Genomic DNA, 144,179 nt, shown 5'->3' with positions numbered 1-144,179 from the left:
TGGAAGCGAGTTACCTTGCGGTGATGTAATTTCCCTTTTCGAATGCTCAGGTTTTAGTAAAAAAAAAGGAAGACCCCTGAAAAAAGATGATGATCTGAAGAAATTCTCGGTCATATAAATGATTCCCAAATATATGAATATATATCACTGCACGGTAACATCTCATTTTTCCGCTATCCGCGGGTATAATTTATCCCCGGAATAATTAAGTCTTTTAAAACAATGAATTCAGAAAGCTGTTTGGAGAGGTTGTTAAAATTTTCCTATCATTTTTAAAACTCATCTTCTCTTTTTTTTTTATACTATGTGTCACACCACCAGTTTCTGTTATAACACGTGTGTAACGAAAAACAGCTACGCGTCATAAATTTTTCGGGTGCATTATCTTGTACGGAAAAGGTGGCAAGTATCGTGAACAAAATAAAATGAGAGAGAATGATACGTGCGGGCTACATACACCAATGCTTTTCATTTCCGTAATATTTTTAAGTTTATCGTGTCACGTTGAACAAATTTATACTCCAATAAAGCTTTTTTCGCTTTAGTTGGACGTTACACATGGCAAAATGAAAAAAATGAGAAGACCCTCGCACCCTTTCCGCTGTGGAAAAAAAAAATCAACAGAGACAGTATCCCAAAAATATCTTTAAACTCATTTCACGAGAATTTGACGTGAACAATATAAACTCAGTGAAAAAGTTTTGGCTTTTTTAATGAAATATAAATGGGCATGTCGCTTGTTTTTGCTCCATCTGGTCTATCAGTTTGAGTATTCCGGTATTTGACGGTTCATTTGCCTCCCTTTCCCCATCTTTGTCACATTTCTCCTCTCCACTCCGACAGTTGTTAGTAATTATATTTTATACGACCCTAAACATCACTCCGACGAAATCCGAATCGTAAAAAATCCCCTTTTACTTTTTTTTTTCACTCGAAACAAAAGGATACGGCTGAAGACTGGGGTTGAGAAGGAAGAGAGAAAAAAAAAAGAACTGTAATATGGATCTCCGTTTGAAATAAGCCCCTCCTTAACTTGTACCTAGTTTGTTGCTTTTGAATATTCAACGCAAGTTTTTTTTATTAGCCACCACCTCCCACTTGCCTCCTCTTTTCATACCGTCACTCCTTCCCCTCCATCTCTTGCTCTTTCCCCTCCTGCCCCTTTCCTCACCACCTCACCAACAACCGGTACATCTTTATTCATTGCCTTTCCAAAGATATAATTGAGTAATTATTTATAATATATCTCGAATATGCATGCTTCACTTCTCTGACTGAATACATTACTGCTTACTACCCCGTCTCTACCCCACCCCGGTCTTTCTACCCTCTTCCGTTTTCCCTAAACGTTGAGCTTTCGTAGTTCGGTTCCTAGATCCCGAACCATTCAGTGATTCTCAAATACCCCAAAACCCTCATCTCCCATCTGCCCTTGCCGCTAAATTTCACTTGAACCTTCTGATCTCAATAAAAAATAATAAACCCTTGTGCTCAATAATAACCGCAAAAGTTGCTGAATAAATTTGGCAGCTAGAAATTATTTGCACCCACTCATCACCGAGGTCGTTACAAAGTTAAAATCGTATCCCCAGATATTTGCCAAGTGCCTTTCAAAACTTTGCCTCTTTATCAATAATTGACCCATATCCCCGATATAATTGTTTGTAGTTGCCAACTGGATTCCAACACCTTCCAACAAAAAAAAAGCCACCGACATCTCCCGAAAAGGGTGAAATTATCCTGTCCCCAAGGAGAGTCATACACCAACAGTGAAAATCACTGGAACGATAAATGAGGTTGTGACGGAAAGTGTGGGAAAGGAAAATACGGATGTAGTTATGTAAAAATGCATTAGTGAGAGTTATTTGAATTTTCGTGCTCATGTACCGCATTGTTTCATATTAGTGTAGGATGTTTGCGTGTTATTCAGCAGTTAAGGTCTTTCATATCCATTGAGTGGCACTAAAAACCCCAGGTCCTCGGCACCTTTTTCCTCTGCACTTCTTCTCACTCATGTACCATCAGCATTGAGCTATTTATCGTCACCGGTTGCACTATAAAACCTTTTCTTCGTACCCTGATTTTATTACACGAGAGAGGCAAGTAGTAATTGCTAGGTTGCATCGTTGCACGGTAGCTGAAGCAATTTTTAACTGTCAATAATAATATGCATATGGGCACACGAACTGGTTAGATAGCAGTGGAGTGCCTGAGGCACTTGGCGATATTTTCACTCGATCAATTCGATGGATCTGAATAAAAATGAAATTTCAGAAAATATTTAAAACCATTAAGCATGATTGAAGTGTCCACTGTTCATGCATAATCACGGAGAAAGTCCACGGCAATTCACCTCTCTTCATTCAACATGAAAGAACTTCAATAATTTACAAGTTGATGCTTCAAAAATAACGATTCGCTCGTAAATTGTAGTAACATTTCTCAACAATTACCGTGTACATTTATTCCGGTGGTACTGATTCCGTATTCGCTCTTGGTAGCATTATGCTGTATGTAATGGTAGTCAAAGCGGCTGTGATATTTGTGATATACGAGTCGAGTATATCCTGTCAGGATTTAAATAAAAATTCCTTGATTTACACTGACCATTGTTAATGGCCAGCGTTGGAATATCTATTGTCCCCCTTACATCCCCAGCCAAAGATACACTCCAAACACCGGTGGGTCAACAGCACCAGATAATCTTTAACAAGTGGAACTTTGTGTTTATCGTGTAATCCCTGAGTTGTCATGGGCTTCCTAGTTGAGGTACAATGAAAACAATTCGAACAAAAGGATATGTATCGAAAAAGCTTGTCAATACCGTTCTCTTTTTTTTCATTCACATACCGCAAAATTTGACCGTCGCTCTTGGGACACTTGTTCTTCTTCAGAATGTTAATTAGAATTCACCTCCGAGTAATTTTATCCATCGTAATATAATTGCGATGCTACTCGTAACATCGCCGAGTCACGCATGCAACTGGTAAGCAGATAAGTTAATGAAATCACCGTTCCGATAGTTTGGTTTATAGCCATTGATTGTTATGCGTATTCAGTCCCATAATGCAATGTTGCCAAGACGCGCCAATTGATTAACAGCCAACTCACTTCGCACTGGGTATACCTGTTTTAATTAAGTTATCGATTTATTTTCAATATTCAACGCCATAAAGAAGGGGAGAATTTTCTTTTTTTTTTTACAAACTGTATTACTTTGAGGTAAAGTGAACATTTGTATGTCACATCACGTTCAGCATTTACAAGCTGATGGGCTTGGCAAGACCATCTCGTTTGGTTTGACGTGCATGGAGAGACCTCACGACATTTTGGTATTAAATTTGTATCAAATTACCCACCCATCCATCATCTTGGGTATCAGGTGATTGCTCTGATCCCCTGTCAATGATCAAATCAATTAAAATCATCCTGCATATTTTCTGAGTGATCTACGTGCACGTCCCTTGAATTCCCTCGATAAAGAAAAACCTTGGAGACGCTGATGCGCAATTCAAGGTGAATACTTTAGCCAACGAGTTTAAAAATGAACCCCGAAGGATTCCATCGCCGAGAATCAACCGGAGCTGATTGTAAGTTATATGCGACGCGTCTGCTTTATATCCTACCCAAAGCAAACTTTCTGCACTCGTAAAGCTGCTCTCCCCACCAACTACCTGTTCTTTTTATTCGTCCTTTTCGATTCCAACTGGACTCGTGCTCACCAAAAATGTACCAATTCCCTTCTTAAACTCCAGCAAAATTCCATTTTTCTATTTCATACTGACCCATCCACTGACAGACTGACAACTCCCTCGTTGACGTCACCATAGATTATCATTCTGAAGGAGGAAGTGATGAAAGGATGTGTTATTCTTCCGGTTCGGAGACACTTCCTTGGACAAACAGCGCCAAGTTTTCGTGTACGAAGACTGGTGTTGGGGTGCGTTGTTACTTGGTGATCCTTGGGATCGCTTGGTCGATGACCATAATCTAGAAGGGCCTCGAACCAAGAGGGATTCAAACGGGATGCTGAAGAGAGATCGAGAGAGAGAGAGAGGATGAAAACGGGAGTGGAGAATGGGGTGGACAGTGGGTGGGATAGCATGTCTACGATGGAGGGAGTTAACTTATAATAACAGAAGTTGCTGGAGAGTTTGGGTGACTGGTCAGTGGCCAGGAGAGGTCCGTTTGGATGTAGCTGGGCAGCCAAGAGGGCTGAGGGATGGGCCGTCGCCAAGTGTCTGGGAAACACAACGTCAACTACGAAAACCATCACAAGACGCCCAGTGCCCAGGTCTCACCTACACATTTGCACCACGTGGACCCTTGGACAACCCCTTCCTCTAGTCCAAAACCTAACCACCTCCCTCTTTCCGATAAACTAGCTATAGCTCTCGGATCTCGTACAACTTTGGTGCAAATCCAGAATTTATAACTTTAATGGAAAACGTGGATGCAACTATATCTATTCATCTTCACCGGTGTTGGTAGACAGCGATGAACCGCATGCAAACTAACAAAGTCATTGACAAGTGCTAACCGTCAAAATTGCATTGATGCATTGCATTTCAAGTATCTCTCGGTGAACCAACGCTTTTCATCGACATACATTAATGATCGAGTGTAGTTCATTGAGGAGAATAAATATTTACCACTTCGTTCCTAGGGGCCAGGGGTTTTCATCAATTTCATCAATTACAGTCGATTTTCAATTAGGTCTTAATGATTAACAGATTCATTCCAATTAATGAACATACACGGAGAAAAAAATACATGAAAAAGTACGTGACTGGGGCTCGAGAATGATTCCAGTTATTAGGATTCTTTACTGACATTTTCCTACCGACCTAGTACTTATTCCGATTTCGCGGTTCCATCCGCACGTTTACGTCTCAAACAGTCAATTTTCCGAAATTTCTCACGTACTTTTTCCAGTATTCTCTCTCCGTGTAATTATGTAATTATAATTGGGGTAGATTCGAGTTAATATTGTCGTAATTATTCGGTACCTGTACATGAGTACATGAAAGCATTAAGTAGAGAAATCGACGAGGGCCACGAGTATCTTCAGCAGCCGTGACACTGTATTATAAATGGCTATTGGATCGCGCCATAATCCAAGTTTAGCCGGAGGTGATTTAAATACTGGATAAAATCTAATTGATAGATACGGACAAATTGAATTAATTACGAAAAAATATTCACCAATGATAAATACACTATAATACTGGAGAATTTTTAACAAGTCGTGATTGGTCATCTGCATGAAATATCGATATATATTATCGTTTTCGTATCAAAATGCAATTAACACATGTTAAATATGCAATTGAGTGATTTTTTTAATTACAGGTAAATTTGTTGCTGAGGTAAAAATTGGAGGAAATAACTTGGGCTTGGCTTTCTTGGATGACAGCTCCTCGGCCATATGTCACTCGTTACTCTCTTCCATCCACCCGAGGGCATTTTTACACTCGTTATAATGTCTCCAGTCACACTGTTATTACACCGTGATATCGGAATAGCGTTGCGAAAAATTTTCGCATAATTAAGTGGCTTCTGGCATTTTATTTTTCACATTTACAACCGGTCTTTTCCCACCGGGCGAACGGAATAATTCCCTGATTGGGAATCAATAACTGGGCGTCGATAAAATCGGTTGAAACTCCTTATCAAATCACGAAAATTATGACTAATTTTTCACTACTAATTCACCGATGAATTTCATCAAGGTATAAGATGACAAGATATTTTACAAATCGTTCTAATGGCACGGCAAGTCATGGATTACAATAATTGAATATCGAAATTGAATGATTGATTGGTCAACCCGGAGGAAGCAGCCGAATAATGAATATTGTGAAATTCACCACTACTCCGTAAAACTCCGAAGACCTAACATTGAAGAGATAAATTACCTTGAACCTAATAATTTAATGTGAATTATGTAACCTAATAACAACAATTTGCGAAATGAAAAAATTCACTTTCATCGTTATTTTCCAAGATTTCTACCACTATAATCATCCACTTGAGGCTGATAACCTCATAATAATTAGTAGGCGCATATAAATCTGCCGTTGCAACCACTAAAAATGTGTTATCGAGCGAGACATTGGCCATTAAGCCCAAGTCCCATTACCGTGTCAAAGAATTATTTTGACATTCACAAGCTCCTAAAAATCAACATACCAGGGATTCCCGTCCCTTTTAAATGATCATTCAAAGTAACAACTACCGAAAAGTCATTATAAAGTCCAGTACAAGTGGCCGACGACGTGTAAAAAAATTGACATTTTTTTAATCGAAAGGAGACCATTCCCGTGGCGGTCACGTCATTAAGAAGACAATTAAAAATTCCCAACGTAATAAAATCGCGCATTAACGTAATGAATAGCCAGCGGTGGTTCATCACCGAGACCCCACGTACACTCGTGAAACATTGGTTGTTATATTTATTGCAAAACCACAATTGGGAACCAGTCCAACTAAAACGTTCCAATGCTGCCTGAAGATGGTTTGCCACTCGCTGTTGGATCGCTCTTCGCATAATTAGCACGTCTGTCTTTTATCCGGTTTCTTTGTTCTTGTGTATAAATTCGCGGCAATCCAAACGAATTTCACCACAAAGAACCGCGAATCCTATCCCCACACATTCCCTCACCACTTTCGAAGGTATAAATCAAATTTAATCGCAGACGCGAAAGAATGTTCCGCGCTATTTTCGGCGCTTTTGGTACTTTCCTCGTCACCTTTTACATTTTGCGAAATGGCATCAATGATATGATTGAGAGGGCAAATAGTTTTCTTGCGAAGGAAATAATCAGTTGACGAAAAATGCCAAATGCCTCGCATCATTTGCTTCATTCGATTTTTCATAAATCTTCTTTTTCCACCAACAAATTTTAATTATGTGCATAAATTATTACGCACAGACAAAATGAAGAAGAGCCTGTCGTTCACTCCAGGTTCATTAAACAGTCTCAAGCAAATAAACCGAGAGTATCAAACTGCCTGATCCCCTGCTCTAATGCGCCAAAGTAACGAGCCACCGAATGAGAATCTGATACTTTACAGTCGCGGTATTACGAGAACCTGGTGGACCCCCTCCGTACAACCGTAAAAGTCAAATTTAGTTTCAATGAACCAGTGCGAATAAAAAATCATCGCGGATGGCCATGGGGTTTGAGTAATTAAACTTCACCCTGATTACCAGACGTCGTCTCGTTGGTAAGAAAACATTCGGGAATTATGCGTACGGGCAAATGCCACCGCTCGTTCTTTTGCTGATCAGACCGCCAACAATGTATAATGAAGAATTATCGCTGACTAAGACGAGCGGAGGGAATAATGAGCACTAACTCGTTAGTGATCGTAAAAATCATCAGAGTTAAAAATATGTAAATTAGCAGTTGCTTAAAAAATTTACATGAAAAAATGAATTTTCTCGTCTGATCGATATAATAGGCGGTGCGTGCATCGCACGCTGGATTTGATATTCTATTTATTTCACTGTTCAATATCTGAAAATTATTTCGTTTCGCGAAGTGCGTAATTCCAAAAATTTTACGTAGCTTTATTCAAAATTGAAGGGTTCATTAATTGGTCATTGATTCCACAGATTTTCTGAGGAAAATAGAAAAAAGGGAAAACGAAATTTTCCCCTCGCGGAATCACGCAGAATTACTCAATTTCACATAAATTTGAAGTGACTAGAAACTTATTATTCACGGTTCTGAAGACGAAACTTCTGCAACCGTGTTGACTCATCCACAAGGTGTGTGATGACCATCGACACAATAACAATAACCAACCTGTGGTATATGGGTAAGATCAAACCGTAATTTCTTGCGTATATTTCCCAGTATTTTTCCCGCCGCGCAGCACGCGATTGTTCCCGAAATTCAATTTCCCCCTTTTTTTCCCTCCAAAAACGTGAATTCAACCCAAAATACAAGCGCAACCTCAGTTTACTCATTAGAATAAGTAAAAAAACGGCATACCAGGCGTTGGAAAAAAAAAATAAAAAAAGCAGATGGAAGCGGCGCGTGTGTGGAGGGCTGAAGTGCCTCCGGATGAAATGTTGGGCGCTGGATGCGTCTCGGTTTCGCGCCCATAGGAAGTTGACGATACCATGGCAAACTCTAACGTGTGTGGTCATCACATCTGGACTTTTGCAGGGTGTATCAACCCCCTCGACCATCCGCACGTACTTTTTCTGCTGACCGTCCACCGTGCAGACGTATTAGGGACAATATTTTAGCGGTACTTTTAATTTCGCCGTGATCGTAAACATTTCGACGCATACATATACAGAGCAGTGAGGAGACAAGAAGGGAAGAAACAGGCGTAACGAAATGCTCCGAAGGGGGTTTATATTTGCATATTTTAATGAGGCACTGGGACACCACTGCCTGGAGGTGAATTGCGGAGTAACTGAGTAGCATTACAGCTTGCGTAGCCTTGAGGTAACTTTTGGTTTTCTCAAGTGTGTGTTAATAATGGGTACCTCATGGTGAAGATAAACATTAGCAGGTTATATTTTATATTCAACTAGGAAGTTTGCTATTGTACCGAAATATTCAGTCTGACGAATTACACGAATAATCTCAGAGAATATCATCATTCCACTTCACCTTAAATAAAAGTCCATCCTTTGACAATCGATATCTCGAAATCCAGCAAAAATATCGAAACTCTTTAGTAACATTTTTTGTAGATCTCAGTCAACTCTGCAAAAGAGGTCCTATAAAAAAAACCGCTGTCGCCCTTAGATTCCGAGATATTTAACGATTTTTGCCTCGATTCTTTCGGCTAATACCCAAAATTCAGTGAAACCGGTTTGCCGATTTAGTATTATGCCCACCACCGAGTGAAAATCGATGAATCACGAGTCATAATCTCGAAAATAAATTAATTATCACGAATCAAATGCATTACTCACAATGCAATAACGCAGGTGTAAAACAACGTCTTTCCTTTCTCGCGGAGTGAAAAGCAACGGTTGTAACGTCGCGTCCATGGGGCGTTAATTATAATTAGTAGCAGGGAGATTAGTAATTAACACTCGAGGGTGATCGGCAGTGTTGCGTATACATGCGCAGGATCACATCTATTCATCCTCACTCTGCCAGTTTCATCCCAATCGAGATTACACACACGTACAAGTGTGTGTAATAACGCGTATAGAGAAGGTAGCACCCGAGAAGGCCGCCGAGGCAGCAAGTCACCCCGATTTATAACCCAGATAATAATTGCGGACCGAACTTAATATTCATGAGCCAATCGGATTTGCCTTTCGTGCAACGATGAATTCTCATTCTTTCGATGACTCCTACGAAAGACATTCGTCCTAACCGGATGTAGTCTCGTGTACCACTGAATTTTTTAATTGAAACTGGCAATGAATCTTTGATTCGTGAATATTAGAAAATCACTTGCTACTAATATTTCATATTTCTATCTATTAATTGTTCTTGAGAATTCTCCCCTCAATATTCGATGCTTCATAAAATTTTTAGACCGAGAGGAATTAATCGCTTATATTTCTATTCCATTTCTGTTGCTGTCAATTGATTTGAGATTTGAATTTCAAACTGGCGATAAAATGTGAGAGGTTATCAGTTTTCCGGAATTTTTCCATTTTAATTCAACGATCGGTAACGGTTATCTGGAATTACTATTATTATTATTTTTTTTGCGATGTCGGAAAAATTCTCCATTGCAATATTCTGCAGTCGAATGGAGTCGAATAGGTAAGCACCACCCCTTCAAGAATACCTTCGACGTATACTATTACGCGAAGATATATTCGAAAGCATAAAATTGCATACCGAGAGAAATACATAAACATTTCCCGCAATAACGGCAACATAAGTATGCTTGAGTGACATTAATTGTGCATAATTTTCTTACCCAAGGGCAAGTTGGCTATTCAACTGGGTATTTTGGGTTCTACCTTTGTCAAATCAAATGCGTATGTATGGGGCACATCATCGGAATTTTTTTCCACTCGCATACGCAATGAGTCGATCGATTTACAGATGACAATGTACATGTTTCGACCAAATATGCGCTTTCATGAGACATCGTGGAACGGATGACAAGGCATTTTCAATTTTATACGACACATCAACATGATAATGCTCTTCCATAATTGTCCATTAATTACCAAATGTTCTCCTCGACTTATCCACCAATACGATTTCACAAAATCTGATAACTCTTTGTAATTTTCCACAATTCCAGTGAATTTCAACTCCAATTTAAAATATTCCCTCAACTTCTCCTTCATCTCACAGAATTCACGAAAATTCTCTATTCAATCGCATAATATTCATTGAACTAACTAATTTCGATTGAAATATCACCGGTAATTTTCTAATACACAAACAATTAAAAATAGAATTTATCCCTTTCAGTTTTTCCATTTACCCGTGCATTGAAATTCGTAACTCTTCAATCTCCATTAAAAAAAATTCTCTTTATTCCACGGAATAAACTCAAAAATACAGACAGCATACAGCGCCCATTAGACTATTGCAGTTTGTTATTGCATCGCGGGTACTCCCCATAACCTCCACCCCAAATTACCGGAAGTGCGGATGTTTTTAAGTTTCGGCTAATAGAAAAAAATGATTGTTGAGCGTGTGTGTTGGTGGTTATACTGTCGTGAGTGTCTGAACCGTTGGTCCGATGAGGTGTGGATCGCGGAGGGGTGTTGGGGGGTTGGGTTTGCATTTTCGGCCATTATTTTTATTCCGGTGCGCTTTACCAGGGATGGCCGTTTTCGTCGCTCGTTGATGGTGGCTGAATTCGCTCCACAGATTTACAGACTTTTTTTTTCCCTCGGCAACTGTCTGTCATTAGGCGCAGCTCTCACCGAAAAAGAGGGGGTTCCAGGGGGATGAGGATGGAGCCATTGGGAGCCCCTGCTCCCCCCTCGCCCCCAGAGGGAGGGAGGACCGGAGTGGGTGGGAAAATGCATTTAACAAGGACAGATAGTGATTTAATTTTTAAAAATTGACGAAACGGCCCTCTCCGTTCGAAACTAACCGCTTCCCTCTCTCTCTCTCTCTCTCTTTCTCCCTTTCTCTCTTTCTCTCACCCTGGCACCACCTCGTCCACCCGTTCCGGCATTGATTAACTTTCGACAATGTCAAATCGTTGAGGACGTGGTGGCCGCGTTTTTTAACTCATTTGTCTGCATTTCGGGCACGACCCAGGGTACCCAAATACAGACGCATATAACACATACACGCGGTGTACTTCGGGGAACGGTCGTTGCCGTATAACGCGAACAAGTTACTACGACGCTTTTCCATTCGGCCATATTTCGGCGGGCTTCGGATTAAAAAAAAAATGGTGAAAATGAAAAAATAAAAAAACATTTACCACCAGGATTCGGGATAAATGATTGATTTTTATTGAGGAGCACAGGTCAGGCTTTCTGGAGATGTGGAGTTATTTTTTCAAGTGAGAAAATTCGATTGACGTCAAGCCAGTGGAGAATGTCAGGAATTCTCATCTTTCTCGAAAGGAGGTAAATTTTTAATATCTAGGGGATCGACTTTTTATCAGTTGAAACGGTTTTTATTATTTTGCTGGAATTATTGAGGGGAAAAGGCATCTCTGAAGTTGAATTTATTAAATAGCATTGATTTTTCCAACTAATTATCCACACAAACCTCATAAACACTCGAATGAATTTTTCGCCCATTGGCAATCTGCATTTTCAGCCCCTCGAAACCAAACATGAATAACCGCACTTGTTTTTTTTATTCTCTCAGTGAGAGGAGGATCTCTGTGCGATTATAAAAACAGACATCCCAACGGCGAGAGAAAAAATAAGAAAGGTCGAGGGGTTGAATTTATGATGTTAATGGGTTCATTAAGCTCTTTCCACTGAAAAAAAAAATCACCATTTTCTTCTCACCATTTTATTGACAATTAAATACAAATAATCAGCATAATAACGAGGAAAAATATGATAAATCCATGGAATTAAAATGAAGCGGAGGGAGATTTAAGTAGCTCATACAAATGCAAACATGAAAACGCAATATATTTTTCCATTCAAATGCATTGAGCCTTGTGAATGCGTAGTTTTAATTCGGCTAAATCCACATTACCGGACAAAAATTTACCAATTCATGACTCGCTTTGCCCACCCCTCTCCGATATTCTCCTCTAGTCCTTTTTGGATCTGCCGTGATTGTATTAAATTTGCCATTTCAATTCAACTGTCCATTAACGAAACTGAATGATAAATTTGATGATTTTTAACGCTCATGTATGGCAAATAGGCAAGGCATATGAATGACCATTCGAAAAAAGCTCTTTTGTCCATTTTCATCGGTTGTAACTGTCTTTTTTTTGTATTGGCGAGCATCCGTACCGGTTATGAAACGATTTCTGTAAAAGAGTTATGATTTTGTAATTTCGCGCCACTTTAGGTGGACCAATAAGGAGTCGTGGCTTCATAATTTCGAGATTTTCGAGATAATCGATTGTCTCAAGCGTGTCCCTTTTAGAATAGGATTCAAGTATGCGGACAACGAAATGTTTTTGCTCGAATTTATTGATAATAACTCAAAAGTTTACATTCGATCCCGAGACTTGACTCAGAGGAAAAAAATTCAATACTCTTTCTTACTGAATAGTTACTGCACTTGCATAATATTCTGTTGACCCTGGATTTGTTTTTCGGTGGGTTTAGCTCTCAGTTGTTATTATCGTTTATTGTATATGACTGAAAATTGACCTTTTTCACTGACCCCCTAGCTAACCACTATATTTTTGCCAATAAAACGCCATTTTCGTTACGACCCTTGCTGTAACAAAATGTAGCATGAAAATTTGACTCTGCGATGAACTACAATATGCATGATAACAAAGTTTGTTAGTTTATTCTGGAAATACGATTATGCGTGAACTCACTCACTCAACAAGGGAGTGGACCTCTGGTCTAGCGAGAGCCAGCCAATTCATTTATCCAGAGTAACAAAAAAATTGGTTTATTCATATAGAGTGTGTTTACTAGGTCGGGAGAAATAAACGCATAAATCGGGAGTGAGTGAAAACAGTCAGTTTTTTGAGAGTTAATAAAGTGGAAAATATTAGGATTAACATCGGTAGGAGGTGATCAAATTTTAATTTATAAAATTGATAATAATTTTATTATACATTATCAATTGTCTCTGGATATATTATCGACTGGTTGAACTGAATGATTGAAAATATTTGAATTACCAATGCGTTATCTGACGGGCAGAAGATGAAAGGAGAGATTGAGGAACTCGATGGGGCGAGGGTTTTGCTGATGATTAAACCTCCCTCCGTTCAGGGACGATAATTTTTCATGTCCGATCATAAATTACTCTTGGAGGTTGCAATGAAGGGCTGAGAGGGAAAGTGGAGGTGAGAGAGAAAGAGAGAAGTGAGACGAAGAGAGAAGCTTTCCCTCGCCTTCGGTTTGCGCTACTAAGAGCTGGCCATTCATGTTACGTGAAAAATTCCACCCAGTATTATAATTAGCTATGTTAATTATGCATTAATTTATTATCCTGGCTGTGCGACGTTTTAATTATAATCTTGGTGGGCCGCTCAAGCCCCCGCGGGGGCAGCTTGAAAAGTAGTTTGGTAGTTTCATGCTACTTTATTCATCGTTTCTTTTCTTTCTCTTTTTGGCTCGCGATTCTTATAATTTCGCTCTTTTAATCATTCTCATTTTGTTTGTACTTTTTTTCAACTCCACTTAAGTTGCTTTATTCGTTTCCTTAACCCCTCTTTTTCACTCTCTCTGTGTCTCGGTTGGAGAGTAAAAACGTGGGGAAAATAATTTAATTCCAAAGGCACACCCGAGAGAGTTAATTAGGTTCCCACTTGCGTTGGCAACTTTATTGCGGTTTTGCCGGATCAGAAGACACCAAAGAATTATATACTGTGTCCACAGTAATTCCGAGATTTTTATGGAAATAAAATGTTGAAAATTCTGGTAATATATCTGGTAACTAGAAAAGTTCACGTGCGTTTCACTTCCTGCTGAGACGATAGGTTACAAAAAAAAAAAATACTTTACGCATTATCTCTGGAGCAATTATGAATTTTCCCTCCGAGGAAAATATATGGCAGATTGAAAAGTCGGATGAAAATTGTGAAAAATTTTATGCAAATGCATATTTCAATGCATAATTTTTAAAAACAATCATCAATTATCCGTTTTAATAAAAATCATAAATAAATATATTACATGAAAAAGTAAATATGACAAGTTAAAGACTATAATCATAATCTAGGCGAAACAAATCGGCGACAGATTTTGTCTGACGATTTTTTTCTTAGAGGAAATTAATTATTTTATATTGAGGAATTTTTGGGTTGAGTTCAATTAATAATTCATGAAAGCCGATAGTTCGTCCCCCACAAATAAAACCGTTTTTCAAAAACTTTTCAATTACGGTAAAATGTGTATCAGCATGAACTTTAATGGTCGAACTGGAAAATGCTCGATATACAGAGACTCCTCCACCTCTCCGACCACCCAAATTGGATTGCATTGTACATAAGTATTCAACAAATGAAAATTGATTCTGACGCGTTGCCATTAATACCCAGATATCCACAGGGGTGTGAGAGACATTTTGTGACTCTATTTCGTTGCAATTAATGCAAAAATCGGGATGAATTCCGGACACTCCGACTTCTGCTAGATATATTTTACCATATTAGTCACTCAAACCGCCCGATTGACATTAAAAGCAATTTAATGTTCACATAATGGCGGTTCATTAATATAATATTAACGATGAGGAGATATTTAAATTCATTCCATCGAATCTCTACTGAAATATTTAGATCCACAGAAGAGAGGCAGAAATTATCTGAAGAGAGCAATTGAAATTCTAGTCTGCGATAATTCATTTTATTTTATTGAACGTTTTTCTGACCTTAACGTAATGACTGCATTAAAGTTTAGGTATTTTTTAGTGAAAAAACAGCCAGTGCAAATGAATGCGACGGTTTCTCTGCGGGTGCATTGTTTTTTCTGTTTCTTTTTATTTCTATCAATTTCATTGGTAGGAAGCTGCCGAATGGGTCCCACCTATTAAAATGTTGAAAAAATATCCTACAGCCCCTATCTTTGTCGCTGACAGCTATACACAACCATATTCTGTATAATAATAATATACAAAACATATTTCCGCATTCTACAACCCTTTCACCCAGTGTCACATGAAAATTGATGATAGAGTAACGAGTTGTCAATTTTATAGAAGAACAATGAGAGGTGGGAAAAAATTGAAGAACAAATGAATGAAAAACAAGTGCATTTGCAATTAAAAATTTCGCAAAACATATAAATATGAAATTCATTTCAATTTTTATTTTTATTCTGAAATAATGATTATTCAATACAATAACAATAATTTTAAAAATTTGGGACATGTCCGCCTGCACTCGTTGGCGATATATCTGCAAGAGATGTAAGATACGTAATAATAAATACATCGATTCATAAAAACTAGCATCTGAAATGTGGTAAAAAGGCAGTGAAACAATATATTTTCCATTCTTCAGAGTGCAAAGTATTGAAAGATAAAAACAAAAAACATTACCTTCATCTTAATCACAATTCAACTAGTAATTTGCAATTCTTTTTTCACCCCGCAAAGAAGGAATAGCTCTTCAATTCTGAGAACAAGTGGACGTGAGCGAAAAAGAAAAGTAAAAAGGAGAATCCGAGGAAAGAATCTTCACCAGTGGGACATCACCACCGCCCCGGGGATTATTACCACCTAACATCCGACGCCTCTTGATTACAAATTGCTTATTATGCCCCTTCCCCCACTTCAAGACCGCAATATTTGGTACTTCTCATCTGTAATTTTCCATGCATAATTTATGGTCAAATTAATGAGCCACAGAATCGAGGATCGGCTTTTGGTGAATTATTTTTAATTATTCGAAATAGAGGGATCCTTCTTTATTTCGCAGGGAGAACATGAGAAGATGAGGAGTAGCTATTTCTCTCTTTTTTTTGCGCACATCGCCGTGTCTTCTCAATGTCTGTATACTCTCTCATTACCCACACTCTACTTGTAGAACGTCGTTATACAGTGGAACACTGGGTTTCCACCCTCCAATCATCCTGTCATTCCGAAAGATTCTCGAGAATTCATGGCCCACGGGGCGGCTCTTTTCGCCCTTTTCGGACGATCGATTACACTGTTGGAATAATTTAACGAGGATTTAATATCACGGATTTTATTGTCTTTCAGAGAGCTCCTAAAGAGCCACCCTAGTACATTTTTTTCACCCAACAACATCACGATCAAATCCATACAAAAATATAAAAATTCAACAACAAAATTATTATAAAACATCATCAGAAAATTTAAATAACTCACTCACCGACAAAACGTTCCCCAGGTCGAATGTTTATTGTCCTCAATACCATTTACAATGTTTGAAGTCGATTGCTCAGATAAACCGACTGACACATAAGTATACACCAGATGAACAATGGACATCGCCCAAGGGTGATTTTTCTCTCTTTTCCTATAAAACTCATCCCCATCCCCTAACCCTCTCATCTCGTGAATCCCGTTGCACGGCTCGTGGATTCCATCATTTTTTTGTCGACGTTATACTTCTATTTTCATTCCGCTCGGCGTTCCGGCATGGGCGATGGGTGCGTCCTGGGGACAAAAAAAAATGTTCAACGTAAAAAAAAAAATTGAAATAGAAAAAAATAAAAAAATAAACAATACACACATAACACCCAACGTGAAACACGATTGATGGGTGAGGCTTGGGGTATTGGTAGAGACGCGAACACGTTTTCGTTTGGACCACGCGAATTTCTGCACCCGTGTAAATGCGTCGAGTGTCGTATAACGTTGGTGTTGTGAGGCTCCAGGCAGAAAGGGAATGTGTCTCGAGGCATGTGTGAAGGGGTTGGATGGATATACACAACGATAACGTGTTTGTATTGGAGTTTGGCCGGAAGGCAGAGCCCCGTTGAAACAGTTTCAATGCCGAATGTGTGTCTGTCCCAATGCATCAACCACTTCGGCCCCTCTTCATCCCTCCAACAACTTTATCCTCTCCACGTCTTTCACCTCTCTCATTTCTCTTCTTTTTCTAGGTGTTCCGGCCAGGAGAGTTTCATTGGGATAGGCTCGTACGTCAATCACAAGTACACAATAAATCAAGTGCTTCATCAAATGTCTTAGCACCTCTATATCTTATCCATTTCTGAGGTAAAACTCACCCTCCAATGAAAACTCACTCGATCACTCAATTAAACACCCTCTGGCATCCACCCCTCACCGAAGACAGCCGCCAACGAGCCCTTAAAAAAATAATTCTAATACCCATCGTCACCAAACCCCATGCCATCCACCGATCATCAACGTTTCCTCAACATTTATGACCCCCATTTTCCATCCCCACATACCACCAACAAAAAAGCACATGAAACAGGTAAAAAGCTATAATGCCATCGGAACTCGTGGATAGCCCCGTTACTGTACAACTCTGTTATACAACCGCTCCCCCACACATGCATAAATTTTTTTTCACGCACGAATCGGCCATTCTTTTGTACCCTTCCCTCTTCCACCCCCTCTGTAGCCACCCTCTGTAGCCACCCTCTCGCCCCCTTGCAATAGACAGAGAGATACCGATGGCTTGGATACAAAAAGGGGGCGAGGGGGAGAACAGGGGGTGGAAAAAAGGGGGTTGGGTGGCTTATTGGTATTGGTAGGTGGCCGTTTCATCCTCGGCCCCGTGCATCAATGTGCGAGTTATATTTTTTCCTCTTTTCCAAGCTTCGAAACGTTATACCCTCAACCGTGTGAGGGGGTGGATGGGAGGTGAGAGGGAGGTGAGAGGGAGGTGAGAGGGTGATGCAAAGGGGGTACCTCTCTCGCGCCTACAATGAACAAAAAAATAGCCATCGAACCCCCTCATTCTCCTCCTCCTGTCCAACCCCGAAAAAAACCTTCTCCTCGTCCTCTCCCTTCTCTCCCACCGTCGGCGTACCGACGATGTCGACCACTGCAGCAGCATTCGTATGCGTGGGTTCGATGGGTATTGATATATTATTCCCAATAGTTCGTGTTCTTTTTTTTTTTATTCACCCAAACCATCGCGCACTCTCCCCGGGTTTTTTTCAATTATAATTCTTTTTCGTATCCAATCAATCATTAGTATTTCCATTGTCCTTCGGTATTTTCATTTGGCGTCGCGCTTTCAAGCCGTGTGACTCCACCAACTCCCTGAATTTGTTTTCTCTCTCTCCAGTGGAAATACCTATGTATGCACTTTTTTTTTTCAGTGTATGTGTACGCCTGAGTATCTGTGCAGGGAGTAAAAAAAATGAGTTGTATATGGGCACCCGTCCCTGTTACTGATGGCGTCGCCACCGATTCGTTAATGCGATTGAATATTAATTTTCACTTTGTCCGGTATAGTGGAGCTTTTTTTGGAAAGGGTAGGGGAGAGAAGAGGGGTACCTCTTCTGTGTTGAGCTTTTTCCGGGCTTTTTGCAATTCCGACGTTGTATGTCAGAGGGTGGGCAAAGGGGTGAGGGGATACTTGTTCCCGTGCTCACTCTTTTGGGGGTTGTCTGTGCCTTTTGCCACTCGGAAAATTTGAAGCGATATATTGACGGCACTTTTATCCGACTAACGCACGGAGACGAGTGATTTTTATTCCGATGTGACGGACTGCAGGAAGATAAAAAAACACCTGAAAAATAAAACCAAGAGAACATTTGGACTCGAATGACACATTAAATTTATTTAACGGTCTTCCTGAATTTTTTCATCCATTAGAAGAAAAAAAAAAACACTGGAATTTTCGGCGGGAAGCTGCGGAATCAACACCAGTAAATCGTCTCAGCCTCAATTCCTGTGCCTCTTCGTTCATTCAGTCGTCAAGTTCCACTTAATAAAACATGCTCCCGGGTCTAACCACTTTCCCGTGCCAACACCATCTTCCATTTCACCTCCTTCACCCTTAACTCCTCTTTTTTCCCGCTATCATGCTTCAACGCCTCTCTACTTTCCTCTTTCATCGCCCACAAAATTTCATTCCTTCTGACTCTTGTTACTACCCCTTGAAAACTTTGAGCGTGAATTTTTTGCGTTGTAAAATTTCCGCGCACGTGCACTTTCTTCTCTCTGTATACTCAGTAAAAGTACATGTATATCTACTTTTTATCCCTCCCCCCCCATCATCCTCATCGCCCCTTATCGCGGGAGTCTAACTGCCACCACTGACGGGACACTCCATAAACTTGGAAATTGTCCTAACAAATACACAACAGCATTATTACCCGCAACTATTTAATTCCCCAAATAATTAATCCACCATCACCTGACAATTTGGCTCTTCCCAATTCTCCCCTTAATTGATTAACAAACAAATAAATGAAGGGTGTGCATTGCCACATTTACGTATAATTGAATAAACTTTTCACTCTGATAAGCCCCACATAGAGCAAAATGCCCAGCAGGTTTGAAAATGAAAAAACAATCCCTAAAAAAAAAGAGGGAAATTTCGTATTTAATTATCTCTCAGATGCACACGCCAAACACACACAGCACCTATGCACATGACCATATACAAGCCAGAGTTGAATCGCCAAAAAAAATCTAAAAACAGCCAAATTCGTTCAGCCTTTCGATTTCTCACGTTCGCTTGCCGATACCAATTTGCTCGGGCGAATAAAAGCGCCAGTGGTGCGGGCTGTTGTGAAGGAGAGAGAATGAAGAGAGGGCTTTATAAAAAAACAAGAAATTAAAAACGAAAAAGAAATGATAAAAAAAAAAATAGAGAAAAATGCGCAGGAACCAGTGGGTTGCAGTCGATCGCGTGTGCCGGCCCGCTATTTCCTCCCGTGTGCATTAAACAATGCGACTTTTTCTCCTCGGGGCGCTCTCTCCCTCTCCAACGGGTTTAGCCCCGGGAAAATGACGTACGACAGGTAAATACGTGGGAGCCACTGCAAAAAGGCGGTGAAAGAGGAAATACAAAAATGAACGGAGGGTTTTATGGAAAAAACCAAAAAAATCTAAAAAAAAGCACAACAACAGAGAACAGAACAACAAGATAAAAAATTTTTTCGTGAATTCCAGATCTGCATAGGTGAGTCTGGAATGGACCGAGAGAAAAAGAGGGAGAGAGAGAGAGCGATGGGGCGTGGACAAACGAGCGGAAAAATGGCGAGGTTTGGAAATGAGATTTGCTTGGTAAACCGACAATTTATCGCAGGTATCTGGCGAGATCGGGCAACCCTTGACGTACCTCTGACCAGAGTTATAATTAATACGCTCACTCGTCACACAGACCAAACGGCCAATATTCATCCTCTTTTCTCTCTTCCCCAATTTTCATCTCCTCCTTTCTCCCTCGATACACGTTAAATGTAGAAAGGACACTGTCCCATGGAATCATATTCGTAGGTCGACACACCAATGGACGGTAACTGGCTCGGCTGATTAACTTTGAATGACTGACGCCGCAAAAACACATTAAAACCTTGAATGAGTACAGATGCAAAATTTGGTTGTTGGGAATCAAGTGACCACAGAGTAAATGGCCTGGCGGTTGCACTGCTCTGCCCATCGGAAGCCCATCAAAATATCCCGACACTGGGTTTATAAAAAAAAAAAAAAACAGAGGACAAGGCTCCAACAGCGACATTGGTATTTCCCGGGGAAGGGGTCGATGGATTCGGTGGTCATCCTGTTGGTTTTCGTTTCAATGGTTGTTGCCATTTTTATCGTCGTCTTATGATCGACAACTGTGCTGTTAGTCAGTTTGGTCAAGTGATTGGAGAATCAGTTATTGAATGAGGGGAAAAGAGTTTTGTGCATTCAATTTCAGAGGTTTTTATTGGATTATTCCAATTACGAGTCGGTAACACATGATCCGACTCCGTGATATCGCCAATTGATTTTTCACAATGGGCATTATTTTGAGGGTTGACTAGTTCTTAGGTGTTATTTTTTTGCTCACCCTCGCTCACATGTTCGCATTCGCTGGTTTGAAAAAAAAAAACATCATTGAATATCCCGCCAAAACCTTGGCATCCGCTGTCTCTAACGCGGAATCCTCCGTTCACCGACAAAAACCACAAATTCCTTACACGTCAACAGTCCCAGATAATTGGACAGACAGTCCCAGATCCCTCGATCTCTCGGCGTGGTTTTTCCCCGGTCTTCGGACACTCACGCGTAATAAATACGTCACAGGACGAGAACAAGATGAATCACCTCGGTCCGCTTAATTTCCCATCTCCTTTCATTGGTAACGATCTCACCAAATGGGGCGACACAAAATGGAGTTCACTTTGAATATCCCCGCGAACCTGTCATAAAACAATCAATTGCCCGGAGGTTAATCCCTTATTGAACTTGGTAGATCGTAAAGCTATCCGTTAAAAATAAAAATGAATATCTCGAAAAATCATTGGAATTCGATTTACCCTGGTATCGAGTGGACCCTGGAATGGCATTGAGAATGGCTTTTAGTGTAACCGAAGACGATACGTTTTTAACAAATAAAAATCATCAACCTCACGTACCGATACAGCCACTTGGCTCTCAACCAATCAGAGCTCACCCAACGACTAATGTATTCAAATGTAAGCGGTAGCAGTGTTTATGTCTTGACATTGCAAATTGTAGCGGCTGCACCATAACTTATAGTAATTGCTTCGAGCCAGAGTAATTATTTATACTCTTGATATAGGCGAAAGGGTCTTACGGTCTGCAGGAGGCTTGCCAGTGTGGCTTTCAAGGTGTGTTTAGTTTTCCTTTTATTAATGTCTTCGTCTAGTTTATTTTTGATGATCAACTCGAATTGATGTGTCATTCTGTCTTCCCATTCCTATTACAACTCAAGCAATAAATCAAACGCACCAAAACTATTGTATCGAATATTGATGATCAAGTCGAGTTCCGGAGTTATCCATTATCCTGTAATCCCTTTTTTTTTAAATTACACTTGTAGAAGTTTGAAGAAGCAATTGAATTTCAACTTCCTGAAGCTCTCAAGTCAGTGCTGCCCCCCATCGTGGAAATGACCAAGTGACTATTGGCGTCATCCTCACGGCAGTCGATAAGTGAAAATTTAATTTCTAATTCTTTATTAGGTGCTCATTGATTTCTTCGTTTATGAATAATTGAATTTCGTATGTAGTGGGAGGATTGGGGGTTTATACTGAATTTTTAACTGATTGAGTACTTCAATCTTCATGAGCTTTTTTGCTTGCCCGGCGACAACCTTTTACTTCCATGATAAATCACGCATTTGTATTGACACAAAGAAATAACACACATGTTGGTTTTCACAAGCTTAGTCGATAAATCAGTTACTATACTAAGGCAGGGGTTGGAAAAGCGTCGGGGGTAGTTTTCTGAGCGTAACAGGTGGTTGAAATTCTTGTTCGTTGCATCTTTTTTTACTCCTTTATCGGTTGGTGAAGAAAAAGAGAGCAATCCCAGTTCACCTAGTCGGGCACGTTTAACGCCTCTTAAAAGAACTCCGTTGGAATTTTTTTTTTTCCTACTTTTTTCTGCGAATAAAAAGAGCTCTCCCACCGGTGAGATTTTAATTCGTTACATTGAAGACAAATATACACTTCTCAAAAATTACTTTATTATCAACGACAATACATTCTTTATCACAAACTTGTAATACTAGGATGGCGTTTAAACTGACCAAAAGTTCTGTCGAAAAATTACATTACTTGTATCCAAAAACATTATTACGCTATGCAATGACACAGTAATTAAGATCAAACATCACATATTTACATCAGTTGTACAATAACTATTGATTACAATTACATTAAAGCTTAAGTCAAGTTTCTGCACTTTGGAAGTATTTCATGTTGTATAAATTCTTGATGAGTAATTATGCAGAATCTGGTTTAATTGAGTGTCTCTCCGTACATTACGACTATCAATAAATACAAAAATCTCACTAGAAAATAATGAATAAATTAGAATACAGCAGTCGCATCGCCCTACCGCTAACAATATTAAATGACCTCAAGGGAATTTAGTCAATGATTAATCGATCGCAACAAACGAAACAAAATAAAAGGGAAAATTACAAAATGAAGTTCAAAAAACAATTTGAAAATTAGCTCTAGAAATGGAATTAAATTCTAATACACCGAGCCTCAACGATCACCAGGGCCTCCACATGTCTCCATTCTGTGACGATCCTGCAACAGGTCCTCCCGGACCCTGCGGACGTCCATTATTTCCCACCCCTAAAAAACCCTGCGCCTTTCCTGATAAATCCTCTGCCGAGACATTATATTCTTCCCTAATTCTGAGCCCAACTGTATTCACAGTGGAGCTTGATGCCTCTTGGTATTTCGCTTTCTTATCCGAAATAGCAAGAAGTCCGTCCGAATGATGTCTTTTGAGACTCTCCCTCTTAGGCGGCACCCGATTATACGTCTTATCCGTGATAACAGACAAGGGCTTCCTCAAGTTCTGAACTTTACCGTTCGCCTCTACCGACTCATAATGAGACATATCCCTTCTCGAAGTTGTGACGTCACTCTTTGGTTCAACGAAGACAGCGATCGGTGATTTGCGATCGCTTGTCGAGCTGATTTGGGACTTTTGAGTTTCGGGTGAGCTCTTCGACGAGGCAGGACTTGCGTCCGGAATTTTAAATCGATGATGATTTGGTGACTCGGTATTTCGGTACTGATGCGCCTCGGAGTGATGGGTCTCTTCTCCAAAGCTGGATGTTGATGTTGATGGACTGAGAAGAGGACTGTGAACCCTGTGCACAGCAGTGAAAGCGGAAGTGCCACCGGCTCTTGAAGGCTCCGTCGACGGTGGGAAAAAGGGAAAATTAGCGGATATTCCAGCAGACTGTGGTACCAACAGTGCAAGCTCGCCTGTTGGTAATCTACTTGGGATGAGCTGTACCCCAGATGGTATTTGAATTCTAGCGCTGCCGTTGTTGTTCTCATCTCCACTGTGAAAGTCACTCTGGAAGCCGACCTTCACCTCTGGAAACAACCTGTCCGGCATGTACGGTACAAAGTGGCTGTAGAATGGTGCCATCTGCTGTAGATTATTCACACAGCTATTGAGATGGGTCACAAGCCGCTGTTTTACCACGGTGTCCACGTTCTCCAGATGATTGACGTACCGGGATACTTCACCGGCGCACTCGGAGAAACCCGAGCGAAATTTTGAAAGAACCGCCGGATCAGTCGCCACTGCTGTATTAAGCTGCTGACGTTGAACTGTCTGGAGATGCTTCACTGTCATCTCTAGGATGTCCGCTTTCTCCAATTTAGAGTGGCGTGCTGGCTGTAATGGAGTAAAAACTATTAATAATCTTTGTGAAATGTTATTGCATGAGGGTGCGTAATCCTCGGGACAAGTCTCCATCCGTGAAAACAGGTAAACCATGAGCTGGGATGAATGAAAGCCATCGTGGGAACCCGTTAAGTTTTTCGTGGGCTAGGAGAATTTTTTTTTTTCCAGAAACGAAAACTGGTCCAAAACGAGGTTATTCTTTAAATTTGGGAAAAAACTTGGGACAGCCCTTTGGCTACCAATGGATTGAGCGTGGGTGAAGGTCCCTCTGGGATTTTTGTGGTGTTCTATTGTGCTCCGAATACTTCTCACTGACACGGCTTAAGGTATTCCTACACGTATAGATGTTTTCACGATGAAACTCTCGGATGGCCGTCCACCTTAACAATAGGCGTGGGAGATGGCCGATCGTCTCGGTTACACACGTTGCTGGTGCGTTAAAGAGTTATTGTCTGTGGGAAATATTCCCGGGATTCATTCATAAAAGAGTGGGCGGTTGCGTATTAAATGTGTACTAGTCTGATGGCACGTTGAATGATTCCACTGGTTTTTCGGTTATTTCAGGTCGACGGGTAATTAACCCCGGGTTTCCTCATTTCCAAGAATAGTGAATTAGGAGTAATTGGGATAATTAGCTATTACGAATTTTGAAATTCATGTGGGATTGGAATTTCGAAAATTCCCTTCGGACATTGAGAGCTGTGGAATATTGGGTGGCGAATTGGCTTTGCGAATTTAAATAATTCTATTTACTCCGGATTTTAGGTGTAAGATGATGACATCATTGTAGTCGGAGTAACGCACCGTAGCGAAACGACAAGAATACCCTTAAGCACCTGCTAATCTTTTCAGAAAGTGGGAGTGTACCTTCTCACCGACAAATCGATGGGAGTCCTTCGAAGGATCTCTCCAAAAATGATACGGTCAACAAAAGGCCCAATCTCACTGGTAACCTGAGCCCATTTTTTTTACCCCCTCTCCACTCTCAATCATCTCTTTTTTTAATAATTACATTGAGGTTCCCACGAATGTGGGGGGCGTTACGTGCGGATCTGGCAGGAAGTCATCTGGATACGCACAACAGAATCCTGTGGTGTACCTCTGGGGCTCTTGGGAATTGATTCCCCGGGGGATTTGAATAATCTCTGGATTCCGCCGAAGGGGTTCAACGTCGGCTCGATTTTCACTCTTTTTCCCCCGATCTTAAGTCAATGTTTGGGCCCGTTTAGTGGAAGTCCACTTGAAAATTAGCTCCCTTGTTACGCGCTTGAGTGGTATTGTTGGGTCGAGCAGAGAACTTGAAGGAAATATGCGTAAAGAGAGAGAGAGAGAGATGAGTTCCCACGGCATGTCGTGGAAAATATTAGAAACAAAGGGCCCTAAAAACAAGGTGCCTCCAAACCAGGAGTGCTAGAGTGTAGACTCTGGCCGTGTCAATATTTGCGGAAGACATTTCCGTTAGAGTGTTTTTGTAGACTATTTGCGAAGATGTTTTTGTCATTTTCGTGTGTTTATTTTTGGGAGTTTAAGCGATGGAGAGAGAAAAATAAAGACACTTACGTCTTTTTTCATAGCCTCGAGGATTAGACTCTTGAGTTCTTCGAGGCATGTATTTATCCTTGCGCGTCTCCTCTTCTCCATTATTGGCTTATTACTCTGAAAGGAGAGAGCGAGAGTGAGATTAATTGTTAATTGAGATTAATTTGGTTTTTCGAAAATCGGATTGATATTATGTGAATGACGAATTATAAGAAATTATTATTAAAATAATATAATTATTGTTCAATTTTAATATGATGCTAATAATAATCATTATTATTATATTACTATTAGAGATAATTATTGTTATTCACTTACTCTTCGCAATTCTGCCTTGGACATGCTCGACTGGGTTTGCGCTTCGAATTCCTCGTCGCTTCCGGACATTTTGTAATTACAGTAATCCACCATTTATTCAATATAACAGCGTAATCACCGCACTATCTCACTTAATAAAATTTTTGTTAAATTCTATTTTTATGATAGAATCTCATAAAAATATGATGAAATATCTTCATGAATGATTTCACACAACAATTCACCACACGTGGTCAGTAAATTTTTCACAGTTATGCAATGAACACAGTAATCCAATGTGATACCTCGGATACTCCTGAGGGTCTCTCCCTGGAGGGTTTGGGGTAGAATGCTGGAGGGTAACTGTTTGACGTTTTCGAATTCGTTGAGGAGTCCGCATGCCGATGCATCCGAGAAATTTTGTGGTGGGGAAAGCATACTTTAGGTTGGTGGAGTATTAAGGGAGAGGGGAGCCCTTTGCCCTAGTCAGACCTGTTGATGTGTGGGAATTTGCACCGAGACTGGGGGGCATTCCCCAGCCACGTGTACTAACAATGGATCTTATCTCATTAACTGATTTTTGTTAATTGAAAAATTACTACGTCACTCAATTTTGAGTATTTAATTGAAATTATTTCTCAGTCACGAAAAAAAAAATCTACAAATATGTAAAACATCTGCTAATTTAATTTTATGTTTCATTTACAAATTATATTATAATATTATATTATATTTAAAAATTGAAAACGAATTTTAAATGATCTGGAGTTATCCGACAATTAAGATGTGGTCAGTGGAAAAAAGGAATAATTGAATTCTGTGGGTGAGCAAAATTTATTCAATGGAGACGATTTTATACAGGCGGATATTGATTTTATTTATATGTTCATGGGAAAATTCAGGAAAATGTATAATCTAAGAGAACGTACAATCAATAATACAATTGCGGTGGGTTCTGCCTACTTTTGACCTACTTGCATGAAAAATGTAAAATACAATTCGCGAAATGAAATAAACGTGTTTATGTAATAGCTCTTATAACACAACCAATTGAATGGCTTGTGTGTGTAATTGTGAATGTACATGTGCGCACGCCAGCCACACGTATGGCGCGCGTACAATTCAGTGAAGTACGAATTCATTCGTCTACGAAAAAATTCCCACAGTCTAAACAGCCGGTCTAATTCATCATTTCACTCGGAATTTTTTCTCCCCCTGTTTAATGAAATTGTGTGAATAGAGATTCCCGCGCAATAAAAAATATTCCCATAACATTATTTTATCTTCAACATTGGAAATATAGAGAATTATTTTTTTACATATCGAATAAAAATTGGTTGATTGTTTAAAAAAAAAATGGCCTCCGGCACGCTTACATTATAAACTCGTCGCCTTAAATAATAAAATCATAAAAATAGTCCAAGTATAAAAATTTGTTGGGTCTTGAAAATCCATAAAAATACGGATATTTATACTGTTTGACAGAATCAGTAAGTGTGCATTTTGAAGAGGCATTTGCCGCAATAAAGAGATAAATTTTTATAGCCACACGATTACGGGGCACTGAAAAACTTCAGGTTGTCTAGGTACCGTGTGCCTGAACCGTGTGCCGTGTGCTCCTCTCCTCAACATTTTTTCGCATTTTTTCTCCAGTTTGTTTTCCTGACAAACCAAAATGATTTATTGTCCCAACTACGAAAATATATTGATATCTATATTTGCACCCATTTGAACTGAGTCGCTAAATTATCGCAGCTAACAATCACGTTTTTTTTTTTTTCAAAACCCATTTTTATTTGTTTTCGTCAGACTCCAACTTCCGGTTGAATACACAAAGAGTTATTGGGGGCACCGTAGGTTTTATTTCCGTTTATTCGAGTTTAATCTTCCCATCGATTTTACGGAATTTCAATGGTTTAGTCCATTCTAGATTTTTTCACGGAACCACTTGATTCTTTACAGGGTGATAATCATCAGTACCTTTTTGTTACAGGAAAAATTATTTTGCAGCTGTGATTTTTGCATTACTGACCGCTCGAAATAATGAGATTTATTATTTATTGTTATCGAAATGTTTTATTCCAATGTCCCAATGGAGCAGATGTGTGCATAAGATTTTTTAATGAATAAAAAAATAGTCAGAATGCAAATGAAATCAAATGAAAAATTGGGGAGTTGAGGTTCCAGCCCCTGTATTTTATTTTAACATGAAAATTTTCCGAAATCGGAAATTTTTCAGGGAAAACCTTGAGTACAATTCCTCCGTATATCGATTGATGCCTATAATCCCCGAAAAGGGATAGAACCGTAATAATGAAATAGTTTATAGTTTTATTTGGGGTACCTCGCACTAAACGCATAATACCCAACGTTAAACTGGATCTTTGTCCCTGAAACTGGTATATTATTGCGTGAGTCCTGGGGTAACCCGGGACGAGTCCCTGAAATTTAGCCAATACTTCCCTCTTCATCCCACAAGCTGATTCTCGTAAGTTCTTTTCAGTTATGAAAATTCCAAACTCGGAGTAGGTAAAAAGTAATAAGTAGTCTTGGAAACCTTGAGAATTTGTTCTGTTTACTTAACCTTCGTAATGAGGTGAGGAAAAAACACCTTGAGTACTTTTAAAAAGCTCATTATTACCGTTCAACGCAACTACAATTGGAAAAATACTGTCACAAAAAAAAAATACAGAATTGACCAAAATTTCAAAAAATTCGTGTCTACGAATTGTAATAATTAGAAAATTCAAATATTTCAATGGATAATTGAGGGGAATTTCATAATTACTTTTTCTGAATTTCTCATCCAAAAATGCATGGCAGAAAAATGGCGGTCCGTTTATCGTAATTAAATCTAATTATGACTAAAAATAATTCAATTCTCCTTTTTGTTTCTACAGAAATGAATACTCTGGTTCTCATGATCTACAATTTCCCATAAATATCGCGGCCGAGCTGTCATAACGGAAGGCCCACGGTCAGATGTCGCGACCTTTCTCATTAACCCGTGAGAGAAAAAAGCCCATAAGACCCTCTCACTTGACCACAAGACTACATCAAGAAACCCGAAGGGGTCTCATGCCTAAAAGATGGAGTTCACTCTCTAAATTTGGAACGCCTACCCCATGCTCTCTTCTTATTTTCATTTTTTTTTCTCCTCTCCATCCTCCGAAAAAAATCCTCGGGACATGCACCTGCAGAGTGCACCCACGCTCCCCGTCTCCTCGGGAAGACGAGATTTTGGTTTTTCTCCATTGAGGAAACATCCTTCCGATATTCATTGAACCTCCACTTCCGCATTTGAGAATCTTTTTTTACATTATATTTCAATTCCCATCCCTCAAAATCCCGTAATTTCCCACGTAACTATACACGCAACACTCTTTTATCGAACATTTGGGGAAGGGGTGGCATTCGAAAATTTTTTCGCTGAATAAAAAAAACCTCCACCCAACATCTGGATACGACCGGGGATGATTTCGTAATAGTAGATTTTTCTATAACGGGGTTCCCATAAAAATTTCGTGGTAAAAAACCTATTACCCCTCATGTTATTAATTTAGTTCCGAAAGAGTTTGTGGGAGTCATTTTTTTAAAAGTGAGGGGGACTAATGAAATCATTGGAAAATCTGTGCGAGGGGAACTGGAAAAGGGTGACATTTTAAAGTCTGTCATTTCGAGTGACTTATAAGTCACACGAGTCTAAATAATTTCCGTTCGGCCAAAAATCGGATATTACCTTGTAATTCTTCATTTCTCGAGAAACGACTAAAATTCGGTTTCCCTAATCTTGTGGCTGTCAAATTACCCGAAAAATCCATAAATTTATGTTCATTGTGAGCCTTCGATATTCACCCTTGCGAACTTGACTAGTGATTCGAGGTCATACCGGCACTAAAACAACAAAATAATCACATCCTCTTCAATAGTCTTCGCATAACTAGAGCTGGGATTCATTGACTCCCAAGCAATCTCATACCTGCACTCTATTCAAGCCTTAAATAATTTCCCTTCAGCAAAAGGATTCAGTTTGCGAGTTTCAACTCTAGCCCCCCTGAGGCACCCCCACAGGGCGGTCCCAATCCAAAACTTTAACTAGAACACTCGGAACAATGAGGCCCGACCATAAAACCGATCCATACACTGTCCCCAATAACTCCAAATTGGGTCAGTGGGGCCCGAAAAATATGAGAATGAGGTCGTGTGGTGGACACACGCACGAAAAATATTCACCATCGGCATCAGGTAAAATATTCATTCCAAAATTCTTTCTCACCTCTCCATTTCCTTTTCCGCATCCTGTCAAAAATCCATTCATTGTCATCAATAAATTTTATTTCAGTCATAAAACGGCCTCGTGCTGTCCAGGAGGCGGGAGGACGTCATTCAATTGATGAAGTAGAGAAATTCGTGGAGTTTTTGTTATTCTTGCAGTTGTTGAATTTATTTGGCAAAAATAATGGATTTTCTCAGTGCATCCCCCTGTTGCAACACACGACGCAATGCCAAGTAAAGAGAGTAAGGAGGGTAAACCTCTATTGATATTACCCCCTTGGAAGAATAAAATGAGAGGGGGAAAATCACCTGGCAGAAGTTCCCACGTTTGGCATTGGCTTCACCCTTTGCCTTCTTCCTAATCGTGATGGTCATAGGACGGAGGCAAAAAAATTGAAGAAAGCGAATGTGGAAATAAAAAGGATAAATCAGGAAGACTCAGACCTCGACTACCTCGTGCATCTATTATGGCCCTGACCGATGGAGAGAGAACTGCGCGTGGCTGACACACGAACAGTCCCCCATCGCCATATTTCGATGTTTTATTGGGATCGAGGTAGTAAAGGAGTCGAGAAATACCGTGTCAGGTATTTACATAGAAAGAACCTCAAACAGTCCCAGTAACTGTTTCCTTTGAGATATCGTGGGAGGTTTCGGGATCTGTGGGAAGATTTTTTCGGCATTTTTCTGACCCTCGGCTCTTCACAGAAATCACATTATTATTCTGTTAATTTTTTGTGGCTCAACGCTTCAGTTAATCATCTTCACTAGAGTTCATTATTTCAAAGACACGTTTCATTTCAATAATGAACAGTTTATTGTAGAGATTTTTTGAAAACTCATCCCGGAACTTTATTATTACACATATTATTGTAAATTTTGTGTATGATCAATTCTCCGTGCCAGATCATGATGAATAATGGATTAGTTATAATTTAAAAAAATGGTTTTAAACGGTTGCCCATATCTGGTAATGTAATCTCCTGAACGCCTTGATGTAACTCAGTCTGGGTGCGACGTAACAAAGTCCAGATTTTTAACACGAGAATCTGCCTACAGCTCCGTAAAAATCATTCGTCGGTCGATCTTTTGGGAAACACGATATGTTTAGTCTCAGAGGGTATCCAAAAAAATTTCTCGGCCCCTAGCCGTGAGACCTTCATCGCCCTGACCCCCTCGTGTTTTTAAATCCTAAAACCGAGTGATTAACGCCCCCCAATGCCGCCCAATTTTTGTTTTTCAATTGCCTCCTTCATTGCCCCTAACAATCACGACATTAGGGTGTCGACAGACACCAACGGGGTACGTGATGAAATTGCTGTGAATATAACATCCACCCCGGTTCATCAAAAACTAATTAAAGTGAAATACGAGGAGCAAGTGTTGCGTTAAAATCCCACGAACAAGAACGAGAAAGTATCAAAAATCTCGAGATGAATAAATGAAATGAAAATTTGTCATATTTGTCATCGAGTCCTCATTCACCCCAAATATTATTCCTCATCCACGTGACGACAATCTGGTATGCCGGTTCTGAAAAAAAAAAGCCACGTGTCAGATAAAAAAAAAAAGCACCACCGCATTCCCCATTTCTGAAAAATGCCCACAGAAGAATTGAAATAAAAATGCGACGTAGTGGTCAATTGCTGTTCATTAATTCACGCATCGTCCACCGTCACTATCGTCCCAACCGAACAAATCCAGTTTGGGCCTCAGTCCCCACCACATCGTGGTGATTTCGCTAAGGTCGTACAGCAGTGTCTAGCAGGTTGCATCGGCAGCTAAAGCGGTAGCATTTCGCCCCAGCCACCTTGCTTTTAACAGTGTATAGTAGAAGTTGTGCGAGAAGGGCCCAATGCGCCCGGTGAGAACGCAGAACGCTACGCGTTCCCACCAGTCACTTCGTGCAACTCCGGAAGAGTTCGGTCAACACCGGGGATGCCTGCGACTGGTAGAAGGGAAGAATCTCCACTATTGGGGGCCTCAAAGGGCCCCAAAGCCTCGAGTTGCACTGACCCCGGGGGAATTTTTGTATGTGGAATCTTGATGGGAGAAATTAAAGCAGAGGATCCTATAATTTGCGGAAATGTCCCTTGAAAATTGGGAATTGGACACCAGATGCTGAACGGGAGCTTGAGAATACAGAATGAGGCCCTTCGGGTGGTGCTCGTCGATTGACGGGCCCAGTTTTTCAATGTCGGGAGTGGAGGAGGCGGAGATCGCAGTGCCTAACTGCTGTCTCAATGCCTCGTTCCGGTGTTGATGACCTATCTTGAGTACTTCAATTAGATTCAGAGTGGGGTAGGTTGCTGACGGCTCTTTTAGCTCGAGTTCCGGTGGTCCTCGTGATCCTTTGAGAATTGACATCGGGAAATTGGAAGAAAAAATTTATTAACAGAACCACGCAGGCAAAATCGTATTTCTGATCTCCTGCTGGTCTAGCTTTATGGTAATGGCGATCAGCAGGCGTGTGTTGAGGACAAAAATTTGTCACTACCACATGTCATCAATATGAGACTGGTTGCTGCAGGCCAGAGGCTTTAGTTCAGAAATAACTAATTGCATAAACAGTGTGAGAACTCTTTGGATTTGTTGGATCCGTGCATAGAAATGTGGCAAACATAAAGAACACCCTTTACGAATAACTGATCAATGAGCCCTTGTCATACGGGTATTCATTCGTGTTTTTATGGTATTCCTATTCTCCTTTCTTCGACAGGTTCGATGATTATCGCGAGTGGAAGGAAGTGAATATCATTTACTCCTTTATTTACATCTTCTAATTTCCGTTGTGTTTTTTTAATTCCAGAGAAACAATGGGATATTGAATTGACGAGTACAAGAGCTAGGATATCAGCTGTTCTGTCACAATTTTTGATTATGAAGTACAATACGTACATTTGTGTTGGGGAAAACTCAAGATCGGGGAAAATCTTGGCACACGCCATACGTCACCTGCTGATCGATTGATCGACTCCGGACAGCTGAAGCTATTGTCCATTCAAATCCAATGTTTGCTTGAGGTTCTGAAAGAAAAGTCAACATCTTCGAATGTCTTTCAGAATGTATCAAACAATTCTATCCACTCCATTCAACAATTTCATTGGGAATAACGGCGAATCAATCCGTAGTTAGGATAAAGGAAGAATGATTCGATTTTTCAATTCGATAAACGGTTGCGTCCCATGGAAATTGATCAGAAATCCTTGGAATTTGAGAATAAATGATTTCTCCCACTTCAATTCTCGTGTTAAAAAGACCGCAACCGTGTGAGCATGGGGAGCGAGCAAGCAAGGACAATGGTATTGCGTTAGATGCTTTCCTTACATTCCGACGTAGAGGGGAAAACCTGGCACGCGACCAACGTCACCTGCCTGTTTAATGCTTGGATCATGGTACCTTCCCCTCATCGATTTCTGTATAAATGCAGCTGCAACGTCACGGTGGATGACTTCTTGGGTCATCGGACTATTCTCAAGACATATGGCAGAAACGTTGAGATTCTCACTTGCAATCTCAAACGTACTTACGTTAATTGATGAATTTGTATTTTCAATGGTGGTTGAACACGAAATACTCAGGTGTTCGTTGTGATTTCCTTTCTTGGAAATTTCATTATCAGCTCGATGATGGCAATGCAATAACGATAAGTTTAAAATCAAAGATTGTCGTTTTTCTCTCATAATCTTTATCCTCAGACTGACCGGAAATATTAATTTCATCAGTTAATGCAATATACTGCAATAATATCATATGAAATTCCTTTGAATCACATCGGGACGAGTGCAGGCCACGTGGACAAGATCACATGAGAAAAAAAAAATTGCTCCGCCGTATCGGTTCGCATCATCCACGATAAAAGAAAGCAAAAGTCCGGGGTGAAGAAATCCAGGTGCACAATCGAGAGAGTCGAAGACGCGTGCCGATTTCCCACGTGTGTATGTAGTCCCCCTCCCCCCCTCCCGCCCTCCCCCCATCATCGCAACTCTACGTTTTATTCTTCTCTGGCAATCTGGTTCCCTCGCCTTTTGGGTCTCGCCACGAGTATCTTGGGGCCCCTTTATAATCTTCAACCCTCCTTTCATAAAACCCTCGAGATATTTTTCGGACCCCAATGAAGAGTCGACGTCACACAGCCCCCGGGGGTCGTCGTGTGCGACGGCTTACGTCATGAACATATGCCCGTGAAAACACATGGAATTTTGCGCGGGAAACGCGTGTTGCTGTGACGTGGAATGATTCCTAGTTGGAGAGGGGTGGATGATTTTTTTTTGCACACCTGAAGAGGGGAATTGTACGAACCGTGAGAGTATCGGAACTTTTATAGGCAGATGGATGGTCTTTGCAGATGTCACGTGCCAATTTCTGTAACAGCTGAGCAATTTGATTGTGAGAGAATGTCGAGGGTGACAATCACGAAGACTACTTTGGTTTATTCATATTCTCGAATGAATCCGGCAATTCCTCCAAGAAATTCCCGTCATCAGCTGACTGTCCCTTCGAGAATAATTTGAAGACCTCGAAAAATGTGCAGGAAGTGGTCCCATGTATCTCCCTGATTTCCATAACAATCTCCATTCTATCTAAACAACTAACTCCAACTTCAACAAACTGAGCCGTCCCTCGTTCCAGAAACAATTTAATCACCAGTCCACCCTGAAATCACCTTGAAATTCAATTACACTCAGCGATGTACGAATTTTCCTTTCATGCACGTCCGGTTTAATGTACAAAAGAACCGCGGACGACGCAGCAAAAGGTTAATTAGAATGAAATTACCTTTCGGTGCCTTGATATCATGAAGGGTCGGGTTTGACCATGAGAAATATAACCAATGTCCAGGTGGCTCACACTATCCAGCACGACATGTGTCTGATTACAGTGCTATCATTGTGGGAAAGCAGTCATTCTGATACCACACACTCGCCTTCAATCAAGCGGCTTTAATGAATCCTAATGTATCATATACCTGCATTTCTCTGTACATGTAATTGATAAATCAAAGCATGTGGAGCAGCAGTGACTGCAATTTTCGTTATTACATCTAAACAAATATTCTGCGGTGGTGGATAAATTATGAGTTTCAGTTTTTGAAAGGCAAAGTTGTTAGGAAAATTATTGATGAAATAATTGATCATACTGTTTTTACACTCTCATTTGTTGGACCACCGTGAGAATCGCGATGAGTTATCAGCATAATTCCCATGGATGCTCCAACACCTGGCAGAGAATACCTGCGGTGTAAAAAATTTTGTCCTCAAAGGACATTGAATTGGGGGGATAGTCCGTCCTCAAGGGTAGACAATATTTATTCGGTAATGACGTCCGGTACGCTGAAGCACATGGTGAGTTCATCGTTGCATTGTGACAGATGGGTTTTCAAATACTGGGGCATTCCGTGTATATTATTCTATCCACATTTGTTTACCTTGTTGTACTTTGTTAGGGATAATGAGCGATCAGAAGAGCATTTTATGTATTTGATTTGAAAGAATTGGAATAATGGATTGCAGATGGTTGCTAATAATGTTTATGTGGATAATAAGAGAGGTTGTCCAGTACTTGTCATTGAAAATCATATCTTTTATAATAATGCTTTGTTGGAATGAAAGAGAAAATGTATTGTGGTGGACTGAATGCATTGACCTTCAGGGAATAATGTAATGAGGTTGTTTGAATTAATATTTTTTTACATTATTCGATCGATCGGACAAGTGGAACACATTTTCTCATTAAAAGAATCTCATTGCACGTGATTGTCAATATTCATTGTTAATCAAGATAAATTCTGTGCTACTAACAGCAGGGAAGTCTTCGATTTAATGGACGGTAAGCTATCGACGGTGGTGTACCTACCGATGGTAATTTAATGTGTCCTCATCCAGCGAGTGAGAAAAAAAATATCTTCAGGACATAGTTCTCGATTTATGGAGGTGGCGGTAGTGATGATTTCTTCAATTCATACATCCATACGCATCCAAGAATTGTTTTTTTTTTTTCAACAAAATGTATTTCACCCTGTCGTCAACCTATCAATTGAATTTAGGTCGAAAATTTTAAAGAATTTTTAAGATCTGGGAATCCTGATAACACTTGAATTCTTTGCCAAATAAATCTCCGGCTAATTATTTAGAAAACTCTTCTGTAATAGCTATAGTACCAGACTGGAGACATTCGCGGATGTCTTCAGACTCTCATTATTCCCGTTATTTTCGACGCTACAACCAGTTGCAGCATAACATATGATCGGTCTTCCGTATGTCATCCCACCATTTTTCCCGGATCGATACGTCACATCCCCGGAAGGAATATCTTTTCGGTCCATTCAGAAGTCCAATTACACCTGAAAGTACAGTTATTCATCTCACGGACAAAACATCCGCATATCCGTAAAAAATAACAGTGAATGTATAATAAGAGTATGAATAAAGTATCAATACCTCCACCTGTCTCTTCCGTCACCTCGCATTCTCTCATGGCAAAGCGTTTCACACCCCAAATGCGCATTCAAATTTCCCGCCCTGAACCCGAACATATGGTAATGTCATTGACCAACTTTGAGATATTTCGACTCGGGCGAACTTCATTTGTGTTTTGATTTTCCTCAAGGGACTGGAGTACGGATGAGGAATTTTTCTTCATGATTAGATCGATTAATTTTTGCAGGTGAGACAGGGGTTTCTCGGAAGAGGTCGTGCGCGGTGGACGATCGGTTGGGCTGGGACACGTGGGAGGCATCGTTTCACGGTGTTAACCGAGACAGACCGAGGCGATCCCGAGAGGAGGACGCGTGATCCACGTGTGGTGAGCGTGCCACGCGTGACTGGCCACCACTCAGAGAGGGGATATGCATCACAAAGAATAGCACAAGGACTGAACTAATCTCCTAAACGATCAAAATGCATCTTCGAAAAATATTGAAGAGTTTCCCAACCGAAATAACATCCACCGTATCTCGTGACTTGCTCTGAGTGATAAGCGTCCGACATCTGTCAAAGGACAACCAGCTCGTTACTCAAGGAAAAGAAATTCTATTTACAAAAACCTGTAGAATTATTTAATACGAACGATTTCAACATTCGTCGACAAGGGCCTTGCGCCGCGCATCACCTTTTTCCCGTAATAAAAGTTAATTATTTTTTCAGGCCAACAGTCCCCGGGGGAGTTATCAACAACACCATGTGTCTGACGGTATTTTGATGAGGAGACAAACCGACTGACGGGCCGCACAGTGGCAGTTGCAATTTGAATTAGTCGAGAAAGCCGAGAGCCTAATGATTCTTAAAGAGCAAAACACCGATTGCTGCGTAAGAAGCCTTACTGAAAAAACATCAAACATATCTCGTGATTTTAATTAATCCCCCAGAGCCTTTAAACGAGCATTCGAAGAATGCATTCGGTAATATTTAATGAACAATTCGCATCCGTCAGGATGAGCATCGAACTTTCGCACATGATACAGTCTGTTGAATGGAAAAAAGATCGATCGGCTTTTATGAAGAACAGCAATGGAAATTAAATAATGGGGGAGATCCAATCTCTGGTGACGTGAGTTACATGGGTAAGCATTGAAGAAGCTGAAGTCAGGGTCAGGCAAACCCGTGAATGCCCACTGGTATAAAAACCGTAACACACAGGATCCAAGGAGAGCAGTATCGCATGCGCCCATCATATTTATACGTATTCGCACGATATCGGCCCTTTGATGTTCCCATTTGACCCGATTCAAACAGGCTTAATGGGCGGATAAATCCCCGGGGAATCCCCGATTTTCCCGGAATGATCTGAAGAAAGTTCAGATAGCTTTCTCAAAGCAGATAAAAATGACGACTTTCTTCCCATCTCTCTCAATCTCAATGTTTTTTTTTTCTCGCAGCATTCGTTCAAAGTTGGCGATGCCGTGGAGAGTACTCGGTAGCAAGACGCATCGTCGTAAATTCATCTTTTAAGCCCTCACTGAGCGTCTCGTGAGCGTCTCTTCTCGCTGAGTCGGAGACTTCTTAGAGGCCGTTGGGACTCATTTATTATTCAGATTTATAGCCATGCTTGGACTGACTCCCACAGATCGGCAGGTCTTTGCCAACCATTGCGGTTAGCTCTTCTCCTCGCAACGTTTTACCTTCTTCACTCGTCTCTGCCAACTCTTCCCCAGGAGGCACAAAACTCGCTACGCTAAAATTCGACGTTTTGCATACGACACGATCGTGTCTTCGTGTAGCATGCGCCATTTGAATGAAACGCGGCGTATAACAAGGCACCATCTACGGAGGTCCATTTGACTTGGTTCTAACCTATGAGCAGTGTCCCACGAATTCACGAAATCATTGATCATGGTACAGCGTACCTAGAGGAGTTCTTGACAATCATCTGCGTAGCCAAAATTCAATAGCAAAGTTCTGATATACTTAGCAATGATGATGGGATGGACACCGAATGGCTACAGGGTGAAGCGCAAGAACCTCCGGTTGTTCCAATGCGAAACAACGAGTTGGAGATGGACGGACATGCGATGGACAGTATCGTATTGATCTTCACCGAGTGAACCCAATTACGTGCAGAAGGGCCAGATTTATTGTCCTGGATGGGGCACTGACTGAGGGCTGGGAGATGGTTGCGATGGTGGCAGGCCGGCTCTTTAACGAAATAAAAGAGTCCATCTGAAGGAACGCCAAGACACGGAGCGGTTTCATTGTTAAAAAAAACTCACCAAGTATCGACAGGCAGTATTGATGGTGTTTGCGGTGAATTTTGTGTCACTTTACCCACCCAATTATCAGCACTTGCTAATGACTCTTCTTCACCATTCTTCCAGCATCGCTGAGTTGTCTATGACGCGAATGAATCTCGATGTGGGCTGATTGTGAAACACTTTCCCGATCATAAACAATCCATAATTGACATGATTTACGTTATCTCCGTTGAGTTATCATGACGGTCACGCCAGCTCTATCATGGGTATTGAATCAAGGTTGCAGGATGTGCTCTCCACCTCCGTATGCCTTCAATTCCAAGAATCACCTCTGAAGAATCTGACGAATCAGAACCACCAACTCCCTCGCCTGTTATTTCGGCAACTCTGCCCGAAGGTTACGAAATAAAGAGCCGTCGAGTGTATCTCCTACGCCAAAGATATGCAGATCAACGAAAACTGAACGGGCCGCAGGTGGCTGTCACTAGAGGCAAACATACTTTACCATGAAACAGAAGTGAAAAGACGTCTTTTGCGAATCGCCGACTCAGTCTTCAGAATGAGGGAGTAACACACGTACCGCCATAGAATCCTTTAACTGACGCCTTAGAGGGCGCTGATTGAAGTATTTATTGCTGGCCAACGACGGTTCAGGACCCTCGCGGCTTTTATGCCCGTGTAATGATGCGTTTTGCATTGGCGAGGCCATCTTTGATGGGTTAAACTTCTTTCTCCACAGTTGGTTAACCATCCTGAGCATAACTGCCAGCCCCCCAATCACACAGTTCCTCCAACACCTTCAACTTCTCTGTTTGCCTTCTAATTATCATGCAAACACCGGAGGGGCGGGCATTTTTAACGCCTCCCAGTGACTTTAATGTAAATTAGATCATGCATGCTCCTCATTGCTGTCATGCGTAATGTATAATTTGCAACTTCTTCCACAATCCAGGCCTAGACCGGGCGAATCGAGTTAGACGAGGAAATAAAATCAGTGGATATCGTGCAGAGAGCAGAGAGGCCGTTCATGGGCAATCGTTCATTTTCGAGCCATTATTATCAGCCACAAGGGCGAAACAATTTCCTACCAGCGTATACCCTCCTGGACATAATCGATCAACTTCTTCCCTCTAAAATCACAGGATCCTTTGTCTTCCAATTTCTTCTAGGTTATATATCCTCTGCACAAGTTGGTAATTAAAAAAATGGCAACGATTATAAATGCATTTGCCCAGTTGTACTTAATAGCAGGTTTTGGGTCGAATTCTTATAAATAGGTACGTCTCAATTAGGCTGGCGCATTTTTAATTGGAGTAGTTTCAATGGAATGCCCGAGCCAGTGTGAGGATATATTACTTATACACCAACTCCAACGTATAATACAAATGAATTGCCCAAAGACCTTTTAAACCGCAAGAGAACAGAGTAATTACACTGGAATTAGAGCAGGTAATTTTTCAGTGTACGGACTGCCCGATAAAGAAACACACATACGAGGAGAATGTAAAGTGCACAGCAATGACAATTTTTCTTTTTGCAATTCCCATGTGGAACGATGAGCGGCCATAGGACCCGCTTCGCCATTCAGTGACAAAGGATTTAATTTTTTTTTTCACTCACTTATTTTAACATCGCACTGAATTCCCAGTCACTCCGGATAATTGAAGGATGATTAAAATAATTTCTCTTTCAGCCTGCGGTACCTCAATCATCATTATAAAAATTAGATTGCAATTCGTGTGTGCACAGTGCGATAAAACTGAATCGTCATGAATGGCGCCCCAGTGGTGCCCCAAGGTGCTATAAAAAAAATAAATCCCAAAAATCAGAGTGTGGCCCAAAACAAGTAATTAAGGTCAATAATTCTTCAGCGATTTGAGCGGTTTGGAAGAAATCAAGAGACAATTCTAGGAATTCTATAGTGGTTTAATTTAGAATGCCCAATGGAAATTTAATCCCACATCAGACAGAGAGCTAAACAGCAATTAATTGTTGAAACGAGCCCAATTGTCCAGATCTTGATCGACTGACCTGAAGACGCTGAATACGTTTAATGACATCTTTACGGAATTAAGCCGACGCTATTTGATTTTTTCTGATGCTCATGAGGAGGGGCTGTAGGTGGAGGCAGATATATTGCTACGATAGGAATCTCAAGAGATATAAATCGCACGTGTCGATCTTAAATACCGGTGGAATATAAGAGAGCTTCCAGTGCAGATGCTGTTACACCGACGATGCCCAGTGGTCTTTTCTTCCTCCCTCCTTTTTCTGAGTGGATTAATTTAATCCAACCAATGCCAAAGACACACTTGTTTGGGAACACTAGTGGACTACGTTGATCTCAAGATATCCCCTGATGCTGAGGAGATCCCTTTGTATATGCCGTTATACGATCGCCCGATAATTGGCTGATTACCTGGTAAGATTGATGGAAAAATGTTGAAATCAAGTGGGGAAACAATTCACCCGAGACAGTAGGACTCTGGCCTTAGAAGGACGAATCCCGTCTCATTATCCCATTAGGAGAGTCGAGAGACTCTGAATTAATTAAAGTCCATTTGACACCGAATTCAGTGACTTTCGAATTTTCAATGGAACCAAGTGAAGAATTCTTGTATGTTGTCATTTGTGACTTGTGACAATCCGATTACATCGCTATTGATTACAATAGTTTGATAATTGATCACAGAAAAAAATATCGCAGGCGAATTATATGACACTATTAATTACACTCACCTTCATACAGACCATAAATAAGGGAAAACTGAAATTCAGGAATGCGGAGGAATGGGGAGGAATGGGGAGGAATGGGGAGGAATGGGGAGGAATGGGTAGCCCCAAATAATACACCCCCTTACCTCAAATTTTACTATGTTATTTTCCATTATGAAGAAGTGATCGAAATAACTTGTGATGGAATTTGTGATAATTTGTCCGATGATAAATAGTGGTGATACCGAAAATTTCATGACCCGCCGCCACTCCATCATGTTCTGCAAGAAAAATCGTAAAGTGCAATCAAATAATCCCGCGTGATTACAATGCAGTGAATGTACTTTGAGTACGACGGGGAAACTTGAGCGGTGCATGCACAGTTGTTATTACCCAAAATTAAGGGCATAAGCTCCGAAGTTCAGATACAATGCAAGTTAAAAAGAGCGAGGGACCTGAGCATGTGCGGGCGAGGCTGGGAGGTCGTTAAAAAGAAATTTGCCAGAAAGTTTGGGACGAGAGAGGGGAACAGATGATGGTGGGTAACACTGAGAGAGTATAATACAGCACACACGACCGATGATAATGGCGCGTGCCTGAGGCTCTAATTTTGAAAAATTTCCGAGTTGACAAAAAGATGGGCCAAAACCGCCACTGTAGATTTACATTTTTATGCGTCTCAGTGAAGCTTTGGAGATTTTCACCTGGTTGATGATTTCTGTGGTTCAAATTACTTTCGTCGCACGGACAGGCCTAATTCTACTGCACCCATGGCATGCACAGCGACGAGGGGCGTTGCTTATCACTCAGAATTTTGGCTCTGAAAAATCTACCCCGTCATTTTAAATTCATTAGGCGATTCTGAACGCGAGTTAAGCGATGAAGCAGCCATGACGGCTTCGGTTGAATGAAAAGAGGGGAAACTACCTCGTCTACGGATTTGCAGGAATCTTTTTTATTTATTTATTTTTTTCTTCTGAAATACCCTCGAGGTATTTCGTGGATGTGAAATTTTTTTTGGAGGTGGTTGGATATGAATTAATGAAGGACCATCTAAAAATGATAAAAGAGAGAGAGAAGATGATTGAGGTGAAGCTGGGGTTTTCATGAATGACCTGTGACCCCAGTAATTCACCGCCTACGTTGCACCTGCCTCAATATCGCCGGCATTATTGGTTTATCAGAGGCTTCAAGAGGGAAGTACGTGGATGAATTTCTCGACCCCTGACCCACCCAACAGTCTCTGTCTCACACCTGCATCCCCGGAATATCTACCAGCCAAATTAAATAACCCCTACCTGTATCAATCAATTCTTCATTTAATTTATTTTTTGATAAACACCGAAAATATTTCCATTATAGATGCCAACCGACACACCGTAATTTATAGACCCGATTAATAATTAGCAGTTTAGTCGTGCCATTCCACTCTGGCTATAATCCTCACCATAAACGATCACGATCTCCGCCTCGTGGAGTCCACTGTGAAATTCTCGAGATAGTCGTTGCAGTGGGAAACTATCTACCCAGAAATACAAAACGTCAGTTTTATCGATTAAAATGGAAATTAATTGCCCCGAGTGAAGTGAGATAAAAGCCCAACGAATGGTATTCCGAATTCTGGGTGTTCCAGTTGTCCCTTGAACATTTCACGAGAAATCCTGGGGCACTCGTACAGGGCTTATCATTTTTACGGATTACGTGAAACTTTACACGAAAATTTCAACTGCACTCATTATGCCAAGTACATACCCGGAGGAAATGGTTCGGTGGGAATTTTGGTTTTGTGTCACCTAATCGCTGGAACATGCGCATGATTCATTAAACTCTGTGAATTTCTACGTGAAAATTTCTCTCCGCGTTGTAGAGTTAGTCGGGAGGTAAATTACGAAGCAGATCTCACAATCATTCGCTGAATCATTCAAATGTGTTCAGGTACATCTACCAGAATGACGGTGCAGTGCCACCATGAGGACAGAGAACCACCAACATTGTTAAATGGTTACAAGCGCGCGTGTACGCGCAATTATCGGTCACATGGGACCCGATACCATTACACAAGGGGCGGTCCTTATCTCGTTGGCATCGCGATATCGCGGATTGATAATTAAATTTTAAAGGATCGACCACACGTGCACCGCATCATTCCCCCTCCACATCATCTCGATTATACATGCCTCCGAGGTAAGCAGAAGTACGTTGGGATGTTAAGTCGAGGCAAGAAAAAATTGTATTTAATGCCTTGTATCATACGCACGAGTAGTCTTGCCAATTTATCGGCAAGATGTAATTAGCTCGAGGCTTTTAATTGAAAACTTTCACCTCCCCCTTCTGCGACTCAATTAAATCTCGCTAGGCATTTAATTTTAACACATTTACGAAAATTAAAATGAAATATTGGAGCCCCCCTCCAGCAATGTTCTTATCTACCCCCAACAGTTTGACAGCCATATGATTTATTATAAATTAATAAGCTACATTTTCTTCTCGCGCAAATATTATTATAATTACGCTTTACCCCACAAATCGATCAATAATCATAATCGACGAATCGAACGAAAAATGTCGAGTGAATTCTGCGATTCGATTGTTCATTGTCTTGAAGAATGCCAATCAGCAGGTGCACTGTGCAAACCAAAATTAAATCACCGCAACTCTGTAATTATTCTTTATCTCCCCATGTCGATAACAGCTAATGGGTTAATTTCATGGAGATAATCGTATCACATTAGCATTTTCCGATGCTCTCCCCCAGAAAAATAACCAAGTAATTGTGCCAATATCTCCGCTCTTCACACATAATACATCTAAAAAACAATTCCCGTAGAGCCCCTGGAAAGCGATATTTATAATTTTTCTATATCTCCTTTTTCCCTGTTATAATATTCAGCTTCTGGCGATTATGCGTCTGCGCTGAGTAAGGCATTATCGAATTTTAGATTCGACTCGGACCCTCTCTCCACCCTTTACTGACTCTCGTATGCAACTGCGCTTTGCGTTTATAAATATTTAACATGCCCTCCCCCACCATCCGGATAATTTAATTTTGCACTCTGCATTACGGGTAATGAAAAATTTATTTTTTCGTTATAGGTCCACACGGTGGCGGTACAACATGTGCATAAAACTTTGTTGTCGGTGAGTTGAAGTATTTTTCAAGCGCAACTTTAGAGCCCATGTATACACTGGCTCTCAGCATGGCCGGGGTCGTTATAGCATCCAACAACTCCATTCCCAAGTAGGATACTTACATCCTCTCTCGTATATGCCATACTGCCACCACTTAGCCTGGAGTATGTAAGAGATTTTGAAGGAGGATGGAGAATTGACTGGTATATGCACCTGATAGATAACCATTATTTACTCTGCTACTGTCTCACCAATGACTCTATCATTCCCCTGATTTTGATCGTAATCCGTGAACCTCCAGAGAATTTACAGCCACCCCGAGAGTAAAAAATATTCATTACAACTCATAAATATTTAAATTTTAACAGATGGTAATGCTCGGTGCTGCAATATTTCCGACATTTTCCCACGTTTATTAATAAATTATCGGCAATACTTAACACGAGGAATTCCAATGTTTGGTTGAACAAATGACTCGACACACTGTGATAAATCAGATGGATATTGAATATTCTAGGTGATAAATGTTTTTCGGATAATCGGCGAATATCGTTTGCGTGCCAGAGGGTATTTTTTTTTTCAATTCTTCGTTTTTCGGATAAAAGAGTGTTTTTTGATTTAAGCACTCGAGACGGAAGATGCAATATTCGTGAGGCATAAATGCTAATGTAGCTTAGAGATCTTTTCGCGTGGGGAAAAAAGGGAGGTGAAGGCGACTCGGTGATAAATTGTGACACGCATGCGCTGGACCTCGTCGCACCTTGTTTCGTATATCCTTTTACCCCCGCAGGTTTTCTGAAATTAATTGAAAATTAAGAACATCTGACATGGGGCTCGCGTGCAAGGGGGTCACCCGCGATATCTCGTTGTGAAATGGTCAGCGTAATTCGACCCACGTGGATGGGTTTCTATGAGTAATAGCAGGAAGGGATAAAGTTGTATTATTTTAACCCGAGAGATTGCAGTAATTTAGTTTGTCCGAGAGTCATGGAATGATTATTATTTCAATTTATTCCTTCAATTTATCGATAATGCCTTTTTAATTTATTAATTCCACTCTGGAATTGAATCACGCACGTGGAGAAAATCCAGGAGATGGTAATCAAGCTGAAACAATTTGCTGGTGAAATTTTTAACTTGTAGTTGAGCTGATCATAATGGTCAACTGTCTTGTTGAGTGAAATATTGTCGTAATTGTAATGGAGCCTTAGCAGCCATCAGGAGCAGTCTGATCACCCGTTTGACTTGAAAATTCGATGGAGCACGTCAGGTAGTCTATCATTACATCACACTGGGCATCACCGAAGTGTAATTACCGTTTTATTGATGAATATCGGAAGATGACCTTTGATCATCATCACAACCGAATACGAGTACATGAAGTGCTAATTGGTTATAACTATAGCTCCAACATTTAATAGTTTTCACACGAGAAAAAAGTCGACGACCGGTTTAAAAAATAGCAATTCGATGGTGCAAATGCTTGGAATATCCACCCATTTGGCATAAACATCCTCGAGAGGGGCCTATGCACCACCAAAAAAGGTAACCCCAGCAATGGTGAATGCAAAACCGGTCGTCCCTCCTAAGTCTTTCACTCGTACACACCAGACCATTTCTCAAAATCATAATTGCATTTTTTATCCCAAGCTGTCTCCTTCTCTCGGCCAACACTTCTCCCTCCCCCCCCCCCTTCCCCCCAATCCTTGGCATAACTTCAAATGTATATATGAGATTCAGCTGAAAATACTTGGGTACGTGAGGAACCCGCGAGGCAAGCATCCATATTCATGTGGAATAAGGTGCAATTAAACTTCGCAAGGTGTCAGGAGCGAAAAAGCATTAATCAACCGACAGAGCCACATTTGACGCACTAACTGCCAGGAGATAGCATTACATCCGGGCCATCATAATACGGAGAATCGAGGTTGAATAATAATTCCAACGCTAACGTACCATTTTTTTTTTCTCACATTTCTCGGAATACTTTGAAGATTGAATTACAGAATTTAATCGTTATCATCATTTGGGGCTATCATCTTCATATCAGAAGCGATATGCCGCACATACGCCAAAGTGTTCGCCGACCTAATTGATCAGCAATTTATTGCGTATAAATACCTCATTATGCCAGGGCGATTCATCATCAAAAAAATATCCCTGCAACAAGGTTGGCTCCATGGTTAATTTGTTCGCAACGTATTTTGCAAGATGATTGATAACGACGTGCATTTGCGCACTAATCTGCCCTGGAAGGACACAAATAAATCAATTTTTTTCCAGTCAATTTATCCAACTCCCACATTGTTCTGAATTATTACAATTTTATTGTAATACGGGAGTTTTTTTAATTGCTCGATCATTGTCCATACTCATACTGAGGTACACGTGGAGGATTGGGGATATGTTGGTAGAGCGGCATTCCAAAACATGTTTTTCTAGTCCTCATCCATGGATAAGGCTTCGGCCAACGCGTATGCAAGAAGCGTGCAGGGGAAGCAACTCTCTCCCTTGACTCTTTCTCTTTCTCCAGTCTTAATTTATCGCTGGCAACAGAAACCTCACGCAGGCGGCGATTTTGAAAGAGCAAAGCGCGAGCCTCCAATGTATATATGCCCCATGGGATATCCAGGCATATTGCCGCCAGGTGAAGGGAGAGAGGATTTTTGCAGGATAGAAGTGTGGCCTCCACTCAACCCCACTTTTCTCTACATTTTTTTATTTACTTCATGTTCTATTCCCCATTACTTTTTGCATCATTTTGGTCAACTCCGATGGCATGTTCTCACGAAAAATCTTTTGAGAAATTTAATGATTCCATCGTGACGGAAGAGTTTTTGCTTGGGATTTGGGGGAAAGGTCGGGCGATCCGATGGTATTCTTATTCTGGGGATTTCGACTCCCTTTTTTGTCCCTTCAAATGGATTCGTAGATCACTCCTTCTGATGAATGTCACAATAACTGGCTCTGGGAGTGGGCAAATACTGATTTTTGTTCATGTTTTGGTTGAACTGAGTCCCGATACGAATTGATTCGTAATCCTTTGATGAGGGGGTATTCTTCAGCGCTAGTTCTTGAGAATTGCATTGTGGAACTGCACCTCTTCCATAGAAATCGGTGAGGGGATCGTCAAAGGGGATGCATTAGCTAGTTGGAGTTTGATGACTTGGCGATTCTCCATTTTCGAAAGGGATTGTCAAAAATCACTGAATCCCTCAACATTCCGTAATTTGCGTAGCGGTGTGCGCTTTTGAAAATTTAATATCCCACGTGGTAATTAAATGTTTAAATTTTCATAAAATTCCTGTTCCCAAGATTATTATCAATTTTATGCAGTACTTTTCTTTATCTCACTTCATTTCACAGAATCATTAAAAAAAATACTCGAGTTTCTGGTTTTAAGTGGTATTTGATATTACCAAATAGGTAATAAGACGATTTGTGACGACGTATCTAGTCGGTGAGTGGATGTTACGTGGAAAAATAACAGGTAGATTATCTTTAATTGGCATTAATGTGGACCTGGCAATATTGAGGCTAATGATGGTATTGGAAGATAGCTTGGTCTATCCTCTGGAAACATTTCTCGTTCAATTTTTCTTGCTTTTTCCCTGGCAATTTATCTGCGATTGGACCATTGAATTTAGTCTATGCCAGACGTAACGGAAAAAGAGTCGTCTTGATACATTTCGAGTATCGCTCCAATCGTCTCAAACTAGTAATTGGCCTTTATCGTTGAAAATAAAAAGTAATGATAGTTTAGAATCAATATACAGTAAATCCACTTGGAAGATAATTTGAAATTGTATTAACTTCACTATTTCCGTCAGTCCTCATAAAGCATCCCTTCTACAGTCTCTCTTCCTCACCTTCTGCATCTGCCAGGCTCGTTATCTAATGGCTCATATACCCCGTGTATAATTGATCGCGTGCACCTGAGGCAGAGCCTCAATAGACGTAGCCTTATTAACAACGATGGTTTGTTGTGTTTTGCAATCGGTAGCCCAAGCGCACCCTAAGAATCGACGTTATGTATCGATTCCTGATTAAAAACCAGCCCCAGGCGGCAACCTCATTACGCCCACCATTTTGGTCAGGCTCTTCTTCTCATCCCCTCACAAACACTCGCCCTTCGTCATTCCTAACTAGTAAAATTGACGGTTTTAGCGTGAACCTCAAAATAAACCAATAGATCCTATTAATAAAGCGGACAATTAATGGGCTACAAGCATGACAAATTGACAATCATTAACATTTTATGTTGCTCTTGTTGTTGTTGAAGCCCTTTTTTTTCATCAGGTGACTCGTAATGTCAGAACATCTTTCGTATGGGCACGTCTGATGGAAAATCAACCACTTCCTAGATTCTAGTCTCCTAGTAGAAATTCGATGCCGCGCAAACGTCGAGCTGGTGTTGGCGTACGTCAATGGTGTACACTGGGAAAAAAATACAGGAAAAAGTACGTGACTTGTCGTGTAATTGTCGACTGAATTTGTGGCTTTGAATTTTGTAAAGAATAAGAGACGAGATAACTTACGGTGCTGTCACGTTTTTTCTTTCGTACTCGTAAAACTGACAGAGGTTTACGTAAATAGGTACAGATAACTCAATTTTATGTAAATTTTACGTGACGAGAAGCGTAGTGTAAATATGTAATCATGGCGGCCGTTTCGACTCATTAATTGGGTGTGTAATGACCATCGATACAATGAGAATAACAAATTTTTAGCGGAAAGGTGAGATCCTTGCCTGACATGCCAGAGGTCGTGAGGCCAAATCTCGCTGGTAAAAATAAAATGGTACAGTAAATTTTAGAAAATTAATTCGAATATTCTCATATCCGTATAGACACATTAATTTTGGAAGAATGTTGAGAAATATTTCCTGGAATAACCCGGATAAATTCAACGGTTATTTCGAAAGTTTTGTACATATTTTAATATATTTTAATACATTTTAATATTGATAATGAACAGCAGAAATATTCTTGACAAGAAAAATATCGAAATGAGGGAGAATTTGTAGTTCTGTATCTGTAATTCAAAGACGTTTCAATTCATTAATTTCTTATCTCGCTTTGTGCGTCAGACTCTCCCGCATTGCGTCTGCGTGGGTAGCTGAACACATTGGATAAATAGCAGGAAAATAGTAGATGAGATTCGTAGATAACGATTTAGCAGAGTTTGCCAACTAAACTTTTCGATAGCACAACACATTCAATTCATTAACGTAACACGAGACATTTTCTACAGTGGGTAGATTTTTATACCTAGCTGGGTATATCCTTTTCCCCCGTGAGACTTCTTTTGATATTTTTTATTCTGTCAAAAAAAAAAAAAAAAGAAAAAAATACGAGGCAATGTTCCTGGGTGTTGAGCGTGGGCGACATGTACACGCTCGTAATTATCGTGGAAACAACGGAATGGTATTTACAATAGTAAATATAGGCGGTGGTTTTCATTGGAGGACACCTGCGTCTCCCTCTCATGCTGAGTCTGCATGAAAGTCCGTGTCATTATGAGTGTACGAGAATTTTTTTCTGATACATACCCCAGACTTTCATAAATGGTAATGCTTTCATGGTCCTTCTAGCGTGAAGCAATTCGCGTCCCGTGTGGTGGAATTGTATATAGGTTTTCACCTCGACTATGAGCATGTGTGAATGAGAATAAAGACACCACCAAAGGGATTGAAACTCAGAAGTCTCATTTCCAGGCTGAAGCCACGAGGTTATATCGGCGATGCCCCCTGAAGGTGCATCTACAGGATGTAAATCGCTCCATCCTGACGACTTATGACGACAGTCACTGAAGCAGTTGAACCAAAATGCTCCGGGGTCCAATCATCGTGATCTCTAGGGGGCTTCCATTCGTAAATTACAAATTAAAATTACATTCCCATGTTGATAAAGTCTCCCAATGTGACTCTAAGCGTGACTGAATCGAGGCCCATTAACGGAACAGAATGGTATAAATTTGAATTTTGATAAATCAGTGATTCTCCCGTTTCACCGGCCTCTTTTCGCTTTCGGATCAACATCAAAGCCGGTAGAAATCCAATTTTACATGGTTCCCCCATACATATGATCCTGAATATTCCAGGAATTGATTCAAACCCTTTCTCAGGAGATATTCCAGCAGTAATAATCTAATAAATCCACTCGGACCTATCGGATATGCCATTTCACCCCAACTTCATTCTGGGTATATCTTCTCATTCGGTCCACAATCGAGCTCTGCCATGTTTACGATTGAGCTGAATCGAAATTTATGAAAATTATTCGTGACTACCTCCGAATTTCACGTATTCAATGCAGCACGAGGGGGGAACCACTAAATTGTCGTCAGTCGAGATTCGAAAAAACCGTCCCCCCATTGTTCGGCATATGTGAAACAACCTGGATGTGAGCCCCACCTCTTTTCGGGGCACTGGGAATTCACTGGCCGAATGCCCAGATTTCCATGTACCCCAGAGATTGACCAATAAACTCCTGGGGGGGACTCCACCCGGAAGCTCACGTACTCTTCACGGTTTTCCAAAAGCTCCAATTATTTGGAATTCAAAATATTTACCAGACATCAGACATAAACAACCTCAACGAGACAAGATACAAATTGTCACCTGGAGATCGTCATCAGAGGAGAAGAAAAAAATTAAGCAGTACAAGTTCATCGTGGGCAAAGAGACAATTTTCACCAGAAGTTATTCTCCCGATAAGGGCACCCTTAATTTGTTAACGAAAATGTAGAATTTCCATGTTGAACATTGCATACGATCTCCAATGATAATCATTCAATTCCCAAATTGGAAGAGGGCAAATCCACCTACAGAACGAGCGATTGCACCCGATGATAACCCATACCTTCCCGAGACGACTGAAGTAGGTGGAGATATAAAGAAGGAAAAATAATCGCGATCCACGCTCGCAAACATTGCTGGTGTCCTTGGTCGGTTATTGTCCGAAGAAATTCAGACCACGAACAGCTCCAAGAGCCATACCCCAAAAGTAGGAAGAGGGAGTAGATCCAGAGTGCTGTACGTACACAAGTTTCTCTCCTCATTCCCCTGAAAAAGTTGAACCTGCGTGATTCGCACGGCTCGTGTTGTCCCCTGGTTTTGGCCGTTGGAAGGTCCAGATAACACTAATGGTGCCCGCTGAGTTACGCGCATCCGATGAATCCCTGGATTTTAAACATGCACGTGAATATACACCGAAAAGGATCGCACGAGCCGAAAAAAAAATCCCCCCAAAAAATTCACCATGGGATAAGGAACGGTCAAGACCCTCTCATCCTCCAAACCACCTGCTGTGATCTGCAACCAAGAAGTTGCCTCCTAAATCCCCGAAATAAGAAAAACGAGCATATCCACGTTGAACACTTTACGTGATTCGAAATTGTATATTTCTCAGTAGAGATACAACCTTTCGTGTTGAACACTCCTGATCCCTTATACCTGATGTCCTCAGGTAGTTATCAGTCTCAGGTAGCATTGCGTGTGGTTTTTTGATACGAGTTGCAGTTGAAAGAAAAAAAAAACAATCAGAGAAATCTGTTACGTCTGCAACAAAGAGAATCATAAAGAATTGAGTCAGTTGAAAGGGGAATATCTCCATCCGAGATGATTCCCTTGTACTTCTTAACTTCTTAACTATTTTACGACTGATTCCTTTGAGGGCTGAGCACAATCACCTGTTTCCATTACCGGAAGAATGACGCTGAAGAAAACACAGTAGAGTGGAGTTCCTGGAGATATATACTCTGGACGATAGAGTATGATCATGTCGATGACGATAATATATTGCATGAGTAACGAACAGGAACGTAACGAGAGTGCTGCACCTAGCTGGAGCAATGTTCTTATCTTTTCTTTCACCCATACAATTCCAGCAGCTGAATATATGGAGATGTTGAAGGAGAAGGATTTTTCTATTTTTCTTTCATCTTTCCACTTAAACACTTGGGGAGCATTTGAAAGATGACATTTTCCATTATTCAACTGCTCCTTCTCGAGAAGATTTAGGTGTCTCTTAACATTTCCATTTTCTTCTTTTTTATTCATCCTCCTTTTCCAAAAGGTAGACTCCCTCTCTTCTCATATCATCAAGATCATATTCTACCTCTTCTCAGTGTGACTGAAAATTCCCGTGAAATTATCCAGAGACAGCGGCTCGTTTATCGTTTTTCCACACTTAGTGTTTCTTAGGAGGTCATCACATGGTCGTGCTTTCAATTTACTTATTCCAAGGAGTATGTGCGCAATGGAGTTAGCCGGCTTGACTTCAGAAAGTTTTAACCGATTGGCCGTGACACTAATTGAACGAAGAAGATAATGCCCTCGAAAATCCCGAGTTCCAGACAATCCACAAGACTCAAAGCCAGAGGTATATGCTCTTGGTTTGTCTTTCCCGCGGGAGCCAATCAGACGTTGGATGAAGCAAAAACACGGATTTATGGCCCGTAGGCGGTCCAAACATCGCAAAAGAGGTATAGAAACTTGAAAGTAACTGTAATTACATCGCTCATGGAATATCCACCAAGTGGTGTTTAATTGTTTTTTGCTCAAGCGTATGCCTTAATTGAATTATTTAATATGGTTTTCAGCTACTGAGTAGCCGGGTTTACCCAGTGGTCAACAAATCTGAATGCTGGAATTCCTGGGGTGGCTATAAATCTCAATGAAGGGCTGATTATGCACGGCTTTTCATTAAGCAAATTGAATCCGTGACGATGGCAATCGTCCGGACTAATAAATAGCTTGGGATTTCCAGTCTGGCTGAGGGGTGAGACGGATCAAATGCGCATCGGAATGGACAGCGTAATGGCTGGTGGATTGGCATTGCATATTTACGGGGTGACGGTAAATACCTCATTTTGTTCAATGTACGAGCACTCGGTAAATAACCTCATTCCACTGGGAGCCTCCAGTCGTCTCTAATTACCAGCGAGTAATGAATATTGGGATGCATTCTGCATCAATCGGCATATCCATTTCGCTTCTGTCCAGAATTGACGGGAATCGTTGAGAAAAATATTCAGACATCCGATGCTCATGTTCACCATGATAACATGACACACATCTATGCTAATTTTATTAAACTCATGACAATGCTGGATAATTCAATTATCCTGTATTTACGTTATGTTTTGGTGATTAGAATTCATTCATGGGAATTTGATCTACTGTTTGAACATTTCGTCCTGAAAACTTAAATTTCTAAAACAGTCGACGGAGGTGACGTAGGGAGTCACATAATTGAAAAACCTATCCTTTGATTTGTTCTTTTTTTAAAACTTCCTCTTGAGTCCATCCCACGAATGAGTCCGGGGCGCCTGAGAAGAATTATTGCACTATCCCTGCGTCGTACCTCTTCTGGTTGCCGCGCTCATTACCCAGGCCACGCGGGCCAATTAAAATTTGGAACTCCTGGGACACGCGATGGTAGAAAAAAAAAACCTGTAAACCAGGTATCCAACTTTTTTGGAGATATATCCGGCAAAAAAAAGGCCCCCTCCCCCAAAAAACCCCCATAGAACAAGTGCCTCGAAAAAAGGATTTTTGTGGTGACTTTATGGGGATATCTCTTGGTCTTTTGGTATAAATTCGAGTGTGATGGGCTCGTTAAAATTCGACACTGGGAATAGGGATGAATTCAGCGGGGGGTAGAAGGCCAATTACGGGAATAAGAAAGTGAATAACTTTTTATATCTCAGACCTTCTATTTCTCGGGTGAATGATCATCTTCACTACCTGACACCTTCACGATGATTATCTCGGGCCATCAAGTGGAGAGGGGTTGAAGAATGTCACAGTTTTATTTCCAGACGAGTCTTTTACATGTTGAGAGAGATATGTGTGTGGAAATCTCTTAGAAGCACCGATATTTCATTTTCAACGAGCCCAGAATGTCGCATTTTTAACATTAAGGAAAATGGAGATGGAAAAATAGGTTTGATGAAGGAGGAATTGTACTCATGAACGTCTGCTCCTCTCCGATGCAACGAATATCAATGATTTCAGTGCCGGATAAGGCTATTCTTATTCTCGGCATGAATTTTTCAGACTTCCGGTTAAACATGGATATGGGCTTAACAATGTTACGGCCTTTGTGCACTGAATTTAGAAGAGAATTTCAATTTTCAATCGTGCGGTTGAAATAAATTTAAAGGGGAATCGATATCAGTGGAATTATTGTGAGTGAATTTTTCGCAATATTGAGTGAAACGAAATGCAGATTTTGTCCACTAACCGGAAATCTTTGAAATCCATTGAAAATCATTGATTCATGTTTTATTTAATGGTTTATGGTTCAACAATAAATCTTCACATATCAGTTATTTTCCTGCTTTCCATTCCTCATCGTCCGTTGCTTCACAATCCCTCATCAATTGTAAATCCCCCAGAATACTGGAGCTCGTTAAAATCCAGAATAACATCCCACCCTTGTGTTCCAGAAAGGCGCATTCTCGTCTCAACAATGACTGCAAAAAGAATAATGAGAAATTATTGTTGTAACTCGACAGTGCAAACACGATCGTGATACGTCATGATTTATTGTTAAATATAATTGCAGCTGAATCCCAGGTACCGAAATAACACTTGGTACAGACACGAGTGAGTTTTACAAGATATCGTAACAAGTAGTTTGAACGACTAGCTATTAATTACCAGGACACACACGTAGGACGTGTAACGACTCTTTGTACATTCTCCACAAGACGTGTAATCCACCTCCACCCTAAGGCCCTGGAAGAGGGGAAAAGGAGCTCATCGATTCTTTAACACGTTCACAGTAACGAACATCGATGGAGAAATGTTTGTTACTTTTAACCATCTTGTTATTCCTGTATACACGATCGAATAAGACGAATTAAAAAATATTTTAAACTCAAAACATCAACTGCAATTTCCATCAATGAATAACTAATAAACCAGTTGATTATCAAAAGCAACTGGAGATAAAAAAAAAATTCAAACGATCAAATGAAAATATGAGAATGAAAATCAAATTTTCACCACCTGGAGTTGAAATTCCGTGACATCTCAATAAAGTCGATAAATTAAATCATCAAATTCGAATCAATGCCTCTAATCTCCCCCTGGAATTCATCACCATGCACACCTCACCGAAAATATTTACCAATTGCATAAGCTCGGTATTGTGCATCCGTACAAATCCAACAGTTTGTGTACAAAACACTGTATTGACACATTCAGAGCTGTCCATTAGTCTGATGCCTGAATGCCAACCCAGTGATACATCTCCAACACCACGAATATCCCTGTTTATGTACAGACACGTATCCAAGAGATCCTGGGTTCACCTAGGATTCCATTGAGAATTGCATCCGTGTGACGTGTGTTATGCTGACTCCAAAGGCCATTATCGTACCATGAGAATTGTCTGGGGCTTGGAATGCAGTCACGTTTTGAGAATAAACCATTTTCCCCCTTCTTTCAACTGGTAGTATCGATTAAGTTCTGCCTAACGGAGCAAAACATCTCAGTTGTATCACAAGAGTTTCAACTCCAGGGTATAATGAAAAGCCATAAGAAAGATCTTCATGACATGTAATTTTTGATAATTGCATTAGCTTTATGATTATTAAGGCCCAGGAATTTATGTTTCATCGGTTTATGTAAGGGAGCACGAAATGCCAAATATTACCACCGAACAATTACGGGTGGTTTTATTTTTTTGGGATAAAGGGAGAAAATGTGGAACCATTTGAACGTGATCCACAAGTTGTATTCTGGTGAGGTACATCACCTTTTCTCTTTCTCTGATGTGGACGTGAGCGTGGCCAAGGCGGCATGCCGAGAAGTACTTAAATCTCAAAGGCCTTGAGGGGGATAAAAGTGAGTGTACTCAGTCCAGTACAATCAGAATCATTGGGATATTCCTCATGGTGGGGCCAATTACAAAAGCCAACTTTCAACGAGGCTTTTTAATTGACCCATGAGAGGAGAATAAAAATAACTCGGTCATTCCACTGTCCCAGCAAATACTGATGGAATTGGGAATTCTCACTGGGAATATCACACGAAATGTCTTCAGACGATTAAAATTAATCGCTCTTTCTTACTTGACGGTCTCATATTGACCTTTCTCTCTGGGTTTTGTACACCTGTCTGTCAAATATCTTCGCAGGCTCTTTTCAGATTGTTTTTGCAGCCGCTCGCGACAATCCGCGGATTGTGGTAACGAAGATAATTTTGTTGAATCTTATTGGGAAAAAAAAAACTGCCATCTTGACAGTTGGCCATTTTTCCTCTACCCTCATGGGAAAATAAAACAGATAAAAAGTTATCTAGGATCGAGAAATCAGATTCTCGGAGGGTTAAGAGTTTAATTCGACGAATTGATCGACGAATTACTCGGGTGTAATCCCAGCATCCTGTTTTTCATGAGGTAATCGTTCACAATTACCTTCAAGATTGGAATCTCTCTGGTTTTCTAATACGATCGGAATGAATAGCATCCCACGGAATTGCCTGGAAAAATCCCATTTATTTTTTCTCCAACCTATTGCGCACCACAATTCCCACGTGAAAACGTGACATTTGTTGATTCTACAAATGAATGATTAATAGAAATGAATGACGTTATGAGAGAAAATTTTTATCCTATCACTTTCACCTGTACAGGAAGATGACTCCAGCAATGATTGCTGTATGGCGTGGGCAGTTGATTTCCCGATTTTATTGGACTCAGTTCAGGTCCGATGGGGGATTAAAACCGGATTAGTTGACCCCGGTGGAGTATTATGAGGAGAAACTTGACATCGAGCAGGAAGTGTGAACGAGTCCTTTTAGCAGAATCTAAATGATTAGGAACGGGACGTTGATGAAATTCCCGTTTTCAAATGCATTAGCCAAGGTTTTATGAGAATGATAATTGACGTTTCGTTAGGTACTCATAACGAGATGAGTCGATATGAGTCGATATGAGTGGAGATGAGTCGAGATGAGTCGATATCAGTCGCCATGAGTCGACAAGAGAATTAATTACCCAGTTTTGCTCTTTCTCTGAGCCTTTCATTTCGTAAACAATCAAAATTACTTTATTTTATGAAGAGCCCCTTAAATTAACAGCTCCACCAGAATGAACTACTTGCGACTAAATGTGGCGAATCAAATTCACCTTGCATAGTTCACCCTTTGGAGTGGTTACAGTGGTCCACAGTGCGTTCGACAGTCCCGTAAATTCTGCGGTGAATACCTCGAGGTCAAACTCTGGGTTAATCTACCCGCGAGATACCCCATCTAGAATATTCCGCAATTTATAGTCGCACAATTTCGAGGAGCGGCGTGACCTATCGTGACGTTTATATCGAGCAGAAAATTAGAAGAATTTCAAATAGGCAATCAATTTTTCTGACAATTTCTGAATGCAGCCGCATTGCCGAGTACCCACCGTTAAATTACACTCTCAACTCCAGTAATTCCCTGGCAATTGATGAAAATTCGCTTGTTCTCCCATGACGATAAAACGCAAACAATAGATTGTTTAAGTTATGTTTCGGGTGAAATGCTGTTTTATTATCTACCTCAGTGGTCTGATGAATATACGCAATTTCTCGTGTTGCCATGAGAAACTTTATAAATCACTGTCAACGATAAGTAGAGGGCGGTTTTGGTGGAGTATTGCTCGAATGAAAATCTCGCGCACGAGCGCTTTACCGCTCACCTACCGCCAATAAAATGCCGGTGTAATTGATCCTTAATAATCTCGTCATGATACAGAATTACCCCATCCTACCAAATGTGGTTTTCCGTTCACGTACTATGTTATTACACACAACGATTTAATTACAAAATTAATACCATCCATTAAACTTCCTATCGATGGTTTTATTTTCTATACGGAAAAGGATTGAATCCTCAGGGGCAATAATTTTCGAATATTGGCTTGTGGAAGAGGATTTTTTTTTCACACGGTTGGTATTTAGCCATGGGTGGTACACAAAATTGTCCACTTTGCGGGTGAGATGATACCAGTTTCTCTTTAGAATTCATGATGTACTGCGCACTCTCGCGTGAATGCCATATCAACTGATAGCTTTGGTTAATACGCTTGGAGGTACGTTGGAAATCCCCAACCGGTCGGCTTTAATTAGCCGGCTGATTTGTCGGTGGTCTCCTGACACAGCCATTCCCAATTATGTTCGTGAGATAGCGATTCCCTCAGTAATGCCTCGGTGGGATTATTTGATCGCTCGATTTACACTTTCTAATCGGCCAAGTGTCATGCGAAGTGGTCAGACATTTTGACGTTGGCCCAGTGGTAGCTACTGGTATCATGTACGTAATTCATCATTAGGCATTAAAGACTTTTCAATTTGTTGATAAACCGTTCAAAACATCCTCCGCTGCTGTCATATTTATCTACGAGATCTACTGCGCACCCCCTGCACCGAATTTCAATTTCCCGCTTCCAATTGATCAACGGGGAATAATTTTTACGAGTATCGAGATATTTCGATTCTGGTGAACATCATTTATGTCAATTTTCAAAAAAATTCTTAACAATTGTCCAAAAATTATCACTCATCTAGGATTTTTCATACCCATCACCGTTAGTTACACGCGGTGGGTCGCGTGGCGGGTGAAAGTAGAAGCGAGGTGAAGAAAGCAGAGAAGAGCGTGACCGAAAGCGTACAACATTCCCTCTACAAAGGCACCAAAAAGAAAGAACAGAGAGAAAAAAAAAATTGGTAAGAAGAAAAGGTGCCCCATCCTTCTTCCACCTTCATTCCACCTATTCATCAGTCGTTTCACCCTCTTCGTTACCTCACATTCTCTCAGTTGAACCTCTTTACCCCTGGGAGTTGGTCGTCCACGCCCTCGTTGTTCCTCTTCGTGGTACGAGGGCTGCCATTAGAAGCACCCCGTTCCATGTAATTTGACCACGGACAATGTGGACCACCAAGCGCTCATGGTAATTCCCTGTACCAAGTAGTGGTTCTCATGGCAACTTCCTAACAATGGAAGCTATCAAATGATTGCAATTAAATTTGAAGATTAATATCCCACGGAAATTCTTCAGTATAACAAAACAATTACCCATTTTACTTTACGCAAAATATTGCTCACCGTAAATCAAGTAACCGCGCAAGATAATGAGGATGTGAATTACGTAAATAGAATGCCGGGAGGGAACTTCTGAGTTAATTAATTAATGGCCATCTAAATTATTCATAGCGAAATATTTTTACAGTCAATGCTGACATCTGCTACTTATCTATGCAGTACTCTCTTTACTCATCATCATCCTTGAAGCCTTCCTCGTCACATACTCGTATATAATTGAGTAAAGATGATCATTACGATGGTTTCAGTGAAGCACTGCTTCGGTGAATATCACAGGCGTCTTCAACCCAGTGGATTTATCACCGCAGGCTGCATCTGTCCGAGATGTGCCAGTTTAGCTTGATGTAAACATCAGTTGTTTTTCGTTGGCTCTTTTTGTGGAGAAAATGCAGCGAATGATGATGACGGCGGTTGATCGGAGTATTTTGATACGGAAAATAACAGTTGAAATTTCATCGGGTGGTGTGGGGTTGACCCAGTTATCGAAGGTCGCCAATGCAACTCTATATGGACGAAATTATTGGGCGAAACCTTTGAGGTGCATTCATCTTTTTTTTATTAACTTTTGATGGTGAAAATCTGATTTCATCAACTTTTCTAGGGTTTCAGGGCACCAATGCAGAAGCCTCTCGTCAATTACTCCAACGTATGAGTCCAAGTGGCGCCACAGCTCCAAATTATTCTCGTTTTCTCCTCTCTCCAACTGTACCTATCCATATTCGGTTATACCCACCATTCAGACTGTCTGTGAAGACCAAAAACGGTAGCCCTTCGCTGAATTTTTATCGCTTCACTGATATTCTAATATACTCGATCGTGTTTTCATTAAAGGAATATCATTTTGAGAGTCTGAATTGTATCAAATCAGTGGAAGAACTCCGGTGGTCCAAGTAGCTGGGCCAATTAATGGTCGGTATTATGCTGGAATGGTGAGGAGCGTTTGAGAAATTTCTCGCTTGATAAAGAGTAAATGAAAATGGATTAGATTGATAATTTGTTGAATTTATTTTCTACAGCCCTTGATGTCCCATTTTTCATTGGTTCACCTAGAGCTATAACCACGGTGAGAAAATGTCTGACCAGACTGGTGTCCTAATTGGGTTCGCAGAGGCACCTGAACCACTACAGTCAATCACGCGAGTCGTTTACGATGGCAAAAAACTATCGAGTGAAATTGGAGATGGGTTGCCTACTATTGGAACCTAATAGTGTTGCAATTCTCATTTGGCCAGTGGGATATTATTGTCGGCGTCGGCTCAAAAGGCTGCTCGGGATATTAAAAAAATATATATGGATTCTTTGCTCCCTCTATTGATGTATAAGTTCAAGTTTAAATGAGTTTTCATAATGGTGAATTCGTTACGCTGATGATCCAACAACTTGGCTACTGGTTCAATGGGAACAGTGCGGTTACAGGAGTAACTCGATAACCATACGTGATGAGGGGATCAGGTGAAGCTGATAGAGTGGCTCAAGTTTATCGGATATATTTCGAGCATGAGTGAACACGTGCATTCACCACAAATAAATAATTCTTAATAGCGTGGTGCAAATGTAGATGTAGGATCTGCGGCTTGCAGGTAATGAGCAGGGATTACTCATGGGATTATTACAGTAGCGCTCTGAAAGACGAATGAAAAATGCTCGTTAAATTTATGTTATGGGAATGACACTGTCAGAGGGTTTAATAACCCGTTGTGATTAATATAAATAGATATCGTTACGGATCGGTTAGGGTGTAGCTCGACATTATTTATCTCCGGTTGATGAGCGGTCAATCGATCGAGACTGAACAGCAGTATCGATCAATAGGATCGTTGATTTATTGTACTTCACTGGCTTCTGATGAATACCTAAGTATCGTTGGATGTAACGGACATATAAACAAATTAGCTGGAGAATTATTTAAGGAATAAAAGGTGTAATCATGATGTGGGTTATTGTTATTGATTAACACCTCCACATGTGGCGTCACTTTAACACTTGCCAACAGATGGGATGCAGAGGCGAGACAATTGCTCTTTCCAATAACTTAAATTGCCCATTTTCAACCAACCACACATCTTCTCCCGATGTATTTTTTCTAAGTTACGACGCAATCTAACCATTGTCCAGAAGATGCTACGGTTTAACGCGTTTACGGTCACAACGTGCCACTTTTCCAGGACATAACTTAGACCCCAAGGTTTTCTAACACTCCAGAATTATATGTGTGGTCGAATTTGTCGGGGAGACAACATGAGTTATATAATTTCTGTAGGCACAGCCTTATGGCCAGGTAGATTTGCTAGGGCAGACAGCATCACTTTCTCTTTCATTGTGGAACTACCGCCGGATGATTAAATGTCACATAAAGTATGAAAATCCATTGTTTGGGCTATTTCCAATTTTCTGGGAGAGTTTCAGAGCCCGTCCAAAATGTATTACCTATTTTATAACTTCGAGAATTTACGGGTTACACGAAATCGTTACTCATGGTCGGCGATTTTTCTGGTAGATGTTTGTAGCGATCTCATCCTGATATTTCGTTCGAATCTCCACCTCTTTTTTTTCTTCTTGAGAGAAACGATCTTGGCACTGGATTTTACACTATCCGATACCATCGGTGAGTGAAATTCATTGCAGTTGAATGGCCAAAAACTCTAATTTTTTCACGGCTTATCGCGCGATCATCAATTTTCACATCAATATCGAGGTTTTAATCTCTATTTCTCAACTTTCGCGTCATTCTAGGATGGGATCCTTCGGCGAAGCTACGAGCAAAGTGAATTCGGTATTTTTGGCATCAAAGGGCTTCACCCAAAAGACCTGTCTGTAATTACAGACACGAGGCGTGGCACCCACCAACCAAGAACAATGGAAACCGCGCTCCCGATCCCGATGGGATCTGGAACTCTTTCGAATCTCTCTGGGCATCCATACATCCAGGGATTCATTCCTCCTTTTCTCCTTCGGGGACGATCCCATCTCATGAAGCGCGTTCTCCACGGCGAAATATATTGATCCGATGGATTTTATCCGAAGATAAAAACCATTTGCGCGCTAAAGACTCTCCACCGTCAAATTAATACCATGAGTGATACATTGGATTCGGAGGGTTTTCCCCCCATGAAAAGTCACTTATCAAATTTCAATGCAAAAAAATAATACCTCCAAATTAGTCGAGTTACTAATGAATTTTATCTCCCAATTTGCTAATGAAAAATCAAAAAAACAATTGAATCGAATATCCCAGGGCTCATCAAGGCGTATCGTAAGCCCAATTTAGATAGCAATCACCGTGCAAAATGTAAAAAATAATTTTTGAATGAATCACGAATGGTGTAATGCACTACCGTATGATAATTAATCAACCCGCACTACGCATTTTGCATTATATGAGGCCCCTGATGATCCTCATTTGCTACGATGAGCGTCATTACATATTGTCTAACGCAACGCGATAACCCATGTTGAATAAAAAATATATCCTCATCAGGAGGTACGAGGAGAAAAGGTGCAGAGTGTGCGTAATGACGAGAGGCGAGAGAGGACTCCCTGATTGACCAGGGGATTGCATCCGGATAAAAAAAAATAATGCAAAACGCCTCGGTGGATTTAAATTGAATTTATGGCCATCTGTATTCGGAGATAATTTAAATTTTGCGAATGTAAGCAAAAAAATAAAATGAATGGATAAATTTACAGAAGTCCGTAATTAGTATTCACGTTTTTTACATTCATCATCTGGGGGGAAATTATTACTTACTCCGGTCGATGAAAAGATTCCCCGAATCACGGGTGCTGATTATTATTAATTATGATTACAACAAATTTTATGTCAATAGCCAAAATTTCCCTCTCTCTCCCGATTTTACAGGAGTGAGGGAAAGGAGGAGGAGCATGCTCTCCTGTGGGGGGGGAAAGGGGGCGGAGGGAGAAGAAGTGAGGAGTTCAAATAAACGGGAAGAAAGTTAATTGCCGGTACGAGTTTCTCAATCAAAAGTACCTACGCGGTACATTCAGGATTCTTGAAGACTATCGCCATCATCCAAATAATAGTATTTGGGTTTGAACTTCATCAATAACTTCACGACGTTATGAAGGCGATATGGCGAATGGCTGTCACTATCAGGAGCGATATATCGTCACACTAAACGACACCGATCACGTATCACTCAATTACCACCGACATTATGAAGCTATATCCATTAATTTTTTTCTTCTTCGCGATTCACTGGTATATCTCACTCCAGTTGACTGTAATTGCAGCGTAGGATGAATACCAAAGGTTGAATTGATGATACAGAATAAAGAGGATTTTCCGCGACCTTGCGTCGCTCCTTGAAGCCGCACACTTCATGACGCAAAGTGGCTCAATAATAGCTGGAGTAAGTACTCTCCTGCATGAGGGTATGTGAAGTACCCAGCATCCACCTGCTCTCAATTTTTCGGTCAAGTCGTCTATTAAGTCTTCGCCGTAAAAGCATATCCACTAGAGTATACGTGGCACCTGTCTCAATTACATTACAGGCCATTTGAAAATACACGTTTTGATGACATTTAATCCACTTGTTCGTGAGACAGAGATGATTTTATGATCGCGCTAATGCCTCTTGAAATTACAATATCTCCAGAGGAGTTGCCCACTGGAAGCTGATGATGACATAAAATCAAAGCAGGTTTTCAGATAAAGCCCTCACCTCATGGCCAGTCTTATCAGTGAATTCTTATCGATGAATAAAAAAACCACACCTGCCCGGACTTCCCTCAATTGCCTGTCCCCACACCCAGAATTCCTAATTGAATGAACTTAGCGTGTAAATATACTGTCTGACAAGTATCTCCGAGGCACAAATCATTAAGTTCATCCCGTTCAAAATTACCACCCATTATATCAAAATATATCCTGTGAAAACGTTTTATAATATCATCGATTCACAACTGGTTTGACTCACCTTGTTTCTCTCAACGATTTTAACTCATCCTGTCACATCTGATGCCCGAGTGCCACAAAATATTCTCGCGATGCCCCGACCAGTCACGCGATTCTCAGCCCGAGGTGAGGGGGAGACCAAATCGATGATCAAGGGATATTAAATCGTTTATTGAAAATGCGATTTAATAAGACGCAATCAAATTTCTCTCCATACCAACCGACGCCTGAAAAAAAAAAGTACCTTTATCTGTCTCATTACGTAATTACCAAATTACCCAGTGCACTCTTCAGGGGGAGGTAAAAAAACAGCATTTTCTCATTAACATAGCGCACCTCCTTCCGGGGTTGTTTCGACTGCCATCTCAGATGGGGTGGCCCATGCTGTGAAAACTGTTGTGGTTCATTTGTTTTCATAACGGTGAAGTCCCCCCTTTTTGCGCGTAACAACGCACCTTCCACCTTTCCACCATAAAAACAGTGGCACAGAATGATTTACCCAGGAGGTAGGGTATCCTCGTAATAACGGCTAAGTAGGATCTTTATATTCTTAGCCGTGAGGCAACAGCGCCAAGCCATCGGACAGCGAGAAGTCTCAAGATGGAGAGGAAACGAGCGAATGAGAGTAAAAGAAAGGGTAGGGGAAAAATAACCAACTTTTTAAGGGAGCAAAAAAGAAGGGAGAAAAAAGAATGAGCCACAACCAAAGTGAGTCTCATTTTAATTAGCATCAGCTGGTGCGACGTGTACTTAACAACTCCTGGAGCTTCAGTGCTGCCCTCGGAAGCGCAAAGCAAAATCTCTCTCGTTCTTTCTCATCTCTCTGGAGAGTTTAAATTCCAGCCTGGTGGATGTTTTATTCAGGGATACCGCAGGCCTTTGGCCAGAGGCCCTCTCTCTCTCTTCATTCCTCTCTGGACCTCTCCTCATCCCTCTGGATCACCAACGGCTCCTCAGATGCGCCGTGCGTTCAAGTAGCCGCTACCGTAATTTGCATACAATCCACACTGATTCGGCACGAGGTAGAGATGAAAAGAGATGAGAATGAGAGTTAAAATAAGGTGAGGAGGGGGATTATGATGAGATAAACAAAGAAATGAGGTAGAGGAGAATGGCGAGTGACGAGTTCACATCTTTACTCAGAAGCTAAGAATATTCCGGGTTGAAGGGATTTAACAAGTTCGAGGAGATTATGGAAATATGGATTTAATTTGAACTTGTGTGTCTTAATGAGCCACTTGAAGAACTCTCGAGACACTGATGCAAGTCATCCGCTACAGAATTATTATTTTTTTCATTGGATTGACATCTGCAATTTTCTAGATTGGCTTCCGAAAATTTATGCTATCATTTTTTTCTCCGCACTGCTTCAATGACAACTGCAACACCTTTTTAAAGTGTCAAGATCGCGGTGAATGATGACGAGATAGGAGAGTTCCTAAAGAACATGAGAGCAAACAAGCCGACGATGGACCCAGCGAATTCCACCAGAATTTGGTCCACGTGTTTACGTTTGATCCCAGGTGAAGATCTCGCTCGTTTAAAAAAATACCCCGAGGACAAGTGACGAGAGAAACCAGGATCAGAGCACATCAAGCCGAAAAGCCGCGACACCTGTGATAACTTGTCAGGATCATGCCGTTGGCACCGAAAATCGCGGGATTCTTAGCGTATTCCTGGTTGGGCATTCCTCACTCGCAGATTCACCGGTATAAACAGTTGGAATTCATCGGTACCATCGGTTCCCATTATTTCACCTCATCCATGATTACCCGCGGAAATCCCCGCGAGAGGGATTCACCAGAATAATAATGTAGCTGGGATTTCTGACTGGAACCATTTGGGATTTTGGTTAGCTCTCCTTGTCTCAAGTCGTGTGTGAGTGGTTAATTTCATTCCGAATGCATATACCTGGTCCCTATTCCTCAGGTTATATTATGCAAAAGTTACATTTGATGTTTGCCCGAATGGCTCTCCAGGGCAATCTTCTCACCAGATTTGGCTACTCGTGTTACAATTATGTTTCTCGTTTTCGTCCTTTCGGCGTAGGCAATCCTGTATTGTTAACAAGTGTTGGTTAATATAGCATACGGTGTGTCCCAGATGATTGTATCAATGGTATGGAATAATGCAATTATGAAGGAATTGTGAGTGAATTGAACGACCAAAACAATGGCATCGATATAATTAATCCGTCAACGTGACACGAAAAGGATTGGCTGAATTGGTGAATTGGGTGGTGCGTTGCTGAAAGGTGTGGAATCCCAGGAACCACACGGGGTTGAAACTCACAAAATATAACAACCCCCCTCTCCACTGCTGTATGTATACGATGTGGCGTGCCATGCATGCATTATTCATTGGCAGAATACGACCCAGAGGGGCGGTTAGACTGAACACATTCAGGTGGATTGGATTTTGATGAATTTAATCTTGAAAATTTGCTCAGGGCATTTGTACAACAACCGAGTGGTATTAACAAGTTATTTTTTTCATCACATCCTATACCCGTTACTTGCCCACACACTTTGGCATCGTCAGCCTATCACACTGATAACTCCTCGAGGGTTGATTGCTCTACGTAATTCTGCAGCATCAACATTGAAAATGAGATACAGAAGCAAGACATCATCAAGGATTCTCCCACAGGGATTTTATCTCCAAGCACGATCCGTGAGTTGCTTTTGTTCAAAATGCCTTTTGGACGAGTTTCAGAATTAATTATCGAGTTTGGCGGCTACCTCAACCCACTGTATTCCCTCGCTTCTTAGTTTCTTTCAGCCACCCCTCTTGTGACAATGATGCATCGGACGATTCGTCAACAACTCCTTGGGCCGAAACACCCGCCTTCGGGCGTCGAGGAAAGACAAACGGTCTGTCATTACTCCGAATCGTCGTGAAGAGTGCCACTCGAGGGATTTTGTCTCATCTTCCCTCCTCCTCATCGTTTATTTTTTCATTCAATTCACCATTTTGTTCATTCGAATTCACTCGTCGGTTATATATCACGGATGAGGTTCAACGATGCACGTGTATAACGCATCCTGAATATGCAATGATGGCTGCATATGTATCATGGAATACATATTCTCAATAATAAGCATTGCGCAATATTCATTGGGCCGGGGGTCCGATAAATCATTGAGTAATGGGTTTCTGGTGAGTAACGAAGCCTCAACCAAGGGCTGGCCTCCACCATTTTCTCCACACTGTGTGGGTGAATTTTACGAGTTCTGGCTTTTAGGATTCGCGATGGACATCTGTTGTCCCACCTCTCGATCCACCATCAAAGGACACTGTCTGATTATCGATTTACGGAATCGTCTGAAACAAATCTCATTCAAACAATGAGTCGAAATTCAATCGTTTGACCGAGTTAAAAAAAACTGTAATTCTGCAGGAGCCAGCATGAGGGTAATTGGAACGGATATAAATCTCACAAGGGAGGACAATAGTTTTTCCAATGGCCTCAGTTTATTTACAATGCATCTTGGTATCTGCAGCTGTCGCATACGTCTCATTAATTAAGCCTCCACTGCCTGCTTCATCTCTCACTGTCTTTCTTCCACCTACCGGCGATCCACTCCGGCCCTTCGGGGCCCCTCTCCACCTATCCTTCTCTTCATCCTCAACAGCGGCATCGCGAACCAGACCCGAGACACTAAACCATCCACCCACACTTGTATCAAACATTCAAGCAACACCTCAGATCCTGTCTCTCTCTCTCTCTCTCTCTCTCTTTTCAACTCCACACGGTCGCAAGAATCTCCATCACCAAAACCCGATTAAGTATATGATGTTAAATCTCACACAGTGACGCATAAATGGTGGGAGTTAGGGCTGTAATTCAATGACGCTACCGCTGCGTGGCGCCATGATGCCGTGTCGTATAATGTCGGCTTCAAACACCACCCGGCAAAGTGGTGGGCCGAGGTAACACGGTAATTCCATATCATTACACGAGACTTCAATGGTTTATGTGACACTCCTGTTTCATACATGCGTAACATTGATTTCAGCGAAAACCCTGTAACTCCATCAGAGAGAAAGAAACGACTTTGTCGTCATGCCAATGATATCTATGCGAGTGTTGAGATCGTGATAAAAAAATACCCCTGGCTGTACGTAAATCAACTTTTCACTGGCTTCTTGGTAAAAAGTGCATCTCCACTCTGACAACTCCTGTCCAGACTTTTTGAATGGCTGCAAAAAACTTTTATGCGGATGGGTGGGGAGAAATAATGAGGATGAATTTTTGCAGTGAAAAAGAAACCTGTTAACCCTGATGCTGTTTGAGACTTCACGCGGTGAAGTTAGCAACGATGCCCGGTTAAAATTGAAGATAAGAGGCGAGGAAATGAACAAGGGTGGGTGAAAAAAGGATATTGTGGATATAGATGCCTCGTATTTTATCACGAGTTATGATTGCTGCTGGTGAACAGTCGAGATAGAATTTATCGCGGCCTGCCAAGACCGCCGATGTGGAATCATTTTTACAGATATCTCTCTCAGGTACTTTAGCACGCCTCACCGCGTGAGAAACTATAACCACTTGGTCAATATTTTTTCCCCTCCTCTCGTCTACTTCACCTAATATACTGGGCTGATGTGGTTATTCAATTTGAATATTTTTCCTCGTAAGAGAAGTTCTCCAAGGTGGTGATGAAAAATTTTCATAAAACTTTTTTTTATCTCCACCATTAAAACTCACTTGCAAATGCTGCATCTCGTGAAAAGTATATTTACAACGTCATCAGTGTGATTCGTCGTAAAAGTTAATAAAGAAAAAAAAAGAGGTATTCCAATAGTCGTTGGAATGTGAGTACAAGAAGCTACTAAAGCAAGTACTTGATGGAGAGAGAAGTAACAGCCCAGCAGCTGGCCTATAAGACGTCCAAGTGCTCCCGTTATTGATTTACGTTGATAGCTTCTCTCTTCTTCTGCAACCCACCCTGAAAGAGGGATTTCCGATGTGCTTACCAATGTGCACACATACGAGAGCAAGCGAACTTTCCGTCGGTTAATACAAACTTGTATACAGTGTTTTGAGTGTGTTAGGCTTCCTACATGCCAGAGTCAATGTAAACAAGTGAAATTTTAACAACTCGAGAACGGTGAGTTCACATTTGAAATCTTAAATTTATGACTCTCTACTGGTTATATCGATATAACCTGACAATAGGGAGTGTACGGTGGCTCGTTAGTTTTTCATTTCAATCTTCACTTCCTGCTATGAATATTTTGTCGAGTTCACTCACCCAACTTTGGAGGTATTCATAGTGGTGAAAGAAAATATTTCCAAGTTTGGTGCTTTTTCAGGGCTGATGAATTTCAAACAGCTGGTCCAGCCACAGTTTAACGAATTTCTCGAGTTCCAACTAATTGCACCCTGTGCAACAACTCGGGCAACTGGAAAATTTACAGTGCACTCCAATAGGAGAGACCTCTCTATCTATACGTAACTGGGTAAAGGGGCATTTTGGTGGTATCGTCGAGGCTCTTGGACTACCGAGCAATTATGCAATGTTACGGTTACTCTGTTGCCCATGGAATCCACTGGGCAACTGTGCATCTGCCTCGGTAAGTTTGGATTCACTTCAACAATGCAAACGTGTCTTGAATTTTCCATTTAAATTTTGCATTACCATTGTCAATTGGTGTTGCAGAACTCGAGACGCTGGAGTGCATTGTCACACGGAATTCTGACAATCGATTACCATTGCATGGTCTTGAGCGTCAAATATTGAGAGATTCTCAATGAGAATAACTGAAGAATTTCGTTGAGAATAAAAATATATGTCTCACAAAAAGATGGAACGATTATCAGCGGTCTCTTTTAACCTCCCTGTTGGTTCATACATCAACCAGTGTTAAATTAGCTCATACAATAAATTCTCCAAAGTCCCATTGGGCTCCTCTCCTTTTTTCCACTCTGCAAGACCTCGAGATGGTTTTACTTTCACTGGTAGCAGTCATTCTGTATGCATAGGGTAGCCAACTAACGCTGGCGATATTTCTTTTTATCTCGTGGTTGAGTATAAACCCCAGGCGGGCCAATGGAATGAAACACTCTTTCATCGTACCTCTGGGCGTCGAGTATCGCGTCTTTTGATTCCAGAGAGATATGGCCGTTTCCAATATCATAATGGTCTTAAGAAACCCGTCGGCTAAATATCGATGAAGATTATACGAATTTTTGCACCTGTGGCAGAGACCTTGAGCAAGCTCAGGGTGAATTTTTGCTTCTGTTGGAATAGAAATAGCGCCTCTGGTAAAATATTGTGGCAATAAATAGCCCATGAAGTTTATCTTCTTTATACCACTTTGGAATGCTAAATCCACTGATTGAGACGTGATTTTATGGAGCATTCTTCGACAGATGCTCTGCGTGACCATCAAGTCTCAAGCATTTAAGAGGAAAGTGCCGAGCGCTTGTTAGAATGCATTCCCCTCAATTTTATCTTGAACCATTTGAAAAAATATAATTTTGCGAGGAACGTGTTCTCTAAAGAGATGGCTTTTAAAATCTGCTTTGCACATATTACATTTAAATATATATCGCGTGAGTGGCAAGTGTAACACCTCGCGCAGCACCACAAACTGACATCTGGCACTCGGCAACCTCGTTTGTCCCGTTTGAAATCGATGTAATTGGATAATAAATCCGGGACTTTCGCGCAAAGAATCGTTCGAACCCCCTCAGGTTGAGATAAACGATGTCGTACCCAATGGTGCATTGGGGAATGGGAGTACGGCGTCCTCTGGAGTGACGCCTGCAGAACTTCTGATGCGGTAACAAAGAAGTTGAGGATTAAAATTGTAAATACTCAAGACAGTCAATTGATCAATGAAGAATGAGTTTTAACAGAAATCTTACTTTTGGCAACTTCATTTAGGTGTATCATTTTTTATTGAAAGGATACTTTGATACTATAGAGCAACCCGTTGAATTTAATGATAATTTCCACTGCTCTAAGAGTTGTGCGCGTACCTTAATGTTGTTATCCATCACAACATCGATCAGCGAGTTTGTTTGGCTTGATTGGTGATGTTCTTTGGGATATGGTTACACACTCGCATGATTTCACGTTCTCTAATCCACGAGTCGAGGCGTAACATCAATACAGAGACGATGGCCGATAAATTAACCGCGATACTCCTGGTCGATAAAGCCCCATCGTCTGGCGTGTCGGAGGTATCTTCCAATGATGGCATTTCGTGTTGTAGATGGGGTGGGAGGAGAATGAGAAAATCAGCGACGCGTGCTGTTCTGCTAGTTCTCGGAAGAGGATTGAAGCACAGGTGGCGCACCAGGACAAGCGGCTGATGTTCGGTCAATGCGCAATGGATCTTCTAACTGGTGATTCGTAAGCGCCGATAGCTATCACATTTAGCGACCCCTCTGGCACATGTTTCACTGAATGAAAGGCGTGGGAAAGCTGAGGTGACGCATAGCGGGAAATTGGAAAGTTGGCGGTGGTAATTCATCTGGTAATCAGCTAGAGTTAATGTACCATTTACAACCCTCAATTTACGCAGCTATTGTTTTGTCGCTCTCTAATTTCACAAACCGACGATACGCTTCTGCGGAGTAAAATATCCGGATATTTCAAAATTGACAAAAAAAACAACCCCTGACATCTGAATCCGAATTTCGTTTTAATGGATGAATTGATTTGAATTCGGTCTACGTTTCAGTGGGCCATTTCATTTTTTTCTACTGGGGTAATAGACGATGACGCGAAAGAATAGGTCAAGAGTGGATTCACCACGCCTTTCCATCAGGCCTCTAAACCTCTCATTGCCGCGCCTGGTATTGTTGTTCCCTCTCTTCCCATCTCGCGGACAATCCCAAGTGTTTTCGAAAGTCTCGCGAGGTGTCGAAAAACATCTATCGACGCCGGTGGTCGTGGGAAAGATATAATTATTCGATTCGGTCCCATCAAGTAGCTGAGAGAAAAGAAAAATAATCATGGGAACCCATGATATCGAGGAGAATTGAACTGTCGGGGAGGCACCGAATACTTAATGATTCAATTTGAATAAATTTTTTAATAGTCCATTTCTCGAATGATTATTCATAGTGGGCGGCAGAAGCATCGTCGACTTGTACACGGGATTTCATTAGCCTTTGACACGGAGATTGGAAGCTTCGTACCCGTTTATGCTACATACGGAGAGAGGCTTACAGGGTACCAGTGGGCGTGCAAGTACGACCTTTGAGTACCCATGCACCTGCATGACCCCCTGTGACAAGATACATCAGATGGACGAATGTTTGGCTTTTCCTCTCGCCCACGTACATCTTTACACCACCGGGTATTTAAAATTTTGCGCAATTCACCGATACCTCGCGCCTCAATTTTTTACCTTTTAAATGGCTGCAGGATTACTTAGTAAATGGTCATGATTCATTCGGCGTAAATTTTATATTATTTTATATCGAGTAATAAAATTTATTGCACCCATGAAGTTGAAAGGGAAAAATGTTTTATTATTCTCCCCTCCCTCTATTTGATTTTTTCTACAAACAATCGCTGGGAACTCTAGGCTGGAGAACAACGTGAGAGAGCCAAGTCAGATAAACAAAGTTTAACTGAATTTTATGCCCTATTAAAATCGCTATTTTATGATGATTGAACTTTTATGGGGTTATTTTGAAGTATTGTAAATCTCAGTTCCAATTCCATCGTATTCAAATGTTGCTGCACTGATATTATATTTTTTATTCATCAGTGTCTGAAATTAATCAGCAATTAGGGCAGTGAGACGATATGCCTTGAATTGATTAAAATTTTATAGCTGATAATTTCAGGTGGCGCGTGATGTGGCTACCAACATCATAATATCCCCTACATATTGTAAATAATTTATGAGAAGGTAAAAAACCTATCGGGAAATCCCTCCCAAATTAACAAAATCTCTATTTTAATCGATATCTTTTTTTTCAATTCATCGGCAATGAAATGGCTATCACCGCAGATCATTAAAATATTCTCGGATGAATGAGGGTCTGAGCTCATCCCGATCAAAGGATCTCCACAGGTGTTCGAGTCGAATTGTCTCTAATTCACTACGAAATTACATTAGTCCCGGATGTAACGCTTCGTTATGCATCTCGCTGGGCGTTTAAATATCCCCGAAGAGGTGCCGTATTTTCTCGGTTACTTCAAATCTTTACAAATTTCTGATTCTACTTTTTATCACGTTTTTTTTCAGCATCACAGTGCACCGCTTTACCTCCCACGTGAGACAGATAAAAGGGGACCAATAAAAAAATCGAGAAGGGGTACATCAAGACTTCCTCGTGATTTATAATATCGTAATGGGAATGCCGGGATGATACGGTTGTTATTGCTCTCGGAGATGTGGGGGAAGGCTTATTGCTGACCTCTCGAGAAACAACTCACGGATATATTGGTATATCCCGCTAAAGTTGACCGGATTATTCACCCTATTATTTTTCCCTGACCCCAAGACCTCACACGTGAGGTCTCTTTCAGGTACTTTTTGATTAGACAATTCATTGCGGCTCGGAAAAAGAATTACTTGAACACGGTACAATGTACCGGGTAAATTTTCATGAAAAAATTATAACTCGAAATAATTTGGAGGAAAAAAGGGAGCCAAGTGGGATGAGGAAGTTGAACGAGGTCGAATTTGATGGTAATGACGGAGCACGTGGAAAATGACCGATGTACACGTACACAACTCTCGTATCATTGCCCCGAACCATAATTGATTGTTCGCCACCGCCAAAATATAAACCGTGATCGATGAGAGCACCATGCAAACTGCCTTGCCCTCATACTACCATAATTTACCATCCTTGTTTCAAACTTTCCAATTGTACTTTCCCATAAAGTGGGCGCGAACATTTGCACGATTACACGGTCGATATGAATTTAATATGCATTGAAAAACGATTGTAAATCAATATTTTATTTTCACACGATTTCTTGAATTTTTCACTTCATCGCTCTAAAATAATATTTTTCATTCGGTGGTTCACACGCCGGATATTTTTACGACATTTTTTTTATTCCGGCAATATTTATCCGAGTCCGTGGACAGTGGAAAAATTGTATTTCACTCGTATAAATTTGTATGAATTTATTCATCCGACTTTCATTTTATTTTATAGACGTTACTATATATTCCAATTGGATTTCTGTGTTGCATTAATTGAAATGAATAAATTCTGGTGATTTCAATATACCTGTGCGGACGATTATTTCATGCATATGTAACGAACGTAAATTGAATTTTTATTGCTTCCCAAATGCCGAATTTTTTAAATAATTTTTTGAGTAAATAAAGCAACAATTGACCTCTTGCACTACAATTATTTTCGATACACAACCGTGGGTTCATTCTCTGTTAACAATTTTCAATTATTTCCACTATGTTGAGCACAGTCTGTCCTTCAAAACATTTCATAAATATCTACTTCATAGCCTGTGCCATTGAGATGACAGAATGGAATTCTATTCTCTACGTCAAACACAAATACCATTTAAAGATCATAATTTCACGATATGGTAGATTGAGTTTTACGAAATATCATGTCCCCTGTCACGTGTCATGTCCTACGTCAACAGAAAAATATTCTTAACCTTCAGAATAGTAAAAAATATTCCACAGCTATAGACTCACGGTCGATTGCGTTCTTTTATGGGATAAAATTGAAGGGAAAAATATTATATGAATGCTGGCGGGACAGCTGTTTCGCTTATAAACGGAGCAATTGAATTGTTGTTAAATTTTTGTTTTCCATCAAGTGTGTGATCTATTTTACTCCCGAGACCGTAAAACCCCAGCAAGATGAGTATTTTTGTAAATGATTTTAATTCCAATGTTATTATTCATAAATCAAATGATTTTTATTTGCATGTGTGGTTCTTCAGCCATAAGGAAGTCATCCCAGGCTAATGTGAAAAAAGAAAACGAGATACCCAAGAATATATCGCCAGAATGATCGTTCGGTGTATTTCTTTCAATACTAAACGACGAAGCTCATCCCAACATTTTGCTTTTTTACTCTGGCATTATGCAAGTTACACATCCAACTTAATGGTGGTTGAACTCCCGAACGGATACATATCACTCTGAAGAAGTACCTTCGAACCGTTTTACGATTATTACCAAAAATGTTTCTCTCGCTTTCACGATTGACGTTAATATGACCTATTTTGTTGGCTCGCTTGAGGACTTGCCAATTAGTCATGTAAATTTATAGTGTGTGCATTATGAAATGTTGATGGTTTTTGATTTTATGAGCTGCAGTTAATAGAGGCAGACAATTCAATTCTTTTTTTTATGATAGAGAAGTTATTACGTTTTATCAATTCTCAAAAGTCACTTTTCTCTCGTCTACTTTTCATTTTTCGTTTTAAATTATACATTCCATCTTCTGCGAGGGGTAAAAAATGGAGGATGAGGATAAAACGTGATAGCTCGTATTATAACATTGCAGAGTATACGGTAGAGCACGTGATTACTTGGGCGCTCACCAGCCTCTGTACGGAATCCAAGGGGGTCAAAGGGTCGTCCCGCCTCGACTTACCGACCAAGGTACCAAGTAATTGCTGACTTCAAGTCCAGCCGATCCGGTGTAAAAACAGCAAATTTTTGGTCAAATAAAAATTGGGGTGGAATTTAAATTGTGAAAACCCAGTCGGTGTCCCGAGCGCATGATCCAACGGATATTTTTGGATTAAGTCAGATTACCGGGGTAGTTATCTTGATAAAATAACTTGAGATTGAACTCAATCATCGTGTGAGGCTGTGTTGATACAGCATCTTGCACTGAGATTGAACTGATCAAATCATCGGAAATTTCGCTGGGAAATTTCATTTTAAAAATCACTGAAATACTTCCCTCCAGTATATTTTGTCCTTAAAATCTTAATTATGATTAATTAAGACCTTGCAGTCTTTCTTTTTTATTTATTGAATAATAAAGTGGTAAACCAGTATAAGTGCACATTTTCCCAAGATGAATTTCTCCCCCATATCTCAAGATTAACCAAAAATATCGAAATTTTCCTATCCACCTTTTTTGTAGTTCTCACTATTCCCTACAAAAAATATATTTTTAAAAATATCGCTATCTCCCTCCGATCGCGAGATATTCGCTAAATACTGGCGTCGAAAAAAATGCAGTTGTTCTGATTTACCACTCCTCAGCGCAAATGTAAAAAAAAACTCTAAAAACGCCGAAAAAACACTGAAATTTCTCAAGACCCATTCTAATGAATCATCTAAAAAGAAAAATAACTCCACAACTTCATTGAACCCTGGGAACCCTTCCCCACATCTCATCTTTTGTCCCGGATATTGGCTCGACCTCATAATTTACCCTCGTAAGTACCCGATCGGCGCAAAGTCGCGTAAATAATGACGGTTAAGTAATGAGTGTTACTCTGTAAAAAAAATGAAAGAGCCTCGGCACATATTGTAATCATGTAATTCTCGCATACCGCATATAAACCCTGTATCATTACGCGGTATGGCTTAATCGGCCCTTAATGATGTCCCTCTTTAACCTGTAGCCATAAGTGTATTCCACTCATCTTTCTTCCTCCATCAATTCTATTGAATATAACCAGCAGCGCATATCTTCCGATAATCGAACCCCATTTTTTCATTCATTTGTGATAGACCCTCGATGCTTTCACGTTTCGATGGGTCAAGTGTTAATGCCCACAAGACCTAAGTCGTTTCTGGCATCAATAGGATCCATTCACGACGGCATCTTTAATGGAAATAATTTTTTCATTTCATCCTCCATGTAAATTGCAAATTAATGGGCAAGCACTTCCTCTTCTACGGCCTCCCAAATAAATTCCTAATTTCTCCATATTTAATTGTGTCACTCAATCATTCACATGACTAAGACGAAAATTTGACTTGAGTCTGGCATTGCCACTTAAAAAGATGGGAAAAAAATGGTCTTGGTATTCCACGAGGCCATGGAAATTAACCATTTTTCAGTGGAAAAACGTCAGTCAAGATGACACGCGGTTTTATTCATTGTCAAAGTGCTGGGGCGTTATTCACTCCTTATTTTCACTCAAAATATGAAAATGGTGATTTTTTTCTTTCTAAAATGCGTGACGATACTGGCATAATGGGATACTAACGACTGCACGGGCTGTGTGACATCTGCTCTCGGGGAATATAACCATTTTCCAGGATAAATGATGTTTGAGGTGCATCCTTCCGCAAGTTAGTGGTAGCATCACGTGCACATTGGGATAACGTGAATTTCCCTAAATAAATTTTCGTTCCTGGAATTACGGCGCATCTTGAACATCCACGATCGATATTTGAAGGTACCGAGAGATTAAAGAAGATGTGCCATTATTTCCGTTGGGTTGAAAATCTGTTGAAAACTGAATAAATATCGTCAGCCAGTGATTCAGTCGAATGCTCAATTTTTTGTGCAAAAAGGGTATGAAGTCCGGCAAATTCTGATTGATATGCAAATAGTGACCATTAGCACGGGCTTTTAAAAGGAAAAAGGGTAACGAAAATGAGCCCCGAAGGAGGTGTAACCAGTGCTGTTCAAAGGGTGAACCCATATGCATTCATCGACGGCTCTACATCGAACCGGTAACATAAAAGAAAAGGTGTGTTGCGATGAGTTGCGATGAGTTAATGGTCATCGCTCGTTAAAATGAAAAATTACACTTTCCATGCAGCACTCTGTCCAGTTGCAATGCCCCGCGCTCAGATTGAAAAAAAAAAATTGTTATTTTTCATTTTTGAATTATCTTCCTTTTTTTCCAAGTTGCATCTGCAAGTTCGAATGGGCTGTATAAATTTTTTGGTCAGCTGCCCCGAGGTCGAGGGCCAATTAGACTCTTGTCTCAAGAAAGAAAGTGGTACAGGGGCCAGCGGGTTATGGATCCAACGGAGATATACTTCAAACAATAATTATTGTTATTGGCATCATTTTGTGCAATAACCGACCTCTGCACCAAACGGTGAAAGTATGACTCTTTGAGGGAGAGCAAGTCACAATGAACCATTTTTTCTCATAAATTTTTTGTTACAATTATCGTGAAATTTCCTCGTGGCAGAATGAGGTTGATGTCAATATTGAATAATAAATTATGAGATAAAAAGTTGGGAAGAATTTGCAGAATAATTATTAATCTCGATATTCTAATCAGTTGCGGTTAACACGAGATTAAACACACAAGCGAAACTTGGAATTGAATTATAATCGAATAGCGTAAAGTTTATACTGGAGCCATCAGGAATGATAAATAAGTACAGCATATAATTCACGTGAAATTCGGATCAGCTCTGTACGTTTAATATTATGAATTCTGACTCCCTGACTTACAGACAGCTTCAATCCCTCCCTTTGCAATAGGGATAATTACTGGCGCGCGTTCCAAGAGTGGACTGTCAGTCTCCAGCACGATTTCTCTCTCTTCAGGTTTATACCCTGGCCTTTCTGGTAGCTGAAGGGAATAATTGGTGGGTTTCTCGTAATGTCAAAGGTGAAGACTCCGTTGTTTTCCGTTTATATTCCTGGAATTTCCTTTTAAAAGCTTCAGCTGATTTTTTGCCTCTCCCCCGTTCATTTTATCTCGCATTTGGATTTCAATTTTCTTGTTATCTCGGAATTACCTATTAATGTATATTATATTTATGCCGAGGTATGGGTTTCTTATCTGGAGAATTTGCATGCGGAGCCTTGGGAATTGCCGGTTCAAAATATCGAGGGGTTTTCCACTTTTTTTTAAAGAAATAATAACGACTTGAGTCTCCAATCACTACTGTCACCGTTAATCCGTCATATTTCCTGACTAACCTTTGACTGGTGCTCTCTCTTAGCTGTCCCCATCCAGTCGATTCACTGTAATCGTTACTACTGTTGGAAATCATGGATTAAAGTTCAATAAAATGCAATCGTAAAACTCGCATGCTCGTTTTACGGTCAAGGAGGTATTTTTTTTTATATTCCTGGATTCTTATGGATTTCGTGTACCTCGGAACGTACGTGAATACTTCAGGGGTAATGCCCCTTGAGGTATCATAAACATTCGAGTAACAATTCTCAAATACTTGAATTGCAGGAATATTTTTACCTCTGATATTCACAATTCAGTAAAAACTTAAACCTCAATATTCCACCGTCAAATATAACAACAATTATTTAAGGATGAATAAAAATAAATTGTACTTGAATATTTGTGATTTCTTCCAACAGCCACTCGCCTTCAAATTCCCTCACAAACGAATCACAATGGATCAATGAACCACTCGATATGACGTTGATGAATGAACAGAGCACTTCGCATGTTTTTTTTTTCTCGTAAAAAAATACTAAACAAAAATGACCGGATGTGGATAATCCTGTCTGGTCCAGTGGGTGCTGAAGAGCCGTAGGAAAAAAAAAAGGGAGAAATTGCGGGGGAGTACGAGGGAAAAAAACCGAGACATCCGTGAAAAATGGCTGCACATTTAGTGGAGGACCTCCGATAGATCCTGAACACTGTCTAATCCTGTTGTGAAAACTCGGTCTCGCATGTCTGTGACGAACACGACACCTCAGAGCACTTTATGGCGACTCTCTTATCTCGGATCGCCTTTTTCCTCATTTCCTGATCCTCCTTGAGGGTAAAAACCTTGTTTGAGGGATCTACTGTCGAGGAGTCTTTGTTATCTGATACATTTTTGCCTGATGCTACGAAAATTGTGTCGCGTATAAAAGGAATGAGTCACTGCAAGGATCAAGGGCTTGTATTTTTGCGATAGCTTTTGTACAAGATGTCGGAAATTCTGGAAAGATTACTTATCCCATCATGTCAGTGAAAAAAATCGTAATCATCTGACTTCCAGGAATCATTCAGAACAACCCAGTGCTGTCATAAATCACATAATTCGTAACCACTGGTTTTTCAGAGTCCATTTGTTTAGCTCGCGTGGCAATGCTGATGTCGTCCTCAACAAGAAATGGTGTCATGTTTATTTCCAGTGTTTTAAGCCTTATCTGCTCCCTCGTTCCATTGGAAATACACATATGGCCTGACAGCAAGAAAACATACACATCCTGCGTCAAGGATTCATCCAGCATTCCCTAGGCGAATTCATAATTCCACTACCTGTTGTCCATCCTGCTTTTAGATGCGTCATATTTATGGATGTGATTCTTGAAGAGGGACTCAAAGTTATACGTGAACGGCATGATGAGTCGCAAAGTCAACTCATATGAATCACAAATAAAGTTGGAAAATAATTGAAAGGATCTTGGAATCGCTCACGTTTCATTACTATTCTATTCATTTTCAGCAGAATTGAATAACATTATCAGCCAAAAAAGTTGGATATCTCTGCTAATAGACAAAAATCGGCACCTGAATTTTCAGTGATGGAACATTCGGCTTTCTTCTCCTCCCTCCGTTTCTGGGATTATCACATGACAAAGAGCACACGCGCACGTGGGATACCGTCCACATCCATAATCCTTTTCGGTTATAAAAAAAAAAATCAGAAATGAAGAAATGATTCGGCGGTGCGTAGCCCTTTGATGCTGAAGGTGGTTGCGTGGGCACACACAAATCGAATTGCCTTTGCGTTTCATCACGTAGTAGTTTACATTCTGAGAGAAGAAATAATCATGGGAATGGGAATTAAAAAAAATATATATCGTCGGCATTTGGAAACGCACGAGGTGTGAGACTGATTATAATTTATGTATCAAGCCTCCGACACACCAGTGCCCTGTCTACTCATCGTCCAATTTGAGGTGAGAGTTATCAAGACATGAGGAACTATCATAGTAAGGAGCATTATTCCAGGATAATGCATGCCGTCTCGTTTATTTTCATTGAGTACACCTCCAAGGGATTTAGCAAACAAGAGTCCAGAGGAGGAATGAAAAAAAAAAATAATGGATAAAGGGATTATGTTAGCAAGATGATTGGCATTAACTGAGGTACACTGGAGTTTACCGAGTGAAGAGATATATGCGCAACTAAAAATCGATCGTATGTACAAATTGCAATGTGCATATGGTGCTATTGGGGATATACTGGCTGAATGTTGGATGCCTTCATACGTTAGTCGTGAATATATGTTGGGCGTTACACGCGTAAAACGCACGTCGTCGACATGCCACAGGCATGTTTTCTCAGCTGGTGCCCTTCTTGAGACACAGCACAGTACATATTCTTGTCCGGTTGATCGGTAAACCGGCATCTTGGAAAAAGCCCGAGGTTCCATTGAGTATCACGGTCGGCTACCCACAAAGAAGCAAATGCCTAGGATCCTTCCAGCCACGTTATTATGCTCTTTACACAATATCCTCACAATTTCAAACAAGTATAGATTTGATCTTTCACCCGGGATTTATTTAATTCCAGGTAAAACTCGTAGGAGGATAACAATTGGGGGGGGTAAAGGATTTGCCGGGTAGCTGACGAGAGTTTTCAGATTGTGATATTTAATTTGTTGTCGGTTGATACTTGGGTTCGGGCTGGGGTGATGAGGTTTTCTCAGACATTCATTATGTTTTCGTAACACGTTCGAGTGGAGACCTGCTGGGTTTGTTTACCTTTCAGAATCATTGGGGCGATTGTTATTGAGGGATATGATGGATTGAAAGAGTGATGCGATTGTATTCACCTTGTGTTTACAAAACAACATGCAATTATCAATTGGTGCATCGCTAAATCCGTTATCGCGGCCATTACCGATTATTTACTAATGCATCAATCGGTGAATCGTAAACGCAGATCGACAGGTATGCTCAAAAATTTAATGGACCATTACCCGATTGTCCAATGCGGATAACTTCTGTCTGATTTACCTTGCTCAACGGTGTGAATACTCCATTGACTGGGGAATACACAGTCCCTGAATGCTCCTCTGTATATTTATCTCTTCATAAATCCCCCAATCGATGGGTAAACGTCGTTAAAAAGGCATGCTGGGCTTCCCTAGAAGGAAATACCGGTCCCATGCACTCCAAAAACAGTGGATCCCTCTTGACAATAATCTTGAACTCCTCTTCATCGACTCTCCCATCACGATCAACGTCCAGTGTCTTCAGCATCATCTCTATCAGATCCTAATTAACGAGACAAATTAAGGTTAATGCGTTACAATCTCAATGATTCACCGAGACATACCCGGACTGATTCATCCGGATCCTCTTCGCTCTCCAGCTTGATCAGGCAGCCTCTCATCATCGGAAACACCTGCTCTTTTTTTATTCGGTTTGTTCGCATCTGATCGTAAACTGCGTACGCAAATTTGATGCGCTCATCTAGGGTACCTCGAAGAATTATGGACAGACCCTCGATCCACTGGTCTGCGGGTAATTGCAATACAGTGCGGGTGTCAATGACTGAAAAAACTCTGTCTATCAACAAGTGTCGGATGTTCTCGGTGTAGTCCAATCCTGAGTGCATTATGTCCCGGAAGACTGATATCGTTACTGGACCCATCGCCTGACGAATTTTTTTGTGCAAAACCGCCAGTTCTTAAACAAGTCCAAATTAATTAATTACGAAATCTCTTTGTGCTGATAACATACGTTCAACTTCCTGTAGATTGAAATGCGTCGTCTTCGCCAATTTCTTGAAGAGAACTCTATTCTTCCTGATGAAGACAGCCTCCTGCGACGAGTCATTCAGCAAATCAATGGGCTGTTGTTTGGGCATTTTGAATATACGAAATCACTAAAATATTGAAATCAAAACTATTAACCAAAACAAAAAACTAAACAAATGAAAGGAGGAGTCATAATGGCGTACGTTATTCATCTAATCCTTCTAAAATACGGTAATAAAACAGTTTTGACTCCCGGATTTTCGAAAACACTCGACCCGCCCAAAGTCCCTCCTTGGATTCATTTGAATAAGCCCCAGTGGGCCATAATCTCAGATAAAGGATGAAGAAGAATGTTTAAATATTTTTGTCTTCCTCAGGCGGTAGTTAACCCACCAAACGATACACCTGAGGGTACATTGACAGTCAAAACGGTAGTAAAAGCCGGCGACTGTAACACCACGAAGATGCGTTTACCAGTGGGTAATAAAAGGGCTCAGTCGTATAATATGTCGTGATAACCGATGAATTGTCGTTCAACTCGGAGAAGTACCACGAAAACCGTTGGTTGGTGGCAGAAGGAGCGGTGTCTCGTCTCCTGACGCTTCTCTCAGGAGACGTCACACAAAGAACGACCAATAAAGTCTCACCTAAGTATATCTAATGACATCATTTCACCGGGTCGAGCGCAATAAACCGTCACAAAAGCCCCCGGGGATCTCGACGACTCTGTTGCGAATGAAAATGTTTTTCGGAGTTGAAAAAAAAAAATATGAATCAACCACTAACAACGAATATGATCATCAGAAACCTGGCTGGACGGCATTTTGTTGCAAATTTCATGCGAGTCCAGATCGGTAAGATAAAAAGTTACACTCGAATAATTTTATATGCTTCGTGTATTGCCGACTGTTGAGGGAGCATTATTCAGCCAAATTCAGTTGTAATTGGGGGGTGAAATCACTCGAGAAAGGCTACCTCGTACTTCTCAATGGGAATTGATGATACGAGGGGATAAAATTGTTTGTAATGCTTGGAGAATATTTTCCACAGAATTTTTTATTCAGATTTGTTGATTACAATCGGAGCAGGACGGGAGGAGAAATTATTGGCAATTGGCGGACCGATAACTTCTTGTCGAAAGAGTTGAAACTGAGAAGGGATAATTGTTAAACGCCTGTTCCATAAAATGTTTCGCCACAATGGTTGTGTCTGTGGTCTAATAGATGGTACCCTGGCCCATCGAGTGCATAAACCTCCTTTCTCCTGAGTACTCCAGTGTATTAACAACCTACTCATTACGCACGGTTAAAGATAAATTACTGGCGTACGCGTTTTGTTGAAGAGCAAACAGGTTGGACGAAGGATCCGCCGCATTGTTTCGCATAAGTGGGCAAGTGAGGGATACTTTGGGTGGTATTTTATGAGGAAGAGGGCAATGCCAGTGGCTCACACATACGCAGAAATTTCCAACGCATTAAAAATCCTAGCAAGTGTGCAAATTACTGCAAAGTACACCACCCATAGACCTCAAATATTTATAGAAATAATCATCTCCACGTTTTGTACTAATTCATGCCGGACTCGGCGTGAAAAATAACAATCACTCCACATTAATCACCCGAATATTTATTCGGCGCCAAGTGCCTTTTGATTTACAGCCCGTCACTCTTGTTCCCGAGATTTTTTCATACGATTACAAAATAGAATCCCAGACATATTATATTTCACAGCTGATGTGAGACGATGAGAAACTTCTTTCTCTAATTTCAACTGGACTCCCACTGGCACGCGCGTTGTTCTAAACCCGTACCAGTAATAACTTTGGGATTTGATTACCCCAAAAGTTAATGTCCGAAAAAAAAAAAACAATTTAAAACTCATTCCTCAAGGTTTGAGGTGAAAGATAGTGGAGGGGTAAGTATTGGACACTCTAGCCGCGGGGGGAGTAACAATAAATGACGGTTCAACCCCCCTCTGCACACCTTCCCTTTGGCGTCAACACCCACGCGCCGACGTTGTCTTATAATGGGTTAGAGTTGGCTGAGCCGTAAATAAAAATGAAATTTGTTGAACGATCGCGGTCCAGCCGTTGTTTAAGGATAAACAAAGACGCTGCAGGACGTCCGGTCTTTATCGTTCGATCTTCTCATCCATGCGTCGACAGGATTGGACGAGGGGTTGAAATATTATCAGGAATAATTATTTGTTAGATAAATATGATGGGAAGATAATGGAGAATTTATGGATTGGCCCACTAGCAAAATCCCAATGGCTGCCCATGCTCGTGCATTAATTTACCACTGGATTGTTGATGGCTTATGTATTTTGATGATATGGCGATAGGAAAGCTGATAACGTTGAGCAGTCATTCCCGACTATTTTTATACTCTATTTTTACCTTATTTTACTCGCTGTCAAGTGTTAATTATGAATGTGTCCGATAATGCACAAGTGCCAGATTTTCTTCGTCTTCGGAAATTTATTCAGCTTTTTTTTCCACTTTTATTTTTTGTCACGCAGATGATCGCTCATGTCATCACGCCAGCTGAAACTTTTCTTGCACAACCGCAACTGATGATTGGGAAGACTAATTACCAAAGGGTAGATTTGAAAAAATGGTGGAATGGGGGAAAAAATACCGAAAAGTAAATATGAGGATATTCCCGCAGTGAAATCACAGTGTGCCCCAGTCTTTCGTCTGAGGCTGATTAATTACCGAGATATGTAAATACTGGGGTTGTTTCTTTAGGCGTTGCATTGAAAAACGTCTTGCCCTGTTGGATGGTAACAAGACACGGTAGTGTTGTATTCAAAGTGTGTTAAATTCATCACCAGTGAAAACACTAATCTCCAACTGTGTTTTTCAACTCACGGCTTAATGACTCCATTTCGCACTGCCTTACTTGTACCAGTGACACGCAAATTTCAGTGATTGATGATAGGTGAGTGAACTAGGTGTGGGGAAATTGTTCTGACTCAGCTGTTGGTTAATCGTTTTGCTTATTTTCAGGCTGCCTGATGATTTTTTATTTCCATATCTCCTGAGCTCGATGTATCTTGGTACCTTGAATGAAATGAAAATGGAAATTCTCACATTTTTTTGAGGGAGTGAACAATAATGCAATACGGATGAAGACATTTATTCGTATTAGGATTCTTGTAAGGCGCCACCCAAATAGTCGAAGATTTCAAGATCTCCAGTTGCAGATCATGAATCTTCCCGAAAAGGTGTGATACAATGAGCTGCATGAGGTCCAAAGGTGTCCCATGACAATAGTCCCTCAGACAACTTGGAAAAATAAAATCCTCACAAACGCCCAGAATTCACGGTTCACTTAGTTCGAGCCCTAGTTCGACATTTGTCGTGCGACTCACTATGATGTTGTTACATAACAATTCGCCTTGTTCAGGGGATCCATAAACCAGGCCTGCTGGTCAACCAGCGCTTTTGTCCCGTTATTTATTTCTACTAAGTTGCATAAAAAGATTTTTTCCAGACGAGCTTTTGTGCCCAGGATAAACCCATCCTCGTTATCCACACCTCAACGTCATCGCAAAAAGCCTCAGCTAACAAATGATCCTAAATTTCCGATAAAACACAGTGTGGGGTGCTGAATGTCTCGTGTCTTCGAGGTGTCTTGGCTCTAGACGTAGCAGCTGCATCATCCATTCACGCCCTGACGAGGTCGTCCTATCGTCTCCTATCACCCCGTAAATGCGCTTGAAAAATCGTCCAACGTCTCGACTTTTCGCCTCCCGACCATTTTTTTTAATCTCTCATTTTCGGAAGTAGAAAATACGAAAAGCAGACAACCGTGGTATGGGGTTTTCGGGGAAATCAGGATGAGAGAATCAAGTAGAGACTGTTGAGGGGATTAATTTTATCTAGAAACTTGTGATAATATTCTGAATGAATTTTATTTAAACTGTGGAGTCATCTTTTTCAAGTCATTAGATGCTGACAATTGGGGCGAATTCCTGGATTCGAGTTAGCTGAGAGTACTTGCTGGTATGTTGCTCGTGTATGAGCTTTCACAGTGCCACTCTATTTTCTTGACGCGTATACAATCACGTCAGAGTAATCCTGTTAGGTGACGCTCCACTGGGTCCAACCATCCCGCAGGGTTGGGGTCGGGTTTGTTCGTGCTTTCGCATACAACTAAAATACATCAGACTACCCCAACCTTTATCCTGATAACTCCCCCCCACGTCTGCTCCTTCCGGAACTCATTCATGCAAAGAATTAATTCAATATTCCACAATTTATTCGGGTTAGTTGGCTGGATAATAGGCAAATCGTGTTTATTTTCAACCCAGGATTTTCATTTAATCCTCCAAGGCAAAAGCCCCAAATTTTAACCACCAATTTTCATCTCGTCTCAAAGGGCCAGATGTAAAACTAAATTTGTTCCTCTCCTATCGACGCTACTGATCCTCAGCCCTCTCTTTCCCTCCAGTACTCTAGTCCTCTAATCCTCTTCGTAGTAAACTACACCAAAGAAATGATTTTCGAAAGAGCATTGGAAAAATTCATGACAAAAGTCGAGCCACCAAAATCTGAGAATTTGCTTGTAAACAAGATTTAGGGATTGGCTCTGCGAGTGAAATGAAAAAAAAAAAAAAATAAGCCTTTCCCGCTCTCCCCTCTCCGTCTACGCATAATTTTTTTCATGTTTATGAAACATAAAACTGTGAAAAATCTCACAAAGAGGATTCGGAAACTCACTTCAAAATAATCGGGGGGATTTAACGTTCTGTCTTTCTTCATCATAAAAAAATATAAAGAGTAAAAATATGAAAGTATAATATCCCGGAACTAAATCACTTTAATCCCTCCCGTGGATTTTTATTTTCTCTCTTTTTTATTGGGCATCAAAAAATTCACGTGAGCACATGATATTCAATATTTGATTGGATGGAGTTGGGATTGTATCGGTAAAGACTCGCGGATGGGTATCCAATTCCCCTCCGATTCGCATATTATTTTTCTGCATAGGCTGAGGGAAGATTAACTGGGAATTTCAATGTATATTTTATAATCCTTAACAGGTTTCTCACACGAAATTGGATATTCGATGCCTTCAGAACATGGTTTTATCGATCTTAAATTACTGTATCAGGGTCGAATATATTTAAGCCTCAGATTTTTTTTTCCACATCTTATCGCGGATAATTCCTCCGAGATGCTAGGAAACGTACAGAAACTGGAAAAAAAAATAAATAAATTATGTAACTCATTGCGCCATTTTCGTACTCGGCTGACTCAATTAAAATCCTGGAAATTAATTGGATCATAAATTGTACATTCATCCAACATTTTCGGTTGAGAATAAAAATTGTTGACACAGCGCTGAATAATTAGAAAATGGAAAATTGTTATGCGATCGGGTCCAGCGCGAATTGATGAATAAATTTTTCGATAATGATATAGAATCTTCTGATTAATCATTTATGTACGTGATCAAACCCTTAATTAGCCCAGTGCATACAGAATAATGAGAAATGCCAGTTTGTGTACTACTCCGCAATATTCGAGAGAGAACTCGATTGGGTAAGCGATAATCTATCTTGATTCGAAATTCCTGAATATTCGCACCGCAGGGAATAGCTGGGAGGAAATATAATCCACTCGGTGGCATTATACATCTGGTGGGCTCATATCAGAATATGAGCATCGATTATAAACCTTTACTACGCCATATTATGGATCTCATCATCAGACAGATCTCGTAAGTTTTCACCGCTCGTTTCAAATTAAATTCGTGAGATTAAATAATCCGCGAATCAGAGTGAAATGGAATAATCCCGAATGATTGCCGAATCCCAGATATTTTATCACTAGAGAAAGCCATTTATCTAGTGACTGAGTAATATTCGAACAGAATTCCAACGGTTAACAGCACATGATTTGATTAGAGGGTACAGTAGAATCCCGTTATCGTCACGCCGTTCCTCAATTTATTTTTTCGCATATCTTTCGGTTTCTCGATTCTACTACCTCTGAACTCCAAGATCTAAACCATCCATTGTTTCCTCCGGTAAGGGATTGAATGCCGTGAAAAATATCGCCGGGAAATAAGTTTGTCTCGTATGTATAAATTTCAGTCGCATATCGTACGATTCTCCGAATTTGCTTCCCCTACAGCCCCATGCACGCGACTATAATGGAAATTTACCGTAATATACATTTGGCAATTATAACAGATGAAAAATTTTGAGGAATGGCCATATCTCGAAAAATACTCGACAGATCGATCTGAAATTTTGCACAGATATAGGCCCAAATAATACCCATTATTTCACAAGATTTCGGTGTGTAATCCGAATTTTTCTGCTTTTATTGTATTCTTTTTTTTTTTAATTCGAATAATGATTGATTACAAAGCTTCAATTCGGCGGTAAAAATTCCAAAAATTCTGCATTGAAAATTAAATTCAAACCCAAAACTTACGTAATGAATAATCAACACGTGTATATCGCCCTGAGTAAGTGGATTTTTTTAACGCCACCAGCACATACATAAACACATAAATTTGAAGGTATCATTGCTTGGATTTGTAAGTCAAATTCATGTGGCGTAAGGGCGGAGATTGGGATTTTATCGGCAATCACAGTGGCTGTCAATTGATGCGGCATTCATTGAGGTGGTCATATTGAGAAGCCCGCGGTATTTCAAATGAAATATATTACCCGACGCCACCTGGCTACCATCTCGATAATATTAAATTAATGTTTTCGAATTCAGTGCGATGGAGATACCGAGGTGAGAATCTGCCGTCCCTCTCTGTGCGCCAGGGGCTATTGCGTATCGAATAATTGGACAAATAAAAATTGTAACAATGTGGGGGCCCGAACCGGTTGAAATCCTCTGGCGCAGAACCGTGGAATTACTGCATCGGGGTATGTACTGTAATACCGGCTTATTGCTCGTATTAAACAATAATAACCGCCAATCTTGACGGTATGTACGATGGGCGCCCGGAACAATGTATTTCAATTGCGTGGGTGTAAACCCGCCATTGTCTCGGTGAGGATTTCATTTTGCCAGAGAGATATTTCGAAAGTTTCATTACAAAACTCAATTGAAACCAATAGCAATCGTCCAACTAATGCGCTTTTCACCGGTTTTTATTATTTTTTCATAGATTATTCTAATGAATATATCTGCAGAACTTGTACTGTAATTATAGGAATTATGGCTCGTGCCTTGAGGTGTCATTGCAACGCGGAAAATTCACCTGGGGAGATGCATCTCACTCGGAATTCATCCTGACGATCTAGACCACCCGCTGACTTGGCTGCAAGAGTGAACCCCATGACTGCGAAGATCCCAGATAGGTTTTGTGGACAATGCATTTGCGATTGGAAGACGAGGCGTGTGCCACGTCGTTTCACCATCCCGTACTCTCCTCCTTTTCCATCTCTTTTGTTCTCATCTGCCTCTTTTTTGAACCACCATTAGAATATAAAGAAAACGTAATAACCGAGAGCGGGAATCCCCGGGAATTACTACTCTCCTCGCCATTCAAGCTTTCTACGGGTCCATTGTATCGTCTTTTGGTTTTTCTAACCGACGGGACAATGAGCCAACGATTCCCAAGGAAATCCTCCACGCGGCCACACAAATCGTCCTTTTTGTTCTCTATTAGTCTTTTTTCGGGTATTTTTGTTTCTTTTGGGATTTCTTTCTATTTAGGACAACAGCGAATGTAAATATGATAATATTTGGGTATCCAATTACAAATCAGTCTCTTGGTTCGTGAATTCGTGAGGAAAATGCTCCAATATTTAAATTACAAGTCTTATCCGCACATTATTGCAACTCGCTTCAGCTAATTAGCATGTCAGTTGATAACTATTTAGATAAATATGTAGAGCTTCTTCCGGGTGTTTACAGTCGTCAGTAAGTAGGGTATTGAAATACAAGTTGTTACAGCATGCACTTCAGTCCGCTAGTTAACATTGCAATTGTTTTAATTATTGCACTGAGTTATGGAGAATTTGTTGATGGGATGTTCTGTCCACCGGAATGTCAGGAAGTTTGGATTGAAGGTTGTCCCAGTGGATGCGGACCATAGTGAGTTTTTATTATCAAAAAATTGCAAAACTTTAAAAAATTTATTCTTACAACGCACAAACAGTACTTGCTGTCACGTGGTTGTAATTTTACTGTTTTCAGGTCTCTATATACCTATTTTCGGAGTCATTTCCACAACTCCCGTGGGGATTAACAATTTTGGTTTAAAATCTAAAGTAAAGGGATATCTGCCACCTGTACAAACTCGTATTCATATTAACGACCCTGGGCTCCAGTAAATATGAATAAATTCACTGGATTTCGTGAGGATTACATGGATTTGCACATTATACCATGGTACATGGTTATCGCATCAGTAATTCGCTTTTATCGACTTGACAATGTTGTAATATCATTCAATTAATAACGGATTCATTGAAAAAGGAAAATAAATTGCGATATTCACTGGTAAAATGAAAATTTTCTGAAATTCGAAACGATTTCTGTCGATATTAATTACTGCTCCCGTTCAGTGGTTTCATATTACCATTATTCCTGAATTTCTGACGTTTTATGCAATAAAATTTTTATTCAGACGTTAATTACCGTCGCCATTTTTTAATGAAATGAATGCAGAGCCACTTGTCTGCATTGGAGTGAAGCACAAAAGGTGCGCGTTTCACGGAGTGATTGATGGCGGGTTTTACATTCAGGTGACAAATATTGATTATCCGATAAACTCAATTCATCCACATCAGCTTCCCATCGCCATTAATTCAGATTCATGTTGTGCAATTAGAAAGACCCGATAACGAGGTGCACTGTTATACTGTCAAATTGAATTAATTAATTTTTGGTGCTGATGAGGGTTTTAATGGTAACATCTTATTCCAATGAAAATTATGAATATTTAATACTTCAGTGAGACTGAGAGTGAGATTATTTTTAGGGACTGCTAATTTTTTTTTCCGTTCTAAATGTTTCTCTTTCTGTTCTATATACAATAAGCCGTTCCTTTTTTGGATGTCCCTAACGAGCATGAAAGTTGATCTTTCGTATTTCATTTATCCTTAATTTCCTTTATTCATTCAGTGCATTCATCCTCAGCTCTTCATCTCAAATGCAGAAAGAAAATGGAGAGGTAGAAGAAGGAAAACAAAAATACTAAAAAATGAAGTACGAAGTGAAAGTCAATGAGCTCGTTAAACCTTTTATCCTCTGATTTACATTTGCTGAGGAGGTACGATTCAAAGGAGTTGAGAGAATTGGTCCACCTGTATCAAAGCATATCAGCAGAACGGTTCAAAGCTATTTAGCTCCTAGCTGTGTTTTCACGAAATATCTCTAAATCCAAAAGAAAAATTATAAGACTTAGATAATAAGCTTTTCTGTAAAGAAAATGAAGCCCTATAAAATAGGTCTGTATAAAAATTGAAGAGTTTGCCCGGAGGTAATCGATTTTTAAAAAGTTCATCTATCCTATGACCCTGATATGTGAAAAAAAAAAAGAAAAAATTTCCGGCAAAAAGAAAATTGAAAAAATGATCAATTGAAAAGTTTCGATTCGGAAGCACAAACTGAAATCAGTGCAGCGAGTTTGTTCGCGATTTTTATTATCGTTTAAATATTAATACAAGTGTTCGTTTAAAATTAATTCTTTACGTTTATTTCTATTTCACGATGAGAACCAGTTCTTAAGGCAGGCATTGGGGCCCAAAGTGAGAGGTGTGTATAGAGCGCGCGCCGCGCGTGCCACTCGCGTGTGTCACGTGTCTCTTTCTTTCACTTATAGAAATTGTAGAGGTAATCTCGAAAACACACCCAGAAATATACTGCCGCTCTGATTCAATGAGAATCATGAAGTCCATTGCATTCCGACTAGCAATTCCACCTACGTTGCATTTCATCAAAATTTTTTGCTCGCGCAATTCCGCAATTCCTCTTGGTAACAAAATTTCAAAAATTTTGACCACTCACATGACCGTTGAAAAATCCAATAATCCTCATGTCTTCGTATCATAGATCCGGTAATTTCCGGTGGTGGCGCCCGCCTCTAGGTAATCCACGGATGCTCGTTATTATTCTTCAAAGTCCGAGGGAACGATAGGCGGCATGTACTCTACCGTGGGAAACCGTTACAAGTATAAGTAAATGCTAATGCCCTTGCGATACTTCAGTTGCCCCCTCCCCGGTGCTTTCTTAGGTCTTTATCTATCACTGGCTACTTTACAACAGCGCGCGCAGTACACGTCTGCGTGCGCAGTACACGTCTGCGCGCGCAGTCATGCAAAGCCGGGGAGTAGTGTGCTTGCGCTCATGCGATAATTGTGAGAACGTTACCGGTTGGGGCGAGTAAATCGGCACGATCGGACGATTCGATGCGGACTTATTTATGGTGCCTCGTGACGCTAAAAAGATCAGGTAAACTCTTGGCTCGGTTTCTACGGAGGCGGCAGTTTTTCTTTTAGATTTACACATAAAGAATGATGAAGCACTGAGAAAAGACGAACACTTGACAGCCTCTACCATCCTTTTCAAAAGTATAGTCCACAAACTTTGGAGGCTTGGCAAAAAAAATCACACGATTGGGGAATTAGATAGATCGATTTACAGAAGGCCAAATTCATTCGTTCGCCTATTCATATAACCCGAGTGGCGAACCTCGGAAACCAATCATTGCTCTTTCACTTTAAATCGGCGATAATGCAACGAGTTTTCGCCCTCGCAAAGTGTTTAATAAATAAATGTCGCATTGGCGTGAGAACGACTGCTGCGCGTGTAGATTTGTGTCGATCGGGCCGAATGAATATTCATGGAGTTAAGGTCTTGTGCGATGATCACGGTTCGAGCTTATCGGACATTTCGCGCTTTTATTTTTGTTTATCATCCAATAACGGCGTTACTCTCATGCTAAAAGCCACTCGCATCTCTTCGCCTAGATTATTTTTTATTTATGGAGATTTCTTAAATTATTAGAGTCACCCTGAGGTATTCATTGAATCTCCAGTATTTTATCAGCTCGTTTATACAAGTGGAAGAGTTATAAAGTAAACCAGGGACTATTCATATGAAGAGTGAAGCAATAAATATCGAATTTAAATATAAATTATTGTGGAGACGATAATTCAACAAAAGAAATTTCAGGCACCGGCTGATATCGTCACCTGCGAGTTACGAATTCCCGTTAATGATTATCGTTATCCAAGGAAGTAATTATTGTTTTCTTGAACAGAACAGCACAGTATGATAAAAAAAACCATTACCGCGAACAATTCTTTACTTCACAGCTATTTCCTCTTACGCAAGTCACAATGTTTGCTATTTCGTATTTAAACATTCATTTCCAATTATACATTTCAATGATTTCTCTAAAACTGTTTTAAGATTAAAAATCTAAAATTAATTTAGAATTAAAAATTTATGAAGAATATAAGATTTCAGCAGTAATATTGCAAATGATGAAATATTTAAATATTCATCAACGGGAATGAATCAAAAACAGATACACTCTTTATCGACGTTGCACATTCTATCAACATAAGGACAAACCGATCTGCAGTCTTCGTGCGTCGTGCAAGACACTGTTGAGAAGGAAACAGCAAAATTATTAAGCTGAGTTAGTCTACCGCTAACGAGTCGCGTCTTTCTGCCATAATATTAAGAAGCATAACCTTTATTTGATTTTCATTACCCGCTGTGACTTCCCTCCACACTCCCATCAGGGCGAGGAGAAAGAAAAAAACATCAACTTCTGCACGCAAATCTTGACGGCAATCTGAATTTTTTCATGTGACTCCAATAACCGATTGATATGACTAACACGCTAGTCGCGAATTTTAAATAGTCGATTATTATCATTGGAGGAAGTCCCTATCAGTACTCCGTTTAAAACCAGACAGTGGAATTAGAACGACAATTGCTTTTATCAACCGATGTTCGACTTTGTATTATCGTTTAAATGAGTCACGGACACGAAAATACCGCATAGAATACACATTTCTGTATAAATATTTATCCATTTTGCGAATTACAAAACAATTCTACAGGCAATTGAAAAATCGCCCACAACAGAGTGTGCACTTCTAATACCTTTAATAACAGTTATTCCAAAAATCACCTCAGCCCACTTAATTATCAAAACTTGGAATCTCAACTTCTCACGTTGAAGGCAGGAATCAACGCCTCTGGTTTTAGCACACAGAATGATTTTATCAGATCATTGAGTGGGTGCTTCCTTCTTTTTCTTTTTTATCTCAGCTGAGTGTTATTTCGTCTTGAAAATTAAACCAACCGACAGGTGAGAAGCAGCCAAGTGGGCCTTTTCTCTGTATCTACAGTACCCTAATAACTGGGTTTGGGTGAAGCGATCGCGATATAACTCGAGGATGGTCCCAAGTGATATCCAAAGGGGTTTAATTACAGGCTCTAGGATTCAGACCCTGTCCAATTATTTGAACTGGCTGATTGCATGTCATGGCGGGTCTCTTGTACGAGGGGTGAGAAGCGCAACGCCATAATAGTCAAGAGTCTTTATCCAATCAGCCATCTACACAAAAGGTATACAGTGCAAAGTAGCTTCCACCATTCGTCTGCCAATTTTAGTTTACTATATTCCAAAGTCAACTAGAACAGTAACGATGAAATCTAACTATAATTTATAAAGACAATTAGACATAAGGAAGACTGGCCGCCATGAATCTTTGAATCTGTCTCAAGCCTTGTCCTTTTCAGTTCTGACTTCTCCATAGAACTAAAAACCCAGACACATCAAACTTGAGCGACAACCCCAAAGCATTTACCACACAATATTGTGGTATCGAATGACTCACATCTGAGGACAACAACAATTTAACATCCCTGCCACTTGATTTTTTTTTTTTTCCAGTTGAGAGGAGAACGTGTCATCAATCTCCACCTGGTAGACCATAAATTCACAAAAGGCTTGCACATGCAGGGATGCTGTACCAACACTTACGGTAGGCATCAGCTGAAAATGATTTGTGCGTCGAGTTGCGATAAAAGAAAAACCGCAGTGCACTCGTAAGGAGAGCGGTTAACGCCTACCGTTTCACATCACGTACAAGCCCTGTAAAATACCTCGCTATTTTGTAATAGGTATGTCGGTACATATGTGCCTTCACACCTGACAATCAGAGGCACTTGAGAAGACAACACTCCAGTATCTCCAATCTGCTCCACTCAACACCTCCTCTTATCGATGCATTCTCCCGCTCTCGAGTCGTAATGACACGTTATGGTTTTCAGCTTCAGGCTGTATTGTTTTTGAAAAGCCCTTGGTTTGCTTAGTAACTCGATACAAGAACCACCATGTCTCACCATTTAGATCACAACCATCCATTGATCTTCGGAATTTAAAATTAAAACTCCAACTTCAATATATTAGTCAAAAACCCAGTGGAAAATTGAATTTTCACTTGGAATGAGCAATCTCATTAATTCATTGTCATCATCATCCCATCTTTATGTAATTTCCTACTGCAAAAGTAAATTGAAATTCCGTGGGGGAAGAGGTGATGCCAAGTTATTGGCTTGTGGCTAATTCCCATCACGTCTTCAGGAGCTAATTTCTATCGGCGGCACGCCAGTTCCCTTTCCCTCCGTGCTTTTTTCGTCCACCAAGTGTAGAATTAAATCCAATACCAAAACTACTGACACACACGCACATCTCTCTCTTTCTCCACAACTCTCACTGTCGTTTCTAAAACCAACACGTAATTATCTCGCCGGCGGGTATTTGTGGTAATTTTTGTGGGACGAAAAATCTGGGGCTGGGAGAAGCAAACACCAACAGGTATAACCGATATTTACATGGGCAGGTGATATCAATTAACTTTTTTTGAAGAATTTTTTCACACACCAATGTCGTAAGAATATTTACGCTCTTTATGCTTGGCTAAAGTAAACACTGCATAAAATTAATTTTCAGTGCAGCTTCATGCAAAGCGCCAAGTACATTAATAATTCCAATCATCTCTCCATATTTTGACAATGATTTTATTAATTTTGAGGAACAGTTCTCTGTGTTATCTCCGACTGCATCATATCATTCCATTCACGGACAATTCAATCGATGATTCTGAGTTGATTTGATCGATGGCGATGGAAAAAATTCGAGCACCACCTGACGATGGCAGGTCTTCTGTTCCCTGAATACAAAATAAAAAAATATTTTCATTGACCGTAACGGCAGGTGATCCGAATGGTCCAGAGTCTTGATAAGTACCCGATAGGGAGGATCCAAGAACAAATAATAACGTGCCCTGTGTCGAATCCCCAGCGGGCAATCTGTCAAAAAGATGATTGTAGCTTGAACCATTTTCAAAAGCCCCAATCTGCTCCCATTTTGACGGGAGGGATATCGAGAGGTATCCTATGGCAATTTTGAAAATGCTTGTCCCATCATCGACAGTCCTGGGCTATGATGATTACAGGGCGCGTAAAATCCCCACGTATTACGGTGTTGGTTTTCGAGCCTTTTGTGTTGAAAAAGACACGTGTAATCATCCCCCCAGGTCCCCCTTCTTCCATCAGGATACCTGTGCATGTTTAGTCTGGCTGCGAGAGTCTCCTGCTCATCTCCTCGAATGAGCTTCTCTTTTTTCGGTGGCCCCAGGGCTGATGTCCAGACCCCACTGTTCTATAGCTAACGATTTTTTTCTTACCACCTCTTCTTCATATTTTGCATTGGAATCCCGAGTGTCGGACGGACGGTGTTGGGTGGTCAGCTGGTTTACGATATCTTTTGTAAAATTTTCTATGCAAATCCTTCAGTTGTTATTGTATTTCCCTTGTTTCTGGAGAACCTTGAATTTTTATTGGAATATCCACGACCACGTTCTGTGCAATGGATTCGTGATAGCTTCTGGTCCAATATTGAATGTAACCAGTCCTGTCAATCGAGTTTCCAATTTATCACGTAAAATGATAGAAAATCGTTTTTCCTCCAATTGAAGGTGCTGTGAATTGGATTGAATGGATGATTGAATTTGTCAATATTTCCGCGGAATAAAAATTTTCAATATGAAGATTAAAATTCAATTTTCTTCTGTGAAATTATTTTCGATATTCTTTATCGGTAGAATCAATCACGATTTCTATACCGCTGACTGCATGAAGAGGAATTAAATTTTTTTTCCCCCATCCATTCGTACAAGGATGAAAAACATTTGTCAAACGTTTTTACCTGAGGAAATCAGTCACTAGTTACTTACTCATGATTTATCTGCCACCTGATGAAACTTGTGGCGGCACGTGAATATGACAAAAGCCACAACCCACCTCGTTTGCTCGGGCATTGCCGGCAATGTTTTTTATAATCGAGAGTATGTTTTTGAAAGATGTGTTCTGTTTTTGTTGACCAACTCCAAGCACCTCATTTTGCCGACAGCAGCTAGCAAAATGCATTGGGTGATTTCGGCAGCGACTCCTAATTCAACTCGTCTCGCTAATTCATTTTCGCCTGAAGATGACAAATAAACGCCTCCCCTCATTTCGTTGATGTCCATTCAAGTCGGCAAAGTAAAACAAAACATTGAATTCACATTGCCCAGGGGAAATTAATTATTCACTCAGATTCAGCCGCTATTACGGGCCACAATAACTTGAAGAGGGCGTTACCGCAGTATTGATCCTCATTAGTTTCACACACTTCTGGTACACGAAGAATACGAAGAATTCGAAGAATTCGTTTCTTCCGTCTGGATCTGATTGAAGAAGATGAGTGATCTTCATCGGAATGGATTTTTGATGGTTGAGACCTTCGAACCAAAAATGAATGAATGAATTTCGATTGATCGTCAAAACGGCCTGATCCATTTCTCTCTCAACCATTTATTTTCTATTTTTACATGGTTCTCTAATGAGATGCGATTCGTTGGAGCATAAAAGATGCCGGTTGGCATATAACACCCATAGGCCGAGTACTTTCTCACGATCGCACCGCAGACGAGCTGTTGCTTAAGACGCCTTCCAGCAAAACTAGACAGCCCGTAGAATCACGACCTGCCCATTGGCCCCCACCATTTCACTTTATCATTTTTGTTTCCATTCATTGTTTACTGAGGAGAAAAAATGGGTATCATTTCCGAGAAAACCGCAGGCGTGATTCAAACGGCTACACGTGGCATTTCAGTAACCGTTTGCTGATGTCTCGTGTCCGCATTGATTCCTAAACAATAATCAATGGATAAAAACGCGTCGAAAAGATTTCTGTACAATGAAATGAGATGTGTATCTCGATATTATTTGGCACGTGCAAAATTCCGAATCCCATCGCTCATTCTCACACCCAATCTCCCTCGGGTATGGGAATTTGTTTGAGATACGAGACTTAACAATTTTCGTTAACCACAACGTGCAAGTGTGTGGTTTCAGCGATTCAGAGATTTCAGGTGGTGGTTTTGAGCCGCGAAAGCGAGATGCATCTTTAGGGAGTACAAGCCCCTAGGCTGATGTACCTAACCTGAATACTTCTGGAAATTATTCAGTTCACTGATGCCAAGGATTTTCGTGAAGAAAAATTGCCACAAGTTCTCACAATGGTTCAGCTTTCAGTCTTGTCAATGCCCTGGAATAAAAGTTTATGCCTTCAGACGTAATTTCTTGACTCATGTACCAGCTAATTCCACCTCATTGGCAACATCATCCAAACTTGCACTCAAACCAGTCTCAACCCCAGCCTAAAGTTTATTTATTTAGCCGCCAACTGGAAGAGGTACTTCCGGCCAAAGCGTAAACACTGAACTAGCCTCAAAATGATGGGCAAAAATATTTTCACTGTCCCTCATCCCCTGAAAGACGATGTAGATGGGCTTCTGTTCTGTAAACCAACACCGAAATTATCACGGCTACCTCCGTCATCCGAGCCAAAAAGAAATCAAATAAGAGATCTCCAAAGGTGCAGAAAAAAGGCTTTTGAGTTATAATTTAAAAGATTTTCGAGTCGTTCTCATGAATTCTGTTAGAGTGTGTTTGTGCACATGAATTGTGTGGTATCAAGGTGCCGACAAGGCACTGATGGATGTTTCATAATTGTAGGCCTTGGGCAAACACAAACGTGGTTGAAATTTCTTTGGGCTTGAGGTGTATGAGATATGCATGAATACATCTACCCCCCCCCCCCCCCCAACAAGGCATAAATCCATCCTCTTCAATATTGGCCCGGTGAACCATTGCTTTGGAGATTAAATAAGAACGCGTCATAGACACTGGAAGACCATTTAAAAAGGGTAAATTTTTTTCTTCCAATTATCCTCAGCCATTCCTGACTCGAAAGAAACAACCAGACGATGCGTGATAAATCTTCCACTTGGTTGGAGGAAATAAAAAACTTGGAGAGCCTTCTAGCTGACCAAAATATGCACGACGAGATGGATGGGTGGAGTAGCAAGGGCGGTGCCGACCGACTTTCGTCTCAGAGTTTGTTTCTCAGCCAGTATGTGCTTTCAATATGTGAGTTTTTTTTTTATCCCTCTGTTTTCTCAAACCAGCTTCTCTCCGTTTCGTTAATTTTTTCACCAGTGATTGAACGATTAGAAGGGGGCGGCCCACTCGTCAGTCACTTCGACATATGCAGATGTCTTTTTTTGTCCTCCCGATGAGACTGGAAAAATAAGAGGCTTCAGATGAATGCATCACATATGAGCGGTCCAATCGATTTGTCTGCAATCCATGTGGGTGTAGGAGAAATTTTTGATTTCAAACAATACTTGCTCCATTTCGCTACGATGCTTCTTGCAATAGTCGAAAAACAAATCTTCAACTATCGGAAAGTTTTTCAATTACATCTTGAGAAGTAGTGGAGCACAATGGAGTTGCCAGTCGGGCTTCCAGACCGAAAATTTTCAGGCTCTTCGATAAAATGATTTTCATAACTTTTCCAGCTGTTGTTTTCAACAGAAAGAAAATCGAGTGGAAAAAAAGTCGGTGGGGTTGCGTGCTGTGGCTGTGGAAAGGGGTTTTTCATTTTTCACAGAACATGTGCCACCTGTATTTACACACGAGTTATTTCAAGGTCCAGGGAAAATCCACCGGGCCGCATCCAAGCTGTCCATCCTAGCAAAACATCACGGTAGGAGTAATAACTCTTTCCGGCTGACTTCAACTAATTTCATTCTTGTACGTACAAATGAAAGGGTTCACCGCTTTTTGTGGGTGTAACCGTGCAGACGGTTACTATTTACATCCGCCAAATATTTATTATTCCAGAGCTCCTTATGAGGCATTTGAACCCCGAAAGGATACGGAGTGCACACAAGTGCATCAGGATTACGTCGTATACCTCTGGGGAAGTGCTTCTAGTAATCCTCTGCCTCGGAGGAAATCCCCAGAGTGTTGTTTGCACGAGAGGCTATTTGACCAGCAGTCCAAGTCTATCGTCCTATTTTGCTTGATAACCACCAGTCAATATTTATTCAACTTTCGCCTTATTCTTTTCCGTTTTAAATTTATCCCATTTGTCACCGCTTCATAACATAATTCAACAAATTTAATTTCACTTTCTGGTAAATCCGTGTTAATTAATTTCTCATGGTCAAGATCTCGAGTGACTTCACGGTGTCAGGTACAGAACCTGAAATTCTTCTCTGTATTTATCAATTCAATATTTAACTTGCGCCAGATTGCACCGTAAACGTATGTCCCTTCTCCGTTAAGCCAAGTGCCTTTTCACCGTTGTTTGCCATGAACCTCCGCTCACTCACGTTGATTTAGGCTTAACGGATTTACTTCTTTTTCGTCTGTTGCTCACCGATCACGTGGACAAATACCCTGAGAACTCGCATCCCCATCACCACCCAGTCACTTAAACACACGACTCTATCGACGAGTTTTGATGGATTCTCAACTGCCCCGTTCATCCCCCTCACCAATTCACTAGTTTTTTCTACCTATCATCTACCCAATCCCCTCTAGTTGACCTGGGACCTTTCAGCTCTTGTAACATGAATCGAAGTGTAAAGATTCATCCGGTTTTTTAAATGATGGGGGGATGAATGTGTGTACACAGTAGGGGCATTTAGGGCTGTCTTCAACTGACCATTACACCTGAATGACTAGAACCTGAATGATGAAAAGGACAGCCACCAGCCCTTGATCTGCCCGACCCACTTCCGGCCCTGACCTTCAAAGAAGAAAAAAAAAACGGTGTCTCTTTCCCGTAAAGTACAACGGACACTGTAATGACGAATGTTTCTTTCATCCCGCTGGAAGAGATAAGTACAAAGGTTTGGGGGGAAGGATGTTATGTAAATTGAGGATTGTGAGGGAAAACCGTTTCACCTTTGATTTTTCGCCTGCAGGGAATCATGTGCTTGAGACAATTTTATGAGAGGGTGCACTCGATTCCGCTGTTTTCCTCGAGTAACACTTGACGAATCAGACCCCACAGGTGAAGAAGATGGTGGAATGTCCAGGTAAGTCAACCGTTCACCTCGAAATGCCTCGGTAAGAGTTGGAAGAGCAATCTTCAACCACTTGGCTTCAAGTTTTTCCAATTGAGTGTCGACCTTTTACCATTCGGGGGATTGATGAGTGTCAAAGCACCAGCGATAATTGGCCTCCAGTATTCCGATAACCGGACTGTTGTTGTTGATTTTTTTTTATAATAAAAAAAGGAAACTTTCACTCTGGCCTTTGTGGATGGGCTATCAGCCAGGTGGGAACTCGACTTCTCTGGGCTTCACTGCCTCGCGTTGTTACTTCATGATCACAAATTGGTTTGCACGACAAAAAGCGCCAGGCCAGTTAGTGAGAACGTGTGTCAAGGCACGAGAGTTTCTTTATCCTATCACGATCAATCATCTGACCGGTATTTCTTTTGCTCAGGGGGTTTGCACTCGTTTCGAGCGTTTTATTCTTCACTCTGTGGAGGTCCCAGTGTCACTCGTGTCCCATTCAATTCAATCCCTTTATCGAGAATATTTCGTGGACAATTTTCAATGTTCTTTTTTCATTGTTGAAATTTTGAGTGACGGCGGGAGGAATATTTGAAAATTGCTCCGGACTTTAGGAGTGGATTTTACCTTGTGACGTATGTAAAAGTGACATAACAGTGTATAAAAGAAGCATCAGAGTCTATTGATGTGTTTGGTGGGGCGGTCAGGAAACCTGCACCTTTTTCCGCCCCTCTTTTTTATACACATGAATTCATCCTTTTTCCGACACCCGTGCAGACTCTCATAGGATTTTCGAGAAACGCTCGCTTTGGTATCCACCTACTACTAAACGAGTGAATGGGGGGTATTGTAAACTCTTGTTTGTTCAAGGGCTGGTACACAGGGTGAATTGAATGTGTGGAGTTTCCGATGTGTCCAGGGGAATTGAAATGGTGGGGATTCTAGTCGTGTGTCTGTTTGGAGGGATGTTTATTTAGGATACCCACCAGCAGACGAGGAACAGTAATTCTGAGATCCTTTAGTGGAGTGAATCTGTAGTGGATTAGGATGCTTCAGGGTGAGGATTTCAGACTGTCGACGATATTCGGATATGGGATCAAACGTTATTACTTCGTTCATGATTTCTATTTCTATTTAGAATTTTCCTGGCTCCACACTAGAAACTAATGAATTCTTTTGAATCGTCGGAGTTTGGGCATGTGAGGGACCTGCATACCATGAATTAACAGCATTTTACGCTGTCCAACCTCCCATTCATAAATCATCCGTTTAAACCTCAATTTTCTTCTGTAATTCGATGACGGAAGTCCCTCCCCTGTTTGTTGTCCAGCAGTCGAGCATCTTATTACGTAATAAGCCAAGTTCCGAGATAATTCTTCGGACCCTCGGTGGAGATTCATCGAGTGTGACAATCTCCAGATATCTCAGCTAGCCCACAGAACTGCCGCATCAAATAAATGTTCAGGTCGTACTTGCGGCTTTTCACTCGGTGCGGTTTTCCGGTTTTCGTTCATTTCATGGAACTATAAATATGGCAACACCAGATGGAAAATAGGATTTCTGCAGCCGCAGTTGGCACTTCCTCGTCGACCAGAATGAATTTGAGTTCGAATCTCTTCGGCTTTGTTGTCTTTTTTTTTATTATTATTATTTTTCCACTGAGGTGTATTGTACCGTGTCGAACAATAACGGATAACTTTCATGTTATTTCTTATCGGGGCTTCAGGTTTTTATCGGAATCGTTGCGATATGTACACGAGCGATGCGTTTTGTATAACTCCCACGTAACTGCCTCGGGTGAAGCTGTAAAATTCTACCCCCGCTGGTCTATCTCTCCTGAATAAAATCAGTCCTCGCGCCAACTTTTTACGTTTGACATCCATATTTTATGTCATTCTCACTTTTTTTTATTTTTGCCGCGAGTCACTGAGAAGTTTTACCGATTCCAGAATTTCCACGATTTTCTGAATTTTCATATTCCACAAGTTTCTTCTTTTCAAAATGAGTTTTTATGGAATAACAAATAATTCACAATTGAGCTCATACTATTTCATGTAAATCACCCATAATTTGTTGGGAAATTGTGAGGTCGGAGTACGCAATTATTCACAAACTACTTTGACATGGAAGAATATTATAGTTCATGCAGAATGTATCACAAGACTTCCTCACCAACTCAATGGTCTCTCATGGTTTCAAAAATTCAGTCACGCTGACGGCTTTTGAAACATGAATTTGAGACGAAATTTCACGGTGATGAGAAAAGCAATTTCCAGAATGAGTAAATGTTGGCCACGTGCCAGCTAACTGGCAGAAGTTTCACACGTGTTAGTCCCCTCTCGCAACATCATGAAAGTTTCCAGTGACTTTTCTTGAAAAATAATAGAGTAGTTTTTGTGGGATTTTCCCGAGGGAAGTGATGCTGTCCTGAATCCTTAGAAGTGGGTGAACCTCTGAGCTTATTGGTCAAACATTTTCTCTCCTTTTTTACAGATATTGACAAATAGAAAATTTAATAAATAAAAGCCTGAAAGTACAGAAGTTGGAGAGAGTAAATTGGATTCGCCGAGTGTATCCCTAAAAAATCTTCGAATGAATATTTTATTCCGCTCGAAGAATTTCGTCCATCGGGTAAACATTTCTATTTCGCCCTCGGAGACTCAAGTGGCGTAAGCAATTTTGGAAAATTGCAGACTCTCGATTTCCTGCTTACCTAGAGCCTTGCATCACACGATTCAACAGCACCCGCACTGAATGCCCGAGTGATTTTTTCTCCTAGTATTTATTCTGAAAAAAAAAACCATGAATGAACCATCTAGGATTTTCTCAAGCGAGAGGAACTGCATTGCAACTTGGCTCGTTATTACGGAATTACGGATATCGAATGTCCTTTTTCGGCGGTGAGATCCACGCACTGGCCCTCGGTAAAATGCAATGGAGGGAATTCTCGGAGGGAGAGAAATTTGTGAGCTTTCAAGGGTACAATACAGAAATGCTGTCTGGCTGTTCCGCCCACTTCCGGGGATCTTCAATGCATCCTCGAGTCGTCCAACTACTCTGCACCAGCTAAACCTTGTAAAATGTAGGCATTCATTTTTTACCTCATATTCTCCCCGTATTTCAATTTTTTTGCGAGACAAAATTATGGGAATCCCGTTATTTGACGACAAAAAAATGTCCTTTCAATCAATTTCCGCTGGAAATTTTGGGATTGATCAACTATTCAGGTTTATTCTATAGAAATACCGTATGGTTTATTGCGTCCGCTAAAAATTTACGTCATCTCAGAGAAAATACGGTTGATGCACCGGTACTGGATTGCATAATGTTCATGACAAAGGGAGAAATGACATACCATTTGAGAGATAAAGAAATGTAGAGAAACTTCAAAATCATTTTTGTAGTTTCACTTTCATTTCTCCGGGGATTTGTCACAGTATTCTGGCAATTCTGCGGTATTTTCACTTTTTATTCACTCAATTACTTGGTTTTCGGGTTGGAATCCATTTTTTGAAAGTACAACGCAAAGTGGATGGCAAAAATCACTCATAAAATCCAGTAAATATTATGACACTTCCATTACCCACTGACAAAACCTCAATCCTCCTTCGGTCCATTCTAATATACCCTCCTAAAACCGCTGTACGATATAATCTCAAAAACTCATTTCGAACCCGTTTCTTTACACACCAATTTGCTGAATGGCGTCCCGCTGCGGATCTCCTGAGCATCAGAGCAGAATCCCTTTTAAAAAAATAGCGCATTGGTAGACGGATCTGTAGAAAAGAATTCTACAACTGGGAGTTCGCATTAGAATCTGTCGAAACAATTTTTTCTATTGTCCGAGTACAATAATAGAAAACCAAACAAAGCGAAATTGTGCGAGGAGAGGCTCAACTCAAAACAGATGCGTCAATATCGTTTTAATCCATTGCTCATTGCCCTCGTCATACACAACAATTTCAATTTCCATCCAGCGCCCGGTTTTTGCTATTAACGAGAGTTTATGGATCATGGCATTAAGCAGAGGTTTGAAGTTTGAAAATTATTCATCCCAATGACTATTTATTCAGGAAATAAATCCTCCGTTAAAGTCTATTTGAAAAAATGAATAATTCATATCAATCATTAACAGAACCAGCCGAAAACTGATATAAACTGATATAAACTGTTATAAAAAAACTGAAACTGAATAAAAAAAAGAAAGTGATGTAAAAAAACTCAATATAAATTCAGTAGAATTTTATGAGAGTTTTCGTAATTTTTTTCGCAAAGCTTTTCTGTGGCATTATTTCTTCAAATGATAAAAATCATGAAAATATGAGGGGGAATTACAAATAATTGTGTAATTATGAATAATTACACGTCCGTGTGACTCTCGTGTGCTCCCGACGAATGGAATGATTTTGCATCATCGGCGCACGCCACATTTCCACCTCCATCTCTAACACCGCGAGCTCAACAATTAGAAGTCATCTTTTACCAATTAGCCCTTTCTGGTTTAACCCCACCCTAAGCCCTTTCATTATATCACCGACAAAAAACTCACCGGTCATTCTGAAAAAAAAAAAAAAACTGCCAAGGCTAAAAATGAATTAACGCCTGTTTCTAGAGATCCTCTCTCTTAACGAAAAATGTTTTAGGTGTTTACGTCTCCACCCCTTGGACTTTCTGGAAGCAGCAAAATGTCTCGGGTAATTGCCGAGGTATTTTTCAACGCGTGACGAATTACAGATGGTGAATTTCACGCGGTGGAATTTTGTCCACTGGGTGGAGCACAAGTGGATCCCAATGGGCCCATGGGAAAAATTTAACCAACATCGTCACCTTCGGACAATTAAGGAAGAATATCGGTGTTAAGTATCGAAGGTGTGGCTCCAATTTGCAACGAAAAAGTTCTTTTTACTTTGAAGATTCGAGTGCCGAGACGTTCGCCATATGGCGCTGTAATTATCAATTTTTATTTCATTTCGGTCTCGGGATTTCGCGAGAATTAACCACTCGATACCTTTAATTAATATATTTCACCGAGTAAATAATGGAGGATGTAATGAGCGTTAATTCGTAACTCGTTTAATGGGCTTTTAACATTTTATTTATCTGCCTCATTATAGCGGAATCGTATGACCAGGGGAGTTCGTGGGGTCACGCGTATCCCACTGAGTTTCCAATGAACATTTTCCGTTTACCCATAAATAATTAACAGATTCATTATATTTAATATCCAACAGGCATAAATCATTCATTTTTCGTACGGAGAAATAACGATCCAGTTTCACTCAGGAATGATCAATGATGAAGAAATAATTGAATCATATCAGGACTAACAGAATAAAAATCATTTCTCAGTGAATAAAAATTGGGTAAAAAAAAACTGGGAGTATTTAGCTGCCAGAAATAACGATAATTGCCCGTCTTTTGTATCAGGATAAAATCCCTGGAGCTCTGAAACTCGTGGGCCAATTGTTTCTCTTCCCGATGATAATGAAAAAACAACAAGAAAAAGTGAGATGTGCACTGAGGTTTTTCGAAACGTTCTCTCATGAAATAAAGACCAATGGGGGGAAGCGTGTCTCATCCAAAGTGAGGGCAGGTGTATTCCATTTCACCAAGAGCGCAATTTAGTCCCCCGGGACATGTACACAAAACGCACACAGAGATTTATCATCAGGTCAGTGGATTTTTTTTTTTTTCGCGAAGATTTTTGAGTTGAGAATAATAGGAGGTGCCCATGGGGAATCCCTCGAGGGTAGAACTACAAGAGGTCCTTCGGTGAAATCTTTTGTGGTGTCCCGCTGTCATTATCTGCCTGGATAAACCGGAAGCCGGTTGTCGTTGGGATCACTTACTGGCAGAGGCAACCCAGAGAACTTGAGAATATTGGTGTGGGCCAGTGAAGATCGTGGAGTGAAACTAATCGGTGATACCTCCTTCAGAACATCTGATGTCCAGGAATTGGAATTGGGGAGATATGCTTGGGGGATTATCGCTGTTGGTGGCATTAATACTTCTTCACTCGTTTCTTCATCATCCAAATCGGTGCAATTAGAGATTTCTTTCGATTTTATTTCACATCCTCCAGATTTGAGATTATAATTTCAAGCTCTAAAGTCTATCTATTCAATCTTTCATAGAGACGTGTCGGAAAACATTCTCACTGATTTAATTTATGGAATTTAATCTCCAGTTTCTCCTATTGACTTGATAATCTGATAGTCAGTTGCACTCAACCGTTTCCGCCAACTTCCTGCGAATACCTCTGGAAACCAAACAAATTATCCTCTATAAATATCGATTGGCCCCGCAGAATAGCCTCGAATATGGAAGAGAACATTTTGCGGTTCAATCCCATTACTGCGGTGCACTCTCAAGTACGAGTGAAACGAACCAGGACTACGTCATCCAGTTTTCCCACTGAAAAATTGAATTGAAACTGGTGAATCCGTGTATGCATTTCTCTACCCTATTGCCCTGAATGTCTCATGGCATTCATTGTCCATTCTTAGTGGAACACCAGAGGTCATGTCGTTCTGCTGGAAGCTAGACACCCCGCAGTGTTCTTCAGCGATAGAGACCTTGTCCTAGTGAGTCCTCACATCAAAACGAGAAATTGCTCTGGCTCATGCACACGACTATTTAATGCATCCCAATTTTTTTTTCCCCTTCACTCCCTTGAGATTTGACAATCACACCGCGGGATTTCAAAGGACTATCGAATTTTTTCGGAAACCACTGGCATTCCGCTTTATTCGTACTCTCCAGGCTATAAATAAAATCGTTTTTCACCATTTATTTTCACTTTTTTGCTGGAATCGGGTTACGACTCGTCTGAGTCTTCGACTCGATATAAAAACCGAAAATCGCTGGTGGAGTGTACAAATGAGGTGGAGTACCGAGGCGGGTTGAGGACCTGCTTTTTTTTCCTCGTCCATGGTTTTTTCTGGGATCTTCTGGACTCTGGGCACGAGTGGGCGATGCCGCGGGGAGAATCGATTGCGGTTGCTCGATCCAAAACGATATAAACTGTGATCGATGAGAGAAATAAACTTTTAACTGGGCGAACATCATGTTATTCCTCTCTTGCTCTGTCTTTATAGCTACTAATGGATTCATTATTTTTTTTCAAGGCTTCTTGCCAAATAAATTTCTTCATTCCCTCGAATTGGTCCCAAATTTTTTGAATGAGAAATACTCAATTGTGGAAGTCTCTCGTCGAATTGCGACGACACCATTCACATCGTGAATGTGCGAATAATATTGTAATCCGCAAAGAAGCACGCACGTCTGATCAAACTAAAAATGACATCTCACTCTCTGATCACTCGGCAAAAGCTGATAATTCGTCGTATAAATCCCCAGACTCGCACATTCAATTCAACTGGCAATAAGTATGACTGGCAGTTGCATTAATTCTAATTACTCCATTCCCTTCATGACAACTTGTCGGTTGCTGTCACTGTCGACGTAACTCTCCAATCCCCACGGCATTAACATTCCGCATCTAAAAATTCATAACTACTTATTCTGCATCAGAGCAATCCATGGGGGGAACTAGCGGGGGGCAACTTTCACACGGGCACGCGCTTTGATTCTGGTTGCGCGTGCCTCCTCCTTGGTATTCTCTCATGGGGCACACCTGCGTATATATTTACCTCCTCACTGCGTGTGATCATTCCCTCCTCACCGTATCCTCTCTCGAACTTCGCGATTTAATGCACTCACCGGTTTTCGCGATGCATATACACTCCACACGTGTGCGTTGTTCCGCGGATGCCATCCGAAAAAAAAAAAAATTTCCTCGCGAAATTCAGAATCACTTATGCAGATTTTTGGTCGCCCTGCCGCCAGAATCCCTTCCCAAAAAACTCAAGTGTCGTCACTATTTAAATAAATAATTTATCATTTGTTTAAATGCATAATGAAAATTATTTTCAATTCAATTTGATCAACTGAATTCCTACAGATATTATTCTATTCAATGTATTGTTATACATTTTGGTTATTAAATGAATTTTTTCCCCATACGATAGTGACAAAAAATATTGATGGAAAGCGACGAAAGCGCGGAGGAATAAAAATGAGAGAAGAAAGTAAAAGAATTTCTCGTTGAATAGCCTTGAGCAATACTTCCATATGGCATTATTCATCTCCGAGGAATTCCCGAGAGTGACTGGGCGCAAAAGACTGAGTTTATTCGCCTTTGGGCAACACAACGCATTTGGCGAGGAATAAGAATACGACGACGAACGTTTGTGAATATGTACACTGTGGAAATACATTGGACAAGCAAATATGTATCAACGCCCGTGAATCTACCTCTTCGTTGGGTTACCCTGGACCCATGGGTTTTATGTACCCTTCACTCGCGTGCAACGCCATCAAGCCAAAGGATGAAGCGAGACAGCAATCACAGGGCAGGTGTTTCCACTGGGACTTCACGTTCTCTCCTTTCGCGTTTATACTTGCGCACGTGCTTTATATTGCCATCTCGGTGACTCTTCCCCGGGTGTACATACGCCCTGCCTCGTCAATCAGTGGTGCATCATTCGACTCAGATATTCCAGAAATCATTTTCCATCGTGATATCATGTTCTGGTATGATTCTTCCATACCTGATGTTAAACTCATACAATAAAATAAATAAATAAAAAATGAATTAATATTAAATGGAGACATCGTCGCTTTGGTGGGCAGTAATGAGATGTCACGATTCATTATAGCAAATAAATCAAATTACTTGAAATATTGAAGTGCTTTTTTTATTGCAATCATCTGCTCTTTTTTTGAGCGTCCATCGTTAATTAAAGTATATTTCAATAACTGAAATAATCAAAATAATGAAGAACAAACAAATTTAAATAATATTACAAAAATTGTTATTACGTTTATTAGATTATTATTAGATTATTATTATCAGTGGTATGGAATAATGCAGTTGTGAAGAATCTGAAAGTGAGGATTCTATGAAAAAATGTTTATGTATCCGAAAATATTGTGAACACTCAGTATGAGTTGTGGATGAAAAAATGATGAGAGAAAATGCGGTGTATCTGCACGCGTGGGGCGTGAATACGCGAGGTGATGCCCCGGAGGGGTCGAGCCCCCCTTTCCCTTGAGCAGCTGCCCAGGATAACTCACAAGTACTCGATCGTGAGGGGCCCACTTTTTTTTGGTTCAAGTACTTTTTTGCCACGAGAGATAAACTCAACTTACCCACGAATATATACCTGACTTTTTCCACTCAGGCGATATTTAGTGTGAACTTACTCGTGGCGAGGGGTGGACGGGGGGGCTCTTGAGAAATGGTGTTGCCCGCGTTTCGACCATTAATCAGCCTCGAGTGCTCTGGACGCGCGGTAACTTGATTACGTCTATGGGGTTGAGAATGAGGGATTTTCTAGAGAGAGACTTAGAAGTGGATTTCAACGTGATTGGGATGAGTGGAACGATGACGGATGAGACCTGCACGAATATCCAGTTTCGGCTGGATGAGAAGTACTTAAGAAATTTATTGGAATGGATGATACCGGGAGGAGTATCAGAAGCTCAGAAGAATGTCTATTGGATCGAAGGAAGAATACATCAACTGGTGATGTTTCCAGGTTGAAAAATCCTAGATGAAGCTAGGAACTCCTTCACATCTCACCTCACTCCAACTGCTCCCCCTCGTAACGTCCAGTCAATGCTCGAGCCCTCCTCCCCTTGAAGGAAAGAAATGAAAAAAAAAAAAATGCAGCGAGAAAAACCCGTCCTGCACGGCAAAAATAAGAAACCGTTTGAAAGGAGAAAGACAGAGAGGTGAATCCTCTCTCGTGCGACTCGAGATATAACGCCCACGTATATATCTTCGGTGTGCGCATTAAGAGGTCACGCTCCGGCAGGTGGCGTGCGCGTGATTCACTCCTTTTCCCTTTCGCCTCGGTACACCCCCTTGCCCTTCACCACCCAACATGATTCAACTTCCCAGACATTATAGCCATCTATTCACTCACGCTCGCCAGTTAATTGTCTCCACGGACATTGATTTAAACCCTCCCCCTCCTCCTATTCTAATGATGTGCCCAGTGAGATAATAACGAAAATTTTTGATCACCAGGAAGATTGCATTGACGCTGATTCAACGCTGATTCAACGCTCTCACCCATGAAAGAATAATAATGAAGGTCCGAAAATCATCACTGATTACACAGCCCAGCCGATATTATTAGAGCCATGAAGAATACAACACGGGCTCTCCCATCCCAGGAGTTCAAATCAGACGATTGGGAGATATTGCAGGCCCTCATTGATCCGATGTGCCGCTTCTTTAATGCAACCAAAACGCAAAATGACACTCATCGTGATCCTCTTTTCGTTAAAATAAGCACGATGGTGGCTCTGAATGTAGCTGGTAACGCACCGTGCTGAGTCTCATAAATCTTCTTAAATATCTCCTCTATATCTGGTCATCATTCTCTTTCGCATTGGGGCGTCGAATAAGGCGCCTTTAAAATATTCCTTTTCAGCTGCTGCATCCAGTGCTCGGAGGCTACACCAGTAGTTGTAATGAGCATTCAGGGGAGTTTGTGCGCGGGAGGTTGGCAATCAGACTCAATCTCGTTTGAGTTTCTTACTCTCTTCTTTTATCATCAGGGTAACCCCTTCGTTTCATGCATATCATCACACACGAGGAGTTATCCTCATTGTTCTCGGTCATGGTGGCACTTGGGTGAAGATTCTCCAGTGGAAAACGTGATGAACCTCAATTTGTCTCTCCGGGTACTTCAGAGGAAAAGGTGGATGGGGGAAGAAGGAAACATGCTATTTCTTCGGTGTACTCTCGAGGGGGGCCTCCAAGGCTATTCCCTCATACAGGCCAACTGGCGATTCCTCGGGACACAGTTGCAATTGCAACGCTCACGGATCTCCCTTGCCTTTATCTCATTCTTCGTGGCTTCTTTTTTTTTTCCTCTTCTTCTGCAACTCGTTTATTCGGAGAACAATCACGACCCCTCGATTGCAGCCTCACTGGGCACGAGACAGACGCAGCTGTGTCCCGTCGAGAGCTTTTTTCCCTTACTTTGCATTATTAAGTTACCTTTGGCTAAGGTAACGACATTCAGGATAGAACAAATATTGGGGTAAAGAGGTCTTGCGATATACTCTTTGTATAAGCGCCATTTTCCAATGGAGGTGTTTCAGCACATCCGCAAGAAAAACATGATCGAGCACTTGTGGAAGTTGTTTTTTAATATCGTGGAATACTTGTGGGCCAGATAAATAAATAATTATTATTAATGATAAATTATTATTAGATATAATTGTCGTTCAGCTTTTGTCTCATTTTTTAATCTCACTTTCACCTGTGCTCTTCGCTATTGAAGATGTTGGGCGTCTGGCACACCGTAAAATGGCTAATGCGTCAGGAAATGGGTGAGTATATCTCCAGACTGCCATCTGGTTCCATCCTCACACCCTGGGTGGCTGGTGTTTTTAGTGAAGATATCAAAATGGGCGATCTAACTGTAGTCGAGTGACTTTCTGTGAAGATCTTTCTTCAGGACAAAGTGGATTCATCGTGAGTAATTGTATGGATGAGATGCAGAGAGAGGACCAGGCGTTGATAAATAAATCGTAAAATACTGCGGGAAATTAAAAATTTAAATGAGAAGCTTTGCGCTCGGTGGAATAAAATTGATATCATTAAGAGGCTAGTGTTCTAATCGGCGGTGTAACGAGGGGGATAGGTTTTTCGATCGAATTAGTTTTTGCTCTTGGAGAAGTGACCCTGGGAAAATGGAGATTTTGGTAGGAACGATGACCTTTTTGGCTGGAGCTTCGAGATTACTCGGATCGTCCGCCTGCTCTTGGGGATTTGCCATTTTTACGGACTGGGGGACTTGAACCAGCTAATACCCTGAAATCGTTGACTATTTCTCAGGCTCGTCCGGTGGCAGATCCTCTCCGACAACGCTCAACAGTTTTTGTCACTAAAAAATAGATGTCTGTAATGGAATGATGTTTTGAGTTTTATGATACGAAATTGTTCAACTTTTCTCTTTTATCGGTAGCGATAAATTTCAAGGATCTATTTCTTTGCTCGATGAACCGGAAAACTGTGTTTCAGAGCGGTGTCCCGGGAGATTGTTCAAGCCATGGAAAATGTAGGTCGATGCACACGCGTTAAATTCTGGACAATATGGCCACAGCGTACGGCGAATGAAATATTCGATGGATATCCATTACGTTTTCGGCGGTTGATTTTCGGCGGTTTACACTGGATTTCGATAATATGGAGATGAGGGGTCGTTGAGAATGGAAATGAAGCCGGTTGTTTACCTTACAACAGTCCAAGATGGCAGGTAAGATCGCTCGTTAGGGGTAACGAAAAATTTCCAAGTGTTGCATTCGAATGTCTGATAAACCGTTGAGATGATCCTGCTCAATATCACGTCAGGTTCTCATTTTTTTCAAAATCAATTTTTTTCATCGACTAACGGTTCATTTTATATATACTCACCCCATATGAAATAATAAAACCCTGAAACCCCCCAAGAAAAAAAAAATACGAAAACAGAAATAGTTTTTTCACTCCAGCCCCTCCAGTCCTATCCTGCGGGCAAAAAGTGAAATTTTCCTAAATCGAATTTTTTCATCAACGAACGGTTGATGAACGGTTCCATATAAATTCACCTCGCGGATGATAACAAAACCCCGGAGGTATAACATAAAAACAACATCAACAAAATCGATATTAAAAACAAATGATTTTTTCTCTAAAGCAATCCAAGTCTATTTAGTACAATCTTTATTATAACTCTGAGAGAATAAAATGATGGAAATGCACATCCGTGACACGTGCAATCTTGAAGAGTCTCAAGGACTGTGATATAAGCCGAGTAAAAGTCAGTAAGCAGCATCTTGTCGGCGCAACTCCTTGCACTCTATTCTTAGACCTAGAAGATGGGACAGGTGGTCGAGCCAGCACTTTCCACATACATGCTGTCTTTTTTTCTTCACTCTCCTCTCTGCAATACTCTCTCACCCTCTCTCTCTGTTCTTTCACCTCAGCATCATCTCCCTTGAACAATTCCTCGGTCTCTGTTCCACACCCGTGCATTGGCCTCGTCTATGCCATTTGCGGGTCGGTAGATGGTAGATGCACATGCTCCCCACCTACGTAATACGCGGAGGAATTCTCGAGTGTATATACCATCATCCAGGATCCTCAATGATCCCCAGCTATTCCAAACGAGGTGCGGCAAAGCGTGGAGCAGGATTACAGAATTCCAAACAGACAACAATTTTCTCCAAACCACACGCACGTGAACTTTATGAACACGTGTCGGTAATGATATTCATATTTTAATTCTCTCTCAATATTTTCAATCCAGATATGTTAAATAAGGAAAAATAAAAATCACCATCTGCAGCACCAATTCTCTATTTCAGAATTTTTTCAAAAGTTCTTTAGATATCTCAATACCACCTCGAAGCTCTTCTCCGTGATTCACAACAGGAAGTCAGGAAGTCAAAAAGTCCCATGATGTTAGGGTTCATTAGCAGCGTTTTCAGGTAACCCACTGCGTGTCCGGGTGGTCCTGCAGACATCCTGAACACCATAAACATTCAATATTTCCCACTGCACCCTCCGATGCACCGCAGAATTTCTCAATTTTTCTTAGATTGTCCGTGTATTCCCAAGGAAGACATCATCCGAAATAAAGGAAATTCTTTTCTCGGAGTGAATGCTTTGGGTTACCGTAGACAATTAGATTCACACAGTTGTCAAAATGTTGGGGAACAAACTTTTGGGAGATGTCTCTGGTGGATTTTCATTGTTGTCAGGGCCAGGCAACCATGTTTTCGTTGTGTTGTAGAGGTTCATTGTCATGGCAAACTCGCGCTGCATGATGTCCACTGCACACTCATGGGAAGCACATGGTTGTTGAGGAAGTACGAGTCTATAACATCACGTTGAGATGGGATAGGGCTGTTCCAATCTTCAATAGAGAGTAAATTGCGGTGCGAGTCCACCATACGCTATGGCATCCATGGACACGTCATGTTCATCAATCGTGACGTTAATTACGCTCTGATTATAATAATTTTTTTAATCGTTTTCTTATCTAAAAAAAAGCTGCTCGACGAGCATTTATCAGCTTGAATGAGCACAGAAAGAATGTCCAATAGAAATCAATACAGAAATACCCAAGCGCTTTAATGAAAAAATAGTTACCCAACGTCGAAGCGGAAGTATTTTTCTCTCATCCATAAATTAGTTAACAGTAAATGCATCATTGAATAGCCTCATGTATTTTTCAACTCTAACATTTAATCTCGAGGGCTTCCACACGTGGGAGAAGCTCCCAATTTGATTTATTCGTTGATTTCTTGTCAGTTGGGCGTGTTTCCGATCTCGAGAAGATAGCATTCACACCGGCATGTTCCTAGGTTTAAAAAAAAACAACCCCAGAGATTCCAATGGGTAGAGTTATGCCACTGATTCCTAATGTTAATAATAGACAACAGAGAACCCCGGAATTTATAATTATTCTGTGGGCGACGATATTTCCCGATTCTGGGAGTTCCATTTACATTCTGATGCTGAGATAATGAGTACCCGTTATTATTCCGAGTGTGAGACTATTAATATCAATGAGGCAAGTAAAAAACCTAGAATAGATCATTAGGATTAATTAAGCGATGAATAATCACTGGACATTGGGGAAAAATAAATCGTTGGAAAAAGTGGAATGCTGGGGGGAGATAAGGACCCCACGCAGTGAGAAGAGCGTGTGCACAAGATCTTTTCAAACGGCGACGGAGAGGCGCGCGCGTGACGTTGCACATCCTCATGTGGTCATTGTCCAGACATTTTACGGGGTGCTGGCACACTGTCTGGAATACTATGGAGACACAATCCAGCTCCAGGAATATGTCTGAAAACGGACCTCACGCCGTGATCGAGAGCTTGTCAAGCAGGTCGAGACCGTGACCGCGCTTCCAATGAACGACAATGTATCACTGCCGATCACAAACACGAGAAAATAAAATTCTATTCATCCACCTCAATGGCTGAGTATTTCCTGTGTATTTCCCACCGATTCCACCGATACCAGTGACCGACAGAAACCCCAAGGCTTATCACTTCAATGAGTTTTCAAAAAATTATCCAATTTTCGATTATAACAGTTTATTATTACAAATATTTCATCTGTCTGACTACAAAGATATAATAATATGGTGATATGATGATATGATGATTTGGAATATATCAAAAATGAAAGAAAATACACTCTCGTTTTTTCAGGTCTTAATTAACCCGAGCACTTCAATAAGTACAATCGTAAAAAATGTGGGGCCAAGTTAAAACAATTCGCACCGACCATATTGAGACTTGTCTTTGAAGAATTCATTAAAAACCTCCGGAGACGACACATTAAAACACTTTTACAGCCTTCTATTTAAAATGAAACAGTGAGAGCGGATGGAGGAGTTGTAAAAGGACGAGATGTGGTTTTGCATGTGAGGGTTAAAGGACCATTGGCGATATAACGACGTGACGACTGTGTAGGTGGACAACTATCCCACGTTCTGAAGAAACCAAACCTGGTGGGACATTCAGAGAAGACCAAGACACATCCCCAGCACAGCGTGACTTTGGATTATTTGGTGATAGTCAACTCCAAGAAAAATAAGAAAATCCAACGGAACATTCAAGGGCATTCGGATCGTTAGGGGCACCATTCAGGATCAAGTAGCGATTATTTTTTATCATGTTCACTCGATTTTTCATGCCAATGGGCCAATGAATGATAAAAAATTAACAGGAGGCATTCGTTTGGTATTTTTTTTTTAGTTCACCCATCATTTCATTGAATTCTCTACGAAATGCCTGTATCCGGAGAATCACAGACGATCTATTCATCCTCAGACACATCATTATGCACTGATGAAGAGAGGCATCAAGTGCAGTTGACGTACGGCTAGGCTTGTCCTCAGCAGACAACGCAATCCTTTGAGCTCTTCTCTATCTCGTCTTTTTCTTTGCCACGAGTGAAATGAAAAGTCATTCGGTTGAGAGGACAGGGAATTCTCGGAGATTGCATCGGGTTGGGGTTGAACTTGGGGGTTAGATATATTAATTGCCTCTCATTATGCACTGGAGTGTCGCAATTATAGAATCGGACATGGAGTACAAAAAATAATTGTTTATCCGAAATTTTCAAAAATCACATGCCGGTAAATTTTCCTGCATTGTACACACTAAAGATGGCAGAGACTTGGTATGACGTTAATCTAGAATTCGGACCTAAACTTGGGAGAAAACGTCCATTAAATAATAAGAAAATACAAATTTTTGTAAATGATCTATTAACTATTAGATTTTTCAGCTCTCACTGGTTCAACGATTCTCGTAGATGGAGTGACATTTCACCTGAGACTTTAAAGTAATCGGTGAAATCAGTGTATAATATAATAATTTGTAAATATAATTTATTTATACAATTAATAAAAATTCCACAAGCGCAATCAAACGCCGATGAATGCGTTTGTATTTCATTGAAACTGAATTCGGGGTTGATTGAATCCTGTAGATTAAATAAATCCATAATAACAGAACGTTTTTCCCGGTAGTAATTTACAATAATAGCAGATGCAGATATAGATTTGTAATATAATTGGAGACGAATGGTAATGATATCCGTAGAATCGACGCGATTGAGTTCAATTCTCTCGGATTCTATTCTGAAGTTCGAGATCGTCGGGCTCTATTCATCGAAAAGAAATTGGATCCAATCTCACTCCAATCTAAACCGCTTGAGACGAATGCTGTTTTGGATGGGGCCCGCACAAGGCCGTGACGAAATGATGCGAGGAAGAATCCGAAGGATATTATTCATTTTGAATTAATGAAATCACGGTATTGTGCTTCACCAAGGACACCACCAGAATACCTCAATCACATTGTCGTAATTTTTAAATTTTTTCAGCAGTGATAAAATGGAAAGTGAATGCGAGTGTCGGTTATTGCTATAAAATCATTCCCAGATAATTCATCCTGGTATTCCCTGAAGGTCCGGTTTGCTGAATGCACGTCAACCGTCGTTTGTCAACCCTTTCTGTATGATAAAACCACCGATTTTATTTCATAGCAGAGGATCACATTCATATTGGTTATGGCTGTCCAGTAACGTCGGACATTGAGGCCATTCAAGGCGCAATTTCCGAGGAATCTGGTGGGGACAATGGGTCCAGTGGGTCCTTATCCAACCACCTGTGCCCAAGATGGGGCATTATATGTGGAAAAAAGAGGGGGATCCACTGGTGTTGTTTAGAAAAAACGAGATGCAGAGAATGGGACGAGGTGAATGAGAGAATGGGATTCTCAGGGGTGAATTATGGCTGTGTATTGGATGTTTTTTTCAACAATAAACGCGTATGTCTTGGCCGATTGAAGCTGGGACTTATCCAATGGACCACACCAATCGAAATGCCCAAAGGGGTTTAATTCATCCCGCAGATCCTGATTCATCGGCTCCACAGTCACTTCGTCCTTCGGTTCTTCAGTATTGTTTTTTTTTTTTTCGACAGGAAAGCGAAGCCATCTCTGAGCGGATGATCTAGGATTTCTTTTGTTGGATTTTGAGGGATTTCGATTATTCTTTCTCTCTCCAATCTGTAATAAATGAAGAAAGATAAACGATTTTGTTAAGTTCTTTATCGCTGAATTAACTATAATCGGGCGACTCGTCTCTTCCAATTACCAAGAACATTTGGTGAAAGCTTTGAAAATTGAAATTAACTTGGCTTCCGGACTTTAAGATGATCGAAACACACCGCTCGCATGCGATGAGATACCTCAAGTCGAATAAATACAGCAATTAAATCTCTTTCATTTTTTTTTTATCCTGTCCTCGTGTGCTTCGCACTAACAATCTCCGAAATATCCATCGCATGTTAGCCGAGTTGATTAACTCACCCAAATCTTGATACATTCATCTTGACAAGCTGCGCATATCCTGCGAGTATGTGAGGAGTCAACGAAATAATTATCCAGATGGTAATGGCTTAAAATCCATGAAGTCTCATCGGTTACACTGGCGTCACTCCTCAGGATTTCGAAATTCGTACTGAGTTGATTGCTACAACGACTTCTGGTACTTCTGCACTTACGCTTATTTATCGTCCGAGGGGATTGGCCTCATTTTTGTTGATGTGATTTCACTGGGGTAATTGCCTCCTTCAAATTAATAAGAATTAATTTACCAAGGAAAATTATCGACCTCCAGTGCTTCAAGTACTTGTCATGAAAAATCGTAAAGCGTAGATTTTATGGATTTTTTTAAAAACACGAATTGCTAAGTGTTTTTCCATAAATTTTTTTATATGGACTACGCACACGTCTTTCTCGAGCGATTGCATCTGCATCTGAGGGAATGATGTTTATTTCTTAAGTGAGTGGTATCCCATAAATGGCCTTCTGAGTCCCACTGACAGCCGCATATCGTATTTGGCAAACAGCCTCCGACGGATCTGCGTGCGAAAATATACATTTTTCTCACTTTTTTTTCCCTTATCCACTTTAGCACTTTACCTCCGATGTTGACTTTCTTTTATCGCTACGTCATAATGACGGGTCTTTTATGGCGATTCTCTGGAATTCACCGCTCATCTTTATAAAAAAATCGTGCAGAAGAGAAAGCATATTTTCTGTTCTTCGATTTTTTAAAATGATCACTTGTTTATTGGAAGCGCAAAACAGGTATCTTTTGTCGGAAAACAATTGATTATCAATACAGTTAAATAACTGTATGCATTTATTTAATTTGGAAGGGATAGTTAAATTTTCATGAGATTTTTCAACATTTCCGGAACTTTTTGTTCATCGAGCTCGCTAAAAAATTCGGTAATCCCACAACATCGGAATTGTTTCATTTCCACATCCCTATGCCAACGAATTCACCCGGAATTTCTATAGCGGACAACTCGAGTTGCCTTTTTAGTTAACTCCCTGCGCCAGTGCTCGTTCCGCACTGGTCATTACCCAGTAGCATTGGGGGAATAAACTAAAAACGAAAACTTTTCCCACCAACAGAGAGACGCATACTCGAAATTCAACAGAAGGATATCCACCCGGGTTTATTGAAATTTTTGGTTGTTGTGGAAAGAAAAAAAATGTGGTGTTAATGGCACTCTCGCACCAGAAAAGGTGGGCTGATTACAGAGCGGTAGAGAATGGCGAATGGCTCTCGCCAGAAAGTGCAAAACTGGCAATATAAAGGTGGTGGAATTGGAAAGAAAAAGTGGTTGAAAAAGGAAACAAACGCACAGACCACCTACTGGGACTTTTGACGTTTGTCCACCGTCAACATTTCGCGCCCTGATGAACCGAGTGAACGGTTCGACGCCTTCGCCGGATGTACCGACGAAATTTCAGAGTGTCATAATCATGGTTTAGGTTACGGATTCAGTCAGGCTTGAAACTCATCCATGAGAGCACATGAATGGCAAACACTGAATGTTTTTCGAGTATTCTCAAGTACAATTCAGTCTTACCGCCTGGTTAATACTCTGTAAACATATTTTCGAGAAGCTTACGACCATTACCGGAGTCTTAAAGTTGCGACAAACGATGAAAAATTGTCCCGCATATTCTGTTGGACAAATTTTTTTTCCCCCATGTCGTGCACTTCTACCATTCGATATCAATAACATTGAAATAATCATCTGAATATTATTCAACGATTTGAAGCAGATGATACTTATGCTCAATCGTAAAAAAATAATTAACTTCAACGATGATGACTTTGAGTCTTTAAAAGCCCCGACACAAGCTGTAAATACTCACTAAAAGTAGCTAGCATTCTCAAAAACACTTTCGTGTTTGCTGAGCCTTGTAATTTACTTCTTCCCATTTACTTAAAACCCGCGGAATTCCACAATTTTTATCTCAAAGAGTTTTTCCACCTCGACTCCCTGAGGTACGTATTTTCTAAACCAGCACCTGGCATTTACGCGTCTTTTTCCGAGAAAACCTTCTTATTCTCAGCTTTTTCGCGAGAAACTGATGGTGAAAGAGAGAGAGAGAGAGAGAGAGGAGCAAATGGCAATCTCGGATGAGATCTCACTCTCCAGGGAGACGTTAAGAGGTGGGGTAAAACGGCCATACTCAAGTGCTTCCGGAAAATGCTTGTGATTCTCCTCACCTCAGTTGGCTTTTGTCGGATGTCCCAAGACTAGCTTGGGGACACTGGCCTGTCCCCTGGACATTGTACCATTTGTGCGAACACTCGATTGAAAAAAAAAAAGAGGGAAGGGGGTGAGAAAGGGAGAATTCTGTATCGTTTTCAATCTCGTGACACGGCACTATGAACTCTACTTCTTCATTCATGGACTTTAGGCCAGGACAATGGCGCACGCCTTGCCGAACCCCACCACGCCCTATCGACCCGTCTCAAGGCAAGAGTGCATCCAGGAAAATCCCATCGTCCAATGCAAACCCCGTTCATTGATGAAAAATAACTGGACAATTTTAAGACGCTTTCATTGATGGGTCACTACCATTGACACCACGTGAATTACCAGGAAACCCGCTTAACTCCACTAGGACTTGCTTCAATGAGATTATCATCGAAGTCTTTGGAGACCTTCCGGATTGGTCGACAGTTCATTCATCTCTTCTTTTTTGGGGTTCATTCATAATTTCTCACTGGTGCAGGCTCGCGTTTTGTTACGATTTTTTGACCTGTCCATCTGCCCTGTAAATTGAAACCCAATTGCTTCGTCAGTAGAAAGCAAATTGAGGAAATCATCATGTGTGTTGATTGGATTATTGATAATAATTGCAATGGAGAGGTATTCGCTACCCAGTGAGAATGACTGAATTAATTCATTCTCTCGAAACATTAAACTAGTCCACACTGATTAGCGCTCACCGATTAGTATCAATTAACCATAATCCACAAAACCTCCGTTACGAAATCATCTAAACGAATTAGCCCATTAGCCAGGCAAACATGCTAATGACCCCATATGCGTTGAAAAGCCACCGATAGCGAATTCTAGCCGTAGTATAATCTCCCATCGATTAATCCCGGCATCATCGTGAACCCAGATTATTCGTCAATCGGAATATTTCAACGTAAAAAATGGGAGAGAGAGGATTTCAACCGTTATCACCACCTGGCTATATCAATTTTTCCAGTCGAAATATTTCCATTGATTCTCAAAGACCATTACAGCCTTTGCCACAAACAGAAAAAAATCCATGCGATAACCAAAGACATAAAGAAGTGAGACGGATAGCTATTTTTAGAGGACTACCGGAATCGTTATCATTAAATCAATTCAAATAAAATCAGTCTGAATGAACATTCTTTCGTTGTATTACATAAAGCATTTGAAGTAATTCATGCGACGAGGCACGTATCGTTGAGATTACAGCGAAAGGCTTATCAGTTTAAAACGAAAGGTCGTGTACGGAAATGGCGTGCCATCGATTCCCACAGTGTTTCAAAATGCCCACCAATCTGACAACGTGTCCACCCTTTTCGGGTGTGTTAACGAGTGTCCATGAGGTAGTTGCCGATGATATCGCCATTTTCCTTCTTTTTCCTTTCATTTAAACTCTCACGTTAATCTCTCGTTTCTGCATCCACCAACACATTTCAACCCACTCGCGATTTATAATTGGCTCGTAATTAATGGAACTCGGAGTATTTGACAGATAAAATGGAAATTTCCCCTCTACATCTCGCATACCCCCTACTTGACGGGACATTACGCATTGATGTATACACACGATTAATGTTTATAACCGCACCTCGAGTTATTTTCGTAGTCAATTATCAGGAGGTGTCATTAAGTAGGTGCAGTTGACTAACGATATTGTAATAATGTTTATACCGGGGTGTCTCCCTCCATCGGGTGGATTTTTTGCCGCCCCACGCCCACCCAATACCACCGTTTGAGTATCGATGGTTAATGAAATGGAAACTCTGTAGCTTCTACGAGGGTAAATGTAGCGTGTCGAGACGATCGATACACGTCGGGTGCGATAAATGTCACGGTATCTTGATAAGCCACCGTATATGTACGAATGAGTCTTGTGATGGCCTCCTGAATTCGACTTAAACACCTATTAGACCATTTCAATATCGCATTTCGTTAAATTTTTCATGGAATGATTTACATCGCCTCATTTATTTCCCTTTTTTTTATTGAAAAAAGCAGTTATACACGTTACAGTGTTGGAAGGTGAAAGGATTAACCATCAACTATTGTATAATATTGTGTATAGTCACCTAAAATCATTCATTTTCATTCGATAATTGGTAAATGTTTTAATAAATTGTTTTTGAATTATCGTGTTGATTTTTCTTCATAATATCACAAATAAATTATTCCCCTCACTTGATCTCATAATGACCGAGATTACCCTTGCGACGTCTCAGAGCTGTCCAATTAGTGCGTCCACTGTCCTGTGTAATTGAACGACGAACATTCGCCCTGTATTCGTCTTCGTAAGCATTGAGATAAAGATTCTTAAGGAATATTTGATTATCCAACTCAGATGGTGGTAGAAATCTCTTTGTGCGACTCTGCTGCTGTGCCTCGAGACCATTCAGAGTGAATTGCTTTGATTTTGATAATTGAGTGGTACTAGTGTGTGAGGATGATGCCTTTGAGCTGCTCAATGGTGAATTTACCGAGAGAAGTTTGCGATTTTGATGAGGTGTACTTGTTGTTTGCTCACTGGTATTTCTTATTCTCTTGGTGCGGTGCTTAGCTATCTCACTCTTGTTTCCCAAGTTCGGTATCTCGTTATCCAAGTGAGAGTCTGTCGTTGATGATGCTACAGTTGATGAAGTTGTTTGATTATCATTTGTCCCCGAAGTGACAGATGATGCTGTTGATGTTGATGCTTGCTCTGGTATTGCTACTGTGTCCTCTGAATGTAATTTATTATCTATGATATGTTTGAAGAACGCATATATTTCACCAACAGTGAATGTTGTACCGTTGCGCACGGTAAACTTGTCTATATTCATTTTTCGCATGAGCTCGTCAGTCCCATTCTGCGACTCCAAAATCGACAATTTTTCGTTGACGTACCCATTAATAAACTCGTAGAAACCTCGGTAATAACTTTTGGACCTAGCCCCCTTCTTTCGCTTCTTGTCTTTTGAAACTTTATTATCATCGCTGTGTTCAGTCTTTCGCCGCTTCGAGTCTTTCCTACTCTGTTTCTCACTCCATCTCAGAGATTTATTGTAAAACTTCATTATCCTCTCGAATTCACGTTTTAATTTACTGAATTCCCTCTGATTGCGGATTTCAAAGCTATCGTGGTATCGATTTGTATTGTTACGACGGGACTCAGCGAGATCAACGTGGAAAAAGTTTTTAGTCATGAGATTAAGTAGTTCGTGCATAGTGGTGTTGACACCAGTGTTGTTTCTCCTTGAATCAATTCGTTTGAGTTTACGATAAACAACCTTGAGGAAGTCGATCATCTTATCATCCTTGGAGCGCGATTTGTTACGGTGGGATGAATGCTTCTTTCTAACAAACAAACTCTCGATGGTACTGTTTGAATCCACCGAATAAATCTTGCTATCGAGTTTATCCGAGTTATTCTGAGGTTTATTATCAACTAACCCCAAGGGAATGGCTGTAAAGTTACTGACCTCCTCGGTTTCCAATTTCCGTCGTTCGGATTCTTGTGCTTTATCTAATTCCATGTGCAACAACTTTTTACCAACTCGCCGAAAGAATTCAATGAACTTCTTAAAATTTGTCGTTGAGTTGACTGTTGCCTGTAGCTCGTCAATAGATCTCCTTCGTCTGCTCCATCGAATCCGTGGATGCTGGCCGGGTAGACATTCTGGTAATTGCTTTGGCCTCCAGTGTCCACCAACACATGTTGCACCGGGAGGGCCCTCACTCAAGACATACCCCTTATCGCAGTCGTACATGATCTGCTTGTTGTTCGGGACCTTCTTGACGTAAGGTCGATAGTCATAGACTCCCATGTTTCCGACGAGTAGGACTTTTCCGTTGGGAACATAGCCCGGAAAGGCGCAATAGACTTCTTCACAGTGAGGCGTCTGACCAATCCAGGTGCCGTAATTACACTCCACGTGAAAAGAATCATTCTTGGGACCACCAATCAGAACGAAACCATCTTTACACTTAAACACAGCCTTCATCCCGTGGTTCATCTTTGGTGCAATCACCATGCCGTTTTTCGGTGTTCTTGGTAGTTGCTTGCACCGCGCTGGTGAACACGTCGGAATAATGGACCAGGTTCCATTGTTACAGACCACTGGTGTGCTGTTCTGAGCGAATTCATAGTTTGGTATGCAGAAGACCTTGAGCTTCTCGCCGTGTTCAACAACAGTAACATTGTTTATATGGTCGGGTGACGTATCGTGGTGGTCCACAGTAATGTGACCCTTGTCAATCTCTGGGATGATGCACGGTGCGAGACAGTGAGGTAATGGATACCGCCATTTGCCATCCTGCTGACATACTGACGATGTGTTCCCCTTGAGCTTCATGTGAGTCGCACACCGAAAGATTATGCTTGCCCCAAGACCAGTTCCTTTGAACAGAAAATCATAAGAAAGATTGTAACATCTTCATCAAGAAAAAGGTCAGACATTTCACGTGAAGGAGTTTATCTCTGGGTGATACTTTTTTTGCTGCTCTCGGATGAATGATAAAACTACCTTTCAGACACGGCAAAGATACGTGAAAGAGTTTCAAGCAGATAGGTGAGAAAGTAAAAACAAAAGTAGGAAAGAGAGAGTGAAGAAAAAGGTGTATATTTTCCGGAACAAAGAGCTGTGGAGAAAGGCCAACGTTGCGGAAGCGACGGGATCGATCAGTGGTGAAAATGCTTTTCAAACTCACCCTCGGTATCGAGACCCTCGATCCATCCGTTGTACAGAATTCCGGGTGAGCCACAGTCAATTTCTTTACACATCGGTGCCTGTCCAGACCATTTTCTATCAGCCTGACACTTTCTTGTTGCCTGCCCTACTAATATATACCCATATATGCATTCGTACGAGACAATCGCGTTGTAAGCGTAGGAAGTGTAAATGGCTTTTCCATTGGTCGGATGATCGGGTAATGGGCACTGAACAGCCGTTACCTGTGACAGATTGCAATGTACGACTTGCACTCAATCAATTCAACGACTGTTTACGGACATGTGAATTGAGACTTACTTGGACGCACTGGGGTAGATCCTTTGGAGTCCATGTGCCGTCAGCCAGACAGACTTTCTCCGCTTTACCCACGAGTTCATGACCGTCAGCGCAGTGATAGGAAACACGACAATTGTAGGTATGACACTCACCTGATGAAAGAAACATGCTTGTAGTGGAAAAAATGCATGTGGACTTGATGTGCTGCTGGCACCGTCGGTCAAAATATCATGGAGGCTTCGGTCTTCTTAATTGACCGGTTATAGATTGATTAGACGATAGAATCGGTGCTCATACCGACGGTGCTTGCAACACTTTGAGCTCATTATCAGGGTAGCAGATGTAAAAACATCTTTTGCAGAAGAAATGTGGCATTTTTATTTTCCAGATTGGATTCAATGAATGGAGACATCAGCTTCTCCCACCGGAACCTACCAGCGTGCCATCCGTTCGGTATATCCGGCGGTGAGCCGCAGTTCTTCGGGCCGCAGGCAATGTCCGGTCCAAACCAACTGACCTTCCCATCCATCATCAAGCACTTCGCCTGTTGAAATTGTGTTCTAGTTTCGTAGCCGTGATCGCAGTAATACTGAACCGTATTCTCCAAATCGAATGTTGTCTGCTCCAGTGGCGCGCTGTTCTTTGCATTAGGAATTTTTGGTGGTTCCGTGCAGAAGGAGTTGGTGTCCTTCTTGCAAGCCGGCACAGTACCGCTCCAAGTTCCGTCGCCCCTGCAATTTCTCTCAGCAAGCCCAACCATGAAGTAATCCGGATCGCACTCGTAATGCACAGTATCACCAAAGAAATTCCCAGTGACCGTCATTTTTCCATACGATATATCCAGCAGGGTCGGACACATTTTCTCCGGTTTGAGACATGACATACCGCAGATACCATCACACCGACACTTCTTCTTGGTACTCTTGCAGTCCTCATCGGTGGAGCATTTCCTCAGACACTTCTGGCCAAGCAATTTTGCCTGACTCTCGTCCCTCGGACACATTGCCGAAGGCGAATTCCGTGGATTCTTGTAGATCCTTCCGTCATCATCAATCTCGGGCTTGGAGTAGTCGTCATCGTAGTCGTCGTCATCCTCATCCTCCTCCGTCACATCGATTGTCGCCTGTTGCTGAAGTTTGGCTTCTATAACAAGGACCTGGGTGAACACAAACAGCACGAGCACCGGTAGAATAACACTTGGCCGCATTGTCAGATTATAACCAGCACTTGTTTATCAAGTAACTCCAAACCAAGAGGATATTCAGTAGTTGATGGTTTAATTGGCTCACATGGCCCAAATTTAGCATCAACTGTGATCTCTACGGTAAGATATGTCTCGATTTAGAACAACGGCATTTCAAAAATTTCCGATGAAAATATTGTCATTCAGATAGTGAGTGCACTCTCCTTGGAGCACACGAGGATTGATTTCGCGTTCGGCTATGGCTTCCCGGGCGTACTAACGTTTTTGTGCAGACTGCGGTGTGTCGAGAGCGTCGACTGACAATTCACAGGGGGTTGGAAAGGCGCAACCCCCGTTGCGCATTCGTGACTGTTCAATACATCTCTCATAGTTTTAACCCAACATGCACCAGATGGCGTAAGGATTATTCAACCCCTTCTCTTTAACATCCACTCACAAAGTGCTCCAACTCTCTCGGTTATAAAAATAGAATAAACCCCAATTGATAACAAGATTTCCATTCGAAATAACCGAGGAGAAACTTACCGGTTGAATAAATAATTGGAAATGCTGATTGGATTGGAAATTTTCTTTATATATTCTATCGGATAGTACTGCACAGATAGAAGTGCAGGATTATAAGCCTGCGCTTGCAGCACGGAAATTTTCAGATATCACCTTTGACTGACTCAAAGGCGGATGGACTCGGATTTTCCTCACTGATATCTTCTATATTAATTTTATGGGATGTTTTTAATTTTTCATCCTTCTATCGTGAAGGAGATACATTGTTAAACGTTTTATGTCTTTGCTGGTACCCATTTGGGAGAAATTCAAATTTCCCATTCCTTGGTACAATGCACCAGAGTATTTCGCGAGTGCTATACAGTATTTTCCCAGTGGTACATTCTTTTCCATCGAATCTTCTGGGATGGTAAAAAAGAGGTTCGTAAGATCGCAGAGCCATCGCTGTTTTTCAATTTACGTATTTGCATAATGGCGATTTGCATAATAAAGCGGGCAATTTTGCTTGGTGTATGATGGCGGTCGGAAGGCCCTTTTGACATAATAAATGTACTTTTGTCAGAAGCGTGGGCTGGTAATCTATACCGAATTATACATGAAGTTTTGCAAATCAATTTTCAACGGATACATGAAACTTGGGCTGCCGGGGTCTGATGTTGGTAAGCCACCCTAATCCGGATAATCTTCAATTTCTAAACTATGTGGAACAGGATCGTTAAGGTAAGTTCGTGTATGCCATTGTCTCGTAACGATTCCAATCAATCGACCTGGTGTGCGCTTCGTAATAGTGCGATGTAGAGATTCTCAGGGACACACGCGCGATAATGCGTGGGTTTGGCTATCAGTGGGGCATCGCCATTATCCAGCAATCGTCATTCTCCAGTTGAATGTCTTCATTTGTCTTATTCAAATGAGGAGAATAAGATCCACGGGATGAATTCTGCATTGAGAGAGACTGAGCGATGTATTTGGGAGAGGTTTTCGAAAAACGAATGAGTCTTTCCGAGCCGTCGACTCTGTCTCCTCTTGATATTTTTCGTTGGGATGAAAAAAAAAAATGAGAGACAAAAGGAGCCGGGGAAAAGGGAATAATATCCGGAATTTACCCAAGCATCGTTCACGTCAACCAAATCAGGATTGCGACAGTTGCAGAGGGTGGAGGATTCTACCCATGAAACCTCTGACAGCCGAGGCAAGTCTCAGACTCAGGAGCTTCCCTGAAAAGTGGGAGGGGCTGGTGAGACAGCGAGACGACACATCTTTCCGTAAGTCTCTTTTGCCTGGCATTCTTGGAGATGTCCTCGGGGATGTGAGTCTCCTGACTTTCATCATCGTTGTAGGGCTGTGTTGAGTTGTTCTGGTAAATTCCGGGTCATTCGATAATATTGCAGGTGAAACGATCAAAATCGACCATCAAGACCTACCTAGTCCTCAAAACTGCACGTAATATGGAGGAGAAACGAGAAAACAACAGATTAAGTCGGAATTTTTCGTCTGAAAATCAGACTCGTACCTCGATTACAATTCACCAACACCGTCAAATATTATTGGCACGTGTATAACGAGCAAATAAAAGACGATGCCCTCTACCATTCACTGGGTTTGAGTGCGCGAATAAAACCTCACTTTTATCGTCACTTAAATGGCACAGTGAGGAGACGTTAAAGGCACACCTCCTCCACCTCCTCACCATCAGGCAGAATAACATTAGTGCCCCTCATTCCAATCCAACATTCGCTGAGCGGACAATCTGTGACCATTTCGAATTTCGAATTGGCAAATCCAATCTCTCAATTCGCAAAAATTGAGAACCTGTCTGCTCCTAAAGTTTAACTCAATTCATTGTAACAATTCATCAACCAACTATTCACGATTCCCAAAAAGCTGCGCTCAAACCAATGTGTGCTGCACGTACAGAGAGTACCGCGAGTAATTTTTTTTTTTTTTCAGAACAAAAAAAGACTTTTGGACTGTGAGTGACGTACGTATCGCACAGTTGAATACTTCCATCCCCTTTCGAAATACAAATTTTCGTAAAACAAGATGTGTTTATACGTTTGATGTTAAAAGCACTAAAGTTAAATGCTACCTTTTTCGTACCTCTTGACTCGGTAAATATGCACATGGCAGGGTGAAAGTCTCTTGGTTTATATGACACGAAGATTGGTGGCTTTAAAGGCGTTTGTTGCATACACTTGAAAATCTCTTCTCCTCCTCTCATTCTCTCCCCTCTCCGTTTCCTTTTAACGTCAGAAATTGGAGCACCGTGAAGTCTCAAGATCATAGTAATTATGTGGTTCCAACGCCGTGCAAAGCGAATTTGCGCTCATGCTATTAAGTCGTCGTATGGAGACGACAGTTTGGATTTTCTTTGGGCTCATTTTTTTTTCCTGCCCTCGAGATGAATTTTGCCCGCTGCATAATATCACTGTTGCCAGTAATGGAATGAGTTGCTTGAATTAACATTTTTCTCCAGAAAGAATATATGCAAGACTCATCACCATAGAGCGGTTGGAAAATTCATGAAGAGGACCCCAAAGTTCCTGTTAAATAACTGCAATATTGAAGACATTATTCTCTAGACTCCAAAATTATTGAGAAATAGATGATTTTTTTAATGAGATTTGGGGGACGGAAATTGGAGGAGGGAGTTGACGTTACCCTTTCATATCATTATTTTCCGTAATATTTCGTGGATGTGCGACGATGTGGGTTTTTAAATGGAAAACTACGTCGTTGGACTATAAATTCAACCACAAGGAGACATGAGTGAGTTTGAGGGCCTCGTTGAAGGCGAATGACGCTCATAATTCTCACAACCCCTCTCAACTCTATTTGACATTCAATTAGCGAGGCCAACCCGTGGATCCGGCAGCGTGTGCCCACTTTTGAAATGACACGCGTGGCACTGGATATATCCGTCTTACCATTTTCGGTGACTAGTGACACTTGGTTTTTTTCAATTACGGCCTGCGAGCGTTTGTCGGTGAAATACATCCTGACGAATCAGGAAACGAAGATGAGAAGGGGCGGAGAGTGTCACCAAGTGCTTGTCATTACACGTTTTAGTAAGTCGTGAAATGATATTCATGATGAATGGAAAACTCTTCGTCACGTAGTCGTAGTCACTACGAGAACTGTCATCCGTTGTTCCCAAGTTCCGGTCATTGTTTTGCCTGTAATCCATTCCTAGATTGCTTCCCAGGTGAATACAGAATTCGCATGAACTTTTGAGATGACATTGTACATGAGAATAGCATAAATATTCTGATCTGGATAATTCGATACACAGCCGTAGTTGGGTAGGTTCATCCACACAAGTTATGGTTGGGAAAAAGACACGTGGTGTATGATGATGGTCGACGTACGATAAAGTACCCAGTCAACTTGGCCTTGAACAAGGTGGTGTTAGCGTAAGATCAGCGTCATGATAAATTTACACAGCAGGTGGTGAACACTTGTGTGGAGATGCGATTACCAAAGCGATATGGGAAAGAGCTGACGTAGTGAAATAAAGTAAATACAGTTGATCATTTCAATCCTCAAATTGCGGATCATCCAGAACGAAAACTATCTGCCCGAATCACATTCCTGTCCATCGGTGCAAAAGGTACATGTGCCAAGATCACCTTCCAGGCGAGATTGTGCTATGTTTGAACTGTAAATTATTAAAATCAGTTGCACTTCCTCGGAGGCATGAGACAACTTGATCATACTTGATCATCAATTTTGCTCGCATTTTTTTTAATGCTATGAGAAAGAGAGGTAAAGGGGGGGATGGAGGGTGCGAGGGGATTACTCGATGTTTCTGATGATTTCGAGGGTATAGTGTTGGCACTGACGCCTCGGGTGCTCATTCTCGTACAAATTACCTTCTCGTTAAATATTTCAGCCAATGCGTTACACTCGCACGCCCTCCAACGCACACGTATTATAACATTGGGCTGATTATCTTACTGGGAACCTTGCGTGCAGTTCAACTTGGGTTGTGAAAAAGAGAGAGACTGACGATCGTATAAACAGCCGCCGCTCGAACATCAAACATTCTGCATATCCATCACCATCTTTTTCGTACCGGGGGCTCTTAGCGGCATTTTTTGTTGATTTTTTTTATCCAGCAAATTGATAATAATTAATTCTTTCTGAAAAATATAAAATGAATATGATCTTTTTCATTGCCTCCTTTTTCAGAAGCTCTTTTTACATTTTTGGTCGTAAAAGTTGTGTCACAACGGAAATTTAAAACGGAAACTATGGGAAGCGCGGGAAATTTGAGTTTAGTGTTTATGACGCAAGATTTCATGATAAAAATGCACAATTTTTCATTTATTTTACTCTTCAGGGGTCCGTCGGAGTATGACCATTAAAAATAAACTCTGCATATTCCGCTGCATCCCTTGAGTAGACTTTGACTGTAAAAAAGTAATTATTTATTTACAGCTGGCAGTAAACTGGCGCAAACCACTGAAACCCCCCACTCAGCTCCCAGAATACGATGTTTTTATTTCAGTTTTAATTTGGTACATCGGGACTCCATTCGCACTTGACTCGAGGAGTCAAAATTAATGTAATTTGTACTTCAAAGATGAATATTTATGGACGTAATTTGCAAAAATAGCATAAAGCTTCACTGAATTTCAACTTATTGGTATATTAAAAACTTGAGAAATTTTATACTTTCGTCTAATTAACAAGAATAAATATTCCGCAATAAAACCAGGAGAATTAATGAAGATGGTGGAGAACGAAAAGAACTCGGAGCGAGTGATCTTAATCCAATTTCATCACTGCCTCAGCAACCATGACTAATGGCGAAGAGTAATAAATATTTGCCAATGGTTAAAATCATTAATCAATGCACTCTCAAGGCATTATGGTTCAATACCCGATAACAATCTCACCCCGAAGGCCAATTGATCTTTCCGGCATCAAAAGAGAAAATAAAATTCAAATAAAAAATTCACTCATTGCTTGAAAGGTGTTACTTTAATTAGAAATTCGATAGCATATCTATAATCACAGCTTTCAACACTTTCTTTCTCCAACCAACACGAACCACCGACAATTAATCTGAAGAATTGATTGTTTAAGAGATTCAGCTTTATGAATTAATCCAGAACTGGGAAGTACAGTTAGAAAATGGGAATTGAATGCAATTTATCGGGATATTCGAGCCCCTGGTGACTCCTGGTGAATTAGAAATAAGACTGAGCTGCAGAAATTGAATAAAATAGAAATAAATGAATATATAAGATTGAATTCGCTTTAATGACTCGGTCTTGTGAAAGGACTGATTTCATCCTTTCACGTTTATTCGAAATTCCGAGTGGAGCGTCAGGTTCTTAATTCTTCTTCGCGGAGTCGAGTAAACGAGGAGAGGATCATCAAGTATTTATGGATTCTCCGAGGCTAACAGCTCTGGGTCATGCAAACGCATTTCATTAGATAGTGTTTCCTCTTCCACTTGGGATAATTCCACGAGGAGTGATGGGGGCCTCTTAGCGCCATTATACCATATGTTAGTTTTTTGGAGAATGCTTTCAGCATTGGGTTGTCCTGAAAATGGAATTTTATGGAGATGGGAAATATTCTAAAATTTTCTCACAACAATGTTGTTTTCTATTTTAATTTCTCCTTGAGTATACGTTATGTACACATATTCAGGGACAGCTGAGTTCTTTTTATCGGTACAAGTGTCATCAGCAAAATGGAGTGTCTCATTCATATGCGGATGATTGGAGTTTGGACACTTGTGGCTTTCCAGCATTTCCCGTGAAGCACTTCCGCTTCCGGTTGGAATTACACGTGCATCATCAGCCAATTGAGCGTTTAACACCTGAGATGTATTCATAAGCGGTTAGAACACATGTTGCAACACAGTTTTATTGAGTTTATGGTAATGATGTCGTTCACGAAGACCTCGGGATAACTGGAGAATTGAAAAACCCGCAGATCGTTGGGAAAATATCATCGCACACTTTCTATTTTGCGGGAAATTAATTCGTTCAGTACGAGCAGTTGATTCGAGCTCTAAATGATGAATCTCCGGCCATGAATTAGAGGAATAGATGGACGTGTGCGATTTATCATTCTGCGGATAGTCTGTTTTGGATGGACGAAACTGTTGATTAGTTTCCATTCATTCACTGCGATCAATGTGTTCATTTTCTCTTTTCATCTATTTCATTTAGTTCTCTTTTTGTGTGGACGTTGGTCAATATATAGGGCTTCATTTTTCAATACCAATTCGTTTGACTGCAGAACGAAAAATGAATAATGATCCGCCATGCGATACAAATCGCTGGTGATCCACTATACGGGCATATCAAAGAATTCAAAGACTTTAATTAAACCGGTGCAGAGCGAGATTCTATGAAACTACCAATTGGCTCTTCATTTAATAGAATACTTTTAATTCACCTCTGAATGAGAAGCTTCTGCAAATATGTGAGATCAAAAAACTGATGAAAATTGAGATAAGAACGCCGGGAAAATGGAAGTGGATAAATTCTAATATTATGCGAAGCCATTTAATTAAAATTTACGGAAGTAATTTGGCTCTAGAGTTTTTCGTATCGTCGGTTGTACTCTTGGGTAAAAATTGGCCTACAGCCACGTACCGCCAGTTTTTCGCTCCGACGATTGCGATTAATAAAAAAAAAAATTCTCTCGCGCCACATAGATTCCTTCAGGCGCGGTTGGAGGGGTTTTCTCCTTCTACAGTCTTTTCGCGATGCTGAAGAGAGGAAATAAAAATTTATTGCCTCTTTCCACCCTCTCCCTACTTTCTGCTCGACCTTTTCCGCCTGCTGGAGATTAAGGTTGCCCATTTAATTTTACGGAAATGGTGGAAAAACAAATTCTCGATTGGTTTGGGTGTATGGAATTTTCGGGTGAGTTTGCGCGTACCGAAAAATAAAATTCATATGCCACTTGTAATTAGCAAAGTTTAATCTTCTTAATCTGCCAGTTGGAATTTTTTTTCCAAATCCTGGAATGACGGGATTAAAAACGGGAATTAGTTGTTTTTGCGTAATGTAATTGGCATTAAATATTACAGAAAGTACTTTCGTTATCGACTTGTGCTTCCGTGTATTTCCATAATTATTCATTATTTCGGAAAATTACGCTCAGTCTTATCACACTTTCTTCATTGATAAGACCAGGCCGTTACCTTTTTGTTATTTTTCTTTTAAACGACTGCGAATAGTTCACAGTACAGGACATGATGGTCTCGATTATAGGTTTCGTTTTTACAGCGTTCCTTGTGCACCAGGTAAATTCAAATGAAAATATTCTATTACGAGTTCTCAATTGAATAATAAACGAATTTATCTCCACCAGGGAATCGCAAATTATGCAATTGACGTTGTATCAATGAGATCAACGAGAGTTTCACATAGTCATGTAACTTATGGCGATGAACAAGATAGCAATTGGATAATCACCTTCGACGAACAGACACAAAATTCCACGGTAACTGAAAATATCAATTATATTCATTTGAATCATCATTGAAATGAATACATAAATACATTGAAGTTCGAAGCAACATTTTGGCAAGTGGGCAAATTCCCAGGATCATCTCTTGAGGGAATTGTCTGCGGAAATGATGGCGATCAAGGACCTGCTGCGGAGTCCATCTCCAAGATACTTACCGAAATCATCGACTCCGATGACTGTCCTCCCCTAGTAAAAACAAATTATTTTCTCAAGAAAATTGAAGTTATAACTTCTAAATTGACATTCCTCGATTTAATTTTCCCAGGGAGCATACACGGTCAAGCGATCGTTTGTGATCGAAGGGGATGGATTCTCCGAATATTTGAAACCCGGATTCGAGACTGCTGGCATCAGCATCGGAATATTCCACCCACTTTCTGACGGATCCAAGGCGAGAGCCTTCAGCATAAGCCTTAAAATCTCCGAAGGTAGTTAAAAATCGTAAAATTTATCAAATAGGAATCGACTATTCGATTTCCAATTCCTCATTAACAGTCCTGCGTGACAAGCTGGACTAATTTTATTGTGAAAATGCCTACATAATAATGACAATAATAATAATAATAATAATAATAATAATAATAATAATAATAATAATAATAATAATAACCCCCTGGATGATTAAATTCATAATTTTTCACAATGATAATCGTTTTTGATTCCTCCCTCAATTGCCACCTGTTCTCCAGGACGCAGGGATAACAACGCATGATAAAAATTCCCGCATTTTCAACCAATTTGAAAATAAAATAAAATGAAAATAATAATTCCCGACGGTGGGAAAGCACGCTAGATTTAAATAGGTTAGGTCGCGTGCAGGTGGCTGAACAAGTGGGGGTCAGGGTCAGATTAACCCCGATCAGGTTACCTACAGGCGTGGGAGACCAGGCCTATGGATAATAATAGGATGGCAGAATGGCCTAGTGCGATATAGGATGCGTTGGAGTGTGGCTTTTATGCACCGGTGCAATATCAGATCGGCTGATACACAGTTATGTTGTTTATAAAATCGTTTCATCACTCTTGATTTATTGGTGAGTAGATATTACTGATGGATAGTCTGTAGACGACAATTGGTTCGTTCAATATCAAATATATCATCAGTTGTATCGATCAAATCATTCCAATGATTCCAATAATTCCAATAATTCCAATAATTCCAATAATTTCAATAATTTTAAAAATAGTTATGATGAGATGAAATGGCGAACAGATTGCGTAAAGTGGATGTGTACAGATTTCGGCATGAGACCTGATGATCAAAAATTTGAATCTTGATGTTTCTTCCACGTTGTTATTACTTACCTCCTTCGGTATTTGTCCTGATCAGCAGTTGCCATCGGTTTTCTGTACATGTACTTCTCTCTGTACTGCCCGCAGCTTGTTTTTTATTCATCCACTATGGAAGTTCTTAATCGGCCGTAAATAATTGCATTTATCACACCTCCACTGGGCCCGCCGAGGAAGAGAACGGGGCCGATCTAACATGGAGAAAATAAAATGATTATTCTGGCTCTCTCGGTACCCGGATGGAGGCATATCAATTGCTGGGGATCAAGACTCGTCTCGGGGAGGCTGAGGAATTTTTAGGAGATGTTGAATAACTTTTTCATCAATTTTTTTCTAACTGTTGGATTGGTGAGAAATTACGAAACACCCACGTGGCAGTTTGGGGAGTACTTTATTTTTTTTTTAGGGGAAACTTTTTTGGTCCAGTGAATGTTAGTGGCGGGGTGAAGCCATATAGATTATGGTGGAACACCACTCTTGGTGGACGTTTATGGCTACATTGCACGAGGCACTCAATCGTGGATTTTGATACAACTTAATCGTGGAGGATCCTGTAACATTTATAAGGAGAAAATGATGGCCAACGTGGGACGTGAAATTTTGCCAAACATATTTCGGAGTAAGTCGTTACACCGGTGATATTTTTATCGCGTATTTTCTGACGCCACTATTTTACAGTCTCATTAATCCTGAGGGTTTCATCGCGTCGCACGGAACCTTCTAGAAATTTCATTAGACAATGATTTCTTACGTGTCTGGGATAATTACTGATTTGTTTTAGGGGGGATTTACTGTAAAAAATGATTGAGAAACAGCTCTCAGTGTAATCTACGTGTCTGGATGAATCGTGAGGTTCACCACACGATTCAGAGATGGAGGTTTAAACCGGACCTCATTGTGAAACGCCTTTTGCGCCTCATCCTTGTGGCTTGAACCCGTGTAGATCCGACGTTGATACCTGCACAGTCCAAAAGATAAATAAGAAAAAATAGTCGAAAAGACCTTGCCTCTCTGCACGGTACTAAATGCTCCAGTTTATAAGGGGTTATCTCGGGTGGAGATCCCTCACCGCAAATAAAAGTGTATGAACCAAAAGGGCGTGTCCATTTCTATCCACAGAAATATTTCTTTATCTCACTAGGGGATTAAATGGAGAACAAAGATTCTCATTTCATTAAGGTCATTAGGGCTTTTTTCCTGACAATCCGGGCATTTTTTTTTCATCCAGAATAAATGAGGGAAAGTTGAACTCGTAAAAAATGGATTATTCAGCTTGGTGGGTCCTTACCTCCGTAATTTCACAGCAATTATTCAACACGACCTGCGTGGGCCCGATTTTAATTTCAATTTACCGATTCGACAAATTAGTCCCCCCAAGTTTCTCTGCTTGTCAGTGTTCAATTTGGCAGGAGCAAAGTTGGAAAAAAAAAACGGAGAAGTCAACGGAAAATTATTGGTGACATCGATCATCAAAGTTGTTCGGCGGTTTCCCGCAGCATCTTGCGCCTGTAATTACCGAAATTACCGAAAGATGATTGATTCCCATTCATGATTTCAATTACCCATCAAGTGACGTATTAAATTTTTAATTGAATCCAGCCGAACGAAAACTTAACGCATAATTAATAATCGTTCATGGTTATTGGGGTAATTGAATACGCCGGGTACATTGAAAATTGCAGGGATATTGCTGGCGACACGACACCTAAAACAGGATATTTTCACTCCCAGAATAATATAATTAAACTGTTTCTGGTTGAATAATTAACGACATGCGAGGGGTCTCTGGTCGATCGTGAAAATTGTCCTCGAATTAAGTCGAGAATGAAATAGCAGATGTAATAGTCGAAAGTGTTTCCACCAGCCGCGACCACAGGATCAATTGACTAAATCAATTTCATGGCATCATAAAATAAAATAAATAAATCAATATTATTCACGCGGAATAACAAATCCCGGTACACAATCAATTTGCAATTGATCTAGTATAATTCGAGGGATAAAAAAATTGGAAAATAAACTATCGATAAATAAGTGCTTCTGGACTTCAGTAGTAACTCGAGCAATGGCGAAGAGTCACACTTGGTGCCCTTTTAATTACACCTCAGTCTAATTTATTGCGAAATCTGCACCGGTGGCAATTCGATCAGATAAAACCAACCGCCATAAACCACTGCGTCATATAAAACTCGTCATTTTTTTCCCTTCCATTTCACCTCTTCTGCTTTCCACTCTGAACCCCTCTTTTATTTATTCATTTTTTTATTCATTTTTTTATTCATTTTTTAAAACCGCACCGTGTGAGGAGATCAGGCCCTCGCATCTCTCGCATCCTTTCCCACACGTTATGTACCCACGTCTCATCTACCCACCGTAGAGGGGAGATCTTCTTGTTTCGTCTGCCTTTTCCTCTTCGTTCGATAAAGGCATGAATTTCTTTTTTTTTTTATCCTCTTGCACTGCGTTTTGCTCCTTCTCTTTTGCCTCGTCGGGACGTGCGTCCTGCCTGCGGCCGCCCACGCGCCGACCCGACGCCCTATTCTTCCCTCAAATAAACCCCGTTTTTTCATAAGCAAAAAAAAAAGTAAAAACATTGTTGAATCTAGTACATTTGCAGGATCTGCAATAAAAAGCCGCGAGTACCTGGAATATGTTTGAATAGATCGAGTCATGTTCGTTGGAATTGAGTCATACCGCAATTCCCTTGAAGAATAGCACCAATAACCGAGGAATGCGGTTCAATAATTCGATCATTGTTGGGCATTAGGGTACCATGAGTAATTGCAGCAATGAGAGTACTCCGATCTTAATGTCGGAGGATCATGCGGGTATCCTGGTAGTCATCTGGTACCAGTGACAGTCTGAATGGAAACCAAACAGGATCATCCAGCCATCGGTATCGACCAGGTGTTGTCGAGTGGGTAAACTTGATTGGCTCTAGTGTCGATATTAATAATTCAAAGCCCATGGATCCACTCTCATCAGTCTCTGTGCACCTAGTCTGTGCTATATAGCAAACGTGCTTTGATTTACCCAGGGAAATGGGGTGTTTCTCCATCCACCGAATGTTTATTCATAAACCGAGATGAAAAAATTTTTGTGGAGTTGAACGAACGTTCAGCTTCAGACGGAGGGGATGATTGAAAATCCTTTTGATGTGTCACATCAGCTTTGCGTCAATATGAAGAAGCGAAATTAGACGGAGAAGTACTCGTCAACTCGACGTAATTCGTACGAGAGTTTTAGTCACTGGAAAAAAAATTCTCGTGTCACAAAACGCATCACCATTTTTAGTCGTATATAAATAGGTTTTTTTGATTGTTAATTAAAAATTTTGTTCATTAAAAAAAAATATAGATCTATATATACATATATATATATATATAAAGTCCATATATTATAGGCAATTATGCATGTGTTTTTAAATTAGATGTTATTAAATGAGCTCAATAGTTTTATTTGATTAATTATGTACGTTCATTTAAAAAATTAATGGATTGTTACGGGAATAGTGAGAGGTCGTTTAATACCGATGACTGAAATGCGCATTTGTCATCTGAAATTGGCGGGTACCAAGTGCGATAAGAAGCTTGACGGCTGATTGAAACTGAAAACCGAATCGTCGAATATCCAATAACGGTTGACCTGTTTCATTTGTTTGATTTTATTCCGGGCAGGTTTCCAAGTGTATTGACGATTGAAAAAGAATCGACAGTGGGTTAACAAAAAAAAAATCACAAAAATACCGCATCTCTCATAAAAGCCAGTATTCACTGAGCAATTTTCAATCTGGAAATAGTCGGAATTTTCGGTGGAAATGTGGAGCATGGCCAGACAAACATTCACCAAAAAACGAATGAGAGAATTCCGCGAATAGAGAAAATTCTTTCGCGAATGTACTTAATGCCCCGATCCTTTCAAACCCTGTAATTAATTTTCATAATGAAATCGTAAGAGATCTTTTATCACTGATTTTATTTTATTCTGAATCGGTTGAATAATCGCGGACTGCAATCGCCTGCAACTGCCTGAGCGAATTCAGAAGGGTAAATTCCCCAGATTGTTTGGTGTTCGATTCGAGGCGGCGATTATCCGAAGAAATACATTCTCCGATTGAACATACCTCTTCTACACCTGGAATACAAAGGAATTATGAGAAAATAAATCTCAAAGTATCTCGTATTATCGCCGGTTAAATATTCCTCAACGTAATCAAAATATCAGCGAATTTATTTCCATGAATTTTTCAATCATTCTATTATTGATTCGTATTGTTTAGCTTCTTCCAGTCATAAAAGATTCCGAACTTGTGAATCCCCCGGAGACAAGTCCTATAGCTGTCTTCATAAATAAAACGATTAATCCTCACTTTGTGTTCATTTCACATTGGATTCATGAATAATTGCATGCACATTATTGACAGAGTGTATCATTTCTGGCGCCTCACGTGTCAGCTGATGGAAAAAGGAAAACAAAGCGACTCGAGAAACCGGTGATTCCCCGATTCCACTAAAAGATAAAGAGACTGCGTTAAGTGCAACTATAAAAGACTTGCTTTACTCTTCATCAGCATCAGTTTCAGAGTCTTCTCATTTACGAAAGCATCGAGAACATGAGGTTCGCTATTTTTGTGTTGATTGTTGTGTTCGCCATTTTGGCAAGTGTTCAGTCGGCGGGTCCAAAACCACCCAGACCACCACCGGTCAAACCGATTCGTCCCAATCCCCCGGTGCAACCTGTAAGACCTCATCCGGTAAGAGAAATTTATCCTAAAATAATTACCAGTAATGATTATCAAATTTATTCACTTACAATTATTAAAAATCTTAATTAGCGTCTACGACGAGCAGCTGAACCAGAGCCCAACCGACCAAGACCCCAGCAAGTGCCTCCACGTCCACCACATCCCGTAAGAAATATTCTAATTAATTACTCATTATTAAATAAACAACGGTGTAAATTGAAAATCCTGATGATCATGATGTTTTTTCCAGAGACTTTAAATGAGACTTTAAAACAGAGTGCAATTCCGGAGTCGAATAATGGGCAATCAAATAATAAAAAATGTATAAATGCGCAGGTGAAATAATTAGAATCTACACCGAATAAAAAAGCAATTGAAATATGCCGAATATATAAATATATGAAATATGAATATGTATGAAATATGAAATACATCAAATAATAAATGAAGCAAATTAAATATTTAATTTTTTCTCATTGTCATCCATAGATTTGATGAATTAATTTCTCATTGTTCCGTTTTTGAAAATTATATTTGAATTTCCGTGATTTTACATGGATTTTGATAGAAATACAGAGCAGTTCGCGTGATATAGTGAACAAGCATTTACCTAAATGCACAAGCAAAGTGTCACGTATGCCACAATTTCATGATGCTGACATTGGATTTAAGACTGACAGACTGGAACACGTCAGCCCTCC

At 40.6% G+C, this 144,179-nt stretch overlaps 5 protein-coding genes and 2 long non-coding RNA genes across 14 annotated transcripts; 4 read left to right on the top strand and 3 right to left on the bottom strand.

Annotated features, from left to right (window-relative positions):
* Positions 1-22,700: 22,700 nt before the first annotated feature.
* On the bottom strand, positions 22,701-26,535 carry LOC105273791 (transcription factor HES-1). The gene is made up of 3 exons (XM_011316422.1): positions 26,229-26,535; positions 25,932-26,027; positions 22,701-24,362 (listed from the first exon to the last, which is right to left on the bottom strand). The coding sequence occupies exons 1-3, from the start codon at positions 26,319-26,321 to the stop codon at positions 23,211-23,213; spliced, it is 1,341 nt and encodes a 446-aa protein (XP_011314724.1). The 5' UTR covers positions 26,322-26,535; the 3' UTR covers positions 22,701-23,210.
* Positions 26,536-55,025: 28,490 nt separating this feature from the next.
* On the bottom strand, positions 55,026-93,734 carry LOC105273789 (EF-hand calcium-binding domain-containing protein 1). 6 transcript variants are annotated; one of them, XM_011316417.1, is made up of 5 exons: positions 93,595-93,734; positions 83,584-83,728; positions 83,177-83,529; positions 82,855-83,115; positions 55,026-55,497 (listed from the first exon to the last, which is right to left on the bottom strand). In XM_011316417.1, exons 2-4 carry the CDS (start codon positions 83,708-83,710, stop codon positions 82,930-82,932), a joined length of 666 nt encoding a protein of 221 aa, XP_011314719.1. In that variant the 5' UTR covers positions 83,711-83,728; positions 93,595-93,734; the 3' UTR covers positions 55,026-55,497; positions 82,855-82,929. The 6 variants fall into 6 exon arrangements, with proteins under 6 accessions (XP_011314719.1, XP_011314720.1, XP_011314718.1 ...); XM_011316418.1 differs by lacking the exon at positions 93,595-93,734 and adding an exon at positions 65,047-65,251 and having other exon boundaries at positions 83,584-83,743; XM_011316416.1 differs by lacking the exon at positions 93,595-93,734 and having other exon boundaries at positions 83,584-83,743.
* On the top strand, positions 69,684-70,756 carry LOC105273788 (uncharacterized). The gene is made up of 3 exons (XR_892941.1): positions 69,684-70,138; positions 70,344-70,604; positions 70,691-70,756. It is a non-coding gene; the product is annotated as an uncharacterized lncRNA (long non-coding RNA).
* Positions 93,735-93,898: 164 nt separating the features above from the next.
* On the top strand, positions 93,899-113,643 carry LOC105273787 (uncharacterized). 3 transcript variants are annotated; one of them, XR_892939.1, is made up of 9 exons: positions 93,899-94,038; positions 96,040-96,174; positions 96,503-96,593; positions 100,895-101,088; positions 101,158-101,309; positions 101,520-101,754; positions 101,845-102,860; positions 102,936-103,049; positions 113,128-113,643. It is a non-coding gene; the product is annotated as an uncharacterized lncRNA (long non-coding RNA). The 3 variants fall into 3 exon arrangements; XR_892940.1 differs by lacking the exon at positions 93,899-94,038 and adding an exon at positions 95,676-95,914 and having other exon boundaries at positions 100,895-101,071; XR_892938.1 differs by lacking the exon at positions 93,899-94,038 and adding an exon at positions 95,676-95,914.
* Positions 113,644-125,234: 11,591 nt separating this feature from the next.
* Hasp (Hig-anchoring scaffold protein) lies at positions 125,235-129,710 on the bottom strand. The gene is made up of 4 exons (XM_011316415.1): positions 128,669-129,710; positions 128,255-128,385; positions 127,935-128,178; positions 125,235-127,623 (listed from the first exon to the last, which is right to left on the bottom strand). The coding sequence occupies exons 1-4, from the start codon at positions 129,438-129,440 to the stop codon at positions 125,426-125,428; spliced, it is 3,345 nt and encodes a 1,114-aa protein (XP_011314717.1). The 5' UTR covers positions 129,441-129,710; the 3' UTR covers positions 125,235-125,425.
* Positions 129,711-137,142: 7,432 nt separating this feature from the next.
* LOC105273785 (uncharacterized) lies at positions 137,143-137,998 on the top strand. Its single transcript, XM_011316413.1, has 4 exons — positions 137,143-137,217; positions 137,286-137,417; positions 137,484-137,633; positions 137,710-137,998. Exons 1-4 carry the CDS (start codon positions 137,167-137,169, stop codon positions 137,878-137,880), a joined length of 504 nt encoding a protein of 167 aa, XP_011314715.1. The 5' UTR covers positions 137,143-137,166; the 3' UTR covers positions 137,881-137,998.
* A 5,293-nt stretch (positions 137,999-143,291) lies between these two features.
* LOC105273784 (apidaecins type 22-like) lies at positions 143,292-143,847 on the top strand. Its single transcript, XM_011316412.1, has 3 exons — positions 143,292-143,487; positions 143,569-143,643; positions 143,729-143,847. Exons 1-3 carry the CDS (start codon positions 143,347-143,349, stop codon positions 143,735-143,737), a joined length of 225 nt encoding a protein of 74 aa, XP_011314714.1. The 5' UTR covers positions 143,292-143,346; the 3' UTR covers positions 143,738-143,847.
* Positions 143,848-144,179: the final 332 nt, after the last annotated feature.

Source organism: Fopius arisanus, unplaced genomic scaffold, assembly GCF_000806365.1.
Source record: "Fopius arisanus strain USDA-PBARC FA_bdor unplaced genomic scaffold, ASM80636v1 scaffold00007, whole genome shotgun sequence".
NCBI classification, from domain to species: domain Eukaryota; kingdom Metazoa; phylum Arthropoda; class Insecta; order Hymenoptera; family Braconidae; genus Fopius; species Fopius arisanus.
This window is presented reverse-complemented; position numbering and strand designations above follow the sequence as displayed.

Excerpts from the sequence above, each read along its gene's own strand:
- LOC105273785 (XM_011316413.1), top strand. The coding sequence starts at position 137,167 with ATGATGGTCTCGATTATAGGTTTCGTTTTTACAGCGTTCCTTGTGCAC. Across the intron at positions 137,218-137,285 it reads CAGCGTTCCTTGTGCACCAG|GGAATCGCAAATTATGCAAT; the intron begins GTAAATTCAAAT and ends TATCTCCACCAG. Across the intron at positions 137,418-137,483 it reads AACAGACACAAAATTCCACG|TTCGAAGCAACATTTTGGCA; the intron begins GTAACTGAAAAT and ends AATACATTGAAG.
- LOC105273791 (XM_011316422.1), bottom strand. The coding sequence starts at position 26,321 with ATGGTGGATTACTGTAATTACAAAATGTCCGGAAGCGACGAGGAATTC. Across the intron at positions 26,028-26,228 it reads CCAAGGCAGAATTGCGAAGA|AGTAATAAGCCAATAATGGA; the intron begins GTAAGTGAATAA and ends CTCTCCTTTCAG. Across the intron at positions 24,363-25,931 it reads TCGAGGCTATGAAAAAAGAC|CCAGCACGCCACTCTAAATT; the intron begins GTAAGTGTCTTT and ends ACTCCATTACAG.
- LOC105273784 (XM_011316412.1), top strand. The coding sequence starts at position 143,347 with ATGAGGTTCGCTATTTTTGTGTTGATTGTTGTGTTCGCCATTTTGGCA. Across the intron at positions 143,488-143,568 it reads AACCTGTAAGACCTCATCCG|CGTCTACGACGAGCAGCTGA; the intron begins GTAAGAGAAATT and ends AATCTTAATTAG.
- LOC105273789 (XM_011316417.1), bottom strand. The coding sequence starts at position 83,710 with ATGCCCAAACAACAGCCCATTGATTTGCTGAATGACTCGTCGCAGGAG. Across the intron at positions 83,530-83,583 it reads CAATCTACAGGAAGTTGAAC|AACTGGCGGTTTTGCACAAA; the intron begins GTATGTTATCAG and ends GACTTGTTTAAG. Across the intron at positions 83,116-83,176 it reads ATCCGGATGAATCAGTCCGG|GATCTGATAGAGATGATGCT; the intron begins GTATGTCTCGGT and ends CTCGTTAATTAG.
- Hasp (XM_011316415.1), bottom strand. The coding sequence starts at position 129,440 with ATGCGGCCAAGTGTTATTCTACCGGTGCTCGTGCTGTTTGTGTTCACC. Across the intron at positions 128,179-128,254 it reads ATCTACCCCAGTGCGTCCAA|GTAACGGCTGTTCAGTGCCC; the intron begins GTAAGTCTCAAT and ends AATCTGTCACAG. Across the intron at positions 127,624-127,934 it reads CGAGGGTCTCGATACCGAGG|GAACTGGTCTTGGGGCAAGC; the intron begins GTGAGTTTGAAA and ends TTCTGTTCAAAG.